This window comes from Canis lupus, chromosome 15 (assembly GCF_003254725.2).
Source record: "Canis lupus dingo isolate Sandy chromosome 15, ASM325472v2, whole genome shotgun sequence".
Taxonomy (NCBI): domain Eukaryota; kingdom Metazoa; phylum Chordata; class Mammalia; order Carnivora; family Canidae; genus Canis; species Canis lupus.
This window is the reverse complement of record NC_064257.1, coordinates 3854606-3997533: the sequence shown is the minus strand read 5'-3', so window position 1 is coordinate 3997533 and position 142928 is coordinate 3854606. Positions and strand designations below refer to the sequence as shown.

General features: G+C 45.1%; 4 protein-coding genes, 1 long non-coding RNA gene and 1 pseudogene across 15 annotated transcripts; 2 read left to right on the top strand and 4 right to left on the bottom strand.

Annotated features, from left to right (window-relative positions):
• Positions 1-54479: 54479 nt before the first annotated feature.
• Positions 54480-76264, bottom strand: RRAGC (Ras related GTP binding C). 2 transcript variants are annotated; one of them, XM_025419843.2, is made up of 7 exons: positions 76184-76264; positions 69376-69579; positions 68192-68391; positions 65323-65437; positions 64191-64333; positions 61100-61248; positions 54480-56023 (listed from the first exon to the last, which is right to left on the bottom strand). In XM_025419843.2, the coding sequence occupies exons 1-7, from the start codon at positions 76184-76186 to the stop codon at positions 55872-55874; spliced, it is 966 nt and encodes a 321-aa protein (XP_025275628.1). In that variant the 5' UTR covers positions 76187-76264; the 3' UTR covers positions 54480-55871. The 2 variants fall into 2 exon arrangements, with proteins under 2 accessions (XP_025275628.1, XP_025275627.1); XM_025419842.3 differs by lacking the exon at positions 76184-76264 and adding an exon at positions 71481-71802.
• LOC112642347 (MYC binding protein) lies at positions 75035-81893 on the bottom strand. The gene is made up of 5 exons (XM_025419849.3): positions 81745-81893; positions 81472-81544; positions 77993-78041; positions 77624-77753; positions 75035-76262 (listed from the first exon to the last, which is right to left on the bottom strand). Exons 1-5 carry the CDS (start codon positions 81826-81828, stop codon positions 76218-76220), a joined length of 381 nt encoding a protein of 126 aa, XP_025275634.1. The 5' UTR covers positions 81829-81893; the 3' UTR covers positions 75035-76217.
• Positions 81845-136552, top strand: LOC112642348 (uncharacterized). 7 transcript variants are annotated; one of them, XR_003125186.3, is made up of 6 exons: positions 81845-82067; positions 82303-82410; positions 94472-94579; positions 101115-101280; positions 108152-108336; positions 136037-136552. It is a non-coding gene; the product is annotated as an uncharacterized LOC112642348 (long non-coding RNA). The 7 variants fall into 7 exon arrangements; XR_003125185.3 differs by lacking the exon at positions 136037-136552 and adding an exon at positions 113328-113464; XR_003125184.3 differs by lacking the exon at positions 136037-136552 and adding an exon at positions 113266-113403.
• On the bottom strand, positions 82524-85459 carry GJA9 (gap junction protein alpha 9). Its single transcript, XM_025419841.3, has one exon. It carries the CDS (start codon positions 84555-84557, stop codon positions 83013-83015), a length of 1545 nt encoding a protein of 514 aa, XP_025275626.3. The 5' UTR covers positions 84558-85459; the 3' UTR covers positions 82524-83012.
• Positions 86024-86129, top strand: LOC112642686 (small nucleolar RNA U3; annotated as a pseudogene).
• RHBDL2 (rhomboid like 2) lies at positions 92001-141192 on the bottom strand. 4 transcript variants are annotated; one of them, XM_025419848.3, is made up of 8 exons: positions 141042-141192; positions 118068-118334; positions 116759-116907; positions 113309-113421; positions 99826-99926; positions 97312-97372; positions 93368-93429; positions 92001-92544 (listed from the first exon to the last, which is right to left on the bottom strand). In XM_025419848.3, the coding sequence occupies exons 2-8, from the start codon at positions 118311-118313 to the stop codon at positions 92365-92367; spliced, it is 912 nt and encodes a 303-aa protein (XP_025275633.1). In that variant the 5' UTR covers positions 118314-118334; positions 141042-141192; the 3' UTR covers positions 92001-92364. The 4 variants fall into 4 exon arrangements, with proteins under 4 accessions (XP_025275633.1, XP_025275629.1, XP_025275630.1 ...); XM_025419844.3 differs by lacking the exon at positions 141042-141192 and adding an exon at positions 130450-130665; XM_025419845.3 differs by lacking the exon at positions 141042-141192 and adding an exon at positions 123992-124193.
• Positions 141193-142928: the final 1736 nt, after the last annotated feature.

The following is a 142928-nucleotide window of genomic DNA, read 5'->3' as shown; positions in this document are numbered from 1 at the left end:
ATTTTTTTTTCTTTTATTTTTTTAAATTGGAGCTCGATTTGCCAACATATAGTAGAACACCCAGTGCTCATCCCTCGAGTGCCCTCCTCAGTGCCCGTCACCCAGAGACCCCATCCGCCGGCCCATGTCACCTTCCACTACCCCTTGTCTGTGGTTAGGCTAATGTGCATCAGCCCTCCCAGGACTGCAAGGTGTGCAGCAGTTCCATGCCTGACGCCACCACCACGGAATCCTGGTTTCAGGCAGGGTCCCTTAGGGCCACCGCTCCATGAACACCTTTGGGACATAGAGCAAGAACCCTTTGGCCTGGCACCCAGGGCCTTCAGCCACCCAGGCCCAGCCTCCCTGCCTTCCTTCCATGCCCACGCAGCTCCACGTGAAGCCCCCACGGCTCAGGCTCCTTGCCTCTACAAAGGCCCTGAGCCTTTCCGAGCTCAGTGGGGCAGGCGCTCCCCCCACTCAAGCCCTCGGCCCATGGACCTCCACCTGCTCCGGCCCGGCCGCCACGTGCTGATCAACCTGCCCCGCCCGTGGCCCGAGCCGCTCCCTGCTATTAATCGAGAGCTTCAAAAAGGCTGGGAGTGTGAGCCGACGGTGGCATCTGTGTTGGCAATATTAATAGCTGCCATCTGCTGGCACTTCCCGAGGCCAGGCGTTATCATGAGTTCGTGACACGCGTTAACACGGGTGATCCTCCGACCTCACTTGCCGGGTAAGTGCGACTGTTATCAATTATTACCCCCCCTGGTTTTACTGAGCCCCTGGAGGCTGAGGCTCAGACGACTCCCTGGGCCCAGAGTCCCACGGCCCGCCAGTGGCAGAGCGGGGACGCCGCCCTATACTCTCAGGGGCTGCATTATGATGTCCCCTGAGGGCAGGAGTAGAGTGAGCCACAGGCCAGACACCGCTTCCTTCTGTGTCCTCACGGTGCAGCTGGGGGACCCGCCGGGCCCTCGGGTTCATGTGCCCAGGCAGCAGTGCCAGCTCCAGGCCTCACGTCCAGACACGCCAGTGTCCAGGGCAGGAAAGGGAACGTGAGTAGAGGCTAAAAGCATTGTCCCTGGAGCCAAACCATTTTACTTCGCAGGTATCCAACCACAGGCAGGTGAAGATTATGCATAGGTACAGCGAAGACGGAATGGGCTGTCTTAAAGGAGCTCCCCATCTTCCCTCCTTCACCCCAGGTTTTCTCCTGCAAGATTTTTCCAGCCCCTTCCTGGCCCAACACACGCCTTTTCTTTCTCTGGGACTCGGCTTCAACCTCGCCTCCTCTGGGAAGCCCTCCTTGATGGCATCTCCCCCATCCCTCCCCAGGCGGGGTTCAGTCTCCTCGCTGTGTGCCTCTGCGCAGTCCGCCCCTGCCTCATTGTTGTGCTTACCCCACAAGACTGTAATTACTCGATTCATTGCCTGCCTTCCACACCAGACCATGAGCTGAGGGAAGGCAGGAAGCATGAATCCTGTCACCATCCCCGGTAACTGCTATAGCCCCCCACCCCCTGCAAGGGCCTTAAGAAACACCTGCTGGGTGTTCAAACTTAACCAAAGCACTGGTGCGTGAGCTCCGCAGTGCAGGTAGGTGACGTTCAGACGTCGAGGTGGACGGTGCCCGGGTACATCAGCTTGTCCTCGTTCAGGTGCATGGAGAGGCCTCGGCCTCATATCCAAAGAACAAGGTGAGTCGTGCACAAGAAAAATGCCTCCTTAGGTTTTCCCCCCCAATCTGGGATAACCTTCCAAAAAGTACAGTCAACAGTCAAAGGGCTTCAAAGCTCAGACTCGTGGGTCACACAAACCTTAGAGGCTCAAGATCCGACTGGGCCGCTTCCTGGCCATGTGTAGGGGCGAGGGTCATTACCTGTCTGGGCCTTATTTTCTTCACCTGTAAAATGGGGTTAAAGGGATACTTCCTCCAAAGGGCAGTTACAAAGATTAAATAAGAGTTCTAAAAACAATAAAATAATAGGGATCCCTGGGTGGCACAGCAGTTTGGCGCCTGCCTTTGGCCCAGGGCGCGATCCTGGAAACCCGGGATCGAATCCCACATCAGGCTCCCGGTGCATGGAGCCTGCTTCTCCCTCTGCCTATGTCTCTGCCTCTCTCTCTCTCTCTCTGTGACTATCATAAATAAAAAAAAAAAAAAAGTCTTTAAAAAAAAAAAAAACAATAAAATAATAAAATAAAACCTAAAAATTAAAAAAAAAAATAAGGGTTCTATAGAAAGCCCGGCACATAGTCAATCCCCAATAAACACCAATGGCTTTTAGGGGCACCTGGTGGCTCAGTCAATTAAGCCTCTGACTCTTGGTTTGGGCTCAGGTCATGGTCTCAGGGTGTTGGGATCGAGCCCTGCATGAGGCTCCACGCTCAGGGGGGAGTCTGCTTCCCTCTCCCTCTGCCCCTCCCCCCACCACACCCACTCTCTGTCTCTTTCAAATAAATCTTAAAAAAGAAAAAACACACACTGGCTGCTCTTAGCACTGTGCACATTCACAGTGACAAAGTGGTGGCCTGATTTTTTTCTTTTAAAGATTAATTAATTTGAGAGGCAGAGAGCGCCCATGGGGGCGGTGGGGGGGTGGGGTCCAAGGGAGAGAGAATCTCAAGCAAACTCCCCGCTGAGTGCAGAGCCCAACGCAGGGCTCAATCCCATGACCCTAAGACCATGACCTGAGCCAGAACCAAGACCAAGAGCAGGACACTCAACCAGCTGAGCCACCGAGGCCCCGCAGTGGTGGCCTGTTTTATAACCATATCTCTGGGTTTAGTCTCTGAAGCCCTGAAGAGATTTGCTGCTGGGAACAGCACGGCGGACCAAGGGTGGAAGGTTCGCCCGCTGAGCACACCACGGCCCCCCAGCAAGGATGATCTCAGGACGATGGAGACGAGGTCACGGACGAGGGCTGCAAGACGCAGGACCGCGGGCAGGCTGGAAGCCAAGCTCCCGAGCACTGCTGGCTCGTTGCAGATTGAGCCGGGGACGTGTTTTAGGGCGAGAACTCTCATCAGTGTTTCCTCCAGGTCAGTTTTAGGAATCCCTGCAGCCTGGGTTGTTGAGCAGCTGGACAGTATGTTGAAAGGGTAGAGACCCGGAGTCAGGACACTTCAGTTCTGGCCCCGGTTCTGCTGGCCACCTGCTTCTCGACCTCGAACGGGCCCCTGCCCCGCTCTGGCCTCGGTGAGCCCCAGAGACCTCACAGGTGTCCCCAGGGCTCTGTGGCAGGTCACACAGCATGGTGGCTAAGGCGGCAGCCTCTCCTGGGTTCAAATCCCAGCCGCACCACTTAGAGACTTCACCTTTAGCGAGTCATCCAACGTCCCTGAACAAGTTTCAAGCTTGTTTTATGTCAATTGGGGATTATAATTGTACCTACTTCACAGGACCTACCTACCTCTGTTCTCCTACCAGCTCTTATAAGGATTAAAGGAGGTAATTACACAAAGCTCTTAGCCAGTCCCGGCACAGGAGCTCTCAATAAGTGGTAGCTGTTATGATTATTTTGAGTCGGTAATTCTCTCGGCACTTTTGATAACAGTGAAGCTTGGGAAAAACCTTGCCGACTGTGCATTTGACAGAGATGCATAAATCCCCTCCAAATAGGGACATCACAGCCCAGAGGGTAGTGAGGGGCTCTGTCCCAGGGCTTTGTAGCTTTCTGCTTCATGCAGCCTCAAAGTGCCTTTGAACCCGTCAAACACCTTATCAAGGTCTTTGGCGTTAGGTGCACTTTGCTACTTAAGCTGATGGCTTCTATTCCCAGCAGAGACTAACTCCACCTTAAAAAGAAAAAAAAAAGTCCTTGCAGGGTTTGGGAAAGTGGCACGCTGTACTTTGTATCCATTATTAGTTTTTAATGTTCTTCTTTAAAAGGAAGAAGAAAAACTTTTGCTCTGCCAGTGGTTAAAAACCAGGGTGGGAGAACCAGACAGATGGGGACTTAAATCCAGCCTCCCTACCACTCACCACCCCTGACCGAGAGCGAGTTACCTCACCCCTGCAAGGCTCAAGTTACCTCATCCCTGCAAGGCTCAGGCTAGATCATTTGCAAAAGAGGATTAGAAATAGTTCCTATCTCTTGGGGGTCGCTGATGGGATCAAATGTGAGGGTGCGGGTAAAGCTCTTAGTGTAATATCGAGCCCATTAAGAAGGTGACACTATTGGGGCGCCTGGGCGGCTCAGTCAGGTGAGCGTCTTGACTGTTGGTTTCAGTTCAGGTCATGATCTCCGGGTCCAGGGATCGAGCCCTGCGTCGGGCTTCACGCTCTACGGGGAGTCAGCTTGAGATCCCCCCTTGCCCTCTGCCGCTCCCCCCACTCACGTGCATGTGTGCACGCACACAAGCGCTTTCTCTCTCTCTCTCTCTCTCTAATAAATAAGTAAATTTTTTAAATGGGGAGACATCATTATTATCACCAAGAAAAATTAGTGGGGAGATGAACTCACAAACGAGAAGGTGGTTGAGAGGCTGAGAAGTCTCCCCACGTCCCCCACCCGCGGTGCTGCTTAGCCAGGTGGTAACCCTGCCAAGCGTGGCCTCCCCCGGTCGCTGCGGACTGGCTCGGGCACACCGCAGAGAAGTTTGACTCAGTCGGTCACTTACCCGGTTCCAGATGAACCAAGTGCTGGCAGCGAGGCCAGCCCCACCCTTTCTCCCCTTGCCTGGCCACCAGGCAAGTGCCTTCCCACCCCTGGATGTCAGCTGCCTTGCCCAGGTGAGGACCAGAACGGAGCCTCTTTGCGTTTCTAAATCTCTGTGATTTAAGGATTGTGCTGAATGGCTGAGCAACTGTGGTCTGCACATTCACCCGGTTGCCTGATCAGGTCCCTCCTACGTCTTTCACACTTATTTAAATTTGTCACCTTGAAGCCTTCCAGTGGATTGGAGGACAGATGACGTCTGTAAATGCATTTATATGCTGCCTTGGGTCAGGCTTTAGGCTCAGAGAGCCTGGGCCCAGCTTCCAGGTCCGCCAGTTTCTAAGTGGAGGGCCTGGCGACGTCACTCGCCTCGCCTGTGACCCAAGAACGAAGGCGACTCCCCCAGTGGAGCATTGCAAACATTACAGGGGGAGAGGAACAGTTCAGAGGGCAAAAATCCCAGCCTCTCCGTGCCAGGTGTCTCTGGAGTTTTTTCCAGCAAGGTGGGAGCGGATATGCTGTTCTGGGGGATTTGCTCCTGGGTGTTTGCTGGCACCATGTCTCACCACCCACGAAGGCGGGGGGGGGGGGGGGGTCGGCCTGACAATGGAGTCAGCACAGAGGAAACAGAGAAATGAGACCCGAGGACAATTCCAGGGCGCCGGGGGCCTGTCCATGGTGCTTCATGTTACATGAGGCAAAATGCCAGTTTTTGTTTAAAAAGAAAAACTGAGGGGCGCCTGGGTGGCTCAGTCGGTTAAACGTCCAACTATTGATTTCAGCTCAAGTCATGATCTCAGGGATCAAGCCCTGGGCATGGAGCCTTCTTAAGATTCCATCTCCCTCTCCCCCTCTGTCCCACTGCCTCTAAAAAAATGAAAAACCGAGACTTCACTTTTTCTCCAAAGCGGTTACCACCTAATAGGTTATATCTTAACCCATATATCACATTGGTTGTTTTCCGCATGGTTCTCTCTAGAATGTAAACTCTGCGAGGGTGACAGCTTTGTCTCTTGTTCGCTGATACATCACTAGCCCCCAGCTCGGTGCCCGGCACGTAGTAGGTGCTCAAGAAATACCTGCCCAATGAATGAATGAAAGAGCTTTGAAATGGGGAGAAAGTTGCAAAGGTCTATAAAAATAACTTTTAGGTAGTTGCTCCTAAGATTTTTTTTTTGTCTTTCATTTGCTGATTGAGTTTGCCATTTGGGAGATAACCTGAGATGGAGCCAGACACTCCTCAGACCTCAGACAGCGCGGCTCACCTGCAATGTTTCGTCTCCAAGGCAAAACATGGCGATAAGTAGCAGGGTCTTTGCATTTGGACTCTTCCTCCTTCGAACCTGTCCCTACAATGCAGTATATCTCAGGGTCCTGTGCTTGGTTATCGTCTCATCCCTCACATTCTCCCTCCTGAGCAGGGTGTGGAATACCTCTGTCTGTGCTGTGTGCAAAAGGGAAACACGGGGCCCATTGCTCAAACTTGGCTTGAATTTCGAGACGGTGACAGCAGAGCCTTGAACCAAGGGCAGGACCCGGGAGACTGCCCAGGTTGCAAACTCACGAAGCCAGCCTTGACTGCAGACATCTCACACCCGACCAGTCCAAGATTTAACTGGGCCCAACATGTTCCTTCTAAGTTCCTCCTTCAAAGACCAGCCCTGCCAGGCACCCAGTCCCCCAAGTTACAGCAGGCAGCACCCCGCATATCCCCATCATCGAAGCCTGTTGGGGACACGTCCCAGGGGCCTCTGCCATCTGTCTATGCATCCCCTTTCCCTCTGCTGCTGCCCTAACCTGGGCCAACGGCCTCCTAATGCACCCTACCTCCCGGCTCACCCCACCCCAGCCCCACCCCGCGAGCCCTTCTGCAGATCACGACAGAGAGATCCTCTCCAAGTGCAAATCCTTAACATGAAGCCCAAACTCTTCAACATGACAGATGAGGCCCGAGCGATGCGACTTCCACTTCCTGCTCCAATGGTGCGTGACAACGGAGTTTTCCTAGATCCTTCCCACATCCCATCCTTGTTGCTCGAAACAGCCTGGCTCCTACCCCATTCCCCTCTAGCAGGCTTCTCCCTGGAGAGCTCCCGTGACCAGCACAGACCCACAGGAGCCCCTCTCCCCGGGTCCTTGTCCTTCCCCATCCCGGCACAATTCATGAAATGTCCACTTCCCAGTTGCTGGTCCAACCCCTCCATAGGCAGTAAGCTCCTGGGGGTATCTCTGTGCTCCCCACTGCATTCCTGGCACGTCACTGTGCCTGGCTCTTTAAGGCCACGTGTAGTTCCATCTGGGGCAGATTCTAAGTCAGAAAATGCAGCATGCTCACCTCCTGACCCCCCAATGGACCAAAAATAAATAGATAAACAAGCTCCATCAACACATCTTCTTCAGAGTCTCTCTAGAAATATATGGCTCAGTCGGTGGTGCACATGACTCTAGATCTCGGGGTTGTGAGTTCTAGTCCAGATTGGGCACCAAGATCACTTAAAAATAAAATCTCAAAAAAGAAATCAGAAAAGAGAGGAGAGACACCAACCATCCACACTTGCAGGTGTATTTCATGTGCTCTTTTTATCACAGGACGAGCAGGTACACATTTAACTCAGGGATGGGGAGGCGGCGGTTGGAGGGACAATCATACTTAGATATTTTCTCTCTGATATTCAGCCCACTGGAAGCCTCCGGGGCAGGGCAGCTAGGAGCTTCCAGAACAGCACAAGACCAGCTCAGGCACCCCCGGGGGTTCGGCTAGGGTGCTGCTGCTACCACTTTCGGACAGATCCCTGGAGGAGATGCAAACATTTGTGCTCCTTGTGACTTCATTTTCTGGTACCCTGATCATTTAGAAACTTGAAAAGGAACAGGATGCCTTTCCTTTACCCGCATACCTAATTATCAAGAATACTGAAACTGTTTATATCATTTTAGAGGAATAAGATAAGAAAACATCTTAAGAGGAAACATGACCCATACTTTAAAAGATGGACATCATATGCGGGAAAACACTCTGAATGAGATCAATATAAACAGGGTTCACTGTATTTTAAATAGCAGGACTTAAGTAGGCTTTTATTCATAACGGCAATGGACAGTCCTTTGCATTATGCTGAAGCATCAAGGGGACAAAAGGAGCGAGAGAACGAAGTGATGGTCCGGAAAGCCTATCTGCTGGATCCTAAATGAAGCAAAATTAAAGTGCATTTTTCCAGAAAGCTAAACAAATGATAAGTAGGAACAATTAGGTAATGACAATTCCTCTGGTAAAAATGTATATGTATTTCTGTGTCCCTATTTATAATAGGGCTAGGAGGTGTCAGAGTCCTCCTGTTACACGTGGGCTGGTCTGAGGCCGGGCTTCAGTTTAGGATAAAAATACTCAGGGAAGCAAGGGGACCAGGGACTTCGGTCCAGCTAGGACTGTAACCCACAGTGAAGCCTCCCCAGCTAGTGTGTCCCAGCTTTTGACCATGAAAGCACCAGGGAATAAGCAGTTTGCCCTCAAAAAGCTGGGGGTCTTTATTTTTTTAAGATTTTATTTATTTATTCATGAGAGACACACAGAGAGAGGCAGAGACAGAGGCAGAGGGAGAAGCAGGCTCCATGCAGGGAGCCCAATGCAGGACTCGATCCCCCGACCCAGGATCACAACCTGAGCCGAAAGCAGATGCTCAACCACTGAGCCACCTGGGGGTCCCTTGATCAATTTCTTTTTCTTTGTTAAAGATTTTATTTATTTATTCATGAAAGACGGGGGGGGGGGGGCAGAGACAGAAGCCAAGGGAGAAGCAGGCTCCCTGCAGGGAGCCCGATGCGGGACTCGATCCCAGGACCCCGGGGTCACGACCTGAGCCAGAGGCAGACGCTCCACCACTGAGCCCCCCAGGGGGGCCCCCAAAAGCTGGGCTTCTGCACCACCACAGGCTTGTCCTCATGATCTAAAACCGCACATGTCATCTTAGGAGCATCTCAGGGAGGACAAACAGCAGGGAACTTGGGTGCCCTCCTTGGGCTTCTGCGCCCACCCAGTTCCGCTGGGCACCATCTCCCAGGGCCGCCGGCTAACGGGGCCCTTTTTGACTTCAGGGGGCGGGTCAGCGACACCTGTCCCCGGGGGCCAGCGCCCACCCTCCCGCCCCGGAGGAGGGAACCAAGCCAGGGAGGACGCATGGCCCTGGGGGAGGCGGCCGCCGCCGTGGGTCTCTAATTCACCGATAGAGAACTCTCGAGTTGAAAACCCAGGCTAGCTAGTAATCTATTTAAAACCACGGCTGACATGATAAATGAAACAGAATAAATGTATACAGAGAGTGAGCCTCCTCGGGAACACGGGGTGGGGGGGGGGGACCGGAGCGCTTCTGCTGACAGCGACTTTCCCGTCAGTGGCCCGTCTCTCTCGGAGGCAGCTGTCAATCACCGGCCGGCCCGCGCTCCCGGGGGAGTTCATTGTGCCCGCAGACAGTTGTGGGATAACTGCTCCTAGGCGTCAGAGCAGCAGATGGAGTGTATCTGTCAATCATTGTCACTAATTATTAACTTCTGTCACTCAGAGCAAGGCAACATCTCGGCACCCGATCCGCTGTGATTTGATCCGCTGGGCCACCCCGGAGACAGACGGAGCAGCCCTTCATTCCGGTCACACTCCCAGCACTTTGCTGGGTCAGCGGCGTGACTCAGTGTTCCCCCCACCCCCCGGCCCTGCCGGACTGCCTGGTGCACGTGGGTGTGCACATGGGTGTGCACAGGCACGCGTGCCGCCGAGAGAGGGCCTCCTGTAGGCCCCGGGCCTCCTGCAGGCCCCGCTCATCAATTATTGAGGGAGGCCTGCTTTATCCTGGCCGCCGGCAGGACCGGGCCAAGGTGTGAAAGACGACCAATTTGGAGGGTTTTCTTCCCTTCGCGCCACCCTGGGACCGACGATTATCAGCCAAGTTCACATTGATTATATTCCTCTGATCTTTCCTCAACCCTCTGATTTTGGAGCCAGAGATGTCAGCCTGAATAATTAATTAAGGCATCTGTGGCAGGCTTTGCAAACAGCAGTTGCCACCTAAGGGGATATTTGCTACCCCAGGTTCAGAGAGCCTGTCCGTGACAAGACTGGGAAGGGGGGCTTGGAGATCTTCAAAGGCCAGCCTCCCCCAGAGTGGGACACGACTTGCCCAAGGTCACACACAGCTCGCTGCAGCCGCACCCCCAAGAAAACCTCTCCCCTACATCCGGACACGGGGCTCAGGAGCTCGCAGGTACCGTGCCAGCTGCCCTCCACCAGACCTTCTGGGAAGATGGATGAGATTCCCTTGGAGAAGCCGAACCTGCCACTGGCAGTCGCCCACTCATGCGCTGGAGTCAGACTGCTGTGTGACACTGGATAGTCACCTAACCTCTCTGAGCCACGATTTCCTCAACTGCCAAACAAGGATAGTTCTAGAACCTTCCTAAAAGGCGTGCTGCAAGAGGTAAAGGCCGATATTCCAGGCTAACTACCCAGCATAGCGCCTGCCCAGTGCATTTGAAGCTCTCAATAAATAATAGCAACGATTGTTCACACCCGATCAGTGCAGGGGCTGGTCTCATCTCAAAAAGTAAAAAAATCGGATTTTAAGATCCATTGGGAAATGCTCATCAATTTTTTTTTTTTAAGTGCAAGTGACTATATTGACGGTAGCCAAGCTCCAAGTCTAACAAACCTGGTTGTAGCTCCCATAACTAGGTCCTTAGGGGCCCGCTTTGGTGGATTGACAAGGATTTGTGGTAAGCATATCAATCGTTTATGTGTAAACAGTAATACACACTTGGCTGGGTCTCTTCAAAATCAGTTGTCCTTTTAGGTAACTAAAGCGCTCCCCCTCACTCGGTTGCCATTCCTATTTGCTTTTCTTGATGGAAGGGGCTCTGGGGAGTTGTAGCCCAACCCTGATTAGAAAACAAACCAAACTCCAAATTCCAAAATCACGAAATCTGACTGCATTTGCAAAAAGCACCCTCCCGTCTCCAGCACCTGGCAGGGATGCTCCAGGCCACCCGAGATGAAAAGCTGGTACATTTACAACCTCCAAGGATCCCACCAGAACCCCTGCTCCAGTTACGACGCCGGGTGTAACAAATTATCCCCAAACTAGGTGACATAAAACATCTGTGTATTACGCGCTTGGGTTGTGCGGGTCAGGAATCCAGATGGGGCGGGGCAGGGGTGTGCTCGTCTCTGCTGCAAGAGCCTGGGTCCCGGCTACACGCTGGACCACTGGGGCTCCTCGGGCATCTCCTCCGTGTAGCCCCTTAGCGTGATCTCCCCGGCACGTGGGCTTCGAGGCAGTCAGATTGCTTAGGTGGCAGCCCGAGTTCCCCAGGGCCTGGAGGGGAGAGGGAGGGGAGGGGAGGGGAAGAGGAGGCCGTGAAAGGGAGGAGGAAGAGAGGCCACCTACCACCTTCCATCACCTCACCTCCCAGGTCACGCAGCCTCACTTCCTCTACACTCTCTCGGTCAAGGCAGCTACAAAGCTCTGGCCAATTTCGAGAAGAAACCCAACCTCCCACTGTAAGGAGAGCAGGAGTCGGATGTATTATCAGTGTAGCTATCTTTGGAAACGACAACCTGCCACACCGTCTACCAGCACTGTCCTGGGGGCTGGAAGCCAGACACACCATCGTCAGGGACAGCTCAAGGCTCCAGCTCTGGAAAAGATGAGAGACCTGGGGTGTCAGTTGAAGGTCACACGCAGGACACTCTGAACCCCTGAGCGGGAAGAGGTCTTGAGGACGCTCCCTTGACACCATGCTCAGCCCCTGCACGCGGTGGATTCGATCAGAGCGAATGCCTTTGCCTTGCTTTTACCCTGCCCGCTCCTCGAGCTGAGTGATACCCTCTAATTCCCGGAATATGGCACCTCCTCCTGCCTCAGGGCCTTGGTATATTCCATTCCCCCTGCTAGGAACCCTCAGGGCCAACTGCATGAAGCGAATCACAGCATCACATCATGGTCACCCAGCAGAGCCCCACTTGGCCCCAGCCTGTGGCTGCCAGCAGCCTTGCTCAAGGAGAACTCGGGTTTATCTGTTCTTTTTTCTACAGGCTCTATAACAGGTTCCTTCCTGCTCTCAGTCAATAATCAGCAAGCCTTGCTGTCTACACAACATCAAATCCTGTGGCCGTCTCAGCTTTAGGCCCTTGAGTATGTTGGAGGCCTCCTGCGCAGGTAACCAGAGCCGGGGCTTCACATAGACACTGCCCAGTAGAACTTTCTGTGATGATGGAGGTGTTGTGTGCCGTCCAAGGCAGTGGCCATTAGCCACACTGAGTACTTAAAAAGTGCAACTGAGTGCCCCTGAGGAGCTAAATTTTCATTGTACCTTTATTTGATTAAAGGGAACTTAAATTTCAAGAGCCGCATGTGGCTGCTGGCTACCAGGTTGGAGAGCACAGATCGCCGTTCTCAGGCCTTAGAGCAGGTCCGAATCCTAAGGCAGAAGAGAGACTGAAGGCTCAAGGACAACCCTGCCGGGGACAGGCTCATCTCTGTGCCACCAGCCCCCGTGGCTCCTGACAAGCCCGGACATCCTTGAAAGGAGGGGAAAAGAAATGACAAAAGGTGAGTTCAGAAGCCCTCTCTACTGATTGCTCCATTCAGTCTAGCCTTTTCTGAAAATTATATTCAGACTGCTTCTCTCGCTAAACATTAGAAGGTCGGGGAGCTGGAATTCAGCATCAGAAAACCAACAGGCGTCTGCCCTGAGCATCCTTTCCATCATCCTGCGGCACCTGCACAGAAAGCAGAAAACATCCCGGGCCAAATTTCCATCCTTTAATTCTTTTTTTTCTTTTCTTTTTCTTTTTCTTTTTCTTTTTTTCTTTCTTTTTTTTTTTTTTTTTGTAGTTTGTGCATCAACTTTCTAAATTTTTTTTTTGTATTTTTTTTTATTGGAGTTCAATTTGCCAACATATAGCCATCCTTTTATTCTGCGAGAACAGAATGCCAGGGCCTCCCTGCAGGTGGTGAAGAGGGATGCAGAGTGTGCTACCAGAGGAATCCGAGAACACCGGGACGGGCCGTCAGGTTAACCTAGGGGCTTCGAGCGCAGCTGAGGGCTCAGTTATGGACCTCATTAACCAGGTGGGATTTTTACCCTTTTCCTTACTGTGACTGTGGGGTATTTTTTTTTCCCCTTTACGATTGAGTGGAAGGAATTTTGTAACCATGTTAGATTATTTGCCATTTCCGAGAGGGGGAAAAATCAATTAAAAGAGAGTCAGGGAGAGGGTATAAAATGAATTTCTTTATCGTTTGTGCTGATCACTTAGGACGGGATTTTCCCCTGCAGGGATACTATGAAGCGTAGCAGTACTTCTGGGGCATCTGATAAAGAAAAGTGCTCTCTCTCTCTCTCTCTCTCTCTCTTGCTCTCTTTCTCTGTCTCTGGTGATTCATGTTGCCATCTCCCTCTCTTTTCTGCAGAAAGGGCTTGGAATTCTTCTGATAAGGACCATCCGACCCCACTCACCTTTGGGGGGCTCGGCAGAGGAGGTCCTCTGGGGAGCCAGCCATGCCCAACTCACCCATGGACAAGTGCTCCCCCTTTACAAACCACAGATGCATCTTGTCCCTCCGGCAGACCTTTCTGGGGCAAACCTCTCGTGCCCTGTGGTGAATCTCTTCCTCGAACTAACAGGGAATGAGCTCCCCCACACCGAGCCTCCTCATCCCTCCCCCAGTACTTAGCCGGAAGCTTCCAGCACTGCAAGCAAGCCTCTGTGTGCTCTCATAACCTCCGACAACTCGGATCGCTAACCATATTTCCGTTGGAGAAACTTTTATAAAATATTACAATCAATTCAATTGCATTAACACATTTGAACCTCTAAGTTCAACACAGTGGAAAACACAATACTTCTCTATTACATCAAGTGTCTGGTCAGATATAGATCACACGAAACTGAAACCAGAGGCACTGGGGGACCCTGTTTATCCCAACTTAGCAAGAGGAATTATCTGACAGTTGGAAATGAAAAACTACTAATAAACATTACGGTTTATTGAAAAGTTTAAACAATAAGATTAAGGGAACTTCTGCAATATTAAGAAATGTATATTATCCTACTTTACCTTGCTTGGGGAATTCCTCAAGGATTTATTATTCTGTTACACCACCAAAAGGCCTGTGTTATGTTAAGGGATGCTGGCTTCCTGCCTGCATTCCGCATGAATCTAAAATTAAGAGGCAATCTTTCTTTAGCACATTGTACTTCCCTAAATTAGGTTTGGTTTCCAGAGCAGAATTTGGAAGTCAGTGGGTTTACTTTTTTTTTTTTTCTCCAAGTACCATTGGCCCCTAATAATAAATGCTCTAGAGAAAAGAGTCCCCTTTTCTCTAGCGCTTTTGTTGTTGGCACTGAAATGCTTGCACGTAAGGCCGCTGGGGATGCTGGGATGGGAAGCTAACCTCCAGGGCCCAGGGCCCAAAGTACAAAGAGATGGAGAGGAGGCCCAGGCTGCTGCAGGGAGGGGTCAGGCCTTCGGCCAGCTAGGGACAAAGAGGTCCTTGGGCATTTCGGGCTTCCAGGAAGCAGCCTCCAAAATCCTCACCGATCATGGGCTGAGTGGCCTTGACCGTTACAAAGTCCTGCTTCCCGGACTGCCCTGTTCCCTGCCTTCACAGCTCAGCTCTCAGTGGGTCTCCCCTTGGCCCCCAAGGGGGGACCCACTCTCGCTCCAAGCACGAGGGATTGCAGAAGCAAGCCAGAGAGCATCGCCGCCAGGATCTAAAGCTCCAGATGGGAAACGATGGCCAGGCATCCAACAGCCCCTCGAGACTGGGCTGTAAAGAGGGGGTGTTGACAGGGGAACACACAGTCCCAGCCTGAGGTTTACATCCATATATACACACCTCCCGGGTATATATTTTTCAGGCCTTCCCAGGAGGAGTCGAGTCCCCAGGCTCATGCACCTGCGCTCCCCTTGCTGTTCCTTTTGAGGACTCTGTTAGGCCCCACATCTCCCCAGGTGCAAAACTCAGCCCCGTGACCAGCATCCACTGGAACTCTGTGTGCACGGAGCACCTGATGAGTTCCAGCAGAATTTATGAAGATTTGGGAGAGTGGCATAGGGGGTGAGGAGAGGGGACAGAGAGGGCCCGCATCGGGCAACACAAGGCAGGCGGCCACCTGCCCCTCAGGCCCAGCTTGGGGCTGATGAGCATCCAGCTGCTACACCTCCCAGCCAAAGAGCAGCGATGAGCATCCTCCACCCCAGCGAGGACGCCTCCTCTACCAGGCACCCTGAGTCACCCACTCTCGGGGCCTCCTGGGGCAACAACTTCAGGCTTTGGGGTGCTGATACAGCCCCATTTCCCGCACATGCGGCTCCTGGGATACAGCCCGTGGCTGGGATTTGAAGGCTTCTCTCCTCCATGTTGCTAATTAGCACCTGCAGAAGGTGATTCTCTAATCCTGGTGGTGTTCGTGCCAGCCCAGCCTCAACGACAGAGCGTTCTGATCCAGATGGAGGGGGTCCATGTGGAAGACGGGGACAAGGAGACGTACGTTATTGTCTCAGCACACCTGACTCCTTGGCTAGCCTCTAGAAATCTCTGTGTTTCCAAGTTCCGTTTACCCCCACTGCAGAATGGGCAACTATCTCTGTCCATATTGGCTCTGGTTAGATCTTCACTGGTGTTGGCATCGTTCACAATCTGAAACCCCAAAACCCAAACTACTTTTGTCACTGAATCGCTCCATTGCACCGACCTGCCGCCGTGGCTCTCTGGTCCCCTCCCCTCCCTTACAGCCTAATTACCGACAGGCAGGTAGGTCTCTTAAACTCCCCCCTCAGGTGGAGGTGGGAGGGCTGAGCTCGGCTCCTGCAGGTTAGCTCGTGTAGGACTTGCTTTCCTCCACCATGTTCATGTATGTTGGAAATGTCCCCAAATGCATTTTAATCTCCATCTGCCATTATAGGGAAATTTTCCCAAATTTTTTTATTATTACATCTTGTAGTTCTAGAATATAATGTTTAACCATCAAACCCCGAGACAGGCTTGTACATCAAGCTCCAAATCTTTCCTCTCTTGGAAATTTCTGCACCATAAATCGCTAGCTGAACACCCAGAAATGTAATGGTTTGCACCAGTCTTCAACCGTAGTCTTTCTTACCAGCACAAGGGAGTTGACACTCCAGCCTGACCCCCCCTTGGGCCCCCGGGGAGCCACTGGGCAGCTGCGTTTCTAGTCCAAGGAAGGTGGTTTTGCCAAAGTGGACGTTCCAATGAGGACCATGCATCTGATTTATGGCCAATGAGGCCAAATATGCCAAATGAGGCCAAATATAACCAAAACCTTCCGTGCGCTTAGCAGAACCCACTCATAGTGACATCTTCCCCCGTCCCTGTAGCCACAGCCCCCAGATCACCTCTAAACCCAAGCTTTGTGCTTTGTGGGAAGGGTGGGGGTGCGCCTCAAGGAGCAGATGCTCAGAACAGCAATGTCCTTCTGACTGAATGTTAGGAAAATCATCCCTGCTTCACAGAATCTCTGGCCACTTTAGCCCCATTGTCCCATTTGTCCTTCACATCCTCCTCTGCAGGAGCTATCATTGTGCCCACCTCAGGGGTGGGAAAACTGAAGCACAGAAAAGCAGTTACTTGCCAGGAGATCACACCACTGGGAAGTTGGAGAAGTGGGAACGTGTACCCAGGTTGGGCTACCTTTACGAGATCTTCCCGCTAGTTATTCACGTTCCCCCCACCTCACTCCCCATGCCCACCCCATCCTCCAATATCCAAATCCCTCCTGCAGCATCCAGACCTAGTGGCCATCCTGCCTCTGCTTAAACAGCTGCTGCGATAGAGGGCTCGTGCCCTTCCGAGGCACCCACCAGCACCCCCATGCTTTCTTCCCCCCCTCAGTGAGAACCAGGAAGCCATCCACCCCCCACGGAGGTAGGATGATAAGAGGAAAGTCCTAAACCTAGCTTCTAAAACAACAAGAACCATTCAATACAGGGGGCGGGGGGACTGAAAATACAGCAACATCCAGGATCCTTACCTGCTCCAAAGTGCTCATCAGCTTCACTCACTCCTTCAGGAAAACAGGAGCAGGGCAAGGAAATGGGTGATAGAGAAAACATCCCACCTGGTACCCAATCTCCGTAGATCTGAGTGAGTCCAGCTGGACCCATCTGGACGATGATGGTTCCTATCACCAACCCAGTGAAACTTCCAGGGAACCTTGGGTTGGCTTGTCTTGCATCCTCGTCCTGCATCCAGGGGAAAAAAAGAAAAAGCTGCTCCCAAGGAAAGGACACTGATGCTGTGGATTGGCGGAGGACTGCAGCAGTTTGGCTGATGTGGCTTGACTCAGGGGCCAGAACGAGCTTGGCCATAACATCTCCCAAATGCTGACCATGTACCAGGCTCCCTGCTGGTGTCCTCACCCGACACTGCATCTCCCAACTGCCCTGGCAGGTAGCTGCTACTATCATCACCCCTGTTCACAGTTGAGGATTTGAAAGATATCTTTGACTCTTTGCTCTTAACCAGACACTTGTCTCTTGGAGCCAGAAAGGGGCAAAGCTGGAGTTTGAACACATTTGACGCTCATGCAACAACATGTATAACATTAAAACCTTAAAAGGGAAAAACCCAAAATGAAGACATTTTGTCTAATTTATGAATAGTGAATAACCATCTCAATAGATTATTAGCGACCAGAATGCTGCCACAGGTTAAAAAAAAAAAAAAAAAAAAAAAAAAAAACAGAATGCTGCCACAGGTTAGACTAATGTAACATGACTAAATGGAGTTCATCCCCGGAATGCAAGGCTGGTTCAATTTTAGAAATTCTGTCACTATAATTCACTGTAATAACAAAGCAAAAAATAAGCATCATCTTCTAGATGCTGGAAAAGAATTCATAAATTTCAACATTCATTCCAGATTTTAAAAACAGGGGAAAATAAAACCTAAGAAATTAGGAATAGATGGGTATTTCATTAACATGATTTATACACCTTAGGCATCAAAACAACACTGAGTGTTGCCAAGGACACAGAGCAACCAGAACTCTTACACAGTGTTTGTAGACATGCAAAGACATTTCAACATATGAATTCGTGGGGACACAAACATTCAGTCCATATCAGTGAAACAATACTCAGCCACAAAAAGGAACTGCTGGTACCTGTAGCAACGTGCATGAATCTCAGAAACATCATGCTTTGTGGAAGAAGCCTTACATTAGGAGCACACCTTCTTTTATACAATTCTAGAATTGGTCAAACTCATCTATGGTGGAAAAAAAATCAGAACTGTGGTCGCCTGAGGTGGGGAGATAGAGTCTAAATTGGGAAGGAGAACAACAGAACTTTCCGAAATGATAGCAATATTCTATATCCTAATAGGAGTTTGGCTTACATAAGTGTCTGAATTTGTCAAAACTCATTGAATGGCATACTTAAGAATTATGATTAAATGATATGTGAATCTTACCTAAAAAAAAGAAGAAAAACAAGCAGCAGCAGCCTAAACAAACATTGAACTCTGGTTAATGACACACATGCTGAAATTTTTGGAGGTAAAGTGTATGCTATCTTCAATTTAGTTTAAAATGCATCCAAAAATAAAATAAAATTAAATTAAAATAAAATAAAATACATCCAAAAAAATAAAATGGGGCACGTGGCTGGCTCATTTTCCCCTTACATGTATAAACTTGGTACGTGGGGCACGTGGTTCAGTATTGAGCATCTGCCTTCGGCTCAGGTCGTGATCCCAGGGTCCCAGGATCAAGTCCCGCATCAGGCTCCCTGCAGAGAGCCTGCTTCTCCCTCTGCCTATGTCTCTGCCTCTCTCTAGGTGTCTCTCATGAATAAATAAATAAATAAATAAATACATACATACATACATAAATACATAAAATGTCAAAAAATAATAAAAATAAAAATAACTAAAAATAAGATGGATGATGGGTGGATGAAGGGAAGGATAGGTGGATAGATACATAATAAAACAAGTGTAGTAAAATGTTAATTGTAGCAACCAGGCACTGAGAATATGAGTGTTCCTGTACAATTCTTTCAACTTCTCTGTGTTTGAATTTTTTCATAATAAAATGTTAGAGGAAAGAGCCAGCTTCATACTTAACAGTAAGAGAGAAGCCCTGCCATTAAAGTCAGAAATAAGTCAAGGATACCTTCTATCACCAATATTATTTCATTTGTTTCTGAAAATGCCAGCAAGGTTGCAAACTCAATTGCCTTCAGGGGTCATGCAGGTAATTTTAAAAAGTGAAGATAATTAGGTTTTAAACAATAGAGACTGGTTAAACTCTAGAATCATCACCTACCAGAGGGCAGAGGCTCATGGGCTCCAGTGTATGTTCCGCAGCAGGACTACCAGCCCGGTATTGTCTTATGACCTAAAATTGCAAGCAAAGCTGGAATTCTAGCTTTATTTTTTTTTAATTCTAGCTTTAATATAGGGGCAAAAACTCTTGATTTTTTTTTAAAGATAGTTGAATTGTTTTGCAAATACATAAAATAGACCTGGTCTTAGAGTAGTTAGTTTTCAACCTCCATACTAGCAAATAGATAAGAAGGGAAAGAAAAAAAGGAAAGGTGAAACCAAAGGAATCAACTGAAAATCTATTCAAAAATCTAAGAGCTTTGGGGCACCTGGGCGGCTCAGTCAGCTAAGTGTCTGCCTTCTGTTCGGGTCACAATCTCAGGGACCTGGGATGGAGCCCCACGTCAGGCTCCCTGCTCAGCATGGAGCCTGCTTCTCCCTCTCCCTCTGCCCCCTACTCTGCTTGCTCTGTCTCTCTAGTGCTCTCTCGCTCTCTCTCAAATAAATACATTTTTTTTTAATTTTTTTAAATCTAAGAGCTTCAGTAACGTGACTGATTGCAGATATAATACATAAAAATTGACAGCATCTCTATACATAAATCACAAGCCATTAGAAAATATACAGGAAGAGGGGAAATCCTGTTAATAATAGCAAAAACGGGAAATAAACCTAATAAGAAATGTATAGGATCCATGAGTAAAACTCAGGATGCCTGGGTGGCTCACTCCATTAAGCATCCGACTCTTGATTTCAACTCAGGGCTTGATCTCAGGGTTGTAAGATCTCTGTGCTCAGCAGGGAGTCTGCTTGGGATTCTCTCTCTCCCTCTCCCTCTGCCCTGTTCCCCTCCACCCTCAAATAAAGAAATAAATCTTTTAAAGATAAAACTTTAAAACTCTACCGAGGGTGTATTAAAAAGTATGGGCTAAAAAAAAAAAAAAAAAGAAAAATAAAAAGAAGAAAAAAAGAAAGAAAAGAAAAGAAAAGAAAGTATGGGCTAGAGGCACCTGGCTGGTTCAGTCAGTGGAGCCTCTGACTCTTGATCTCAGGGTTGTGACTTCAAGCCCTACATTGGGTGTAGAGATTGAAAGGAAGGGAGGGAAAAAAGAAAAAATAAAAAGAAAGAAAGAAAGGGGGAATAGGGAGGGAGGAAGGGGGAAAGAAGGAAAGGAGAGGAAAGAAAGAAGAAAGAGGAAAGAAAGAAGAAAGAAGAAAAAGAAAGAAAAGAAAGAAGAAAAGAAAGAAAGAAAGAAAGAAAGAAAGAAAGAAAGAAAGAAAGAAAGAAAGAAAAAGGCCAAATGATGTTGCAGAAACAATCAGCACTTGGGGATCCCTGGGTGGCTCAGCGGTTTGGCACCTGCCTTTGGCCCAGGGCATGATCCTGGAGTCCCGGGATCGAGTCCCATATCAGGCTTCCTTCATGGAGCCTGCTTCTCCTCTGTCTCTCTCTCTCTCTGTGTCTCTCATGAATAAATAAATTAAATCTTAAAGAGAGAAAGAAAGAGAGAAAGAGAGAAAGAAAGAAAGAAAGAAAGAAAGAAAGAAAGAAAGAAAGAAAGAAAGAATCAGCACCAAAATCTCAGTGGCTTAACACAACACTTATTTTTCTTTACTGAAGTGAGTCGTGTATCTGGGTAAGTGTTCAAGACGGCTGCCCTCTGTGTGTGGCTCAGCAAGAAGCTTGCTTTCATCCTGTGATACCTCATGCTTCCATGATCACCAGAGCGAGGGAAGAGAACACAGAGAACCACACTTGGGCTTGTCACTGCCTTGGCCCCAAAGTGTCACATGTCACTTTTGCTCATACTTCACCAGCCAGAACCAGGTATGTAGCCCTGCCATGTGCAAGAGGCTGCAAAATGTAGGAGAATGAATTAAATACTTGGTGAGAATTGATACTCACCAAGTATTAAATTAAATACTGCATCCGCCCCAGAGTAAATGAAAGTCATAAGGTGATCTGAATTTTGAAAGACTCACAAAAGATATCAATTCTCCCTCAGTTATGCTATAAATGTAATATAATTCCCGATTAAAGTACCAACAGGAGGGGTGCCTGGCTGGCTCAGTTGGTGGAGCATGAGACACTTGATCTCAGGGTTGTGAGTTCAAGCCCCATGTTGGGTGTAGAAGTGACTTAGAATGAATGAGTTAATTAATTAATTGATAAATTACCAACAGGATATTTCTTGGAACAAGATCAGTATATCTTAAGTTGTAAGTATGTAACATGTAAGTATAGCCAGGAAAATTCTGGCAAAAAAAAGTAAAGGGTATGGGGACTCGCCCTACTACACATGAAAACATATTACAAAGCATTAATAATTGAAACAATTTGGTACTGAGACATAAATAGACAAACCTATCAATGGAAAGAATAGAGGGTCTAGAAATAGATATGAAATACGTATTGGGATTCTGCATATAATAAACCTGGCATTTCTAAACAGTAAGGAATTTTTTTATTATTTTATAAAGTGTTGGAACAACTGGCTAGGCACTTTTGAGGGGAAAAGTCAAATCCTGACCTTATTTCTTATACCAAAACATATTCTGGATAGATAAAAGATCTAAATATTAAATAAACTATAAAAATACAAAAGAAAACATGGAAAAAATTGAAATTTTTGAGAAGTATTTTAAGGTCAAAGTAAGATACGTATCTCATGAATGTTTTAAAACTAACAAATATAACTACACAAAAAATTGAAAATGTCTGCCAGATAAAACAAAAACAAAACAAAACAAAAACCTGGCAGCCTGAGGAAAGGTTAATTCCCACATTATGTAAGAACTTTCAGAAACTCAGAAGAAAAAGGCCAACAACCCAATAGAAAAATGGTGGCAGACAAAAAAAGGAATACAAGTCACTTTAAACACTCGAAAAGATATTCTGCTTCAGTCATCATGAAATAATGCAAGATTATTGTTTTTCACCTATCAGATTGGCAAAAAAATTTTAATAATACCTAGTGTGGGTGAAGACAGGGAAATGCCAACATGCTCATGTACTGTCAACAGGAGTATAAATTTATGAAGTTCTTTGAGGACAAATGGGCAATGAGGTTCAAATTTTCAACCTGCAAGTCCTTTGACCCAGGGATTTTACCTCTAAGAATGTTTCCTATAGATATACTCACACACGTGTGCAGAAAGCATGCACAAGAATGTTCGCTGAGGCTTTATGCGATCTCCAAAAAAAAGAAAAAGAAAAAAACCAAAAACCCTAAACATTCGCAAGAAGTATAGTGAATGTTGTGTGTAAGGAGACACTAAAAAAAAAAAAAAAAGCAGATGCCCAAGGTAGGGAGGGACACCCACAGGGGAGATAGGGACTGGAATCGACTTCTCAATGTATTCTGGTTTCTGCTATTTTGATTTTTGAATCCTTTGAATGTATTACCTATTCCAAAAACAAAACTGAATTTTAAAACAACCAAGAAAAAGAATGAGATCGATCTGTACATGCCAATACAAAATGATCTGCAAATATAATGTTAAGTGGGAAAAGCCAGGTGCAGAAGCCTATCTGGTGTGCTGTGCTATCATTTATATGGGAAAGTATATGCATTGAAAAGGTCTAGGGGAAAAAAGAAAATGTCTAGGAAGACACATAAAAAAAATTTTTTTTAATTAAAAAATTAAAAAAAAAAAAACACCTGCAACAAGGGTTTTCTCCCGAAGAAAACTGGACATCTGGAGTGGGAGAACTAGTTTTCTAGTTTTCACTTCATATCCACTAGTACTTGTTTATAACCAAGTAAATAGTATGTTCATTCTTTTTAATCCCTAGAATAAAATAATTGGGCTCGAATCACCCACAGAAATCAGCAGAATCCCACAGAAACACTGATGCAGAGTTTGTGGGAAAAGGAACCATCAGAACCCAGGAAGGGCCCCCTACCGATATTCAAGACCTCAGGTCAAGTCCACCTGGGCTTAAATCCTGCCTTTACTATTCTACTAGCTGTGTGGCCCCAGGCAAAACCTTCAGGTCTCTGTGCCTGTTGCTTCACCCGAAGGGAAGCCTTCATCACACCTGCCCCTGTGGCCCTGAAATGACAGTCCTGGTACAGCGCCTGGGAAGGCCTGGCCTGCAGCAGGCATTTAATTAGTAGCAACAGAAGGAAGGTTAAATGGACCATCGCACCCCGATACCCTGAAATCTGACGGGCTGTGGGAGAGAATCCGCTGGAGCTGGGCCTCGGACCGGCAAGACCTCCGGCCACGACCCTGCGCCCAAGAAGCAGGCGAGAGGCCAGGTGATCACCAGGCCGGTGTTTAGGGTGAGGGCGATCAACTATTATCCCCTTTGCATGTTTGGGGGGTTTTCTGAATCAAAGTGTTGTGAGTATTAGGAAGTGGGCCGAGCTCCGCCCTGGGGTAAGGGCTGGTCCCCTGGCAGGTCCCGAACGCGTGTGGGAGGGCCGTGGGCCTTCTCTCTGCGCCGCGTCCTGCCTCCTGTCCTGCGCCCTCCCCGCGGGCCTCCCGCGCCGGCGGACTTTCAAGGAAGCTGATGAGAGTTTTTCATCAGAAGACGTGGGGGAACCGGGGCCGGGCGCACGCACCCACCACGGGGCCCCGGAGCTCGCAAGCCCGGTGTCCCAGAGTCCCCGCAGCCGGTCAGCCCCCGTGTCCCCGCAGCCCCATGTCCCCATGTCCCCGCAGCCCCGTGCCCCCATGTCCCCGTGTCCCCGCAGCCCCATGTCCCCATGTCCCCGCAGCCCCGCGCCCCCGTGTCCCCGCAGCCCCATGTCCCCATGTCCCCGCAGCCCCGTGCCCCCATGTCCCCGCAGCCCCGTGCCCCCATGTCCCCGTGTCCCCGAAGCCCCGCGCCCCCGTGTCCCCGCAGCCCCATGTCCCCGCAGCCCCGTGCCCCCATGTCCCCATGTCCCCGCAGCCCCGTGCCCCCATGTCCCCGTGTCCCCGCAGCCCCGCGCCCCCGTGTCCCCGCTGCTCCGGCCACAACCCGGCGGCGATCAGGAGCCGGGGCGCCGGGACCGCCAGCCGCGCGGCGCCGCATTAGCCTGCGAGAGGCCTTCCTGTGTGTTCTTTTGTGTCCTTTTCCAGCCCGAGCGCGCGGCGCATCCCAGGCCAGGGACCGAGCCCCCGGGCCACCGATGCGGAAGGCGGTGGCGCGGCTGCCTGGGGGAGGAGACAAGGAGGGGGATCCCGGGGGACCCCTGCCTCCTGCCCTGCGCCGGCCACTCTCCCCACCACCACGCACCCCCTTCGGGAGGCGCCTCCCCGCGCCCCCACCCCCTTCTGCCTGACCGGGTCTTCCCCCCGGGAAGCCCCTGCCCTCGGTCCCTGCAGCTCCCGTCGGGCCGCAGCCTCTGGAGCCGGACTGGCGTGGGCTTGGGTGGAAGGATCTCCAAGCCTGGTCTCCAGCCTCGGCTATGCGTGCCTCAGTTTCCCCACCTTTATAAATGAAGCCGAGTACGCATCTCCTAGGAGTAAATGCTTGTAGAAGCACTTATCTTAGTGCTTGACACATTATCTAATTTATTCTTCAACAATCCTGAGAGGTGGGTATTAATACTGTCACAGTAAATGGGGCTCAGGGGGGTAAAGTGGCAGAGGTCTTGACAGCTAGGAAGCTCCTGCACTGCTGGGGGAAGCAGCCAAGAGCAGAAGTCTCTGTAGAGTCGGGTAGAGTGAGGGGCGCACTTTGTTTTGAACTAAAGTTCTCTGGCCCAGGAAGGTTCTCAGGAACAAATGAATTCAAAAGAGGAGGCTGGAGAAGAAGCCTGTGCTTGGGGTGGCACCTTTTAAGAAGGAGCTAGGAAGCTCCAAGGTTCAGGTGGCTGTGTGCATGTGCACCTGATGCCCCAGCATCAAAGGAAGTGGCTGCCTCTTTCTCCCATTCATGCACCAGCTAGGTGCTGAGCACCTGCATTTGCCCCGGGGCACGGGGAAGGGGTGGGGGGGAAGGGGGGGCGGCAAAACCTACCACAAAGCTACAGTAATCAAGACAGTGTGACACTGGGGAAAGACACACATCTACATCAAAGGAATAGAATCGGAAGTCCAGAACTAAACATTGACATTTGCAGCCAATTGATTTTTGACAAAAGCGTCAAGATAATTCAATGGGGAAAGACTCAACAAATGGCGCTGGTACAGACAGCCACAGGATCATATATAAAAGTTAACTGAAAAAGGACCATAGGCCTAATTATAAGAGCTAGAACTATTGAGCTCAGGGGAAAACATAGGGGTAAATCTTTGTGGCCCTGGGTTAGGCAATGGTTTCCTTAGATATGACACCAAAAGCACATATACACCAAAAAGAGAAGTTGAATTATACCAAAACTAAAAAACTTCCATGCTGCAAAGGAATAAGGAAGGAAGGAAGGAAGGAAGGAAGGAAGGAAGGAAGGAAGGAAGGAAGAAGGAAGGAAGGAAAGAAAGAAAGAGAAAGGAAAGAAAGAAGAAAGAAAGAAAGAAAGAAAGAAAGAAAGAAAGAAAGAAAGAAAGAAAGAAAGAAAGAAAGAAAAAACAATCCCCCCAAAAGGGGGAACTGTTTGCAAATCATATATCCAGTAAAGAACTTGTATCTAGAATATGTAAAGAACTCTTATGACTCAATAATGAAAAGACAAATAGCTGAATTTTTTAAATGGGAAAAGAATTTGAACACACATTTCTCCAAAAAAAAAAAAAGGATCTTACAAATGGCCAATAAGCACAAGAAAAGAAACTGAACATCATTAGCCATGAGGGAAATGCAAATCAAAACCACAGTGAGATACCACTTCACACCCACTAGGGTGGCAATAACCAAACAGACCCACAGCGCGTGCAGAAATTCTAGCCCTCCTCGCTGCCAGGAGGAACACGAAATGGTGCAGCCACTGGAAAACAGTTAAACAGAGTTATCGCCCACCCAGCTTCTCTACTCCTAGGTATCTACCCAAGAGAATGGAAGGCATATGTCCACACAAAAACTTGTGTATGAATGCTCGCCGCAGCATTAGTCATAATAGCCAAAATGCAAAAAAAAAAAAAAAAGAAAAGAAAAGAAAACAAATGCCCATCAGCTGATGAATGGATAAGTGAAATATGGAATGTCTGTACAGTAGAACATTATTGGGCCACAATAAGGAATGAGGTGCTGATCTGTGCTACAACAGGGGAGAATTTTGAACACATAATGCTAAGTAGAAGAAGCCAGTCAGGAAAGACAACGTATTGTATGACTCCATTTATATGAAATGTTTAGAATAGACAAATCCATAAAGACAGATTGTCAGGAGTTCAGGGGGGTTATGCTCACATGGGGACAAGAACAGGTAACAGGAAGTAACTGCTAATAGGTACAAAGTTTCTTTGGGGGAAGGTGATGAACGTGTTCTGGAATTGGAGAGACGTGACAGTTCCACAACTCTGTAAATATATAAAAACCACTAAATTGTACACTTTAAAAGAGTGAGTTTTATGATACGTGAATTATATCTAAATAAAACTGCTTTTAAAAAGAGAACGGGCTTGGCACACCTGGTTGGCTCAGCGGTTGAGCGTCTGTCTTGGGCTCAGGGCGTGATCCTGGGGTCCCAGGATCGAGTTCCGCATCAGGCTTCCTGCAGGGAGCCTGCTTCTCCCTCTGCCTATGTCTCTGCCTCTCTCTCTCTCTGTCTCTCTCATGAACAAATGAATAAAATCTTTTTAAAAAAATTATAAGGGATCCCTGGGTGGCGCAGTGGTTTGGCGCCTGCCTTTGGCCCAGGGCGCGATCCTGGAGACCCAGGATCGAATCCCACGTCAGGCTCCCGGTGCATGGAGCCTGCTTCTCCCTCTGCCTGTGTCTCTGCCTCTCTCTCTCTGTGTGTGTGTGTGTGTGTGACTATCATAAATAAATAAAAATTTAAAAAAAATAAAAAATTATAAAAAAAAGTTCAAGCCCAGTTCTGAAGACCCAATCCTCTAAACCATGGGCAATTTTATCACTCATTATTGGGGTTCTCCCTTGCTCCGGGGTTGCCCCCAGGATCCTGGAGTCTCAGGCAGCACCAGCCTCAGAGAGGCACCCTGCCCTGCTGGTTCCCAAGGACATGCCCGGGAGACCCAACCTCACAGCCCCACTGCCATGGCCAGCCTTCCGGGGTCACGTTCTCTCCTGGAAATGGGCCCCTGCCATCCCTTGGAGAGACCCAGTGCCCTCTCCCTTTCCAGTTCCCCGATGGCTCAGTCTTCTCTTTCTCAATGCTTTCCAAGGAACTCCCCACTCTCTAAGACACCGTTCATTCAAGGAGCCCTGGCTTTTACAGAACAACTTTGGCTTTGTCCCGTGCAAGGATCCGCGAGGCAGAGAAATTCCGAGGGCCAGGCTATTGGCTGGAGCATTCAGGCGGGGGAACAGAAAAAATAAGCCAAATGAATTCACACGTCTGAAATAGATCCTGCCAAGAGCATGCACCAAAAAGCCTGAATAGATTGTGAAGGGCCACGCCTTGGGTGGGGGTCCCACAGCGCCAGGCCCCGCAGGTGCGGTGCTTCAGTTACCTCTCCGTGCAGACACCGTTTGGGAAATGCCTGCCAGGGCGGGCCATCAACAAGTACTGATCTGTGGAACGATGAAGGAGCAGAAAGGTCTGACTTCTTCAGTCCCAAGCAGCAAGCTTTCCTGACTTAAGCGGGGCGGTCAAAATCCAAAATTAGATGCTTAACACCTGACCTCAGAACCTTGGCCCTCTTTGGTTTCTCAGTTGTGCTAGATCAAGGGCAGGACCTGCAGCCTCAAGGTCAGTGGGGACCACCCACCACGGGGCTGCTGCTACTGGAAAGAAAACCTCTTGTGGAACCATCTTGGGAACACCCACAATAGCCCTATCGTGGAACCAGTGATTCCTAATGCCAAGCACCCTCCTTCCTTGCTTCTGCACCGGTCTCCCCTTAATCTGCACTGGAGTCCTACCGAATTCTTCTTTTCACACTGAGAAATGTGTAGCACAGAGGGACGGGTTCCAACCCACATCTGTCAGATTTCAGAGCCTGTGTTCCTAACCACCCTTGCACCTACTGCCTTCAGTTGTTTTAAAAAGGGGGTGGTGGGGGGGGTGTCTGGAAATGTACCCATGATGGAAGAAGCACCCCCAGCAGCTTTGCAGGGAGGCGATGAGTGGCTGCTAGCAGTTTGGAGGAAGGAGCTGTCCCCTCCACTCACAGGCAAAGCCAGTAGCGCCTGGTGTGGGTGCGTTACTGCGCTTGACACCACCCTCACGTCTAGACTGCCCTGTGGTTCCGGGGCTCAGAATACAAGGTCAAAATACCTTCACTGCTTTCCCATCACCCCCATAACCAGAACCTCACCTTTCCCCACTGCTGTGAAACAAGCACCGGCCTGGAGTCTGAAGTCCTGGCTCTGTGTTCCTTCCGGGCCCTTGGCTTCCCATTGGTGAAATGACAGTCGCATCTCTCAGCATTTGCCACTCAGGTGGCCTGACTCCATGGCCACTCTGCGGCCTCACCTCCCAGCTGGTGCCTTCATACTCCACCCAAAGCGCTTGCCCTGCCCTGGATCCCTCCTGCCTTCTCTCTCCCCTTTGTTCTCGTTGTCCCTTCCCATAAAGCCTCTCCCCTCCTGTCTCTGCCCACCCCAATCCTCCTTGTCCTCCCAGCTCCAGTCCAAACATCACTTCCTCCTGGAAGGCTGCCCCGATCCCAAGAGGAGCCATCTCATCCCCTCTGAACCCCCACCCCCAGCACAATGTCTGCCACTCTCCCAAGAGACACAGGTCCCTCACCTCCTTTGTATGCAGTTTTATGCCCCCCGTGAAGAGGCACCGTACTGATAAGGGCAAGGTTTTGAGTCAAACAAGGCTGGGTTCACATCCCAGGTCCCTTAACTGTGATGATCTTGGACAAGTGACTTAATGGTCCTGAACTTCACTTTCCTTAAGTGTAAAATAGGAATAAAACAGCACTTCCTTCAGAGGGTCCTGGAGAAGATCAAACCAATGCATGTAAGAACTCAGTAAGTAGTGGGTAGCATTACTACTGGCTTTCTTTTTATGCAAGCTCCTTGTGGGCAGACATCCCGCCTTTCTCCTCTCCTCACAGAAGCTCAGCACAGTCCTTCCTGAACATGGCTAAACATTTTTGGAATAAATGAAACAATGAGAAGTTGCTTTAGGCTGCACATCTATGTCCCTAGCAACATTATTCACAGCAGACAAGAGGTGGAAGCAACCCAACTGCGCATCAGTGGATAAATGGATAAACAAAATGTGGTGCAATCACGAAATAGAGTATTACTCTGCCTTTAAAAGGAAGGAAATTGGGGGATCCCTGGTGGCTCAGCAGTTTAGTGCCTGCCTTCAGCCCAGGGTATGATCCTGGAGTCCTGGGATCGAGTCCCGCATCAGGCTCCCTGCATGGAGCCTGCTTCTCCCTCTGTCTATGTCTCTGCCTCTCTCTGTGTGTCTCTCATGAATAAATAAATAAAATCTTTTAAAAAAATAAAAATAAAAAAATAAAAGGAAGGAAATTCTGACAAACGGATGGAGGACCCCTGAGGACGTGATGCTAAATGAAATGAGCCAGTCACAATGACAACAACAACACTGTATGATTCCACTAACATCAGGCACCTAGAGGAGCCAATTCATAGATGCCGAAGGTGGAAAGGGGGTTTCCAGGAACTGGGGGAGGGAGGACCGTGGAGATGTTTAATGAATACAGAGTTTCAGTTTTACAAGATGAAAAGCATTCTGGCTACACATCGTAAATGTACTTAACACTACTGACCTGTACCCTTCAAAATGAGTAACATGGGAAATTTTATGTTATGTATATTTTACCACCATTAAAACTCAGCAAAAACTAAAATAAAGTCAGTAACTTCTTCAGACCTTAAAAAAAAAAAAAAAGTAGATTTAGGCTGAATCCCTTAAAGGTCCCAGTTGGAACAGAGTAGCTGAACAGAAGCATTTAGGTTTAAAATGTTTGAGTATAAATATATTTTTTTAATGTCTGCGAACCACCCATATGTAAATACGCTCAAAACGAGCTCATTTTTCTTCTCCTTTCTGCTCTGAAGGGTGACATAGCGATCATCAGCCCAGGAGGGACCTGAACGGTCTGCTGATTACAGGATAATATTCATACAATGAGGTTAAAAGCACTGGCTGAAAAGTTCTTTCATAAAACCTGCTACACGAGAAGAGAAAATAATTTATGAGAACATGAACAATTAGCACTTTGTAAAAAAGAAATAATGCACTTAACTTGATCCCTATATTTAACATCAATTAAAGATTATCCTCATGAATGAAACTCGACCTGGAAATTAACAAGGGATTTAAATTGCATTATGCAAGCGACACAGAGAAGCGCGTGCACAGCTCAGGGCTTCCAATATTCGGTTAAAATGGCATCTGCACAATGAGACCGGGCCACCTCCTCGCCTCTCCGCCAGCTCCAAGATATTGTCGCAACATACAGGAACATTTGTTTCAGCTCCAAAATCCCGTGATGAAAAATCCCCAGGTAGCTGCAAGCAAAAGGTTGGCATCCTTCATTTTTAAAAATAACTTCTGGGTCATCTTTTTTCTTACCAATAGAACTAACCAAGAGATTCCCTCAAAAAGCGTGTCTGTGCTGCTCCTAGATTTGAATCTGGATCATTTCCATAGAGCCATCTGAGTGAATCTATAGGGCGAGGCTAGATCAGAAATTATATTCTGGGTCACCTGGTTCCAATTCACAGAACATTTTCTTCCCTAAAATGGGCAGCTCAAAGGGTGTGAAATGGGTTAGAAAACAAGCATGGACTGTATGTACCTGTGGTTTTTTTAAATAGTTACCATGTATTGAGCTAGACTCTAGGCTAAGCAGCCCCAAACCCACAGGGCCAGGATGGCTAGCTCTCCATTCTACACTGAGAAGACCATGAGGCCCAGAGAGTACAAATGGGCAGGTATGGAACTGGGTCCCAGGGTCCTCTGTTTCCAGAGCCCACTGGTGGTCACTACCCTTTAGGGTGGAGGACAGATGTGGTGGCAAGAGCACAGAAAGCCCAGAGGACAAGCACAAGACCCCTTCCCCAAATGCGCCAGAGCCTGTATCTAGAACAGAGACTGAGCTCTCTCCGTTTGTCTCCCTCTGGTACAAAGCATCCTACTGCTTCCCAGGGGACATGTCAGGACCACAGCTCTGATACGATGGCCAAGAATCGCCCCGCTCGGAGAAAGCAGAGCTTTTTTGCCATCTGCCATCTGCCCCCTGGAAGAAAGGGCCTTGTTCACAGCCCAGAATGCGCCCCCTGAGAGATTTGGCTTTGGTTGGTTTTTTTTTTTTTTTTTTTTTTTGTGCTATCACTGTCACTCTTGCCACATCCAGGTTTTCTCATTATTGTTCCTGACATTGGATCTGGGGACAATTTACCTCTTTGCCGAGTGAGAAACTCAACTCTCGCAGTCCTGGCTTGGTGTGTGTGTGCATGAGCGCAGGTTTCCCCCACTGTTACCTGGCAGGGAGAAAGCAGACGGTAACTGCTACTCCTTGAGAATTCACCTTGCTGTGCTGTAGAACTCTGCATTATTAACATTCCCAAATCCTTCCACTCTGTACGCATCTTAGATGGGAGTGAATTTTTGAGAATTCAAAAATGTGGAGAGAACGGAAGTGGCAGAAATTTATTAAATTGGCCCAGGGCAGTTTTGAAATTTGAAAGTTTCTCACTCTCCATGGCTCTGGGCCAACTTTGCCGACTGGCCTGTGCAGAGCTTTCTCCCTAGGTGGCCCTCTGCACCCTCATGGGAGGTGAAAGGCAAGGACCCAGGGGCACCAAGGGAGGACAGACCTGGCTGGCTCCAGCTGGACTCTGGAGCATGGGGAGAGGGTACAGGGGCAAAAGGAAGCCGCTCCAGATGGCTTCTCAGTAAGTGCACCGAATATTAGTTACATTGATGGATCTTTTTCTTTAAGGCAAATAATTCTAAGGTAACCTCACCTTTACATAAGCCAGCAGTGGAACGCGGAGGTTTCTTCCTCTGATCTCGCTGACCCACTGGAAAGTGACAGAGTGTTTTGGTTTCTGTTTTTCAGTCTGGGTTTTTTTTTTTTTTTTTTTCAGATTTTATTTATTTATGAAAGACACAGAGAGAGAGGCAGAGACACAGGCAAAGGGAGATGCAGGCAAAGGGAGATGCAGGCTTCATGCAGGGAGCCCGATGCGGGACTTGATCTCGGACCCGGGATCACTCCCTGGGCTGAAGGCAGACGCTCAACCTCTGAGCCACCCAGGGATTCCCTGTTTTCAGTCCGTTTTGAAAAGAGGGAGAGAGAAGCAGCAGAGCCAAATATTCACTCGTTGCAAAACTGTAAAAGTATTTTATTTGTTTATTTTTGTAAAAGTATTTTAAAGGGTATTTCTCAGCCTACGAATGTGCTTTGCAGCAAGTTAGCTGCACGGTTCCGTAATAACAGAGAGGAGCAATTAAGTCCAAGGCTTTGAAATCAGAACTTAAGCTGAGTCCTGCCTCCGTCCCCTTCCAGCTCTGTCACCTTAGGCAAGTCAATTAACCTCTCTGAGCTTCGGGTTCTCCCTCTGCCAAAGGGGAATAATAATAGCACTTACCTTATAGGGTCTGCTCTGAAGATTAAGTAAGATAATGGGGATTAAATACACAGTACCTGACACATACTTGGTGCCCAAGAAATATCAGCTGCCCCACATTATTATTATTTTCATCATCCTTATTGTTGGTGGGGTCGATGTTTAAAGCACTTTGGCCCCCAGATGCAGTAACATCCGCACATCCTGCCCCAAAGCAACAGCTTGGGTTTGGTTCCCCATCGTGAGCTGGACCCCAGGAGCCCCCAAATGAGGCAAACTGCAAAATAAAGGGCCTTCCCTGAGGCGAGGTTTCTCCCCAGCCCACCCCTCCCCTCCCACCGCCAGGTTTTCAGGATTCCCGACTACAAAAGATACACGAAGAACCTGGGGGGTGGGGGCGGGGGGGGGGAAGAAAGACAAAATAGAATCTAATTCCTATAATTAACTGATTAACCATAGCCTTCCATTAATGGAATTTCTAATGTCCTATCTTGTAACGAGGAGAGGGACAAATAGCCAGCCTCGGTGATCTGTCTTCCCCGAGGTACGGGGCTCCCTGACCCGGGCACCAAAGGCCACCCAAGGAAAACTCTGGCGAGTGCTGGCACCTCCGCGGCCGCCGGGACCCGAGCAAGGAAGACCCCCAGGGGAGCTGGGCGGGGAGGTCGGGAGTCGGATGGAGGTTTGTGCAAGGTCGCCAGGGGTCCGGGTGACAGCGAGGACGAGGACGACGGCCTCATTAACGCCAATCAGCCGGCCGGGTTAAGGGAGCGGAGCCCGCACCCCACCCACCCCCACCCCCACCCCCACCCCAGCACCCGGCCCGGCGTCTGCTGCAGCCGCGGCGCGGGGGGCGGGAGCTGAGCGGCTCCCTGCAGGGCGAGCTGAGCGGGGGCTCCCCCGCCTGAGTAGACAGCCATCCATCACCCCCGAGAGGCGGCGGCGGGGACGTGAACTCGGTCACCCCCCCCCCCCCCCCCCCCGCAGGCGCTGCGGAGCCGAGGCGGTGGCGGCCGCGCGGAGCGGAACGCGCTGCAAACTGCTCGGCTGCCGCTTTGCTGCACAGACGCCGCCGCCGCCGCCGCAGGTCTCGCCGTTTCCCGCAACAGCCTCCAGCGCCCGCGGGGGGTGGGGGGGGCTGCCCAGGGGGGTCGGAGCTGCACACACACACCCCCCGCCCGAGCCCCCCCCGGGGCCTGGGGACGCCCGCCGCCACCCAGCGGACCGCACGGCCCTGCGGAATACTGAGCGGGGAGCGCGACGGCCGCCTGACAGGTGCACCCCCGCCCCGGGCCGCCCCAAACCCGCCGCCGTCGGGGGCCTCTGCGCGGCCGTGCCCTGGGCTCCCCTAACCCGGCGCCTCTTTCAGGGAAGCTGCCCTCTAAGCAGAGCGGTACGTGCTGGACACTTGCACGTCGCCCCACTGCCAGGCGGGCCGCCTCCCCAGGGGCACGGGAGCCCCGGATGCTCACACCGCCGCCCCCTCACTCTGGGGCGCGCTCATCAGACCTGACCTGCAGGCCTGGAGACCCACAGGCTGGGGAGCAGCACCCCTTCAACGCCTGACCCCACTCCTGCGACCCCAGGGGTCCGTGCGCTGGGGGGACAAAGCCTCGGATGCTTCTCAAGAGCAACGCAAACTGCAGAACTCGGCAAGGACTAAACAAAAAAAGTCTCCTGAGCAAGCCTGATGGCAGCAGGAACCCTAAAGTGGAAGACCCGGGTGCCCCGGAGTGACCTTGACAAAGGTCTGTCTCCTCTGAGCCTCGGGGTTCCCGTCTCCAGGTACCAAGGCAAGGCCCAGCTTCTCAGACCCTGAAGCGGTGCAAGTCTGTGACTGACCAGTGCCTAGAAACAGCCCCTAGGCCAAGACGAATTCAGACTGAGGCCCCCTTCCTCCTAAAAAGCAGCGAAGGAACCCCACTGCAGAGGGGAGGTGCGAGGTGTTTGCAGAGCTCCTCTGCCCAGCAGGCAGCTCTCAGCAGGGTGATGCGGGCCGGTGAAGGCAGAGCCCTGAACATTGGAGCCTGAAAGAAAGAGGGCAATAAAATCAACCCATACTTTATATCATACACCCCAGAGACAATAGGACTGACCCCAGCCCCCCCACCCCCGCCGGGGGTCCCACCTTCTCTCTGCACTGGGAAAGGCAGACACACACACCCCAGGCCACCTCCTCTACACCAACAGCCTTCCCTCTCCCATGGCTGGACCGTGGGGAGGGGCGGGAGTGACCCCACCTGCCACTGGGGGTCTTGAGTGGGTGGGCCGTCGCTGCGGCCAAGGGCCCCGCGGAAACCGACCCCAGATCGCTGCGCTGCTACTACGAGGCTCATCGCAAGCGAGTCTGGGGAAGGCTTCATGAACCGTAAGCCGCGTCTAAGGGGGCCGGATCTCCCGCCGCGGATTCCACCCCGCTTGGCCTCGCCAGCGCCCCCATCCCCCCACCCCCCCACCTCCCGCCCCGGCCCTGGGTGCGCGTCCTGCGTTGCCCAGGGGGTTGCCCAGGCCGGAAGGGCCCCCCCACCCCGAGCACGCGAGCCTGGTGGGCGTCCAACAACTCTCCTCCACCGGCCGCGTGGACCCGGCAGCCCCGGGGCTGGGGCTCGGTGCCAAGTGCAGCGCCTCCCGCGGAGCCGCCCGCGCCGCCTGCAGCCCGCGGCCGCGCGGCGGAGACCAAGGCTGCCATCTAGCGGGCGCGGGGGCGCGGGGGCGCGGGGGCCCGGGGCGGGCGGCCGGGGCGCGGGGGTGCGGCCGCAGGCTTGGAGGCCGAGGCCCGGGGAGCGCAGCGCGGGCCGTGACCGTGGACCAGCCCCGGCCCTGCCGCACTCGAACCTCCCTTCCCGGGGAAAGGGGGCGGGGACGGCTTCTCCGCCCAGGGTCGTCGGGAGAGGCGAGACCCCGGGAGGGGCGCACCTCGTTCCTCGAGGCCACCCCTGCGGGGCGTGGGCCCCGCACCCCGCGCTCCCGCCGCGGGACCTCGGGCTCACCCCTTCCCCCAAGGACGGGAGAGGAAGGGGGCGCTGCGGAAAGGCAGCAGAGCAGGATTCCGCACTGAACAGCAGGATCCTTTTCTAGGAATTGTAAACCCAGAATTGTAAATAAAATGCTAATGATTTATTCGTGCTCAAACTCCGGGGGCTGCGTCGCAGCTTTTGAAGACAATTCCAAGCCAGGCTTTCCAGGAAGGCGGGCCTCCCCGCGGCGCCTTGCAGGGCTCTCCGGGGGCTCACGGTGGGGGGGGGGGGGGGTTCTCGGCTGAGGGCTCCGAACCTTCCTTCACTGAGGCCTGAATGGGGTCAGAGGAGGACCGATCCTTTTCCCGAATTCAATCCGCCACGGAGCCAGACCCCTCAGCATTCACCCACCATTCATTCAACAAATATTTACCCATCACCAACTACCTATTAAGTCCTTAGCTGAATGCTGGTGATCAAAACAGACCTGGGATTCACATCTGGTGGGGAAGGTTGATTTAGCGAACAATCTCACAAATAAATACATGCAAATTACAGCGAATGCTTTAAAAAAAAAAAAAAAACAGAATTGTTTTTTTTTTACTCTTCTAGTATGGATACCGCGAAAGTTCTAAGAGCTTCCACAGGCCCTTAAGGATGGCAGAGAAGTGATCCTGCAATAAGCCTTTAGTGTCCTAAATATTTTAAGACATTTATGTAAATAATGAGCTTTTTAGAAACTTAAAAATAATTCAAGCAATGTCTATAGGCTTCTGCAGCTGCCAGGGTAGCTGACCTGATGTCTGACCTGGCCGGGTCAGGTGAGGGTCACTGAACACCAGCAGGTGGAGGTGTGGATCACAGAGGATCCTCAGACTGCCCTCCATCAGGCCCAACCCACTGAAGCAGCGGATTTGGCCTCACTTTCAGCTTCCTCTCCCCTCCCAGCAGGAGGTGCTCAAGAGCCTCCTCGAGAAGCTTCACAGTGGCCACAAATCCTACACCTCAGAGCAGGAGACCTGGAGCAGCCCCATCAAGCCCCCATCCCCACCCCCAGCAGCAACCCGCAGATGCTTGTGGCATACTTTGTTTTTAATGGGTATCTCTTCCCACATCCCCTTACCTGATTTCCTGAGAAATGGTGAATCTCTGGTCAACGTTGAGCTTTCTAAGGTCCTTTTGAATCTAAGTCACAAATGTACTAAGGATGATCAAGATTCCTGCCTCCACCATTAAGCTGGGGTTTTTTGCATTAGAGGGAATCTCCCTAAGACCAGTGAAGTAGTTCCTCTATCACTGGTCACCGAAGATCGAAGATTGATCATATCGTTGAGGAAATCCAGACTTCCTGCAGAGGGCTGTTCTGAATGACCTTCATTTTTTTCGTTCATTGGACAAATATTTATTGATCTCCTTCTAGGGACTGATTCTTTACAGGGCCTTGGGGATATAAGACCCATAAAACAGCTCCTACCCCCAGGGGGCTCCCAGTGAAGGTTAAGCACCTCATTTGCAAGCAAGGAATTCTGGGGTTCCCTCCCCTTCCCAGCAATGTGGAAATCTGGACCCCACCACCATCCTGCATCCCTTGAATTAGTTTATGCTTTGAGGGAATTCACGAAACAAGTCCCTAAAGGGTATAAAAAGAGATTGGTATTTGGTCAGGGCAACCAGAACAAAATTTTTAAATTTTTTTAAATTAAAAAAAAAAAAAAACCCTCTTTGGGGCACTCTTGTCCCAAAACCCAACCCTAGACTGAACTATATCAAAAATCACACTTTATTTCACAAGGCGAAGCTCCAGTGGTTTCTTTAAAATAATAAAAATTATTATCTAATTATCTTTAAAATAATTTAAAAATTACTAGTGCTAAAGACGAATAAAATTCAGCTATGGGCAACAACACTGGTGAATCTCACAATGTTGAATCAAAGAAACAAGACCCAAAGAGCACATGCATAAAGGATGGTTCCACTGATACAAAGTCTAAAAGCAGGCAGCAAGAAACTGTTTAGGTTGAAAATTTATGAAGGAAAGCTAGTAAGTGGTCATCACAACAGTGGAGATAGCGATTGCTTCTAGGAGGAAGGGGCTTGAGATAGAGAGGGGCACACAGTGGGCCTTTTGGGGGGCTGGTCTTATTTGTTGATCCACATGGTGTTTGCAAAGGTATTTCCTTTATTAATTATTTATGAGATCGTATCTGGGTTTTATGAACTTCTCTATGTATGCGTGATAGCTTACCCTAAAAATGTGTTCAAGGAAAAAGGAAGAGAAGGATTTTCCAGGCTATTTTTTAAATATAATTTTTTCAAATTTAATTCTTCAATTTGGGGATCTATATCCTGCCTGAATGCTCTATAGCCAAGTGTATCAACCTTTTGAGTCATGCAGCTGCAACAGATTCCTGACTCAGCCTTACAGACACAGGGAAGGCAGAGAGCTTGGCCCAGGAGACCCAAATTCAAGTTCAATGGCATTTCCAATTCACTGTGCGACCTTGGGCAAGTCCCTTCCCTCCCCGGGCCCCCTTCTTCTACCACACAATAAGGGGGTTAGAGATGATTCCCCCCCTCACACCTGTCGTTATGTGGGAGGTGACTAGTAGGTTGGGCAAGGTTTTCTCCGTTCTAGAAACCTCTTCCCATCTCCTGCAGGACCCACCCGTGGAGCCCAGCAAATCCTGCAGTGAGATCACACTGCAGAGCAAGCAAACATCCCCAAAGCCAGGCCATCAAACACCCACATCCAACTGCCACAAGGGCTGTTCCAGGGGGGTGAGCACCCCGCCTCTCCCCACCTCCCAGAACCCGCACACAGAATCAGCTCCATCAGTTCTCAGATTCCTCCTCTCTGTAGAGGCAAGAGCTGTCTTTGGGCCTGATGTCCCTTGGGGACATGAGCTCGGCTAAAATCCCATTGATTAATCGGGTCCCACCCTTGGATCAATGGCTGGCATTAGGCGAGCTTAGCGCACTTTTATTAGTCTGGCTGCCCTCTTGCAGATATTATAGATGAAGAAATAAAACGAGGAGGAGAGGGAAAAAGGACAAAATCATTAGTCTGAAAGGAGCAAAAGAGCATCTTCTCTATTTTGTATTCAGATTCAGAGCTGCGCTGGGAGCACACACAACAATCCATTTTTATGCTGTTTCCAGAAGTTCAGCTCAGCCTCCTGATTTCCCATTTTGCCTGATGTCTTAGATCCCAGGAGCATTTGGGCAGAAGCATCCGCCAGCCCAGCCTCTGGAGCCATTGTCCAGGACTCCGAAAACACCTGAGGTCCCGCTCATTCCTTCCTCCAATTCTCACCAGGAAAGGAGGCTGCTGCCGGATGTAGGGGAACAGGCCCAACTGTCCCCCCGATTATCCATCATGCAGGTGTCATACTTGCTCTAAGGAGACTGGCCCTTCCCAGGCCCCGAAGAGCAGCCTGCCCCACGATCCCCACCTCGCCACAGCTTCGGTTCCAACAGAGGAAACCTCTGTGGAGCCCCTGTGCTCGCTGAAGCTCTCTGGAGAGGCGCTTTGAATTAAGACCAGAAATGCTTTTAAAAGACTTCGGTCCCTGGCCTCCTAATGATGACCTCTTCCTTAATTTTGTGATGGCTTCATCTGCCTCCTTCGATCATCGAGGTAGCTATAAAAAGCTAAACACCTCCTACTAACCCCATTAGGATGAAAGCGGAGGATTTTATTATTCATTTTTAATAGGAAGAAGCTCAAACTCCCCCAGGAAGTGTAAAAGGTAGGGTTTTGATGTATCTGGGATGGAGAGGTTGCAACAAAGCAGAACCCCACCCCCACCCCGCCCCCTCCCCGGAGAATGAGAAAGCCTTGTGGCAGGACCAACGGGAAAGACTAGGGTGACCGGTGGCTGCAGAAAGGAAATGATCTCAGGCGCCCGACCGCTCCTCCAGGCGCCGGAGCTCCGCCCGCGCTGATCGCAGGCCCTGCGGGGGGGACCCAGGAATCACCCGAATCCCCTCCAACACCGTCTCCCGGTAATTGTCTGTTAAACATTTGCAACTCACACACAAAGGTAACTAAACGGAATGGTTCCCTCCAGGACCGCGCGGTTCCTAACAGTGATAAAGCCCCTGCCACAGACAGCATCATTATCCAAACGCCATTAACATCAATATTCGTATCAAATGCCATCTGGCAGGAGAGCTCGCAAACCCAAGCGTGTCCCACTCGGGGACTTGGCAGCCGGTGGGGAGAGGACGGCGTGGGCCACTCAGCTCCTGCCTGGGGCCGGGGTGCGGGCCTGTCCCCGCAGGGTCCCAAGGTGCACCCCGAAAGACAGGACGGGGAGGGCGACAAAACCTCCAAGTCCTTATCATTTATTCCCTGTCATTGACTTTTCTTCAAGTCTTAATTATGAAGATGCAACCAAGCGCTCCTTGGCGGCGTCATCATAGGAAACTGATGGGGGATTTATATAAATCCTCGGAGGGATCCCTGTCCTGAGGAGAAGCGGGACTTCACCTCCCGCCAGTGCTCAGGCCTGCCTTGCAGGCAGCGTCCCTGTGCGACCCTATACTTAAGTTGAAAGAGATTTCTCCAGGAGTAATTACCTGACCCCAGGACACTGGTTCTTCCTGGAGAGAGAAGCTGGGTGCATGGGGCACTGCTCGGCTCCTCCTCGGGGCCGGGGCCTGCTGCCCCAGCCACTGCCTCCCGGGCCACCGAGGTGGCCTCCTGAGAACCAGGGGCCACCCAGCCGCGGGGCCCAGCGGCCCTGAGCCGGGGCATGTGAAAGGAAGAAAGGAGACAGGAGCCTTATAGGATTGGGGTTTGACAAAGTGGTGCTGGGCCCCAGGCACAGAGATGCAGGAGCAGTCTCCCAGGAGATCCTAACAAACCCATGCCCAGCCTCCTCCTCCCCTCTGCCAGTTTCAGCTGTGATGATCATAAATATCTATAAATAAATACCTGCCACATGCCGTTATAGTGAGGTTCCAATGAAGTAATAGTAATAATACTAATACTACTACTACTAATAATAATGGCCCCCATTTATTGAGTTCAGTATGTGCCAGGCAGGAGCCTGAGTGTTGCACATTTTATCTCATGCAGGCCTTGCCACAACCATGTGAAGCGAAAAAGTGTTTATACAGGATGAAACAGAGGCTCAGAGGTGTCAGGTAACCTCCGCGAGCCAAGTAAGCTAGGAAGTGGGAGCTGGAGTTTGAGCCTAAATCTACCCCCTTTGGGTGCCCAAGCCCTTGACCATTTCGTGAGCTCTGATGGACTGAGCATGGGCTCTGGTGCTAAAAGGCCAGGGTTCTTGGAGTCCTGGCCCCACCGCCTTCCAGCTGTGTGGCCGTGGGTTAGTCACTTTGTCTCTCTGGGTCTCCGTTTCTCGGGCTGCCCCACAGGGAGGCGGTGATGCTCTTGTGAGCAGGAGCCTGAGGCCCACGGCGCTTCCTAATGGGCTGAAGGGTAGAGTCCTGCTCGGATGAAAGGAAGGGGCAGCAGCAATGAGGAGTGGCCTTAGAGAAACGCCACGGAAGGAGGCTCCGTGTGAGCTCAGGGCCTGGGGCAGCCAGGCCGCAGCCTGGACATCCATCCCCAGGCCCACTGGAGAGTGACCGAGGACCAGAGAGATGCCGCTTGGCCACCGGCTAAGGACAGGCCCTGGCCCCACGCAGCAGCCTGGCCATCCATCCCCAGGCCCGTCGGAGAGTGACCAAGGACCAGAGAGATGCTGCATGGCCACCGGCTAAGGACAGGCCCCGGCCCCACGCAGGCCTAGCCGGGGACAATCAGAGCCGGGCCGGGCAGTGGTAGCAGGATCGTCATCACCCTTCATAGCAGCTGCAGCATCTTTTGTCCTGAGATATGACCAGCTGCCAGCAGCACTCAGAGCCGCTCCGACGTGCGCTGCCTCGGTGCCCACGAGGATATCATGAGGCAGGAAACTCTACCCCCGCTTGAAACCCTTCCAGGCACGATGCCGGACTCGATACGCTCAAGTCATTCTCCCCAGCATCAGAAGCATCCATGCCAGCCGCCCAGGATGTCCCGGGAGGAATTCCCATGTGGAGAGGGAAGCCCTTCTGTCCTCGGCCTGGGGTTCTAGAGCGGCCTCTGTACCCCCGCAGCACAAAGCCTCCTTACGGGAGCCAGGGACGTACTTGCAGAGGGGACACCGCTGTCCTCTGGGAGGACAGAAGTCTGACTCCAGTGCAGTGCCGTCCATGCTGCGTCCCCTGTGACAGGGCGGCATGGGTCCCGCACCCCCCTCACTCCCTGAGTGCCCCCCAGGCCTGATGCGGTGGACCGTCGCCAAGGGGCTAGAACATAGTGGGTTCATGGACCAGGACAGGGACACCCGGTGGCTCAGTGATTGAGCATCTGCCTTCAGCCCAGGGTGTGATCCTGGAGACCCAGGATCGAGTCCCATGTCGGGGTCCCTGCGGGGAGCCTGCTTCTCCCCCTGCCTGTGTCTCTGCCTCTCTCTCTGTGTCTTTCATGAATAAATAAATAAAGTCTTTTTTTAAAAAAAGAGAGCGAGAGAGACCAGGACAGAGCTGGGGCACCCCGGTGTGGGAAAGCAGAAGGCACCGCTGTCAGAGGGGGGCTAAGTCAGAATGTAGCGTACAGAGTCCACGGCGGGGAGACAAGGTCCAGCAGGCAGGGATCTAATGGGATGGGATCTAATGGGACGTCCGCTCAATTGCATCAAATGCCAGCCAGCATTTAGAGCATCACCTTTATGGCCAGTGAGGACCTGACTCATGGCTCGGTCCACCCTGTTCAAAACTGGCCTGGGGAGAGTGGGTGCTTGGAGTGACGAGGTAGGAGGAGTTCTGGCCGCCAAGCACCCCAGACTGCCCACCACAGAAGCCTCTGGAATCTTCGGACACATCTTCCCTGACTCTGCTCTACTAACATCACAACCTCGGCAGAGGGAACTTTTCCCTTTTCTACTTTTCCCTAATGCATTCAGGCAGAAGGACCATGAATACTTAACAAAGAATGAAAAATCAAAAGAGGAAGACAATTTTTTACTGTATTTTTTAAACATTTGGGTAAGAAAAGTCAGATGTCAAAAAAAAGTCCCCATTTACATCTTTTAAAATGTGAGCAATTAATATTTTCCATGGAGGTTCACGCTCCCTCTCTTCATTCTGTTTGCAGGGTATTGTTAAGCCATGCTTTGTAATTTGTTGCATGTTTAAATATTCAGTCTGTATTTCATTTGGGCTACACATTTAATTCAGCCAACATGTTCATTTTAAGATCAATACTGTCATAACTATGTTGAAAAATTAAATTATTGTAACTTTATTTACATTTCTTAAAAGTACTGTGAAAATTATTCTTAACCAGGACCTAATCAATGTTAGAGTCTAAAAATATGCCACTCTGCATGAAGCTATAAAAAGATTAATGTACATTTTTTTACAAGAAATTAGTAGCTTAATGAAGTGGATAAAAACGCTGTCACAATTTTTATTGGATCTAAATTGCATAGTAGTAGAGGTACAGTAAGTGCCTTCCACATAATGACATAATGAGTCATGACTGGTGCTGGAAGGCTAATTTGCCCTTAACTGACACAAAACCAGGGAATTAACATCCCAGTCGCTCTACGCCAATAGCAGATGCATTATTTCATTGCACAGCAGGGTTTTTAACTAAACTCTTAACTGTAGAAATATTGATCTATTCTTCTGTGAAATGATGAAATTGAAATTTTTTAAAAGGACGTCTTAAATTATGGCTGCTGCAGTGACATTTGCTTTCACGGTACCATGCCTGTCGACAGAGCAGATGCCACGGGAGAAATTTGGTGAGGCTCATACCTGTGTTTCAAGAGGCTTTAATCAGAGCAGAGAGGAAGGGGGAACTTTGCATGAGAGCAAATGCTGGCGTTTGAGAAACCGATAGACCGTCTACGGGTGCCCAGGTTCTGCAGGGAACTCTCTTGCGTGCTGCCCTGGCCCCTAAGTTGGTTTACTTTGAAGAAGATCTAGGGCTCGCGAGTTGTTTTGAGCAGCCACTCACCAAAACAGGGAAATCCAACTTAAGTTCCAAATACAAATTTGTTTTTTTTTTAAGATTTTATTTATTTTTGAGAGAGAGAGAATGAATGAGCAGAGGAAAGGGCCGAAGGAGAGGGAGAAGCAGACTCCCCAGGGAGCCTGATGTGGGGTGGGGGGCTCGATCCCAGGACCCTGGCATCGTGACCTGAGCCAAAAGCAGATGCTTCACTGACTGAGCCACCCAGGTGACCCCCAAATACAAATTTAGTGGTGAAAAGTAGCATAGGTAGTAGTTGGAGGAGCTAGAAACCCTTCAAAGAGATGAGTAGGAAGTTAGAGACACGGTACTGCCCTGGTTTTTTTTGTCATTTATTCATTCATTTAACCATTCACTCATTCATTCATTCATTTTGCATTTATCGGGCACCTACCAAGTGCCAGAGATGGGTAAATACAGCGACCACCCTTTGGTGGCTAACTATTGCTTCTGTCAAATAGTGCAATGCAACATATTCTTTGTTTAACCAAATGAATCAAAATTCACCTTGCTTTGAAATTCACACAATAAACCTGGAACTAACAGCAAGTGCTTTGAGCTATTACAACCCAGGAATTTAGATTTAAGAAGAACAGTGTACTGACGCCCATAGACATCTGACACCTCTCATGTGTCTCTGTTTGACATCTTGGGTTACCACCCCCCCCCCAAAAAAAAAAAGCCCAGAAGAAGCAAAATCAGAATTCTTTATGCTGGAAAGCCTGGGAAACCAAACCTATTTAACTCAACTCAACAAGCCTATATTCTATCACATGACTAGGCCCAGGCACACAAAATAACTAGACGTGCGCAGTTGAATCCAGTCTGTAGGCCCCTGGTTCTCAACAGCACTAACTAACATTGAATCACAGTCTTTATTTAACGGTTTGGGGTGGACCTGGTATCACTATTTTTCAAAATTATTCCAAGTAGTATCAGAGGGCAACTGGGATTGAGAATCGCCTCAAAGGCACCCGGCACAGTAGCAGTAGAAACTGCACAGACCACGCTCAGGAAATTGGAGGACTTGGAGACCAGGCTCTGCCCAGGAGCCTAAAGGAGAACCACAGATGGGCCAGGTGAACCCGTAAAAGAAGGGCAATCGGACGCGTTGCAAAGTGCAGACAATGAACTTGCTTCCCTACTCTGAGGCTTAGGACCATGCTCTACTGCATGTAAAAAGCCGATAAAATCTCCTCCTCATCTTCTCTTCAATATTTATAGAATTTTTTAAAATGCATTTATGTATATTGTTAATTATAGAAAAGGATACATATTCATTGTAGAAAAAAATTGGAAAACACTGTTTAAAAGGTAGGGGAAAAAAGAGGCTTTTCAAATCCCTGTTATTTTAAAGAGGTACAAGAATCAATCCATCTGAAAACATCTTAAAATTGATTGCTAAAGCAGGAATGAAAGACCCTGTTCCTGTACCCCCATCAACACTGAGTATCATCCCTTAAAAAAATGCCCATTTGATAAAGAGAAAGGGAAACCCATTGCTATTTTAATATGTATTTCTTCTCTTCCTTGTGAGGTTTGGTCGTTTTTCATTTTTCTGGCTTCTTTGTGTGTACATGTCACATACTAATATCTGTTCCTCACTTTCTTTTGGAATGTGTTTCTTACTGATTTATAAAACTATATTAAGAATATTAACTTTGAATTGAACACCAATAAAAAATAAATTTAAAAAAAAAGAATATTAACTTTGAAAAAAAAGAATATTAACTTTGTGGGGGCACCTGGGTGACTCAGTCAGTTAAGCTTTTGGCTTGGGTCATGATCCCAGGTCCTGGGATTGAGCCCCCACATGGGACTCCCGGCTCACTGGGGAGCCCGCTTCTCCTCTCCCCCTGCCCCTCTCCAATGCTTGTGTGCTCTCCCTCCCTCTCTCTCTGTATCTCAAATAAAAAAATACAATTAAAAAAAAAAAAGAATGTTAACTTTGAGGGCGACTGGCTGGCTCAGTTGAAAGAGCACATGATGGGATCCCTGGGTGGCTCAGCGGTTTAGCGCCTGCCTTCAGCCCAGGGTGTAATTCTGGAGACCCGAGATCGAGTCCCGCATTGGGCTCCCTGCATGGAGCCTGCTTCTCCCTCTGCCTGTGTCTCTGTCTGTCATGAAGAAATAACTAAAATCTTTAAAAAAAAGAAAGAAAAGAAAAGAAAAAAGAAAGAGCACATGACTCTTGATCTCAGGGTCATGAGATCGAGCTCCATGATGGATGTAGAAGTTACTATTTTTTTAAACTATTATTTATTTACTTACTTACCTGTTTGTTTGTTTGTTTATTTATTTATTTATTTATTTATTTATTATTTAAGAGAGAGAGAGCACAGATAGGCCCAGCAGCAGGCAGAGGGAGGAGAAGCAGGCTCTCTGCTGAGCAAAGAGCCAGACTCAAGGCTCCATGCCAGGACCCCAGAATCATGACTTGAGCTGAAGGCCACACTTAACCAACTGAGGCCACCCAGCACCCCAACATTCTTCTTTCTAAGTTTGTTTACTTGTTTATGTATTTCTTTAAGTAATCTCTACACCCGGGGTGCCTGGGTGGCTCAGTAGGTTGAGCATCAGGCCTTGCAATCAGGTCGTGATCCTGGGGTCCTGGGATTGAGGCCCGCCCCAATGACCCTCTGCTCAGTGGGGAGCCTGCTTCTCCCTCTCACTCTGCCCCTCCTCCTCCACTCATGACCTGAGCCGAAATCAAGAGTCAGACGCTTAACCCCCTGAGCCACCAGGCACCCCAGGACAGTAAGATATGTTGAGATAGAGACCACATTCACATTCCTTTTATTACACTATATTGGTATACTTGTTCTATTTTATTATCAATCTCCTGCTGTGCCTACTTTGTAAATTAAACTTTATCATAGGTATGTATGCTCTCTCTCGCAAATAAATTTTTTAAAAATCTTTTTCAGATAAAGAATGTTAACTTTGTGTGTTACACATTAGCAAATATGTTTTCCTAGTTTCTCCTGTCTTGTGTATAGTAGCATATTTTGACATCAAGAAGTCTTTCATTCGTATGTTAAAAAAAAAGGAACAGTAAACATAACTCTTTATTAGATTGCCTCTGTTACCTTTCATTTCTCTCCTCCCCACCCTTATGTGTTGACAAGGCCCTGAGACCCGGCGTCAGAAGACCAACACTCAGCAGCTGTGTGATTTAGGGCACACCCTTCACTTCCCTGAGCCTCTACTTTCCCCCATCTGCGTCCTAACGTTGGTCAGGATGAAATTCAGTCACCACTCTAATGGGGACAACTTTGCTATCTTATTCACTGGTATATCCCCAGCACCTAGAATGGAGTCTTGCACCCTGCAGGCACTTAATAAATATTTGTCGATTGAATGAGTAAGTATCTGGCTTGGACCCTCGCCCGGAACAGGCGATCGGTAAATGTCGCCACCAGCAGCCATCCCAGGCTACCCTGGTCCTAAGAGGTCTTTAAGGATCAGAAGCTGTATTTCCCAGTCCTGCTGCTTGTGTTTTCCATGTTACGCCCCACCACGGGACAGCACGGCCGGAGTGTGCGGTGTGAGACCAGGCCTCTCCCGAGAACTCCTGGTGGTTCCAAAAGTGGGCTGATGCACAGCCCTGGCCCTTCAGCTGCAATTAAACTTTATCATAGGTACTTATGTATAGGAAAAAACATTGTATGTATAGGGTTGGGTATTACCTACAGTTTCAGGCCTCCACTGGGAGTCTTGGAGCATATCCCCTGTGGTAAGGGGGACTACTGGTACGGAGGAAAGCAAGTGGCTAGGCCAGATGGTAAACCATGTTCTAGGCTTACTTTTAGTCCTAAGACTCAATAGTCTACTAACGTGCTACTTGACCACAAGATAATTATGTTTTATGTTCATGATTTCCCTCACCCAGATTATTTCACTTGCTCATTGACACTTGTACCATATGCAAATGTATTGGGTTTAAGAAAAGCTCTGCATTTATAGTTTTACATATAGAAGTGGGGGGAAATGGAGATCCCAAGAAAAAATGTGAAATCCAGAACATTCAGCCAAATCGGGTTTTTCATTTCTGTTCTAAAGAAGCCTCCTAAGTGCTTTGTGCTTCACATCTGGTTCTTCGCTTTTTTGAGTGCAGACCCCTTGGGGAATGTCAGGAAAAGCCAGGTCCCCTTTGTCCAGTTGGTCTCCGTGATTTTGCACGCAAATTCAGGACTCTCCAAATCTTCCCACTGACTCCTAGGTTCATACAGTGAGTTTCTTGCTTTAGAAGTTTGCATTAGAAGAAGATCCAGCAAAACCCAGACTTCAAATTCTGTAATCAGTATAATCTCCTTGGCCTGAAAAATATCATTTTTTAACATTTTACAACTGGGAACAAAAAATTGATCTTTTTAGTTCACTTCCTTCCAGGGATAGGTTGCCTCCTCACTCACTACCTGATTGAGCTCCTAGTCAAGAATCATTATGTGTAGGGCAGCCCCAATGGCCCAGCGGTTTGGTGTCACCTTCAGCCCGGGGTATGATCCTGGAGACCGGGGATCGAGTCCCACATCGGGCTCCCTGCATGGACCTGTCTCTCCCTCTGCCTGTGTCTCTGCCTCTCTCTCTCTCTCTCTCTCTCTCTCTGTCTGTCTCTCATGAATAAATAAATAAAATCTTTAAAAAAAAAAGAATCATTATGTGTAGGTGCATACGTTAAGTTTATAGGTCCATAAGTTAGGACATGGTGTGTAGGTGCATAAGTTAGGACATGGTGTGCAGGAGCAGTAAGTTAGGTGTGTAGGTGCATAAGTTAGGACATGGTGTGTAGGTGCATGAGTTAGGTGTGTAGGTTCATAAGTTAAGACATGGTGTGTGGCGCATAAGTTAGGTGTGTAGGTGCATAAGTTAGGACATGGTGTGTAGAGCATAAGTTAGGATATTGTGTGTAGGTGCATATGTTAGGACATGGTGTGTAGAGCATAAGTTAGGATATTGTGTGTAGGTGCATATGTTAGGACATGGTGTGTAGGTCCATAAGTTAGGACATGGTGTGTAGGTGCATAAGTTAGGACATGGTGTGCAGGTGCATGAGTTAGGTGTGTAGATGTGTAAGTTAGGACAACACCAACTGCTGTAACAAATAAGGCTCATGATCTCAAAGACCTCACAGCAGAGGTGCTTATTCGCTGTTATGTAACAGTCCAGTGCAAGTGGTTCTGGTCATCCGATGACCCCTCCAACAAGGTCATCCAGGAGTCCAGGCCCCTTGCACGTCGAAACTCTGTATTTTTGGCGGTGTTGTCACACTCATCGGCAGCTATCTGGTGGAAAGGGAAAGGATCATGTGTAGAGGATCACGCATGAGCAGGTTTTATGGGCGAAGTGGCGTGCGTTGCTTCCATGGCTTTCCATCAGCCAGAGCTCAGTCACATAACCAACCCTAAATGAATTTCAAGGGAGGCTGGAAATACTATCCCTGAGCCTGAGAAGAGAAAGCTTCTTTGTTGAACAGGTATCAGGCCTCCGCCATGGTGGGTGTCTACAGCTACTAGGAGCTCTGGGGAAAGCTGCTCAGAGTCCCCATGGAGCCATTCCCCTTCCTCCTTTTGTTGGCTCCGCCTCTAAGGTGCTCTGCTACTACCAAGAAGGCCGACCTTCGTTCTGGCATCAGACAGATGGGACTTTGAGGCCAAGCTCTGCCAATAACTAGCAATATGCTCCTGCAAGTTCCTTAGCCTCTCTGTGTCTCAGTTTACCCATCTCCAAAATGGACCACCGCAATGGCTCTAACCTCATGACACTGGGTAGGTTCATGGGAAGGCATACGCAAAGCTCACAGTACGATGTCGAGGGAGTTGTAAGCACGCACATATTATAGTACCAATGCCACTGCTAATAATTATAACAAAAACAATACTACTATTATTATAGGCTAGTCCAGACTTTGAAAAACAAAGAAAAAATTTTGAGAGACAAAGTGAGATTCCTGTAAGAATGGAGATAGAATGTGGCAAGGGCCTGGCCTGGGGGAAAATAAAAAAGAATACCAATTGAAAAAAAGCACTTTTATGACCATTCTCTCGAATCTGAGAGAAATCAAGAATAAATAATTTCAGGTTCTAATAAATACACTGTGAGAAGAGAGTCGAGGGCCTAAAGAAGCAAAAAGTGGCCCAGATCTCCAGTTTGGGGGGTTTTCAAAGCTACCAATACTCCTAAGCAAAATTAAGGTCTCTTCTCCGTCCTCACCCTCCATCTGTGCTGCACTTTGTACCTCACAGTCTACCTGGTGTTCTTGCTGCGAGGATCATTCTGACCTCTTTCCCTGCCACCTTCCCCCTGCTGACTGGCCATGGCCTTCCCCAAGTCCTGTCCCAGCCCTGTCCGTGCACCAGCTTGGTCTTTATTCCGCTCAGCTTTCTTCCCCTGCATCCCTCTCCTCTGAGATCCCAGGCCCCCCAACACCTAAATGAGCTCCTTTTTACCAAACAGCCTACCTTTCTTAATGATCCTATTTCCCTCTGTAGACAGCCACCAAGGGTCATATAGTGAGGAAACAGAGCCCACAGAACCTTCGGTCTTAGACATCTAACTAGGAGGAGCAACCGTGCAGCACAAAAGCATCCTTCCAGCATGGAAATGGCAGGCAGTTCCAAGTCAAGACAAGTGTCAGGGAAACAGCCAATAGAACTATAATATAAGCTGACTTCTCGGCCCATCTTCCAAAGCTGGAAAGCCAATGCCTTTTCTGGGACGAAGCCCCAATACAGAGAGTTCCAGCACTGCTTTTTCAGAATAAGATTGGTCCATTCTGCTCAAATACATGAACACTCCCTTCTCAGCGGACTCATTACGTGGAGCACAAAGTTCACATGCCTATTTGAATAGAGAGGACCCAAAAATGAGTATGCCCAGCACCTCTCTTTTTAAAAAAGGAAGGAATGGGGCAGCCTGGGTGGCTCAGTGGTTTAGCGCTGCCTTCAGCCCAGGGCCTGATCCTGGAGACCTGGGATCGAGTCCCGCGTCGGGCTCCCTGCATGGAGCCTGCTTCTCCCTCTGCCTGTGTCTCTGCCTCTCTCTGTGTGTCTCTCATGAATAAATAAATAAAATATTTAAAAAAATAAAAAAAGGAAAGAAGGGAGGGAGGGAGGAAAGTGTATAAGATTAATATTCCATTTTTGTGGCCCAGGCTTTTGTTCTGCAGGTTATGTTGTATTAAACCAAACTACTCACCTGCCACGTGCCTTCTGATGTTTGCTCACTTTAGCTCAAGAGATGCTTTTCACAGTGTGAGGGTCTTAAAGTGGAAGTTGTAACACTTTCACAACCCATGGGGAGTAACGGGCGGTTTGAAGTGGGGGCTGGGGGGCACCAGCTCGCTTCCTTCCACTCAGTTCCTCATTATAACTGCCCTTCTGCAATATTCTCAGTTATATTTTAAACAGTCCTGAAGGTGTACAGAGGCATCTAGTTCTTTTCACATTAAAATCTGTCTTTGCAGAACGGAGTCACAGCTGGGGATTGTGGAGAGTTGCTGTGGCCCCAGAAGAAAGAAAAGCAAGTGCCCGCGGAAGGCTAATGCAGCCCAGCCTTTTCCTTTGCAGTGTTTTAGTTCTCCAGAGTGGAATAATCACAACAGACCTCATCTGAGGCCAAGGAAACTGATGAAAGCAGATATTTCAATTCAAAGATGTGGCTTCTCCTTCCAGGGGAGCCTTTAAGAGCACACGCATCCCCAACAGATGGTTCAGGGGGGTGAATAGTCCTGTTAACAGGAATGTGGAGAGAGCTGTCTCCTTAAGGCCCCTTTGTAACCCACAATCCACGAAGCAAATGATGTTATGACCCTCGTCCTATCCCACCCCTTGTTAAAAAGCTGATAACAGATACAAAACGTGAAAAATCACGAACGGCTCCCCTCCTAAACTGTCTCAGATCAGCCCTGAATATCATTTCAGGGGAAATAACTCCAGCAATCCCTTGGATCTCTAAGTGGGGTGTACACTTGGGTGATAATAATTTGAACTTTCAGAGCAAATAGGCAGGAGCCCTGAAAGCCAAAGGCTGTTTGAACAGTACAACACCGCCACCTAGAGGTCACACACCAGGGCCTCGGACTCTGCAGCCAAACCAGGTGAAAAGCCTGGCAAGGGGCTGCCCAGAACAGGGGGGTGCATCCCCCCCTTCGCGTCAAACCCGCCAAGAAAGGCGATTTAAGTGAGCCCGGGCTTTCCACAGCAGATGGAACAGCGAGGAAGTGCTGCAGGGCATCAAGGTGTGCCCCCCGCACGGCGCCCAGCAAGGATGGAGGCTGACCAAGTGAGCAAGAAAGAGGCAGAGAACAGCCCCACGCGTGTCAAGGTGCGGGGGGTGGGGTGTAGGTGAAGGAAAAGGCAGTGAGTAGAGGGCTTTGAGGGAGGATCTGCCATTTAAGCTGAGCTTAGCAGGAGGAAGAGAATTTCTACAGGGCAAGGGAAGCCAATTCCAGGTCGGAAGAAAAGCATGAGCTACGAGGCTAGCTCATAGCCTGGTTTAGGAAAACCTGGGTTTTCCAAGACAGTGCCAGTGCCTATATTGTGAAAATACACAGGTTTTATTACACAACCAGGTCCCTGAATGCTGTATTAACACACTTGGAAAAGGGAGGCCCCTGGGTGGCTCAGTTGGTTAAGCCACTGACACCGGATTTCAGCTCAGGTCATGATATGAGGGTCTTGGGATCGAGCCCCACGGAGGGCTCCACACTCCGCGTGGAGGATTCTCTCTCCCTCGGCCCCTCCTTCTGCTCATGCACACTCTAATCTTTAAAAAAAAAAAAAAGATACTTGGAAAATGGAATCCTACTTCCAATCCCACAGAAAACATTTCAGTGAAGTGCCCTTCAGTGTATTCATTATACAGATTGAATAGGCATTTCTTAGTGTCACATGGACTTAAGAACATGGGGTTTTATAAACTGTGGCAAAAAGCCTTCTCTATTGCAGTCTTCTCAGAACCTTTAATATTTGGCTGAAAACCGTAAGTCCCCACAGACTATAGAACTCAATTTCCAAAATTTGACTATAGAATTTTCTGCAAAACATCCCATAAGCAAACCCTCCCTCCCTACTTAGGGAAGCAAGGTCAAGTGGTGGTTTAAGGATGCAAGTTCTAGACTCAGGCTGTGTGGATTCCAGTCCCACCTCCACCACTCACAATTGAGTCCCTCCCTGTGTCTCGTTTTCCCTTCCTCAAAATAGGAATATGGTACCTGCTTCACAAGATACTGTGAAGATTGTGTGAGGTCATACATATAAACCACCTAAAATAATTGCTAGTAGTTGCTGCCACTTTGTCTCTCCTGGCTGCTCTTTAGACCCACTGGCTTCCGGCTCTGTGGGAGTTCAGGGAAAATGCTGTTAACAAGAAACACACTCCAGCCAGGCCTAACTGCTGCCCACATTCCCTTGAGAAACTATGTTCCTTTGGATCTCTGGGGGAAATAGGAGAGGGTTTTAAGTTACTCTACTAGCTTAGATGGAAAATAATGAGGATATTCACTAATAATCTCTCTTGGATAGAACTCGAAAAGCTTTCAGTATTTGCAAAACAAAACCACAAATTATACACAATTGCTTTCCCCAACTACAAAGGTTGTGATGATCTTTAAAATCATTTCTCTGTAAAAGCACAGAACTCAAGACGTAGAAGGCCAATTAATTCACAAACACCTCCAGCATCCTATATGGGGGACTTCAGTGTGTGTGTATGTGTGCGCGCACACATCTGTGTATATGAGACCGGGTGAGTGAACGGGAGAGGGTAGTGCTCCCTGCTGAAGACTGTAAAGGTTTTATTCAGCCATCTGTTGCAGTGCTCTCAGAGGTAGCCTGGAACAGATACACGGGCAAATTCCCTTAATAGTTTTATAGGCTTCCTCCATTTCCTTTAATTCCGAGTTATCTCCTTCGTTCATTTTCTCTATTTCACCATTTTTCAAGTTTTCTCCTCCATCCTCCCTGAATTTGTCATTTTCCATAGTAGCAGGGGGAAAAAATAATTCTCGGGCACCTCTGTGCCATGGTATGCTCACCTTGAGGCATGATCTCCACTGAGCCAACGAGTGTGTGAGGTGAAGACACAGGCAGGCCCCATGGGGCGGGTGCATCTGGAGCGCAGGCCCCACAGCACACGATCTCCGACTAGGAATAGGCCGCCAACCTGGGCTTTCCAAGACAGTGCCAGTCTACACCTGTCGCTCTGGCATCATGATTAACAGCATCCCTTCTATCTCAATAGTATCCTGGTTTGGAGTTTAATTTATATGGTCATCCTAGACAAGCTTCTCTACTCCTCTGCACTTCTGTTTCCATAATTTGGAAAAAGATACAGGATTAGATAGTATTTTAAGAGGTTTGTGTGGGTTTTTTTTTTTTTAATGTTTTTGTGATTTCCGTTTCAAAGTTTTAAAATTGAATTCTAAAGTAATCCAATCATGAAAATCAAAAGATCTTTCGATCTCTATCCACCTTCCTCCCTTCTATAAACTAACGTATACTCTATGCCAATCAGCGTAGATCTCACCTGACACTTAAGGTTCAGTAATGAGTATCCCAAGAACTGGAAGAAATGAACAAGCTGGAATTGCTACAGAATTTTTAGATGGTGTTTCACCTAATTCATCTCTTTACCCCTGCACCCTGGCTTGGCTATAACACATCAGTTATTCCTCACAAGAGATTTATTGGTATGAAACACTACAACCAAAAAACCATTTTCACCTAGGCCTGGACCTCCTACACTAAGCAGGAATAGGCCAGAAGTGTTTGGACACAAAGCATGAAATTCCTGCAGCACTGGGACAGAGCTTGAAGTCCTAAAACATATAGCATGCTAACCATCTGAAGCAGCAAAAGAAATGGATGCTAGAATGATAAAGTGAAACAACCCAAAGTCCCATCACCCCACCCTCCTCCTATTTCAGGCAAATAAAAAACTGATTTTGGAGTAAATACATTTATTGATACCCATTTTATATAGTTCAGTGAAATAATCTATAAATATAAAAGCATTTTCTTTTGGATATCCCCATGGTCCATGTAAATACTCAACAGTCAGAATCATCTGCAGGAAGCGCTGCAAGTCACACTGTTAGGTTTACAGACCTGAATATACACATTTCATTAAACAGCGGCACTTATGTACTCAAGTGGTCCAGTGGCTTTGGAATACAGGACTACGCGGGCATGTCGAGTAAAAATAATGTGTCACTTTAAATCAATGGACAGGGTATCAACCATCAACAAAAAGAAATAATTATGAATTAATATCCTAGGTGAAGAAAGTACCACAGTTGACACTCGGTGTCAGAATACTGGAGACAAAGTATGTTTAATGACACATGTTGTGGTGCCATGTGCTCTCTCCAACTCCCAGTGGGCAGTCCACCAGTGCCTTATTAGGGTCATTCATGGCCAACAAAACAGCAATTCTTAGAGAATCTAGATAGCTTAGAATAAAAGGTATGTAGCGGCTGGTACCAAGTTTAAAGAGATGTGAGCCAAGTATTTCAATGACATAATGAGTATCTCCCCTAGGAGGAGGAAATTGTGGGGAAAACAAATTTTTAAAATTCCCATCGTTACACTGATCATGATCACTTATCTAATGGAGGAGAAGGAACCCAGATATCTGGTACCCAAAACACAGGTGCAAACTTCTTCTGTTTTAAAGTTTCTTCAACACTTCAAGAGAACTAATGCAGCAGCCACTGTTGAGCCTTGCTCTCGAACTGATGCAGCATAAAACTTTCTCGTTTCTTCAGTAACAAATACAAGGAATGTCCTTTGCTGCGGTCAGATCATATGTCTTCTGAGTTAGCAAGCAAATGCATTTAAAACGTCTTAGGTGTGTAATGTCCAAAATTGAAATCGGAGAGGCAGTGTTAGAACTTAAGCAAGGCAGGATTTTTAGAGACTACTCAAATGAAAACCTAAGTGAAGCATATAAAAATTCAGTTCTTTCTATTATTTCCAACTGGTAATTGACAGCAACATTCTCTGGTAAGGATGGGTAAGTGGTGTTATTGCCAGGTCCAAAATATCCCAACTACTCAAAATAGGACCCCAAAGAGGAGAAAGACACACTGAGTTCTGTGGTCTCTAGAATTCTTTTTTGCCTTTTTTTTTTTTTTAAAAAAAAGAAATAGTAGCTTCAGTTGCACACCACTGGTTGAAGGGGTCTTCATCCAAATGAGAAACTCTACCCCTTGTCTCTAGTGGGACAGGCACCAGGATTCCCACAAGCGGCAGCTCCCCTGTCCTGTAGCACGTGGCATCTGACCCTGGAGTGAAGAGTAAGCTGGCACAGAGCCCCGACAGCTGGAATTCAGGCTAGATGGCATTTCGCGGCGTGCCATTGTGTGTCAGCGATTTCAGGCTGGGGGCACTTGTCTGGTGACCACAGCTCCTGTGAGAGGTCACACCCACCTCAAAAACCTCATGAATAGCTTTCCGGAAACAGTGGAAGTTGTAGTCTATTAAACCTGCAAGAGAGTAAAGGAAGATCAGGCCCCTGAATGTCAACTGTGAAGTTATCTGTTACAAAATATTTGGTAACAAAAGAAAAAAACTGGTATGTATTTTTAAATACACATCCCACTGAGGAATGTGCTCTGTTAGAAACATGATAAAGCGTATACCCACACTGTTAACACTGGCTACCTCTGGGGCCTGGGAATGAGCTGGGTAAATAAATAAAACAATTAGGAAGGTAAATTTGCTATGAAAATCTACAATAAAACCTAAAGTGAAAGTAAAATACTCTTCAAAGTATCAAGCTTTTCCTTTCACAAGTCTTTCGGGCAGCCAGCGAGGAGCTGAAGGGAAGGGCTGGAGCAGTAGTTTGGCAGACTGCTCAGAGGAGCCCAGGGGTCCCAGAGGTCCCCGAGAGGCCCACCAGCCAGAGCCTCAGGCAGCCTAGACTGCTCTCCAGGCAACACGGCTCCTTCTTCGTCGGTTTCAAGAACTGGCTTCCAAGTAAGACTTTGGTCAAACAGTTCTACTTTGTAACACAAATGGCTAGCTGCCTATCAAAAAACCATGTTCCCCCTTCCTAAACCCAATTTTGGATGAGCACAATAATGGTGCTCAGCTAACACATTACACTTCTCAGCCTCCCTTGCAGTTATGTAGGGCCACACGACCAATTCTGGCCACTGAGATAAGTGCAAGCACACCGAACCTCTGTGAAATCTCCTTAAAAGGAAAAGGATGTATTTCATCCCCAGCCTTGTTCCTCCTCCTTGACTAGAATACAGAGATCTAGGAGCCATTGTGGACTATGAGGTGACCTTAAGAATAGAAGCCAGTGAGGGGGCACCTGGGTGGCTCAGTGGTTAAGCATCTGCCTTCGGCTCAGGTAGTGATCCCAGGGTCCTGGGATCGAGTCCTGCATTGGGCTCCCTGCATGAAGCCTGCTTCTCCCTCTGCCTGTGTCTCTGCCTCCGTATCTCTCTTGAAAAAATAAAATCTTTTTTTTTTTTTTTAAAGGAAGCTAGTCAGAAGAATTACAGATCAGAAAGAGAAACATCAATGCCCTTGAGGATACTAGGACATGAAGATGACCACACAAGACACAAATCAAAACAACATGGTGTCAAAATGACTACAGGAAGAAGAGCCCAGGACAGGGCAAAAGCAGCCAATGAAAGCCTCAGGAATGAGGCAGAACTTTGGGGATACAGGCAAGATTTAATTAGGCAGGAAAGACAATATTTAAAAAAAAAAAAAAAAAAAAACCAGCAGGGAGCTGGCAATGAGAACATGGCACAGGTGGGAGACAGGAAAGAAACTGGTATGACTGGGGAAAGGAGCAGAGAATTCTCACTGGGAAGTACTGAGAATCAAGTCTGAATAAGTGGATTAGAGCCAAGTCCAGGAGGTCCTTCAGACTCAGAAAAAATAAACTATAAAAGTTCTGATAAGTTTACATTAAAAATGACTTCTAGGAAAATGGTAAAATAAAACTAACAATCAGGGAAGTCTGAACTCTCGCCAGCAATGTGATATTATGAAAGCACTGTTCATTTTTTTATGTTTATCAATGGTACCGTTAGGTTTAATGTTTTATTAATGGTACTGTTACAGGGCAGCCCCGGTGGCGCAGCAGTTTAGCGCCGCCTGCAGCTCAGGGCATGATCCTGGAGACCCTGGATCAAGTCCCATGTCAGGCTCTCTGCATGGAGCATGCTCCTCCCTGTGCCTGTGTCTCTGCCTCTCATTCTCTCTCTGTGTCTCTATGAATAAGTAAATAAAAAATCTTTTAAAAAAAAATGGTACTGTTACAGATACCTACTGAAATCTGTAGAGACAAAATTATTTGATCAAGTCAAAGATTTGTTTCAGAATAATCCAGTAGGGAAAGAGGTACAGAAATGAAGTAAGATTGGCTATGATTTTGATAGTTATCCAATCTGGGTGATAGACAAAAGGGGTTCATTCTGTTATCTTCCCTCTGTTTTATGTTTGACAGTTTCTACAACAAAAGGGTAAAAAATAATAATTAAGCTGATAGGATAAACAGGAAACAAGACTGATCATATGCTTGTGACTGCAGAAGCAGGAGGATGGGCACATGGACACTCACTGTGTTGCTCTACTTTTGGATATATTTGAAAATTTCCATAACCAAAACCTTTTTGTTTTAATTTCTCAGATTAGAATGCAGAAAAATAAAGAACTCCTAAGAAGTATAAAAAGGATAAAGGTAATATGAAACAGGTAAATTACCAAAGAAGAAACCTGAACTGGTATAAAAGGTACCTGTCAAGAAGAAAATGCCTGCCCTAAGTAGTAATTAAAGAAGTATAAAAATTGGGGGTGCTTGGGTAGCTCAGTCCATTAAACGTCTGCCTTCAGCTCAAGTCGTGATCCCAGGGTCCCAGAATTGAGCCCCACATTGGGCTCCTTGCTTGGCAGGGAGGCTGCTTCTCCCTTTCCCACTCCCCCTGCTTGTGCGTTTTCTCTATGTCAGATAAATAAATAAAATCTCTAAAATAAAGAAGTAAAAATTAGGGCTCCTGGGTGGCTCAGTGGTTGAACGTCTACCTTTGGCTCAGGTCATGATCCCGGGATCCTGGGATCGGGTTCCCTATCGGGCTCCCTGCAGGAAGCCTGCTGTTCCCTCTCCCTCTGCCTATGTCTCTGCTACTTTCTCTGTGTCTCCCATGAATAAATAAATATTTTTTAAAAAAAGAAGTAAAAATTAGAACCTCAAAATGAAATACCATTTTGCATTTACCAGATTGCAAGCATTATCAAGGACATGAAGTGACAAGAACCACCACACAGTACTGCCAGGGGCAAAAATGGGAAAGCCACTTGGGAGAGCAATGTTTAATAAAGTTGAAGACATATGAATACATCTCCCTAAATTCCACTACTAAATATGTTCTAAGAGGGGATCCCTGGGTGGCGCAGCGGTTTAGCGCCTGCCTTTGGCCCAGGGCGCGATCCTGGAGACCCGGGATCGAATCCCACGTCGGGTTCCCGGTGCATGGAGCCTGCTTCTCCCTCTGCCCATGTCTCTTCTGCCCATGTCTCTGCCTCTCTCTCTCTCTCTCTCTCTGTGTGACTATCATAAATAAATAAAAATTTTAAAAAAAATATGTTCTAAGAGAAACTCTCCACACATACAAAGGGAAACATATTCATGTGTTGCATTTGAGTATTTTTCGCAAAGTTATTTGTGATTTTATTTTATTAAGATTTTATCCATTTATTTCAGAAAGCAAATGAGAGAGAGAGCATGAGTGGTTGGGAGGCACAGAGGAAGAGGGAGAAGCAGACTCCCCGCTGAGCAGGAAGCCCAATCCCAGGACCCCGAGATCTGCCCCAAGGCAGATACTTAACCAACTGAGCCACCCAGGCACCCCGCTATTTGTGATTTTAAAAACAATCTATGTGTCCAGCAAGAAGAAAATAAATTGTGGTATATTTAGCCTGCATATTATGATGTGGAGTGAAAATGAAAGAATGAACTAAAGCTACATTTACCAACACAAATAAACCTCAAGATAATGAGTGAAAAGAGTGAGCAAGCTGTAAAAATGTAAGTAGTCTTCTGCATCATTTACACAGAGATACACAATACAAAACTCTGTATTGGTTAAGGAAGATACAAAGTAAAAGAATACATCATAAATGGGAAAATTAACTACTACATTCCACATAGCACAGGAAGAGACTTCCAAATGAGACATACAATGTATAAGACAACTATGTCTCTGCCATGTTTCAGTTCTGGAGCTCAAAGGTGAATACACACATTTTTGTTTATCCAAAAATTGTTTGTGTGTATCTGACAGAGTTCATTAATATTAACATTAGTGGAATATTAATTCACCCCATATAAATTAATATTAAAAATGCAGACCATAGAGCAGGTACTTGTTACAGTGAACAGAGAGCGAGGATACATCCTTGAGTAATGAAATAACATGTTGAAAGTAACTTCCTGAAAGTCAATCTGCCTTTGGAATAAAAGACAACACATCCTAGCCCCTCGAAACACAGGCTGAGCGCATAACCTCAAGGAGGACATGACTGCAGCGCCATGGGCCTGCAGGGATGAGGACCTGCACTGGGGGCGCAGACAGTGGGGGTAGAAAGGAAACCAGAGAAACAAATAAAATTTGGTGAAAATTCAATGTAAACAATACACGAAAAGAATCGAAAATGGAGAACACAGAAGGCCCTCTATGAAATGCCCCACAGGGGCCCTTTCGTGGTACCACCACACAATCACCTGACTACGATATATCTGAGCTTGGGTACCAGAAAATGTCGTAACTGGTAACAGCACTAGGGTAGCCGAGAGGGTCATAAAACAGAGGGGAAATTTTTCATCACTTCTGACACCATGTACAAGACAATAAAATATTTAAGTGAAAACGTCTTACTAACAGCTCCAAATATGGGACTGGAATATGGGCCCAAGTCAGAGCTGGAAAGGTGAATTTTTCAATCAACCACATAGAGAAAATTAACTGAAACCATGGCTTGAATGAGCTGACCAGGAGAATAACGGAAGAGGCAAGCAAAAGGATTGGCTCTGAAGAAGGCTCAGAGCTGAGAAAAAAGGTCAGAAGAAACAGAAGTGGAGGTCAGAGAAACAAATACATAAAATAACGTGGAGAGCTTAGCTTTAGAGAAGCAAAGTGAGAGGGAAACTTCAAGAAAGGAGGGACTGGCAAGACCACATGCTTCAGAAGGCTGAAGGGCTACAGAATGAGGGACCATCTCTGCATAAAGCAAGAAGGTAACCTGGGAACCTGCCAAAGAATCATCTCAGTAAACAGGTACAGGTGGTAGCCCAACTGCCGGCATTTAGACATGTATTAAAAGTCCCCAAAATCAGAAAGGCTGGAATTAAATACTTGATTTAACATAAAAGATCAAATGGAGGATAAAGTCTGGACTAGATCTGGAAAGGAAGAGACAGAAGTAGTTTGAGCTGAAAATTACCTAACACTGAAATATCGTTTTCTCTGATTTTTCAAAAACCTAATAAATTATTACAAAGAATGTAACATAAAAAATGCCTTTTAAAATGCCATTACCTTTTCGTTCAAAACTTTCTTCCCTAAGAATGCAGACCAGTGCCAAAAATTTAGTCACTTCCTTTAAATAAAGGACAGTTGTATTATTCAGCTTGATAATTGCCATAGATTCTTTGTCATAAGCACTTCCACTTCCATCTTCCTTTAACCTGTTTTAAAAGAAAGTATTCATTATGGGTTTCCCAACGACGTATTTTGTCACATTTAATTTGCACAATGACAAGTCTTTCCACCGTTTCCCAAGTGTCTTTTAAGAAAAAATACTGGCTTAAATATACAGCAACAGAAGTTCTCGTTTAAGAAATAGGGTTCCCAAGGGTGCCAATGTAGCTCAATTGGTTAGGAGTGCAACTCTTGATCTCAGCTCAGGTCTTGATCTCAGGTCGGGAGTTCAAGTCCCACATTGGGGTCCATGCTGGGCATAGAGTCTACAAGAAAAGAAGAAGAAAAAAAAGAAGGAAAAGAAAGAAAAGAAAAAGAAAAAGGAAAAAGAAAAAGAGAAGAGAAAAGAAATAGGGTTCCCAGACTAGGATGCAGTATCCCATGTGTGCACACCTTCACCTTGGTTACCTAGGATGCAAGGAATATAGATTTCAAATCTCCCCTCACACTAATCTGTACTGATGCAGTATACAAATAAAAAAGGACCTAACATAAGAAAATTCCCATTTTGTAGAAAAAAAAGTATTAAAAACTAAAATGAATATAGTCTATCAAAGATACTGTGGAATCCTAATGCTTACAAAGTGAGCCATCAGGGTCTGAAAGCTATTATTTTTACTAGAACTCTCAAAATTATATGCAGTTCTCCTTCAAAAAATGTAATCAAGACTAAAGGAAGAAGCAAACATAATAAAGCACACCAAACTGCATGCATGGATTGTGTTAAGAATGAAATAATGAGGGATCCCTGGGTGGCTCAGTTTAGCCCCTGCCTTCAGCCCAGGGCATAATTCTGGAGTCCCGGGACCAAGTCCTACATCAGTCTCCCTGCATGGAGCCTGCTTCTCCCTCTGCCTCTCCCTCCCCCTCTCCCTTTCCCTCTCTCTCTCTCATGAATAAATAAAATCTTTAAAAAAAAAAAAAAAAATGAGGGATCCCTGGGTGGTGCAGCGGTTTGGTGCCTGCCTTTGGCCCAGGGCGCGATCCTGGAGACCTGGGATCGAATCCCACGTCGGGCTCCTGGTGCATCGAGCCTGCTTCTCCCTCTCCCTGTGTCTCTGCCTGCCTCTCTCTCTCTCTCTCTCTCTGTGTGTGCCTATCATAAATTTTTTTAAAAATGAGATATTGGATTTTTTCTTCCCTTTTATAATGTGCCTTAAAGGGGCACCTGGGTGGCTCAGTTGGTTAAGTGTCTACCTTCGACTTAGGTCTTGATCCTGAGGTCCTGGGATGGACCACCACATCGAGTTCCCTACTCAGTGGGGAGCCTGCTTCTCCCTCTGCCCCTCTCTCCTGCTTGTGTTCCCTCACTCACTTTCAAATAAATAAATAAAATCTTAAAAAAAAAGTTTCATGTGCTTCATAACATATAATGGATTTTACAATGTACCTTATACAAAAAAAAACCTTTGCAATTAAATTTGATTTTTAAATTATAAAAAAAAAGTTATGAAATTTTCACTTCTTTTAAAGAAAAAACAAGTGTTCTATTCATCCATTTTTTAACTCAGGAATGGGAACATGAAACTTTACTGAATAATACAACAAAGATAAAAATCACAGTTTCATTACGGAAAAAGAGCAAAGGAGAGCACGTAACCACAAAAGGAAAAAATAAATAGAAGACCGCAATAGACAAGTAAAGAACATGTGAGAGAAATGCATTCTCTTACTCAGTCAGCTGGAGAAAGACACCAACAAATTAGGCTGAGAGACCAAGGTGAAGGACAGGGACAGAGAGAGAAGACCTCAGACCAGGTGGAGAAGGGAACAGATAAAGGACACAGAAAGCAGAGATTATGTTAGAGCATCGGAAAGTGTCTTGGGAGTGCTGATGTTCATATGGGAGGGGGATCAGGGTTGTTAGGAACAAGGTTGTTGGCTTTCGAAATACCAGTAATTCTCCAAAGTTTTCAATCGTCCTCTGGACTATTCCACAAAATCACACCTTTGCTGGCATTTATAAATCTCTGTATGGAGTTTGATGAATTTACATATAAAGAAAGAGTTTACATTTTAGACATTTATTTTGGATACTCAGATGTTTGGGTCAAATTTTTCTATGTGTAAGTCCTCCTGACATCCAAAATTCTGATTTCCTGGTTTCTTAGCTGTCTGAAAGATCAGGATCCCTCATTTCCATAACGTCTGAAGTTAAATCAGAAAGCAGTACTTAGGGCAGCCCAGGGTAGTTCGGTGGTTTAGTGCCTGCCTTTGGTCCAGGGCCTGATCCTGGGGACCCGGGATCAAGTCCCACGTCGGGTTCCCTGCATGGAGCCTGCTTCTCCCTCTGCCTGTGTCTCTGCCTCTCTTTCTCTCTGTGTCTCTCATGAATAAATAAATAAAATCTTTAAAAAAAAAAAAAAAAAAAAGAAAGCAGTACTTAATTCTGTTTTTCAAAATGTTTTAAGTTAATCAATCTACTTTTTTGATCTAGCAAAGCCCCTAAGGGAGAAGACGCAGTGCAAACCCCTCAAAAAATGGCAGGAGATGGGACGCCTGGGTGGCTCAGCAGTTGAGTATCTACCTTTGGCTCAGAGCCTGATTCTGGAGTCCCAGGATCAAGTCCCATATCGGGTTCCTTGCATAGAGCCTGCTTCTCCTCCCTCTGCCTGTGTCTCTGCCTCTCTCTGTGTGTGTGTCTCTCATGAATAAATAAAATCTTTTTAAAAAAAATGGCAGGAGAAACTTTCAGTAACAATTAAATCTGGCTCAAGCACACTTTTTCAACTGCTCTTACCCATCCTCTCTAAAGCAGTAAGACCTAGCCATCTATCTACAGGGAAATCAAGCTCCAAGTTTAAGCAATGGTCAGAACAATTCCATTCCATATGGTACCTGCTAGAGGCCTCAAAAATTAATCCCTGACAAACCAAACAGGTAGTTTTCCACCAGTCTGAGATCTTGCAAAAGTATATACATAACTTACCCATATATACAAGACACATCAATTACAACATCAATCATGTCACAGCAAAGTTCATAAGACTGCATATCCACAGGAGAACTGTCTGTTGCAATGTAGATTTTGCTGACAACATCGAAGAGAAAAGCTTTTTCAATACCTGAATTCTTGGAAAAACAAAATTGGGGAAGTATTCAGTTTTAAGAGTCAAATTTGTAATTTACCTAAGATCCTGAAATTACTGATTAATACACAAAGATATTTTTAATGGTATAACCCCGTACCAAACAAGCAAATAGTATTTGGCTGAGAGACCCTTCTGTTATCCAAAGAATGAAAGTGTAATTATTTATCTGATTTACTGACTGAACTGCACTAAATTTGTTTTTTCTTCCTCCTCTACTTAAATGAATGGTTTGCTAAGACACTACACCAAAAAACATTAACAAAAAAAATCCTCCAAAAATCAAGTTGTGCTACATTTTCAATAATCCTTTTTGTTACAATAATCCCTGATTTGAATGAGCTTGCTACCAGAAAGGCTTTCCATGGCAATTAACAAAACATAAAGAATTAGTTTGATGTCAACATCTAGCATAACCCAAAAGCCCAAAAGAACTGGGGATCGCTACACCCTGAGTCCTTCAAAGTAATGCCTAGAAAAATATAATAGTTGAGTCTTATATTTATTGAGGAACATCCTTTTTATTAAGCTGAATCCTCAAAATAAGAAGAAATATGACACTAAGATTACAGTTAGCAAGGAAAGGAAAAGATCAATTTTTCAATGTGACCTCCTATAAAGCAGAGATTAAGCAGAGTCAAATTCCCAAAACCCAGTCTTTTCCAGTTACTACTCTTCATTCAGGAAACAGATATTATGAAGATTTTTATCATGAAAACTTTTATTAATTAAGAAAGTCTGAAAAAATGTTTCATCTCATTTTAAGATCAAAAGGGTAAGCTGTAAGGAAAGAACTCAGAAAATAACTCAAGCCATTTTTTTTTAACGTTCTTATGATTTATTTTGCATGTTATGTGTGTCATTAGTCTTCAGCCTAATTCAGACTAATTCAAACCATTTTTTGGAGAATTTGAATACACAAATATATTCAAGAAAATGGAATTGGAAATTATAGTGAATTAGCTCACTTACTGATATAAAGATATTTAATAGGTTTTCCAAGGTCGGCAGTTGTGGGATGAGTTTCTGCACCACCTTACTAAAGGCTTCAAATATCGAATGGTCATAGATACTAGTCAGATAAAAGCTGAAAAACACAACACAGTTTAATTAATTTGAAAAATATCTTAAGTTCCATGACAATTATCATAAAATACAAAATTTTAAGTTTCCTAACATGTGATGTCACTAAGTTCAAATAAAGCCTTTTTATCTTGCCTGTTGTCCCCACTGTTCAAAAAGACCCACAGAGCTTTACCACCTGGCTTGTAACTATCCATTGCTTTACACCATTTATAAAAGAGGGCAATTTCCTAGTACCCAGGCAAGCATTTCCAGATGCAGAAACCTGAAGAGTCACCTAAGTCTTTGCAACCTGCTCCAAAAAACCTGGATCCCTAAGCCCGTACTGATAAAAACTAAGACAAAAACCAAGGGAGAGCACAGAAAGAGGGGTTACATTTATTTAGCAAGAATATAATTCAGGTTTCTACTAAAATGTCATTTCTTCACAAAGCTCTTTCCTGACCTCTCTACCTAAAACAGCAATCCTTTCCCTGAATTTTTCTGCATAGTACTATTAAGTACCTCAAACTATATTACACATTTATTTTATAAGTGCTTTTGAGTTGTCTCATTCATTAGAACGTAAGGTCCATGAGGACAGAGACATTGACGGCTTTGCTCATAGCTATAACCCCCCTGTCCTGAACAGTGCTCATAAATATTTGTTCAATAAACAAATGCACACAATTGAAGCTTCGAATTTAGATTAGAAGGATAGGAGCTGGAGCCCTAAAGAGAACAGGAAAGGAACAGGAATCTGGTGGCCTTAAAATGACATATGGTGGAGAAGTAACATCCACAGATTTAACAAAATATATATGAGAGAGACCCTGAACATTTTAAACAATAGAGACAATTTTACCTGCTTTTTAGCTCAGGGAGTACATTCCTCGTTAATAGTTGTTCTGTTTATTTATAAGTATATATTACGAAGTCAGAAAATACAGAACTGTGGATATCACACTTTACAAGCAATTTAAAAATACTTCAAAGACGCTGACCTAGGAACCTAACCCTATGCAAGATGGAGCTTGACTCCAGAAGTTAGAGCAACAAAACAAATGAAGCCAAAATGACCCCATACACACACTAGGGACAAAGGAATATTTTATTGTTTCCCTTAGGCAAAAAGGTTAGCAATGTGGAAAGGTCCTTGAGGAACTGTGAGGCTTGGAAATAGATAGGGACATGGAGAACTACAGCATACAGGGCATTTTAGTATGCTGAGTTTCCGCAAATCAAATAGAGCCTAATCCAGAGGCATGCTAGTAATTAATAAAAGCTCAGCGCAAAGATTCTAGAGAGGTTAACAAGGCCTCAGGCCCTATAAGGAACTAGAGAAAGGGATGGTGTGTACCACTGGGGTGGGAAGCCCCAAAAAGGGACACAGAAGTGGTGTAAAGAGGATTAAGAGAATCCTCATGTACACTAGGGGACACAGGACAATCGCAGCCTAAAATCCATTGTTAATAGATTTCCAAAAAGTAAGATTGAGGAATTTCATAGGGAGGCAATTTTATCTTACAAATATTGAATTTTTTTAAGCATGAATTACTGGAAAGTATTTTAAAATTTCAATCCAAACTACAGATCAATAAAGACTTTTTCTACATGATTTCCTAGAAGAGTAACTGAAAGACCTTGGAGCCTGAGGCCCTAAGGACTATTAGGGGTAGGGACAGGGGTTGGCTTGAGGCTATGAGGAAGTCACCGTAAGAGACCAGGGTTAAGGAAATAGCTACACATGTGTCTCTCCCTTGCTTCCCCTTTAAGTTGTTTATATCATCAAGAGAATATTTTCTTGGGCACTTTTTATTACTCATATCTACCTATACCACCAAGAAAATGCAAAATATAGAAAATATTCCTCATACGCTTTCAGAATACAAGCAGATAAATAAATCATCAATCCTTTCTAGTAGTTGTTCTTTAATAATAATAATTCTTAAAGACAGTTAATTATGAATCAGTTCTTTAAGCTTAACAGGAACCCTAAACAGATTGATAGAATAAAGTCCCTAACCTAAACAATAGAGAGTCATAAAAGCATAAACTGTTTTTAAAAACATATACAAGATACATTAGAATCCAGGCTTGAGGGATCCCTGGGTGGCGCAGTGGTTTAGGTGCCTGCCTTTGGCCCAGGGTGCGATCCTGGAGACCCGGGATCGAATCCCACGTCGGGCTCCCGGTGCATGGAGCCGGCTTCTCCCTCTGCCTGTGTCTCTGCCCTCTCTCTCTCTCTCTCTCTCTCTCATAAATAAATAAATAAATAAATAAATAAATAAATAAATAAATAAAATTAAAAAAAAAAAAGAATCCAGGCTTGAAAATGTACCCTCTTTAAAAGGCTTTTCCTACTGAAAAGAAAATACTGTGAAGACTCAAGCAACAGTTCTACAGCAAATCTGACAGTCCTTGAAATGAGGCATAAATAAATAAATAAATAAATGATGGAATCAAAAGAAGGGAGTCCCAAAGCAGATTTATGCCACGAGGAAACAGGCTGATTCCAGTCTCCTGAGATGAATTTCTAAAAGCACCAATGAGAACACTTCATATAACTTCAATCTCCAGGAAAATGCAAAACACTGGGAAAGTAACTTCTCAAATCACATCAGACTCCCAAAACTGAATTCAACAAAGAAGTGATCAAGAACATTACAGATTCGGGAAGGGTTTATCAGTAACAGAAAGCTACGTGTTTGTAATGACAGAGATGGGAATACATTTACACATTTTTCAGGGCTCTCATATCAAACACACATGTTGTTACCTAAGGTGGAGTTTTTCTAGCCCAGCATCTGCAAGGTCATCATTGGCCCTCTGATGAATGTCCCTCTGTGTTTCTATTTTGTGATCATCAGACAGACCATCAACTTTGTGAATAAAAACCTCAAAATTCATGTCTGGGTTAACTTTGTAGGCTTTAGAAACAGTAATGTGAAGTCTTGTTAAAGCCTCCATGTAGTCATCCTGTAAGTCAGAACAAAATATTTTTTAAAAAGAAATCTTGTAAAAGTCAGTAACGAGTTAAGAAAGCCTCAAACCACCTCTTTCCCCAACCACAGAAAATATATTACCCTAACTATTCACAAATATTCCAAACATTCCAATACATTAACCTCCTTTATCTCTCTAAATCTTTAATCTCTCCAGACAAAAAAAATCAATTACCAAGTTAATGCTCGTAATTTTTAATATCTATAATATAAGAAAAAGAAAAAGGAAATGGACATGTCTTCCCAATAGAATTTTTTAAAAGTAATCCCAGCTCTGCCATTTACTAGATGTGTGACTTTAAGCAGGTCACTTAAATTTGAGATCTCAGTTTACTCATCCATAAAATTGGAATTACCGTACCCAGCTCACAGTATCATGAAGAATAAATTAAGTTGGATCATGTATGTGAAAGCATTGATTACAGAGCCTGTCACTCAGAAAGCATTCTTAACTAATGTTTAAGCTTACAAAAGTAAGCTTCTTAATGTCAGGGACATGTCCCATTCATCTCAGGGCCTGTCACCTGCTAGGCCCTCAATACATGTTTGTTAAGCCAAACCCAATTTGGGCAACCAAGAAAACTATTCACTTTAATATTTACTATTCCTCTTTAGATATGAGCACCGAGGAGATCTTTCCAGTGAGTGACATCACTATTATAATAGTTAATGAAGTACAGCAATATCCACTATTGGACAAATAAAAGTGGAGAACTACTCATTAACTAGAACTCAAAGATAATAAGCCACTATCTCCTAATCATCGCATATTTTGAATTTGCAGGATGGCAGCCTGCTCCCAAACACACCTCTGCGGTTGCATCTCTCATACTGCTAGGAATCTACCAGCAAAGAAATAAGCTGCAAGAAGCACATGATAAAGATGATAAACACCTTTCCTTTGTGTCTACATCTTTTGACACCAGAAAAAAGAAATAAGCGTCATTATTCCTACTACCTGTGCATCAATGACATATATCAGTGCTCCTGTTCCCCTGAAGATCATCTCGTAGTCAAAAGTAGGGTCAAAAAAGTCCATTTGCCCAGGAAAATCCCAGATCTGGAAATTCACAAAGGAGCTATTGGAAATGTCATCTTTATAAATCTTGTTGGTACTTTCCAAGAAGAGAGTCTCGTTGGGTGACATTTTATGAAACACCACCTGTTCAAAGAAAAAAGGTCATTTTATAACTATTCAACTTTGTATTCAAAGTTCAAAATTCCACTCTGAATTAACATATAGAGAATTTCAACCTATAGTAAAAATTTTAAAAGAGATATAAAGTGAACGGTGTATCCTCAGTACTCACTCTCCTTTAACTTCTAAGAGATGAGAAGACACCAAATTATTCTCCAACAAGCCTATTCTGGAGCTGAAACTTGTCTATTTTCTCTGCACCATTCATTCAATCCTAGTAGTAGGAGTAGAATGCCTCTACTCATGTCAATCGATTTTTTCTATTAAAAATGTATTAATTCAACCATAATCTGCTTTAAGATTATAAAAGCTTATAGCTGAAGTTTAAGAATTTTTGTTCACTGAAAACTTATCGGAATGCCTAAATCAGGCTCTGAGAATCAGAAAGGTGACTGATTAGACTCTGCCTTCACCGAGTCTGCAGTCTTGTGGAAGAAATCAAATGGACAGCAATTATACCAAACAGAAAATTATATGGGGGGGGGGGGGGAGTTGAGTTGACAGGGAAAAGACAGCTCCCATGAAAAAAGAAGTGGTAAAAGTAATTGTTAAGAATCAGGATAATCGGGGGATCCCTGGGTGGCTCAGCGGTTTAGCGCTGCCTTCAGCCCAGGGCCTGATCCTGGAGACCTGGGATATCAAGTCCCACGTTGGGCTTCCTGCATGGAGCCTGCTTCTCCCTCTGCCTGTGTCTCTGCCCCTCTCTCTCTCTCTCTCTCTCTCTGTGTGTGTCTCTCATGAATAAATAAATACAGTCTTTAAAAAGAAAAAAAAGAAGAATCAGGATAATCACAATCCATACAACTCTAACATAAACCTAAATTTGTGTCTCGCTGTTACTTTGTAGAAGAGAAAAACGGGTGGTTACTATCAGAGTTTAGTCAATGAGTAACAAGTGAGAAGAATTAAATTCAGCTTGCTAAAAAAAAAAAAAAAAAAAAATCCTACCCCGAATTTACCAAAACCTGCTTGTAGAGGTGAAAAAATAAATAAACAAAACGCAGCAACCTAGTAAATTCGGAAGTAAATAAAACACAGTTATCCAGTAATCTCAGAAGAAGGCCACTCTTTTTTAAAAACCGTCATGTTTACAAAATATCACACACATTTGATTTGGATAGACCTTTGCAACGGAGTGGAAAGGGCAACGGACCAGGCTTCTGGCGTTTCATTACCCGCTCAGTTGTGTGTCAGAGGATGGGCAATGGAGTCCTGCCTCAGTTTACCCCCTACTCTAAAGGATCTGGCCCTCCATTTGCTCCTGACACGCCCGAAGTGAAAGCACACGGGCTGACAGAGGTCTGCAAATATTTCTCGAGGTCTCAGACGTCCGTATCCGCACCCGGAACGGGAGGGACTGTCACCAGCGATGGCAGTCGCCGGGCCCCAAGTGCGAGAGCTGGTGGCCCGGCAGCAGCCCCTGCCCTCCAGGCCCGGGGGTGTGAAGCCTCCCCCGTAGTAGGAGTGGCTTGGTCACGGCTCTTCCCGGCGCTGCTCCCTGGGGCTCACCTGGGAAGCCCTGCAAACCCAGGTCACCAGAAGTGGGAGAAAACACGCAAAACCCGGGCAGGGCAGGGCAGGGCAGGGGAGGGAGTCGGACAAGTTCTCCAAGTTGCAACTGCAGGGTACGTCTCGGGTTCCGAAAGGACCGCGGGGCTGGGTCCCGGGCGGCGCCGCCGGCACCTGCCTCGCTCCAGCCGGTCCCGCCGGCGGGGACCGCTCGGCCTCGGCGGCCTCGGCCTGGGCTCCGCGGACCAACCCAGCGCGCGGGGCAGCCCGCCCCCCCCAGTCCGTGCCCGGCGGCCGCCCGAGCCCCCGGGAGGGGGGAGGGGAACGAGAGGAGGGGCCGGCGCGGCGCCGCTCACCTTCTGGATGGAGGACTTGCCGCTGCGCCGCAGCCCCATGAGCAGGATCCTGGGCTTGGAGCTGTCAGCGCCCCCCGGGCCACAGCCGCCGCCGGCCCCCGCCCCGACCCCGCCGCCCGCCGCCGCCGCCTCCTCTTCCTCCTCCTCCACGCCGTAGCCGAAGTCCTTGGGGAACGAGTCGGCCGCGCCGTAACTGCCGGCCAGGGGCGTCTCCTCCGCCCCGTACTGCAGGGACATGGTGCCGGAGCCGCCGCCGCCCGCGCCCTGACAGGCCAGGCCAGGCCGAGCCAGGCCGCCGCCTCCCCAGTCCGCCGCCGCCGCCGCCCCCGGCAGCCGCCGCCGCCGTGCGGCCCGCCCCCCCGAGCCCGGCTCCCATTGGCTCCGCGCCGAGGCCCGGCCCCTCATTGGCCGCCCGAGCTGCCACTCGGGGGCAGCAGGGTAGGTGGTGCCCGTCACGTGCCCGGAATCACCTGACCCGGAGCCGTGGAGGGGGGAGGAGGAGTCACGAGGAGGGCGGCCCGGCCGGCCGAGCCCTCTGCCCTCCGCCCTAGCGAGCGCCTCGCTCCCGCCGCGCCCCTGCCTTCCCGGGGGCTGCCGAGGCCGCCGCAGCGGGAGGTGCCCCCCGGGCGTGGGAGGCGGGGGGAGAACCGATGGCGCTCCTACAGCGGCACGCGCCCGACCCATACTGGCTGATGCCCGCGACGCCCTGCGGGGGACAAGGGACACAAGCCTGCAACGGACCCGGACCCCGCCCGCCCTCCCTCCAGTTGCTCGGAGAGTAACAGAGCTCGGGATCTCCGCGTAAGTAGCTCCGGTACGAGATACGAACTGGAAAGGTCAAGGGGGTGTATATATATAGATAAAAATGCTCGGGACTTGGGTGAGAAAAGTCTGTACGGAGGTGACGTCTGGGTGGGTCTAGACGGATGGATGCGGTCGGGATGTGCAAGGGGAGGGGGGAGGAGCCAGCCCGAGGGAGGGCGAAGCCTCGACCAAAGGCAGAGTCGTGGGTGTGATGCACAGCTGGATCTAGCAAGTCGCAGGACCCGGAGAGGAAAGCCACAGCAGCCAAGCTAGAGCAGCTTCTCCTCCAGCCGATCAGGCGGTGGTTATTTACTACTACCACTTCAGACTCAAAAGGACTGTTTCTCCCTCCTTCCCACCAAATCTGCTTTTCATGTAACTTAACCCCCCCCCCCGCCCCAACAGAACATTACATCTTCTAGGACTTTCGGATCACAGACCAAAGGGATGAAAAATGAAAGCAAACTGAAATGCTTTCACCAAATACGTTTCAGAAAGCTACAGGAATGTTCGCTCTGGACAGTCAGGTTTTAGAAATGAAAATCTGACTAAAGAGCCTCCTCTTAAAATGGAGGTGATGGCGTTGGCACTGATTTTTTCCAAAGAGACGAATTTCTTGATTATGAACGGAAAGCATGTTCTTGAAGGTCTGGGACTTCGTTATTTGTGAAGCTGTAAGTTAAAGGTAGGCTACATCCCTTAGCGGTCATCTAGTCCGATGTCTCACCTAAAGGGAATCCACTTTATAGCACCTCTAGCTGATAAATCAGCATACACTTCAATGTTGTAAAGGAAGAGAGCGTATTATCTAAAAAGGCAGCTACTTCCACCGAAGTAGAACGTTGTTTGAAAGTCCTCTCTTCAGACCAAAAATCGCACTCCCTGGAGCTTAAAATGGAACACAGGAGCAGTCTTCATCTCTTTTCATGACAGCCCTTCAAATATTAGATTGCAGTCTTCATTACCCACTAAGTCTTTCTGTTCACGTTAAATATACTCCGTTCCTTTGACCATCCCTTCTCTGGTGATGTCCAGTAGAACTTTCTGTGATGATAGAACTGTTCCGCAACCATAATGTTCAATATAGCAGCCAGTGAGGATTGAGCATTTGAAATGTTGCTACTATGATTGAGGAACTGAGTTTTTTTTTAAACCTTTTAAGTTGCCAGATGTGGCTAGTGGCTACCATACTGGACAGCACAACCTTGTATTTTCAGATGCCTTCTCCCTATTGATCACTCTTTTTTACACGCATCTGAGTTTGTCAACATCTACCAAATGTCTGGCAGCTGCAATGCGATACTGACCAATACAGCCTTCAGGATGCCTGTTTAGCACCTGGACAGTATTACTATTAATGCTTTCCAGAATGGAATTTTTTTTTCTTTTAATATCCAGAGTATACGTGGTTCACACTGATAATCACTGGGACTAGTATTTTGTCAGCAACCCTAGTGCCTAAACTTGTACCACTGCATTTTTTAACGACATTTCAGCTTTTTGGTTTAGGCCCAGAAGTTAGGGTACCCTGAGTTACTCATTTTCCAGCTTGTCTCAATTATAGTTTACCAACCAGCCAACTTTGTAGCATTTACAGATTTGCCTTTATACCATGTGACCCATATGTAGTCCTTTACAGTTTACCAGGCACTTTTCATCCATTATATTTAATTTGATCTTTACAACAACCCAGTGAGGTAGGCAAGATATGAAATCTACATTTTAAAGGTAAGGCTGCTGAAGCATAGCAGGAGCTGAATGGATGACATCCTTTTTTCCACTTCATTGAGCATCTTCTTGTACATTCTCTTCATCCATATCCTGGATAGAAATGAAGAGGACCTCCAGAGGCCAGGCTGACTCTGAATTCTTTTTTTTTTTTTTTTTTTTTTTTTTTGATTTTTTTTTTTTGACTCTGAATTCTTAAATAGCACTGACTGGTACAGCAGTTTAAAACAGGTTGGTTCCCCCTTCAAAGTGTGATTATCCAACTCACAGGTTGCCGTTCTGTCCAAAAGGATGGTACAAGAGACAGCAACCTGACTTATATATACGCTAATACTAGTCCCATGGGAGAAAAGCAAATGAGGGTTGGCTGCCAGAAAAAATTCTGCTTGTCTCTATTCCACAAAGGGACTGTCATACCAACTGCTTAAAGAAGCCAAGTGTCTGTCTGTCTGTCTCTCTCTCTCTCTCTCTCTCTCTCTCAAAATCCCCATGGGGCCATGTTTTATTGTTCTTACGGTTCTTAGCACTTCCTATCCCTCATTGTAATTGCTTATGTACATGTCTATAACTAACTTCAAGTCATTCATCTCTATAACACCCAGCACTCAGCCTACCGCTGAGCATGTAGGAGGCACTCAAATTGGTAAAAGATAAACTGATTCAAGTGAATGTTCTTCCAACAGTATCTGGCCCCCCTCCAAAAATGAACTTGTGACTAGAAGAGACACAGACCATTGCCACATTCTTGCCAACATGACTGACTAAAATGCCTTTACAATTAGTTTGGTCACAGTTCCTAGCTGTGCTGAGGCTTTTGCTAGTTAAATCAGCTTTCATTGGAGCATTCTGCATTCTATGTGTGTGGTGACCACAGTAAAGACAGGTTCTCTAACATTAGGGTTAGAATACACAAAACAGGATGACTCTTAATAATGTCAGTCAATCAGTAAGGAAAATAAATGACCACTAAAATGAAACATCTGACTATAGGTCTTCCAAAAGAAAGGAAAAGGACTAACAAACAAGAATATAGTGCTTTACCATTGACAGATCTTTCACATACATTCCATTTGACCCTCACAACAACCCTGTGAGGTAGGCAGCACTGATATTATTCTTCTCATTTAACAGATGAGGAAAGTGACTCTCAGAGCAGTTAACTGAAGTGCCCAAGGTTCTATAGTTAGTGAAGAATTTGTATTAATATCAGTCTTTGGCCTAAAAATTCAGCACCCAACCTCCCCTCATACCTGCCCTACCTACTTCACAGGGATAATGAAGATAAAATGAATTCAAGGCTAGAAAAATACTGAGGGAAAAAAAGCACTATATAATTATACCCGCAAACTATAATTCTCCACGATATATGGCTCATTCCCCTTCTTATCCCAGCTTGTGCGTGAACCCAGAAATTTATATTGCCTCAGTTCTGTGCTCAATCAATTAAGCAACTAAGTAAGACAGGGGAACAGTTGTGGTCCTGTTTGAAGGTATATAAATTACAATCAGGGCAACTGCTAGTATAGCAAATTGAAAAACAACATAGGCCAATGTGCAGCTGGAACCCACTGAAGCACAGAGCAAAGCAAGGCAACATTATCAGATAGGGCATGATTGCATAGAAGGAAACGTGGTGTCAGAGTTCAAACTGGCACACACACGGTTATCTAAGGCAAAGTGGTGGCAAAGAAGAGTTATTTGTTCCACATTATATAAACAAGAGTACAATATTCATGGGAACCCGTGCAAAAGCATCTTCTGTCACACAGATCTCTCGAGCTGCCTACAGAGGATATAAACAACAGTGTCCTCTTCATTTTAAAGAATGGCTGTACCTGTGCTCACATCCTGCACTAAACCAAGGAACAGCTCCATGCTGAACTTCTTGGCCTACATACAACCAGTACCATCATTCCTAGTCAGACTAATAAACAATGTCCTTTAAGGTAATGAATTAGATGGCTGTGTTTAGATTTTTTTTCAGGATTCACTTTGGATTCTCCTGCTTTTAAGACCCAAAGAAAGTTATATTGAGTTTTTATTGGTGATTCTAAGTATATGTGTTTATAACAGTTAAAGTGTGATAGGTGAATTCAACATATTAAAAGAGTTCTAGAGCATCTGTTCAGAAAAGATTATATACTATACAAACTATTCAAGTCATACAAAACCATTTTTTCAGTGTCTTTTCAACTGAGAAGAATCCTATTCAGCACGCTTCTCCTCCTGAGGTGGTTCATACTGAGCAAGCTATAGGGCAAAGACAGAGGAGTTTAGGTGAATTTTATTCTAAGTTGGGTAAAAAAAAAAAAACTTAATAGTAACAAAACGAGTAGTTAACTATTATGTCCAGTTTAATTACTGAATCAGTAACTTATTATATGAATATCATATCCCTTTTTAAACCATTTAAGATTAATACAATTTAAGATTTAATATAATCAAGTCTAATGAAAACTCTTTTCATATAAGCCTTTAAAATTACTGGGAAACCAAAACTGAATTCCAATTCGAGACTACACTACTCAAATACTTGATATGCAATAATCTGTATCTTCCCAAAGATGTTGTGGCTTCTGGCAAGGTACTTAATCTTTCTCTTTACCAAACGTTGACTGAACTTTCTCTTAAAAAGCAGGAAAAAGAATAATCTAGCCAGTCAATGAAGAGCAGCTCATGTCTTTGACTTAAAAAGTGCCAAAAAGTTAACTGGTATTTGTGTTGTGGAATCCTGGATAATTTAAGATGCTGCATTTTCTGTTATGCTAAGCTGTGGTTCCCTGAAAGAACACTAGGCTAAGATTTAGGTTGTTCCAATTAGCTGTCAGATTTGAGAAGATAATTAGACTTCAAGGTGCTTTCAGTTCCTAAATATAAGATGGTCTGTGTACCTGTTTCACTTATCTCGCAAGGTTGTTGAGAAGATAAATCACATTATGAGAAATGCCTAATATAAAATGCGTTATGTGATTCAAATGTGGAAAAACCTCAAAGACTTGGAGTTGACTAATTTGAAGTTTATGAAAATTCTCACAGGAGTTTCAACAAAGAAAAAACTTTAGCAAATAGACAAAATCAGGTGCAAACAAATTTATAAAGATAGGCCAGCACATACAACTGTGCAGATTATGTACTGCACAACTCTAAGAGGTGCTATTCACAAAGCAATGACCCTACATTGACCTACTTAAATCAACTGTTCATGACTCCCAGAAACCTCCATTTACTCATAAGCAGCATTAACCAGTACTCTCATCTTTTTTTAAGTAGGCACCATGCTCTGCATGGAGCCTAGTGCAGGGCTTGACCTCACACCCCCTACTAAGATCAAGACCTGAGCTAAGATCAAGAGTCAAGACCGAATGAGCCACCCAGGCATCCCTCTCATCTTTTTCTTGATGTGGGTTCCTAAGAACCTCTTCTTGACCACACGTAGCTTGTCCTATTTACTATCTGTCTGTGGTTTTCTAGATAGGGCATCAGTTCAGCCTTGCAGTTAATTGAGATTATTAATCCCCCTCCCTTCCCTGCTATCCGTTTTAGTGAGGCTTTGATCTTATAATCATTAAAGATGAAATTATTTTTAACATGAATTCTTTTAAAACATTTACCTTTGTTTTCAGTTTTTTATTTTCTTCTACAATAGCTTCATATTTTTCTTTCATTTCTGCCAATTCTAGGCGAAGCAGCTCTATTTCTGGATTTTCTGGGGTAGCAGCTCCTAAGTGATGCTTTAAGAAACTAATATCAAAGTTAAGAATTTACTTGAGCTGAATGAAACTAATGAAATATCTCAGAGTAGTATCAATATCTCTGATCACAGTCACCCCATCTTACCACCACCATTTACCCAGAGATCATCACCACAAAACTTGAAGTAACTTTTTCAATCATCAAAAATATTTCAAATATTATTTATGTGAAAAAATAAGAGTTCCAAAAATAAGTCCTTTTTCTGACTTGAAAGATGAAAAGGATACTCCAAAGCACTATTAGGTTTCTCTGGTTCTTCATATAAGGCTACCAATACTGCAAATCAAAAAGCAGAAAAAAGCAACAATTAAAGTCTTAAATTTGACTGAAATTATATTCCATAGCTCAGTAAATATTAAGTGCCCATTATATGCCAAGCACATTGCTAGGGCTGCCATACCATGGTAAACAAGGCAGATAAGGTCCCTGCTCTCAACAAATTTACAGTCTAGTGCAAAAGCAAGGAACTAGACAAAAAAAGAGCATCAAGCGGCAATACAGGATGATGGATTATGGGAGCACATTGGAAGAACACCTAACTCAGCCCAAAGCACCAGGGAAGGCTCCCCAATGAAGGGAAATAAGATGTGAGACTTGGCTCTGAGGGTTTCAGATAAAATGGGAAGGTGAGGGGGTGGGGAGGACAAGAGAACAACATATTGAGGAACTGAAAATTCAAATATGGCTAGATGGAGCTATGAACTATGTGGCAGGGAAGGAAGCTGGCAAGGTGGTCAGGAGGCAGACCACGGAGGATCCGGCAAGTTTGGTTGGACTTTGATGCTCAAAACAGGAGGCATATAATTAAACAGTTTAAGCAGGACAGTGACAGGATCGCTCTTGACTGCTGTGTGAAAGATCCAGAGTGGGACAAGGATGAAGGCAGGAAGAGCAGTTAAGAGGCAGGTGTCCTAATCCAGCTGAAAAAGATAGTAACCTGCGCTAGCGTGATGGAGGGGTGAAAACAAAGTAGATTAATTTGAGAAAAATTTTGGAGAATCAACAGGGCTTATGGTAATTACTGGAAGAAGCTTTGAATTCAAAGTGTGCTTCAAGAATAGTTTCATATACAATATGCTAAATAACCACCAACCAAAAACTTTACCAGTAATCGACATGCTCAGATCAACATTAAAATAGATGTTTTAGTTTGTACCCAAAAGCTTATGTCAGCACTACCTTTCTCATCTTCTATTGAACAAATTCCTCCTAGGATTTACTACTCAGACAAAAATCTCTCTAAACCAGTGGTTAAATTTTTTGTGCATGGAACCCTTTGAAAAATGACAAAAGCCAAAAATTTAACTACACACACAAAAAAATGTGCATCTCTAGACTCCAAGAACTGCTGTAAAACTTACACGTTTCCTTTTTTATTTTTTTAGTTTTAATAATTCATCAAAATAATACACAGTATGAAAAAGTCAAATGACAATCAATGACTTTTAACAACCTGGACTGAGTTCTGATAGTTACTCTTCTAAATGTATTACAACCTGGTTTTTTAAGAATCTGGTATGTTTACATCACCAGCCCCCTCTCCCTTCAATATGTTTTTCTTTAAATTACATACTCAAGCCTGTTTCTTCTTCCACTAATTTCTACTAATCTCTGCCAACTAACTCTATAAGACATGAATAACTCTAAGCCTTTCTACCTCTTCCGCACCCCATTTCTTTCAGCTTCTAAATTTCTGTCAGTGCTACCATGAGGTTGATAGTTACAGAACACAATGTAAATGTCAAGCTTCCTGTGCTTTTCTATAGATGAAATATACTTCCTTTTAATCAGACAAGAACTTGATAGCTGGTGTTTCCCTTTTTGCCTTAGAGGTGGGATTTTTTAGAGGTTAGTATGGTACTCAACTCAAATGCCTTTTTCCAAATGACTTCTCTTTATCTTTAGCCATCCTTATAGTGTTTTAATGTTAGAAGCAGTTTCAGATCCTCTTAGAAATAAGCTTTATTAAAATCATAAATTAAATTTGTGGAAAGTACCCACGTTTGGAGCTGAAAAATCAAATTTTAAATAGGTCACATCAGTAGACACTATGTTATCTGATATTGAGGAGACTGGAAGTCTACAGAGGTGGAGGAGTTAGATGCCAATAGATGTGACCAAGAGAAAAGAAGCCTTCAGTGGTTTCCAATCTCATGAGGGAAGATCCATGTATGGCCACAAGGCTGTTACCCCCTGCCAAGGTCACTTCTCTGCCTTCTAACTTTCTGTCTTTAATTTCATGCAGTCACCCTGGCCTCCTTGCACTTCCTGGAACTCTTGACATCACATTTCATTCAGATCTCTGCTCAAATGTTACTTAAAAGAAACCTTCCCCCACCACCTCTTGCTCTTTATCCCCCTTTGCTGTATTTTCATTCATAACAATTCCCACTGGCTGGCACTACTTATTTATCTGTCTCCACCAACTAGAAGAAGCTTATTTGGAGCAGGGTCTTTCTTTTTTCTTTCCCCACTGATGTATCCCCAGTGCCTAGAACAGAGACCTGAATAAAACGGTTTAATAAATGAAAGAAAAGAACTCATGGAGTTTTTTTAAGGTTGGGGGTTGGGGGGTCGGTATTGAAATTCCAAGTTTCTGTGACATTTCAAGAGAGGACAGAGCACAGCACTTTCATAGAGTACTCCTGTAATGTTTGCTGAAATTTAATTGTATTAATTTAATTGTATTTAATTTAATTGCAGATAGAAGGAAACTAGTACCCAAACCTAAGGTAGGTAGCAATTCAAAATTATCAGCCCAGGTATGGGAATTAAAAGCCCTGCTTTGTGCTAAGGTCCAGTTGTTACTCTCCCAGAATTTTCTCCTAATAGGCTTTGCTTCTGGCCAAAGAGCAGTTACCAAATCATCTCCCAGACGCTTCTCGTGTGGACCCAGTCATCATCCTGGACAGCTTTTCTGTTCTATACCCTTGAAAGTTCTAGCCAGTGAGTTGAACGATACATAGCAGGCATTCACATTATTGCTGAGCTAATAAGCAGTAGCCCAACTGTCTCCTGGAACGCTGCAGTTTCAAGCTCCTTCCTCATCTCAGGTCTCGAACACACGCACACACAGACACCCCCCCCCCTCCCCAGAAAGAGATACAGTGTCACAGCTTCCATCTTAAGTGTAAACAATATAACCATTTTCATGTGCCCTCAAGCTCTTTAAACTCTAATTCTACTTCGGAAATCTGCACAGGGCAGGAACTGGCATCGCCTACGAAAGCGGGGCTGTAAAACCACAGTCAAACTGATTCTTAATCGCCTATTTGGGGGATTCGGTTCACTTGGTTATTTTTATCCGCCAACTTTGGAAATCCGGTCATTTTCCCCCTTGCCCTTTGTCCGGGGGGAAACATGCTGCTTTACCTAATTTTGACTCCGCAAAAAGTGTCAGGAGGGAGGGATTGGGATCTCAGGGTCTTTAGCAAACATGCCTTCTGCGGCCGCTGGAGGCAAAGCAACGGAAGTTGGAGGGACTTTGCAACAGCTGCAAGAGTTCCACTCCCCGCCCGGAGAGCGCGGCAGCCCGGCGCGGGCGGCGTCCCCGCCGAGCCCCGGGCCCACCTGGCAGGGCCCACCTGGCAGGCCCCACCTGCTGCCCCTCCCGCCCCCGCCCCCGCCCCGCGCCTCGGCCCGGCAGGGGCGCAGCGCCGAGGAGCACGACGTGGACACGAGGAGCCCCCTCCCGGCGCATGCTCACCCTTGGTCAGCGTGTCCAGCACCCCCGACTTCTCCAAGTACCTCCGGAACTGCTCGCGCTTCGAGTCGGCGGCCTGAGGAGACACGGCGGGTCAGCGGCCGAAGCGCAGGGGCCGGAGCAGGAAGAAGGCGCTGGGAGTCCGGCAGCCCCGCCTCCGCCTCCGCCTCGCTACTCGGGCCCCCCAAACCTGCGCGCGCGCCCCCACGCCCTCCCGGAGCCGACCAGCGGCTGGCTCCCGCCCGCACGCCCCCAGCCACGCCGCGCCCCCCTCACTTTGTAATGGGCCATAGTGACAGCGGCAGCGGCGTAGCTGGCGCCCGAGACCGTGGCTGGCGGGCTCCGAGCCGCACTGCTCATGCGCCGCAGGGCGCGCGCGCCTGCGCACTTGCGAACCGCGGTCGGCGAGCGCGGGGGCGTGGCCTGTTTTCATGACGACGGGGACGCTGCGAGGGCCCCGCGGCAGGCCGGGCCGAGGGAGGCTGCGCGCGCCTGCCTCCTGCTCCCGGGGCCGCGCCTCGCCTTCCTCTTCCGGTCCCTGCGGCGGTTCGGTTGCTCAGCGAGAGGCGAGGTCGAGGGGACTCGGGACGGGCGTCCAGGTGGGGCCGGAGGGGGCGGGGCGCCCGGGGGCGGGGCCTGCGGGGGCCGGAGCGCGGCGGGATGCGCGGGCGCGGGGCTGGGCGCACCTGCCTCCCCCGGGACCTCGGTAGCGGCGCTAGCCCACCTGGACGCGCCGGCTTCCTGGCGCTCCTCCCGGAAAGGGGCGCGCGACCCGCCGCCGGTCGACCGAGCGCTTGGAATCGTTATGTTTCAGCTCCAGCTGTTTACTTTCAGAGTTTGTTTTGTGGCCGGCGTGATTGAGAAGGGCCCCTGGAGGGTGAGCAGTGACGTCGTACTGGGTGCCGGTGTTAAACAGGTTTCTTCTTTTCATTCTCCTGCAAGGTAGGCGCTGGTGAGTGAAGTGGTTAGAGGAACCAGGGAGTGTGGAGCTACGCCCGCCAACCTGGGCAATGAATCACGATGCTCTGAAGCCACCGATCTTTTTTAAGATTTTATTTACTAGATAGCAACGTCATCGTTACACTCAAGAGGCAGCAAGTTGCAGTCTATAAGGAAACTAAATTAAGTCCCATTGACAAACAATTTAACCATCGTCCAGAAACAAAAGATTCGCAACCAAAAGGGAGGATGATGTAGATCCAGAACCATCTCCCAAGGTTCCTTCAGGGAAAAACTTCCTTCAAGGAAAAACCTGGTTCCAAACCGTGAAGCCTCAGTTCTGAATTTGTGACTTGGCAAGAATCAGTTTTCATGGATTCTGAAGGGAGCCTGTAAAGCAGTAACCCCGAGTTGGTAACTATGGCTTTGAATTTAAAACTGCCCCTTCGCCATTCAGAATGGATGCGTGTGTTTTTCTTTTTGAGATGGGTTTGCAATGGTCTGTCGGAACAGCTGGTCTTTAGAGCTGCCCTTACCTGTGCTCCACCACCACTAGGCTACCTCTGTGATAACAATATGCAGAAAGTCTAGGAGCCCACAGCTGCTCAGATCTGAAGGTCTGTGGGAGCCCGCCTGCCAGTGAGGTGGTTTGTCAGCAACACTAAATGATTTGGAGGACAAGCAGTAGGATTATTGCAGCCTCTGACCAAATCAGAATCGAAGGTCAACTGTCCCAAAGAATCAGGAGTGTCTGAAATGTCAGGTGCTTGGCAGTCTCCCTGCGAAGGGGGAAGGGTTCTAATCGTGCCCTCTCTGCACTGACCCTTGAGGTTTCCTTTAGGGGGTGACCCCTGATTTTCCTCTTCTGGAGAGGGACCCCATGTCGTGCTAAGCCACGACTGTTCCCAAGCACCCTGAGCAGGCGGAGGGAACGCTGTTTGGGATGACTGCCCCATGTGATTATCCAGTTCTATAGCAACACCTGGAATAGAACAATGACCTCTAGAGCAGTGGTTCCTTTTGCCGTCTTTGCAGGCCATTTCTCTCTTTTCCTTTAATGGGGTACCCACTTCTCTTCTAAATATTTTATGAGTGTCTTCATTATTACACGAGCTGATGTGTTGAAGATGACTACACGTAGCACTAAGTGTACGCATCTCATCAGAAAGTACGGTTTCTTGTTCATCCAAAATGCATTTCTCATCATTTCCACTGTGGTTGTCAGGATCTGCCTGAAATGCAGGTGAACTTAAACTAGGACACGCTGCTGGGTGTTTTTGCTTTTCCATTAACAGATAATAATCAGGTGCAGAAGAGAATCCCTTCAGTGAGTTTGCAGATGTGCTCTGATATTTGGCAAGATTTTGTTCTGACTTGTTTGCAAAGAATTCATTATGCTCATCCTTCAACTTATATTGTCCCCAAAGCCCTCTTTTAATCTTTTTAAAACCGAGGTGGAAAATTTCTAGAACATTTAAGAAAAGTGAAACAGTGGCTATAGATTGCATAAATAATAGGAATATTGTCTTTTCTGTTGGTCTTGAGACAAAGCAGTCAATTACATTTGGACATGGGTGGCCATGGCATTTAAATAAAGGCTGTAAATGAAATCCGTATAAAAGATACTGTCCAATCATGAACCCAACCTCAACCATAGAGCGAGTGAAAATGTGTACCACATAAGTGCAAAGCAGGGTTCCTCTGAGTGGAGCTTTATTTAGTTTCCTTTGTTCCAGCTGACAGAGTTCTTGCTCCAGTCTTCTCCGATCCCCAGGCACTTCAAACCCCACCCCCCGCAGTGCTCCTCTCAGTTGAGCTTTCCTCCTCTGCCTCTCTTTCTCCAGAACCCGCAGTCGGTACAAAGCATGGCCCATGTAGACCAGGGACGGTGAAGACACAAATATCACCTGCAAAACCCAATATCTAACGAGGGAGATAGGAAAGGCCTGGTCATAGCACACATTTCTGCAGCCAGGTTGTTCTGTATTACAGATGAAGCCAGACTGCTCATCATTCCAGACATCTTCAGCTGCTACACCCAGAACAAGCATTCGAAATATGAACAGGACAGTGAGCCAGATCTTTCCAATTATGGTGGAGTGGATGTGAACTTCCTCCAGGATGCCTCCAAGGAAATTCCAGTTCCCCATGCTTATTTACTCAGCCATCTTCACTCTGAACCCCATCAGATAGGAGACAGATAAATTCTTCTATTCTGAAGGGCGTGCTGTTTCGTAAAGCAACCCTATGGCCAAAACATGAGCAAAGCATCACTCTCTTAAGTGTACTGGTTGCTCTACTTTTTCCCTAGAGAACTGATCATTTTATCAAGAATATATGTAAGATATCAGGAATTGAAAATCACTTATGTTTAGACGTCATAATGCAATGAAGAAAAAAAAAGATACCTGGAGGGAGGGGGTTGTATATATTCTCTATGAAGAATAGAATGTAGATGGGTATTTGGCTGACTCAGAAAAGCATGTGACTCTTGATCTTAGGGTTGTGAGTTCAAGTCCCATGTTGGGTATAGAGATTATTTTAAAATAAGTAAATAAAACTTAAAAACAACAATCGTAGGATTCCCTACAAGAAAGGAATCTTGTTATTGTTAGCTGAAGTTTATTACTGTTTTACTTTCTTTAACGGAGAACTTTTGGAGAGGTTTCTAAGACTACTGACATGATTTTATAAACCTCTTTATTAAGATTATATAAAAATTATAACCAAAGTCGGTGCTTTTAAAAACCTCATTTATACACTCAAGGGAAAATGAATGGGTTTCTTTTGATAAGTCAGTAAGATACAGCACTTAATGAAACCAGAGGAAACAGATCTGGTTTTTGCTAAAGAATTTAGATTTGGGAACCCTGGGTGGCGCAGCGGTTTGGCGCCTGCCTTTGGCCCAGGGCGCAATCCTGGAGACCCGGGATCGAATCCAACGTCGGGCTCCCGGTACATGGAGCCTGCTTCTCCCTCTGCCTGTGTTGTGTCTCTGCCTCTCTCTCTCTCTCTGTGTGACTATCATAAATAAATAAGATTTGTTTTTTAATCCACATATAAGTGTCAAATTTCTGGTGGCTTTCTGGCAGTTGTTGAACATTTTCGAAACAGAAATTTCAGTAATATTTATGAATATCTGTAAAATCATTAATGAATAATTGTATACATTTTTATCATCTTAAAATGAACTCCAGTTAACTAAGTAAAATTTAAATTAAAAAAATAGAATTTAAAGATTAATGCAAAAAAAGAAAGAACTCCAAAAATGTTCAACTATTTTTGTGCTACCAGAATGATATTAGATAGTTCTTGAAATAAACTGATGGCTGTTGTGGTGGTGATATTTTTTCATTGTAACAATATTTGATCTATTTCAGACACTTTAGCTTGCTTTTGTGGAAGGAACAGTGGGCAAATTATAATTTACATGCTTGGATTATCAAGCAGTACATTCCATATTAAGATAGATATCCTAGTTCTAAGAGGAAGTTACATCCCACAGGAAAGATACAAAGAGGAATGTTTTCGTAACTTTAATTTAAAATATCAATGTGTATCCTATATCCTATATGTAAAGGGAATGTTACACAATTAAATAAAAGACTGGGATGCTAGGACTATACTTTCAGAGATCATTTCTATAGTTTGTTACTAGAGAAGTTTCTCTGAAAGTGTAGGGTACCCGTCTCATTCATTTGGGGAATATAAAAAATAGTGAAAGGGAATAAAGGGGAAAGGAGAAAAAATGAGTGGGAAATATCAGAAAGGGAGACAGAACATGAGAGATTCCTAACTCTGGGAAATGAACTAGGGGTGGTGGAAGGGGAGGTGGGCGGGGGTGGGGGTGACTGGGTGACGGGCACTGAGGGGGGGCACTTGATGGGATGAGCACTGGGTGTTATTCTATATGTTGGCAAATTGAACACCAATAAAAAATAAATTTATAAAAAATATAAAAAATAAAGACTGGGATGCTATAGCTAAATGATATGTTCATCACAAAAATCTTAGATGTTGTTTCCTCAGTTTACAGATAGAGAAACTGAGACACACCTTACATTATACCCAAGGTCAGGGCACCTGGGTGGCTCAGTCGACCAAACATCCAACTCTTCTTTTTTCTTTCTTTCTTTTTTTTTTAATTTTTTTTAATTTTTATTTATTTATGATAGTCACAGAGAGAGAGAGAGAGAGAGAGAGGGAGGCAGAGACACAGGCAGAGGGAGAAGCAGGCTCCATGCACCGGGAGCCCGACGTGGGACTCGATCCCGGGTCTCCAGGATTGCGCCCTGGGCCAAAGGCAGGCGCCAAACCGCTGCGCCACCCAGGGATCCCCTTCTTTTTTCTTTTTTCTTTTTTTAAGATTTTTTATTTATTTATGATAGACACAGGGAAAGAGAGGCAGAGACACAGGCAGAGGGAGAAGCAGCCTCCATGCAGGGAACCCGACATGGGACTTGATCCCGGGTCTCCAGGAATCACACACACCCTGGGCCAAAGGCAGGTGCTAAACCGCTGAGCCACCCAGGGATCCCCGAAACATCCAACTCTTGATTTTGGCTCAGGTCATGATCTCAGGGTTGTGAGATCAAGCTCCATATCAGGCTCTGCACTAAGCACAGAGTCAGCTTGGGATTCTCTCCTTCTCCCTCTGCCCCTCCCCACAAAAAATAAAAATCTTTAAATTACCCAAGGTCACACAGCTGGAACTGGCATTAAAAATCAGTGTGGGCTGGGATCCCTGGGTGGCGCAGCGGTTTGGCGCCTGCCTTTGGCCCAGGGCGCGATCCTGGAGACCCGGGATCGAATCCCATGTCGGGCTCCCTGCATGGAGCCTGCTTCTCCCTCTGCCTATGTCTCTGCCTCTCTCTCTCTCTCTCTGTGTGACTGTCATGAACAAATAAATAAAATCTTTAAAAAAAAAAAAAATCAGTGTGGGGAAAAAAAATCAGATTAAAGTCAGATCCTATTCTACTAAACTGTTATTTTTCCTATTTGGGTGCACTGAGATTTGCATGAAAAAAACATTAAGAAATCATCTGTTTTCTCTTAAAAGTTTATTTAAATTAGGTATGTCAAATAGTGATCATTTGGGCTTTTTAAATAACTGGTTCTAAAGTCTTCAGTTCTTTTTCTAAAACTTAGTACAGTTTAAAAGGTTTGCAAAAGCATCAACCTTCTAAATTTAGTTGTATTCCTAAGTTAGAGAAAATCTCTATTTACCTTTTATAATGTTAATGATAGTATATTCTTTGATCCACAATCCAAAACACTTTAAAAGTGTAAACAATGTTATTATTCATATTGTTTATAATAATCACAAAATGAAAATGTCCAAAATAATTATCAATACAAGAAAGACAGTATCATCCATAATCAATAATAGTGCATCTATAGTATGGTACTATGCAACCAGTAAAAATGATAAATACTACTAATATAAAAAGATATTTGAGGGATGCCTGGGTGGCTCAGCGGTTGAGCATCTGCCTTCAGCTCAGGGCGTGATCCTGGAGTCCCAGGATCGAGTCCCACGTCAGGCTCCCTGCATGGAGCCTGCTTCTCCCTCTGCCTGTGTCTCTGCCCTCTCTCTCTCTCTCTCTCTCTCTCTCTCTCTCTCTGTCTCTAATGAATAAATAATAAAATCTTTAAAAAAAAAAAGATATTTGATATATCATTTCAGTTTACAAAATAGAACAGTATGACCCCATAATTTTATATTTGTTTATATGTACTGATGCATACAAAAAAGCCTAGAAGGATACTCATCAAGGTATTAACTATGGGGGTGTCTGAGAGGCCCCGTCAGTTAAGTGGTGTGCCTTAACTGAATAAAACCTTAAAAAAGAAAAAAAAAAGATACTATGATAATCTCTGGGTGTGTGATTACAATCGACTTAATTTGTTATAATTATATGTATTTTAATTTGTTTTTACCATGAGCACCTCTATAATCCCCAAAAAATGCTGTTGTTGCTTTTCACCTTAAAGTACAAAAGCATAGAATTTACTGAAAGAAGGAGCAGTAAATCATTTAGCTACAAATCTTAGGTTCTGAAGCTTTCATATCCAATGACATGAATACTAGTATACACAGATTCAATCCCATAGAATTCAAAAGGAAAAAATAAGAACATTTCAAACAACTCTTAATTTGCAAAAACAGAGATTAACACAAACCTGTTTAGATAAATCGGAGAAGCAAGTCATGTTTGTTCTCTGAAAGTGTCCCTTTGCAAGTGTAGAAAAGTTCAGTCTGAGCAGTGAGTCAGCGTCAGCTCAAATCATTTGGACTCATTGTTCTTGCTTCTACAACCCTCCCTGGGTTGTAATAAACTCTCTCTGGACTGACCAATAAGGTAGCCACTAGCTACAGACAGCCATTGGGTGCTAACATCATGATTTGTGTAACACAGGAACTGAGTTTTTTAATCTTACTTAATTTTAATTAAAACGTAAGGGCTTGCATGTGCCTTGTGGCTACTTTATTGGACAGGACAGATGAAGAATATTTCCACTATTTCTAATAACACAGCAGCTTAGAAGACTGAAGTGATAAGCCCCAAATTAAGCTGTTCAGATGGTTCCTCTATAATTCAGAGATGTCAAATTTAAAATACCAGATGTTTGCATGCTTTTTTTTTTTTTTAACAGTAATTTTGCCCCCTGGGGAACCCAATTAAATAGTACTGGTTGGGATAACGTGAACCATATTTCTAGTACCAAAAAGTCCCTGACTAAAAATGGTTTCATCGTTCGATGAATTGTTTCTCTGTCTAGTTTTCTGTTATGAACAGTTAGACTTCCGTTTAGGTCATTAAAGGTCTCAAGTCTTCAGAGCTAGTGACCTGATGGGTTAACCATGACAGATGAGTATCTCTCCTCTGGGCTTTTTTTTTTTTTTTTTTTTTAAGGTTGTTTGTTTGTTTGGTGGTGGTTTTTTAGATTTTATTTATTTATTCATGAGACCAGAATGGGGCAGAGATATAGGCAGAGGGAGAAGCAGGTTCCCTGCGGGGAGCCCAATGTGGGACTCGATCCCAGGGCCCTGGGATCACAACCTGAACCAAAAGCAGACACTCAACCCACCGAGCCACCCAGATGCCCCAAAGATTTTTTATTTTTAAGTTATCTCTACTCCCCAGCCTGGAGCTCAAACTTACAACCTTGAGAGCATGCTCTACCAACTGAACAAGCTAGGCACCCCTTCTCTGGGCTTCTTTGCCAATTAATAGATACTTTTCAGATTAAATGCAACTATTTCACAGCAAAAAAAGTATAAATATTTATTCATATTTGTATATTGTATAAATTACATATAATATGTAATCTATAAATTATTAATAAACTTGGAAAACAAATACAAATCTCAGTGAATTATTTATTTTTAACTATCAAAATGCAAATTTTTCAATGATTTACAATACCTGCTTTTGCAAAAGTGTGAGGAAAATTACTATCATCTACTTTCAATAAGAATATAAATGGAAAAAAAAGAATATAAATGGATGCAGCTACTTAAAAGGCAGTTTAAATCTGAAAATTAACATTTCTGCTTCTGGGTGCTTAAAAGATTCATTCAGCAATCATGCTCAAAGGCACACTGCATGTACTAGGAAGTTCACATAGTAGGGTTGATAATAGTACAAAATCAGTAGCCTGAGTGTCCAATAGAGGCGTGGTTAAATAATCACAGTACGTCTTTATCCTTCAGCAACTCAGAGAATGAAGGTCTCTATGTCCCATTATAAACTAAGTTACAGAGCAATACATGTAGTAAAATCTCACTTACCTTGTTAAAACCTGCATTTCATATGTATATTTAATTACCTGGAACAGAGATTAACCCAGATCTTTCTTGAGAAGCAAATCATTCTTAGAAATTATCCCACAGTATCTTCAACATGATCTCTGAACTTGCCTCTTTGGGGGTGCAGAGCAGATTCAGTGCCGTTCACTGCAGTGAGTGAGCCAGGCCTCAACTCAAATCCATTTTCCTTTTTGTGCATGATGGATGGAAAAAGGTCTGTGAGAACACACCCAGCTGTCGACAGCAGGCATCACCAGGGAAAAGAGAAGGTTCGGGGTGGGAAGGTAAGAAGGACTCTTTTAACTTCTTGTTCACATCTTTGTTTAACCAAAAACATAGCCCCAAAGCCTGCAGAACAAGGAGGTGAGGCAACAGAGACACAAAACTCCCATGCATATTCTCATACTCAAATTGAAAAACATTTTTTTTTAACAAATCTCTGATCCATTTTTCTCAATATGTTGAAATAATACATTTCTCAATATATCTATGTAAGTAGGTATGCTCCTTTCAGGATACAGCAACATGTTTGTTTATTTATTTATCAACATGTTTAGATAGGTGTTTATAAATAAAACACACCAATGATGAAAGAAAAAATTGTATTTCCTGTGTTCACATGGCCCCAAACTACTATTTTTGGAAAAGACTGCCCAAGGTGCCTGGGTGGCTTAGTTGGTTAAGCATCTAATTCGTGGTCTCAGCTCAGGTCTTGATCTCAAGGTTGTGAGTTCATGAGTTCAAGCCCTGTGTTGGGCTCCATGGAGCCTACTTTTTTTTTTTTTTTTTTTTTGAGCAGAGGAGGGGGGTGGGAGGGAGGGGCAGAGGGACAGAGAGAGTGAATCCCAAGCAGGCTCCAGGCTGAGCTCAGAGCCCAATGAGGGGGGAGAGAGGGAGGGGGCCTCCATCCCATGACCCTGAAATCATGATCTGAGCCAAAATCAAGAGTCAGATGCTTAACCAACTAAGCCACCCAGGCGTCCCAACATGAAGCCAACTTAAAAAAAAAATAAATAGCCAACAATCTGGGTTCTATAATAAGAAAGGAGACAGGCTTCTCAGCCTTCAGATCTGACATTTTACCTTTTGTAAATAAATCCTACCCACTCCCAGGAGAGCCACTCATGTAAAGGAAGAGAATCCAGGGATCCCTGGGTGGCTCAGAGGTTTAGCACCGCCTTCAGCCCGGGAAGTGATCCTGGAGTCCTGGGATCGAGTCCCACGTCGGGCTCCCTGCATGGAGCCTGCTTGAGTCTCTGCCTCTCTCTCTTCCTTTCTCTATGTCTCTCATAAATAAATAAATAAAATCTTAAAAAAAAAAAAAAAAGAGAGAGAGAGAGAATCCAGAGTCCAGGTGCCTCGTATGCACCAGAAAGCTACTTCTAGGTTCCTTGGGGTCCTAGACACACTTCTAGAATTTAAAACTGGCAGTCCAGAAAATTTTCAGTCTTCTTTTACAAATATTTCTACCACTTATGGCACACTCACAGAAATGTTTGTTCCTATACTCCCATGATACCCGCAACTTGCAGGATTTGGGGGAAAGAGCATCATTAGACCAGTAGGGGAGGAGAGGATGGGCTTTTGAGTCATTACCAACCTTTAAATCCTGCGCCCTCTTAGACAAGGTACTTGATTTTTCTTAATGAGTTTCCATGTCCTCCCCCCAGATACAGAGTAATAGCCACCTTTCTGGGTCACTGAAACCACATATAAACCACCTCAAACAGTGATATGTCCACCCCAACAGTGATTGAAGGTGATTATCAATAGTCTGACACAAGTATGAAAAGTTTTTATTATCAGCACAGTACAATATATGTGGGTTCTATCAAACAGTCTCTATAATATATCATCCAAGGAGAGCAAGTCTCTTAGAGACCACATGTCTGGAAAGAGCCAATGCCTGCTTTTTACCGTCCCTCCCCTGCTCCCTCTCTCTCTTCTCCCTCCTCCTACTTTCAGAATCCCCATCCCTAAACCCTAACCCCTTTTGTAAACAGTCTTTGCAACTGAGAACTTCAGTTGTGTTCTGACCTCTTTATAAAACTGTCAGCATTTGCAAGGACTTCTCTGTCTCTTCCTAGACTTCAGTTCTTTTCCCAGATGGCTCTTTTCATTACTTGCTTCCTATGAGAGGCAGGTCAGTTTGCCGGGGATAGGAAAATGTTGAAGAACACGGCAAATAAGACACAAGCAAAATAAGCTGCAATTGCCATCCAAAATCGTGGATCCTTCAGCAGTGCCTTATCAAAGCAGCTAAACACAGTGTAACCTATGGACATTCCAGCGAATCCGCCTGCAATGTGGGCTGCAAAAGACACCTGGGGAGGGAGAGAGGAGCAATGAAAATAAGTGAAGAAAATGCTGTTTTCATATTCGAGCTGCATCACCCTCTTCCTAAAACACAAATGCCATCAAACAAGAGTCCCAAAAGCTCACAGAACAAGGAGAATGGGGCAAAAGAGACATAAAACTCCCATGTGCACAGAGAGGAGATGTTCTGAGAACGTGCAGAGCCAAAAAATGTCATTTCATCAGCTCTCTGAGTGCACAGGACCGAGCCACTGTTTCTCATTCTCTGTCACCATCACGTTCGGGATGGTTCTATATGTCAAGAGAATGTGTTGCATGACCACAAGGGATCTCAGTAGGAGCCGTGTCTGACCCCACATAAATGGAATGTCAGAATGAGAACCCAGATGATGGATACACACAGATATGCAAACAAACTATCCAATTCAAAGACCACTTAAAACTGAAAATCTCTGCCAGGTGTTTTTTTATGTTTTTATGGGGTTTTTTTGTTGTTGTTGTTTTTGTTTTTTTTACTGCCAAGTCATCTGGACCCAAATTTTCATTGCTATTTTCCAATCAGCTTTTTATAACCCTGTGGACAGTGAAATCCCTTCTCCCCTGTTTTGCTCCCAGTAGGGCAGGTGCAGAGAAAGAGCTGGTGGGGATCAGGGCTGTGAGAGAGTTAAGTGAAAAGGACAATCCAAAAGTCTGATTTCCTCAGGAATTTGCTTGCCTTCCTAATGGAAGTTTGGCTGCCCTAAATGGGTGCCCCTTTTTGCTGGGCCTTTTTAGCTATGGATAGGATAGGTAAACAAGCTTTCATTGAAAAACATAATAAACTGAACTCACCGGTGACCCGTCTGCAGGGACAAAGAACCTTCTGTAGAGAGCAAATCCCATATCCGACATAACTAGAAAGAAAAACAGCCTGATGAAGCCCCCAGGAGCACCACAACAATGCACCAGATGTTTTGGGTTCTCTTCTGATAATGGTGGCAGCTAACATTTATTGAGATTTACTCTGTGCCAGGTGCTGCTGTAAGAGCTTTATGGGTATTAATTCCCTAATCCTCACAAGGACCCTAGGAAATAAGTATATCATTATCCCATTTTACAGATGCGTTCATCCCACCTGTATCTACTGGTTATCTTCTTTGCACCAGGCACTCTTCTAGGTGGTGGAGATACTGCAGGGAACAGACCAAACAGCCCTGCCTCATAGAGCGGATGGTCTAGTTGGGGCGGAGAGGTTGGGGCACACCAGTAAAACATACACTACATCAAATGACGCTAAGTGCTCCATCAAATGGACAAAATGCAAAGAGAGGAAGGAGGATTAGGAAAGCTGGGAGTAGGGTGTGATGTTTAGTAGGAGAGTCAGGGACAGTCTCACTGAGACTATGCCATTTGACAGAGATCAGAGAGCAAGCCATGCTGACATCTGAAGTAAGAGTCTTCCAGGCAGAGGGAAGAGCAAGTGCAAAGTCCCTGAGGCAGGACTGTGCCTGATGTGCTGGAGCTGAGCTGGCTGGCTGGCTAATTTTCAGAGTGATTCCCTGCCCCTCCAAGAGCAGCAATAACATTCACCTGGGAACTTAGTAGAAATTTAAATTCTCAAATAAATTAAAATAAAATAAAATAAATAAATAAATAAAATAAATTAAATTAAATTAAATTAAATTAAAATTCTCAGGCCCACCCCAGCCTTATTGAACCAGAAAACTCTGAAGATGAGGCTCCAAAGTCTGTGTTTTAACAAGACCTCCAGGTGACTCTGGACTATAAGTAGGGATAAAATGATAGGCGTGGAACAGGGGACAAATCCTGTAGGGGCTTTATGGGCCACTGTAAGGGCTTTGACTCCAAGTGGCAGGAAACCTAGAAAGGTGTCTGAGCACAGGAGTGATATGATTCAACTCATGTTTTCACAAGATTGTTCTCGCTGCCCTACAGGGAGGACTGGAAGGGAGCAAGGACGGAGCAGGAGACAACTGATACTGCACCAGTCCAAGTGAGAAATGACGGTGGCATCTTATCCATAGGGAAACCAAAATACCCAGGGTAAGTACTCATCCAAGGCCACGCAGCTCAGAGGCGGGGGCAGGATCCGAACCATAAGCAGTCTGGCTGTGGAGGCACCTCTCTCCCCCACCAGGAGCACTGAAGACGGACCAAGGAATGACCTGCGTCCACATCTCCAATGGGACAGTGAAAGCCAGAACTTGGATCTCCTTCAAAGAAGCCAGATCCTGGGGGTCTCTTGGCCTAGAAGAACTCCACCCTCCGTGTGCCCTGCACTTGGAAACCTCTCGTGCCGCTGTCACATTCCACACCCACTGTCCCCACCCCACCCTGTGCTCCACTTAGTGAGCCATCGTGTCCTCGCAGATGGAAAGGCCTAGTCCTTGCCTTTGGGAAAATAGCATCACGACCCCGTGTTGTGGCTCGTTTCCCTTTTCAGGACAGTATTGATGATGTTCAAGTGACTAGACCGGAATGGAGGTCGAGGAAGAACTCAATAGTAATTTAACTGTAAATGACTATTACACAACACACCGGATTAAACTCGGCTGTGTTGTATTTTCGATCCTCATGTGAATCTCCTAATTCAGTGTAAAGGCACACCACAGAGACAGAACTAGGAATGTCTAAGAAAACCACCCCATGGGACAGGGCTGACTTACTGGAAGCAGTTACTCTGGCCTCGTTGTCATCCACAGGAGGAGGCCTCCTTTCAGAAAGTTTTTGTGACCCTCAACTGTCAGTTTCTCCAATCTCTTTCTCTCGGCTCAGGCCCTTCCTCCATATCTCTGCCCAGGTCCTTCTGCTTCCCAGGGGAGCTTGCTTCTACATCCACTGCAATATCTACACTAGGACATGTCTTCCCACCTGAAAAGAAGCTTCTGTTCCAATAAACCAACTCATTGTCCTCACTAAAAATCTGACACTGATTTTAAGAGAAGTTGCCTTTATATGGATTTTTTTTTTGAAAGGTGAAAATGCAGGATTTCCTTTTTCAAAAGGGAAGCCCAGTTGCCTTACTAGAAGACACATCCAAAAATAAGGCTTCATGAAGGAAGGTACTTAAGGCCAACTGGCCTTCATAATTAATAATAATTTACCTTTTTTTTTGCCCTTTTTTAAAAACTATACATTTTCCCAAGGAAATGTGTTTAAAATTTTTAAAATACTAATATTTTGTTACTCTAACGTGTGTTGCAACTTTCCTCATCTTCAGTAGCAGGTAAACCAGGCCAAAGAACTTTCAGAAGTGGCCCGTGCCAAGGAGAAGGGAAGGGTAACTCTAAGGGGTCTTAGCTACTTTGTAAAATGAAGTGACTTTATTACTTACCTCAGGAATGACATAATGTTACATAAACTATTTTTGGAGCCTCCCTGTGCATAAGGAAAGGGTTTTTACTCCAACATTGAAGAGTATTAAAACCATTTCCCCATCAAGGGTCTGAGGCTCCCTTTAAAAGTCATTCATAATTACCTAAAAGAAACAGATTGAAAACCGGGTAACTTGTGTGTGGCAACATTTTTTGGTCACAGGATTTGTCCCTTGGTCCTGGTTGTGACGCTTAACAGCCCAGGTGGCAGCTCTGCTGCACAGCGATTCTCCTCACCAAGCCCAGACACTTGCTCTCCCTTCTGTGCTCACAACTTTCCCTCCCATTTTCAATTTCTCAGGGACAAAAAATATTACATAGAGTATATGTGACCTATAAACAAGTCACTTATCTTCTCTCAGGATGAGTCTTGTGTTTACAGCTGAAGTGCCCATAAGCTGGATTTAGTGTCTTTGCTCGGAGGTAGTTGGCCCTGTTCCCAGCAATGTGGATAATTGAACTCTTGATACCCATTAGCAGAACCATTTCTTCCTTTCTTTTTCTTGTCTTTTCTTTTTTTTTTTTTTTTTTCATTTCTTCCTTTCATGTGGACAGCCCAAATCTCGAGTTTTATCAAGCATCACCTTCATCTTGGCCTTCAAGCGTGACCCTATGGTCTGACCCAGGGTCTGTCTTCCCCTGTGCGGCTACAGCTTCAGCCAGAGCAGGTGCAGAAACACGAGTTACTAGCCCTGCCCTGGCTCCTCCTTCTTCTACCCTGGGTGGCCTGCCCCCACCCAGAATCTGCCCTGACATTCCGACTCAGCTAAAATTCCACCTCCTCTCCAGATTGAGCACCCTTCCTAAATTCCCTCAGCATGTAATTCTCTGCTATAATTCTTAGATATTTCAAAAGCCACATTCGCCATTCTGCTTGTTCCTGGACCCTCTGCCTCTGTCTTCAACCCTAAGCCACCCACTCTGTGCTCAGATCCTAGATCGGTGTTTTGTTCTGTTTTTTTTTTTTTTTTTTTAATCTGACAATGTATAAATTGAGGAAGAAAACAGATTATGTCAGTGGTTTTCAAGCTTTCCCATTTCAGACAAAATCATATACAGGGTCCAATGTATGAATGAGAAAAATCCAATATATAAAACATAAATGAAAAAAGAAAAAGAAACATAAATGAAACTGTTGTGGCTAAAGTAGACAGAGTACCTAAAGCTCTGCTCTCTTGACTTCCCCCACTCCAGAAAGAAACAAAAAGCAAAAACTCATTACTGAGGCACCTCTAAAAACCACCCATGGGCATCTGTGAAAACTCCTCCATGGACCTTTCTGCTTAGGGCTATGGAGCCACAGTTCTTTGTCACTCCATGCTAGTGTTTAGGAAAAGTGAGGCCCTCTGGAGGTCAAACCAATAACACTATAGGTGCGAAGTGTTCACAAGACAAACTTACTTATAAGGATGATGATCAGTAGTCTGACAATTCCAAAGGCAGGAATCATTTCTCGAAAATTCTTGTAAAGAGATAAATAAAAATAATATAAGCTATCTATTGGCCAATGAAACTTCAACTGTACTCTCTCTCCATCTGCTTTTTCATTTGAAGTTTGAGTGTCAAATATTTACAAAATAAAGCAATGCTGTTGCAGCCAGTTTTCAAATGTATTTGGGAAGTACAATGCTGGTGCACTTTGGAGAACAAAATGAATATTTAACTCCATGATATGAAATAGACATAATTACATTAGCAGGAAAAAAATATAAATATAAGTAATATGAAATCAATACTTCACATGTCAGAGATATGATAGATAGATAGATAGATAGATAGATAGATAGATAGATGCTGTCAAACTAACTGATGAAATATTTTTAAGGTTTTATTGGTTAATATTCATTCAATACTTTATCCTCTTTCCCAATGGAGTTAGTTAAAATTTGAGTATTACCTTAATTCTTTTCGATAATTTAAAAGAATTTAAAATATTGGTTAAAAAGATCAAGTTTGAAAAAAAAAAAAAAAAAAGATCAAGTTTGATTTTAGTTGAAAAATCTCAGTCCAGGGGCACCTGAGTGGCTCAGTCACTTGGGTATCTGACTCTTGATTTCATCTCAGGTCATGTATGATCTCAGGGCCATGAGATCAAGTTCTGTGTGGGGCTCTGTGCTCAGCCAAGGGGAGTCGGCTTGAGATTCTCTCTCCCTCTGCCTCTCTGCCTATTCTCCCCCTCTCTTTTCAAAATAAATACATAAACTTAAAAAAAAAAATCTCAGTCCAGTTTATAGTACCCTTCTGTGTTACTAAAAAACAACTGAGTCAGGGCACCTGGGTGGCTCAGTTGGTTAAGCATCTGCCTTCAGCTCAGATTGTGATCTTGGGGTTCCAGGATCAAGGCTCCCATTGGGCACCCTGCCCAGTGGGGAGCCTGCTTCTCCCACTCCCCCTGCCCCTCACCCCACTCATGCCCCCCCCCCAAAAAAAATAAATTATGTTTTAAAAAAAAAGAACTACTGATGGGCAGCCCTGGTGGCTCAGTGGTTTAGCGCCGCCTTTGGCCCAGGGTATGATCCTGGAGACCTGGGATTGAGTCCCACGTCAAGCTCCCGGCATGGGGCTTGCTTCTCTCTCTGCCTGTGTCTCTGCATCTCAATCTCTGTGTCTCTGAATAAATAAATAAAATCTTTTAAAAAATCTAAAAAATAACTATTGAATCAGAGAGACTTCTCCACTTTAATTTATTGAGTTACTTCTCCTTTCCCCTTCAATTTATTGACTCTCTTCCCAAAGAGTAGACACTGAAATACCCAAGTTTATTCTAAATCAATTATTTTTAAACTGCCATGATCAAAGCCTACAGAAACAATTTACATAACAATCCAGTACATACAGAGCCAGTATTATGTGTGATATATGTTGAAATTTTTGTAATTTTTTCTTTTTAATTTTCTTAATTTTTTTATTACTTTAAGGCTCAATGCCCAACATGGGGCTTGACTTCATGACCTCAAGATTAAGAGTCATGTGCTGTACCCACTGAGCCAGCCAGGTGCCCCTCTTTTTGATTAATTTTTGGTCACAATTCTTAAACTGCTCAACCACTAATGGGTTGCAATCCAAATTTTGAAAAACATTTTTCTAAATAACTTCTATTTTTGGAATAGTTTTATAATTGCTTCCTATTTTCCTCCTAGAGTATTTTTATAAAGTATACATACCTACATGGTTAAAGGATTTAAGAACTAGTTAGGTATTACACTATAGGCTGTTTTAGAAAGTGGTTGGCATTCTTACATACTATATCATGGTATGCCAGCTTTGGTGGGAAATTTGGCATTAATCTATGAAAACTTAAACCCTTCACCCAGTAAATCCATATCTAGGAATTTATCCTACCAAAACACAGACACACACACACACACACACACACACACACAAATGCAAAAAGATAAATGTAAGAGAACATCCTTACAGCATTACCTACAAGTGTGAATAGGTGGAGTCACCCCAATTTCTTTTCATTGATGGATTAAATCAGGATGCAGCCTAGCTAGTGCGCTGTGGAGCACTTGAAGAGATTGAAGTGATTTCTGTGTACTGATATGGGTAGATGGGATCAAGGTAACTATGTTAAGATGTAGAATGGTATCTTTAAGGGTGGGTCCATTTTTGTAGCCTTAATTTTGGCAGGATTTTGAATACATATAGAAAAAGGTTTAAAAGGATGTACAGTGAACTGTTAACAGATACAATATTTGAGATTTTGACTATTTTTCAACTTAATTTTTTTTTTAGTATTCATAACTTTGAGATCAGAAAAAAAAAAGAGATTAAAATATAAAAGGAAAATTCTGGTGCCCAGAAGGAAGATGAGTGCTCAGTAAATATGATGAAGATTCCCTGAACCAAATACTAGTTACTCTTTAAAAGAACAAAAAAATCCAAAGATTCCATTCCCAAAGTTCTTACCACCAGAACATTCATAAAATAGCCTCCCATCAGAGCATAGACTCCTCCTGAAGCACCCACAAGATATCTGAGCGGGTCAAAAATGGAGCTGGCAAGGGACCCTAAAGAAATAAAAAACAAAGGATGACACATAATTGTAAGAATCATGAAAGATAAATCTTTCTAATACGAGGTGGAAGTTGGGAAGTTTGGACCATTATCATATTAACAAGCAACAAAGTAATTTTGTTTGTCTCTTCCATCCTATAAAGGTATAGCTATGTGAGCTAACTACCTTAATTTTTCTGAAATAATAAATGTTCAGCATGAGGGCAGTGTAACAGGGACAAAAGCACAAACTCTAGTGCTAAAATTACCACCTGTGTGACTTGAGCAAGTCTCTTAATCTTTCTGTGCCCCAGTTTCCCTACATAAAGAGAATATTAATAGAAATTACCTGAATGCATTGTCAGGGGAAGTAAATGAATTGATATGTGCATCGCTGCCTGACACGCATTATGTACTTGTTAGCTATTGTTTCAAAATATTGCAAGCATTTAGTCAAAACTATCCAAATACCTGAGACATTCCAGCATTTCATTATCTGATGGCTGGCTTTCTCATGGAGTCAAGATGTGGCCTTAGAACCCTTTTCAACATAGTATTAATCAGATTCGCCAAACAACAGAAAACCTATTTGCCAACCGGATCTTAGATTTCCTGAGCCAAAAGAAGACTTTCAAATCACCTAAAGTCAAACTCTAAGTTGCTCTCTTACTTTGTTCTACTACTTTGTTCTACTACTTAGTTTTTTGCTCTTAAGGCTCGCCTTCATTCCTTAGGATACAATGTAATACCTGCTTTGTGCAAGAAAGACAAAGTGGCCTTAGGAATCTTACAGATGAGTAAACAATTATAAGATGCAGAATAAAATAACTACTATGATTTCTTAAAAGTAGTGAATTTACTATGGAAGCACTTAGGAAGGAATGATTTCTTTTTCAGCAGAGAGGTGGAAGCCTTGCTGCTCTGAGAAAGAGGATGTAGCATTTTGATTAAACTCTAAAATATTTTTAAGATAAGGAGAAAGTAAAAAAATAAAAACAAAAATAAATAAAATAAAAGATAAGGAGAAAGTATTCAGGACTTAGGGAACTGGAAAAGCAAAAACATAGAAACAAAAGTATATGGGTGACTAAAAATTAGGAGTAGTCCAATAGGCTTAGGGCAATGGTCCTCAAATATCAACCTTCAGACTAGGGCTGGGGTGGTTGCATCTTAATCATATGAGTAATTTATTTTTAAAACAGATACAAATGTCCACTTCTGGCCACGATGGAGTAATAAGGATAAGATTATCTCTCCCGCTTGGAACAGCCAAAAGCACTGGACAAACTATGTGAAACAGTGGTCTCCAAAATACTGGACACCAGATAGCAAAGGACAGTGAATCCTGACATATAAGAAATATATGAGGTGAGTTGTCTGATTGCCCAGCTTTACTGCCTTGAGAGAGATTACAGGCTACAACACATGAAGGGGAAACCCAGGTAGATCTCAGTAAACTTTAATTTGATGAGATAGAGTTTGAAGTCCAGATAGTCCCAGGCAACTGGAGTTTGCAAGACAGTGCACCAGAGAGGAAGGAGCACCACAGAGGGAACCCCAGAGGGGAGCACGTGAGGAAATTACCTGAGCCAGGGAAAGAACCACTAGAAAGGAGTAAAGGGAGAATGTCTAAGTGGCTCAGTGGTTGGTGTCTGCCTTTAGCTCAGGGTGTGATCCTGGAGTTCCAGGATCAAGTCCCACATCAGGCTCCCTGCATGGAGCCTGTTTCTCCCTCTGCCTGTGTCTCTGCCTCTCTCTTTCTGTGTCTCTCATGAATGAATAAATAAATAAAATCTTCCAAAAAAAAAAAAAAAGAAAGAAAGGAGTAAAGGAAAGAACGAATAGCTTTGCTCACACAGCACCAGAGAGGCTAAGTAACTTTCCAAACTAGAAAACTTCATAATTCATGGGGCATTGGGTAAAGTACACAGAAGGATCCTACACTAGTAATGGGTAATAATCACACTAAACATGACTCAAAAACACAGTTTCATCTAGCAAATCTTACCAAAAAGTTTCAAACTACTTCCAAGTAACTGTGTTCCAGAACAAATTTAAGGAATAATTATAGGAATACAATAATATCCACCATCCAAAGATTAAATGTCTAGCATCCAAACAAAAATGGTCAGATATGCAAAGAAACAGGAAAATATGACCCATAAGAAAAAGAAAAAGCAATCAATTAAAACGTTCCCAAACTAACACAAGTGTAAGTTTTAGCCGATAATGGGAATAAATAATTACTATGACTGTAATACTGTATGTTCAAAAATTAAGTGAGACATACAAGATACAAAACACTCAAATTTCTAAAGACAAAAAAAATTTCTAAAGACAAAAACTACAATGTCTAAGATGAAAAAATACATCAGTAGCATTTAATGACACATTAGACAGTACTGATGAAAAGATAGTGAACATGAAGACATAGTACTAAAAGTATCCAACATGAAACACATAGAGAAGATTTTTTTTTTTAATAAATACAGCATCAAAGAGCTGTGAGTCGATTTCAAGCAACCTAATACATACATAATTGGAGTCCCCAAAGAAGAGGAGAGAAGTCAGGTACAGAAAAAATAATTGAAGAAATTATGGCCAATTTTTTTCCAAAGTTTTATGAAAACTATAAATCCACCAATCCAAGAATTTCAACAAACCCCAAGCACTGGAAACATGGATAAAACTATACCAAGTCACAACAAAATCAAATTGTTCAAAAGCAGTGAAAATCTTAAAAGCAACCAGAGTAAAAAGACATGTTTCCTACTAAGGAACAAAGATAGGGATGGTAGCTGATTTCTCATTGGAAATGATGCAAATGAATAAACAGTAGAGCACACCGTCTTTAAGCCATTGAACAAAAAAATACAGTCAAGCTAGAATTCTGTGCCTAATAACAAAGGAAGGCAAAATAAGGATTCTTTTTTCAGACATACAAAGGCTGAAAGAATAGATAAACAGCAGACTCATACAAGAAATGTTAAAGGAGGGGCACCTGGGTGGCTCAATCCGTTAAGTGGCCAACTCTTGTTTTTGGCTCAGGTCATGATGTCAGGGTCCTGGGATTGAGCCCCACTTTGGGCTCTGTGATCAGCAGGGAGTCTGCTTCAAGATTCTCTCTCCTTCTGCCCCTCCCCCCACTTGCTCACACACTCTTTCAAATAAATAAATATTTAATTTAAAAAAATGTTAAAGGAAATCCTCAGGCAGAAGGAAAAAATATCAAATGAAAATATGAAATTATACAAAGGAATGGAGGGCATTGGAAATGGTGAGAACATGAACAAACCCACAAGATTTTGCCTAATTACTTAAATTCCTAGGGAAGATACTGTTTACTAGAAATAATAAGTGAATTAAATTGGAGGATAGATCAAAGAAATCAACTTTATTTCCATGTCATAGCAGTGAAGAATTGGAAATAGTAAATTTTTAAATAGTACTTTACAGTACATCAAAAATATAAAATATGGAGATAAATCTGACCCCCACACACACATACACACAAATGTGCAAGAGTTGACTCTGAAAGCATAATTCCTAAAATTTACAGAGTGATAAGTTATACACCAAAACTTTAAAACTCCTATTCTTCAAAAGATAATATTAAGAACATGAAAAGACAAGCAACAGACTAGGAGAAAATATTTGCAAGTCATATATCTGATAAGAGACTTATAATCAGAATATACATTATTATATATAATAAAGAATATAATCCAATTTTAAATGGGCAAAGATTTAACAGATACCTTACCCCAAAAGAAGATATGTGGATAGCAAATGAGCACATGAAAATATATTCACCATCATTAATTGTTAGGAAATGCAAATTAAAACCCAGTGAGAGGGACACATGGCTGACTCAGTCAGTGGAGCATTTGACTTTGGATCTCAGGGTTGTGAGTTCAAGCCCTGCATTGGGTAGAGAGATTACTCAAAAATAAAATGTCTTTTATTTTTTTAATTATTAATTTTTCAAGTAGGCCCCACACCCAGCATAGAGCCCAATGCAGGGCTTGAACTCATAACCCTGAGATCAAGACCTGAACTGAGATAAAGAGTTGGTACTTAACCAACTGAGCCACCTGGATGCTCCCAAAATATTTTTTTTAAATATAAAAAAATAATAAATCCATCCATCCCAGTGAGATACCTTCATACACCCAATAGACTGACTAAAATTAAGGGATCCCTGGGTGGTGCAGCGGTTTAGCGCCTGCCTTTGGCCCAGGGCGCGATCCTGGAGACCCGGGATCGAATCCCACGTTGGGCTCCCGGTGCATGGAGCCTGCTTCTCCCTCTGCCTGTGTCTCTGCCTCTCTCTCTCTCTCTCTCTCTGTGACTATAATAAATAAATAAATAAATAAATAAATAAATAAATAAATAAATAAATAAATAAAAATTTAAAAAACCGATGTTAGCAAGTGTTGAGAATTGTGGAAGAGCTGGAACTTCTGGTGAAGGTGTAAAATGGTACTACAGATGACCCTTGAACAACACAGGTTTGAATTGCTCAGGTCCATCCTTATGCAGATTTTTTCCCAATAAATACAGCACAGTATTGTAAATGTATTTTATCTTCCCTATGATTTTCTTTAAGTTTTGTTGTTGTTTTTTGCCTTTAGTAATCTCCATACCCAACATGGGGCTCAAACTCATGACCTCAAGATCATGTGACTACATGCTCTTTCTTCTTTTTTTTTTTTTAAGATTTTATTTATTTATTCATGACAGACAGAGAGAGAGAGAGAGAGGCAGAGACATAGGCAGAGGGAGAAGCAGGCTCCATACAGGGTGCCCAACGTGGGACTCGATCCCGGGTCTCCAGGATCACACCCCCGGCTAAAGGAGACACTAAACTGCTGGGCCACCGGGGCTGCCCTATAGGCTCTTTCTTCTGACTGAGCCAGCCAGGCACCCCCTTATGGTTTTCTTAACTGTTTCCCCTAGTTTATTTTATTATAAGAACACAGTACATAATAATATATACAAAATATATGATAATTGACTATGTTATCAGTAAGGTTTTGGGTCAACAGTAGGCTATTAAATTTTGGGAGAGTCAAACATTACATGCAAATTTTCAACTGTGTGAGGGGGCTCAGAACCCCCTAAGGGTAAGCTGTACTTTCTTCTATATAACCTAACAATCCCATTTATAGATATAAATCCAAGAGATCAATACAAAAAGTTCTACACAGATATTCATAGTAGTGTTATTCATAATATCCAAAAAGTGAAAATAACCCAAATATCCATCAATTGATGAATGTGTAGAGAAAACATGTATGGACTATACACAATGGACTATAGTCTAAAAAATAAAAAGGAGTTAAGCACTGATATATGCTACAACATCAATGAAGAATAGAAACATTATGCTAAGTGAAAAATGCCAATCACAAAAGATCATATATTATATGATTCCATTTGTATGAAATGTCCAAAATGGGCAAATCTAAAAAGACAGTAGTAGTAGTGGTTGCCTAAGGCTGGAAAAGGGAGAATGGGGTGAGGAGTGGAGAGGGGTCCAGGGTTTCTTTGGGGGAACAAAAACATAAAATTCAGTTGTGATGATGAGTATACAATCTGTGAATTAAGTAAAAAACAAAAACAAAAAAAGAAAAAAAAATTGAATTAAATACTTAAATGAGTGAGTTGTATATTATATAGCTTATATCTCAGGAAAGCAGTTGGCAGTTTCTTAAAAAGTTAAACGTACCCTCTGATAGGATCTGGCCATTCCATTCCTAGGTATTGACCCGAGAAAGCTGAAAACATTTGATTACACAAGTACTTACACTCAAGTGTTCATAGAAGCTTCATTTGCAATAACCCCAAACTGCAAACAACTCAAATGTCCATCAACAAGAGAATGGACAATTTGTGGTATGCCCCTGCAATCAAATACCACTTGCAATAAAAAAGAATCAACCATTGATAGACATAGAGCATGAATAAATCTCAAAATAATTATGCTGACCGACAGAACCAAAGATAGAGTACATACTCTATGATTGCACTTCTATAAAATTCTAGAAAATACAAATTAATCTATAATGATCAGTAGTTGGCAGGGAAAAGACAGGGAGGGACAGTAGAGAGCAATTTTCAAGAGTCACAAAGATACTTTTTTGGGGAGCGATGGATATGTTTATTGCCTTGACGGTGGTGATAGTTTCATGATTGTATACACATAGCAAAATTCTCATATTATACATTTTAAATACGTGCAGCCTATTATATGTCAATCATACCTCACCAAACAGAGAAGAAAACAAAACCAGGATCCCTGGGTGGCGCAGCGGTTTGGCGCCTGCCTTTGGCCCAGGGCGTGATCCTGGAGACCCGGGATCGAATCCCACGTCGGGCTCCCGGTGCTTGGAGCCTGGTTCTCCCTCTGCCTGTGTCTCTGCCTCTCTCTCTCTCTCTGTGACTATCATAAATAAATAAAAATTTAAAAAAAAAAAAAAAAAAAAAAAAAAAAAAAAAAGAAAAGAAAACAAAACCAGATGCCAGGGCCATATCCTCTGAGATTCTGATCCAGTAGATCTGGATAGGCTCTGGATAGCTGTAGCTATGACAAACTTTCCAGGTGACTATGATGATCAGTCAACCTTGGGGAGCCCGGGTGGGATTGCACACCAGCACTCTTCAGTCTTTAATGTGCATGCAAATCACTTCTGGGTTCATTCAAATGCAGATTCTGATAAGTAGGTCTGGTGGGGGGGCACTATTATGCCTTTATGACGAGTGATACTAATGCTGTTAATCCGAAGCTCCTGCTTTGCCAGGAGCAAGGATGGGGACACTAAAGTTATTTGATGTATTAAGGAATCTGGAAAAAAAGCAAAGCAAGAAGACAGCAGGCAAGCAGAAACTTTTAGAGGTGATGGATATGTTTATGACATAGGGACAATTTCACAGGTGTATACTTATCTCCAAGCCCATCAAGGCACATACATTAAATATATACAGATTTGTGTCTGTCAATAAGACCTCAAAAAAGTTATTTTTTAAAAGATTTTATTTATTTATTCATGAGAGACACAGAGAGAGAAGCAGAGACATAGGCAGAGGGAGAAGCAGGTTCCCTGTGGGGAGCCCGATGCAGGATTTGATCCCGGAATGGATTAATGATCCAGGATCACTCCCTGAGCTGAAGGCAGATGTTCAACCACTGAGCCACCCAGGCGTCCCAAGTTATTAAAAAACATTTTACATCAAGATCCCCTTAACCTCTTTTTTTTTTTTTTAATTTTTTATTTATGATAGTCACAGAGAGAGAGAGAGAGGCAGAGACATAGGCAGAGGGAGAAGCAGGCTCCACGCACCAGGAGCCCGACGTGGGACTCGATCCTGGGTCTCCAGGATCGCGCCCTGGGCCAAAGGCAGGCGCCAAACCGCTGCGCCACCCAGGGATCCCCTCCCCTTAACCTCTTATGTATAATTTTCTTTTTTGAACATTAGTAAAGATTATTCTTCCAAGGTAAGGAAAGAAAAGAAAGGCAATGGGGCCACGCAGTGGAGGGTAATGAGCAATCTTGGATGTTTTGACTTTCTTCTGGGCATTGTCAATGTTCTAGGAAGGATATTATAATATGATCTAATCTGTGCTTGAGGAAGGTGACCCAGGCAACAGTGTGAGGACTGGAATAGCAAAGAGACACCTGCCAAGAAGCTATTGCAAAAATTAGCAGGGGATGTGAACAGGTTAATCACATTCCCTCCCCTCTCTCCTCTGAAACTGGGGCAGGGCTGATTCCATAGGTTGAAATCAAGCTGCGGGGGAAACCCCCGTGCAAATGCCAGAGCCAGGAAGGGCCTCATCAGTGCAAAGGCTTTCAAGGGCAGGAAATACAGGTGTGTGCAGGAACGAAGGTAGAAGGCAGAAGAACAGGTTCTACAAAAGTAGAAGGCAAGCAGAATGGGGAGCTATGTCACTGAGCATTGCCAATTCTATCCCTTTAACATGTCTCAGGAGTGCTTCCTGTTCTCTGGCCCCACTGCCCCAGGAGGCCAGTAAGGTTTTCATCAGTTAAAAAAAAAATCTGAGCACTGCAAAAGTTTGGATTGTGTCCCCCCAAAAAGACATATTGACGTTCTAACCCCCTAGCACTGCAGAATGTGATATTATGTGGGAATAGGGTTGTTGCAGATATGATTCATTAAGATGAGGTCACAGTGGAGTATAGTGGGGCTCTAACCAATATGACTGTGTCCTTTTTAGAGGAGAAGGGGACATATGAGAGCCGAACTCCACACGATGATGGAGGCAGAGCTCGAGAGGCTGCAGCTACAAGCCAGGGAATGCCAAGGACTGATGGCCACCCCAGACTCTCCCGGACAACAGGAGCAGAGGAGGGAGCATGGCCCTATTGACACTTTGACTTCAGACTTGCAGCCTCCAGAACTGTGAGATAGTACAGTGCTATTGTTTAAACCACCCAATTTGTGGTTCTTTGTTATAAGAGCCCCAGGAAACCGATACAACCACCCACTGCAATATAGGCATATGAACTTATTTGTAGGTTGCGTATAGAAGTACCACTGTACTAATGTAGGGTTTTTGATGGCAGGTACATTTACTGGTTTTCTTTCATATACTAATATTTTTTTAAGTATAAAAATAGAATTTTCAAAGGATGAAACATTGATTACACAATATTTTTAAATCATTTTTACTTTATTAATGGTACAAAAAATGTTTTTTCTTAAAGATTTAGAGAAAGAGAGAGTGAGCAGGGAGAGAGAGAATCCTCAAGCAGACTCGCTGCTAAGTGTGGAACCTAACCTGGGGCCAGATCTCACAACCGTGAAATGAGATCATGACCTGAGTGGAAATCAAGAGTTAGCCGTATAACTGACTGAGCACCCAGGCACCCCTGGTACAAAAAATGTTTATCAAACCATGAAAAGACAAGGGAGACATTTAAATGCATGTTACTAAGTGAAAGAAGCCAATCTGAAGAGGCTACATGATGTATGATTCCAACTATATGACATAATGGAAAAGGCCAAATTACAGAGATGGTAAAAGGATCAATGGTTGCTGGGGGAGGGGGTGCGGGGGGGGGTGCTGTAGGGATGAATAGAGGGATTTTAGGACAGTGAAAATACTCCGCATGCTACTCTAATGATGGATACATGTCATCACGCATTTGTCCCAAACTGCAGGAGATACAATGCCAAGAGTGAACTTCTCTATTGGGTGATTATGATGTGCCAGTGGAGGATTCATCAATTCTAACAAAGGCCCATCTGTTCGGGGCGGGGGGGGGGGGGGGACATATTATATGGGGGGAGCAGGGAGTTTATGGGAAATCTCTGTGCCTTCCTCTTCATTTTCCTGTAAACCTAAAACTCCTCTAAAAAAAATAGTCTTTAATTTTAAAAAATGTTTTCAATGAGCAGATTTATAAAATAAGCTTCATTGCTTTTTAAAAACCCTCATTGAAAATCATAACCCTGAAATTATAAATATATACTTCTAAATTTGGTTATTTTCTATAGAAATTTTCTCTTACTATCATAGCCAAAATGTACAACTTAAAAACGACATGTAAAAAAAATAAAAATAAAAATAAAAATAAAAAGGACATGTAGTTTCCAATGGGAGAATTATATCATTGACTGTGCTTCAATTATGAAAAAAAAAAATGTGTTGTAATTTAACTGTTAATCCCCACCTTTCTTAGCATCAGTCACTTGTTCTTAATCAGAAAGTATTATAAAATATGTTTAAAACCCACTAAAACTCTTTTTTTTTTAATTTTTATTTATTTATGATAGTCACAGAGAGAGGAAGAGAGGCAGAGACACAGGCAGAGGGAGAAGCAGGCTCCATGCAGGGAGCCCGACGTGGGATTCGATCCCGGGTCTCCAGGATCGCGCCCTGGGCCAAAGGCAGGCGCCAAACCGCTGCGCCACTCAGGGATCCCTGAACCCACTAAAACTCTTAACTGAGAAATCTTAAAACCGATTAAGAAATTGTTTCCAAAAAAAAAAAAGGAAATTGTCTCCCCACATTTTAAGTGTGAATTTCTAAGACTCATTGCATCATTCCCAGCAGCAAAATCAAAGAACAAGAGAACGATTTCCAATTATTAGTTTTTAAAATGCCCTTTCAGAGCATTAGTGTTTTTGGAAGAGCAGTAATGTTCTTTCTCCTTGTATGAAAAAGGCTTATGTCACCAAAGAAACATATTTTGCATTTGCTTTTTCAACATCTGTTAGGTAGCATCCTACTGAAAGCCTTGTGTTTACCACAGGGGGAAAAGTCAGCAAATTAGACACTCATCTTTTTGTAAAAGAAAAATGCTTAGTCTTTAAAATGAGCAAAATCTCTAACTCTCTAACTGAATCTCTCTAACTGATTTCAAGACTTTTATTGTATAGCTACAGTGGTATTGACTACATGGTATTGGTGGAGGGGTAACACATCGGTCAACAAAACAAACAGGAGAACCCAGAAATAGTGCCCTACAAATAAGCCAAGTGATTTTTGACAAAGGTGCAAAAAAAATTTTTTTTCAATGAAGGAGATAGAATTTCTAATAGATTGTTGCAAAATCATTGGATATCCAAAAAAACCCCAAAAAGAACCTCAGTCTAAACCTCATACCTTACACAAAAATGAGCCAACTGAAAATAGATCATATTTCAACATAAAGCATAAAACTATAACTTTAGAAGATAACATCAGAAAAAATCTTTAGGACCCGGAGTGCAGTGAAGAGTTGAGACATGACCAAGAGCACGATTTATAATGGAAAAATTAATAAATCAGACTTCATCGAAATTAAAAACTTTTGCTCTGTGAAAGACTCGATTAAAGCGACACAAAGACAACTACACACTGAGAAAAATATACCTGTCAACTACATATTCGATAAATGACTAGAAAAGAAAAGAAGAACGAAAAGAACTCTCAAAATTTAATGGTTTATAAAAACTTAATGAAAAAATCTAATTAGGAAGTAAGCAAAAGACATGAGCAGGTATTTCACAAAAGAGGTTATGCACATCAAAAGGTGTTCATGGGGATCCCTGGGTGACTCCGTGGTTGAGCATCTGCCTTTGGCCCAGGGTGCGATCCTGGGGTCCTGGGATCGAATCCCGCATCGGGGGATCCCTGGGTGGCGCAGTGGTTTGGCGTCTGCCTTTGACCCAGGGCATGATCCTGGAGACCCGGGATTGAATCCCACATCGGGCTCCCAGTGCATGGAGCCTGCTTCTCCCTCTGCCTGTGTCTCTGACTCTCTCTCTCTCTGTGACTATCATAAATAAATAAAAAATTAAAAAAAAAAAAAAAAAAAGAATCCCGCATCGGGCTCCCAGCATGGAGCCTGCTTCTCCCTCTGCCTGTGTCTCTGCCTCTCTCTCTCTCTCTCTCTCTCTCTGTCTATCATGAATAAATAAATAAATCTTAGGAAAAAAAAAAGGTGTTCAGCATCATTAGCCATTTGAGTAAAGCAGGTTAAGGCCATGATGAGATATCACTGCACACTTATGAGCACAGCTGAAATAATGGTGACAACACAAATGGTGGTGAGGAAAAAAAAAATGGTGGTGAGGATGTGGAAAATGGAATCACTTATACAATATTGGAGGGAATGTAAAATGGAACAGCCATTCTGGAAAACCTTTTGTCTGATTCTTAAAAAACGAAATATGCAACTACTATACAACCAAAGAACTGTGCTCGTGGACATTTATCCCAGAGAAATGAAAATGTATGTTCACAAAACTCTGTACTTTTGTTCACAAAAACCTGTACACACTATAACGGCTTTATTTGTGATAGCCCCAAACTGGAAACAACCCAGAGAGTCTCCAATGAGTCAAGAGTTAAACAAAAAAACAAACAAACAAACAAAAAGAGTTAAACAAACAGTGGTCTAGCCATTGGAATACTACTCAGCGATAAAAATGAAGAAGTGTTGATACATGCAACAACCTACACTGATCTCCAAAGAATTATGCCGTGCGAAGACCGCCAATCCCAAAAGTGATATGCTGTGTTATTCCATTTATATGACATTCTTGAAGTGAGAAAATTATAGAAATAGAGAACAGATTAGTGGTTGTCAAGGTGAAGGAGGGTGTGGGGGGAAGAAGAAGCGGGTGTGACTGTAAAAATACAACGTGAGGGATCCTTGTTTTGCACCTTGACAGTATCCAGGTGGATATCCTGGTTGTGATACCGTGTACTGTCATTTTGCAAGCTGTTACCATTGGGGGTAACTGGTTAAAGGACACATGGGACCACTACGTATTGATTTCATACAACTGCAATGTAAAAAATTTTAATTAAAAAATAAATAAATAAAAAATAAAAATAAAAAAAATAAAAAATAAATAAAAAAATAAAAGTCTCCAATAAAAGGGTAGATGGGAATTCTAAGATTTTTCTGCTCTGACCAAAGTGGATCATCTTAAGGCACACCCAACTTCAGAGATCACTGGCATGCTGCTAGTCTCTCTTGAGCTTTCGGGGACCCTCTAGCTCTTCTCTGCATTCTCTTCAAACTGTCTTTCTTAAACGCAAATTTGTGTTTTCTTAAACACAAATTCGTGTTACTTCCCAAGATCACCAGTCTGAGACATCGGCCTTCGTGATCTAGCTATTAAGTCTCTACCCAATCTGTGCACCTGGACACCAGACTACACACAACTCCCAATTGTGCAAAACCCAGTCCGACTCTGAGATATCTGAGGACAGGCACCATGACCTCTCCCCATCTGCTTATCTTCTCTCAGATATTTTTAACTTTTTTTTTGTTTATTTTTCGTTTAGTAATCTCCACACCCAATGTGGGGCTCAAACTCGCCATCCTAAAATAAAGAGTAGCATGCTCTTCCAACTGAGCCATCCAGGCACCCTTCTAACTTCTTTTTTGTTTAAGCTTTATTTAAGAAATCTCTATACTTGACATGGGGCTCAAACTCATGACCCCGAGATCAAGAGTCACATGCTTTTCTGACAGAGCCAGCCAGCTGCCCCTAATTAATTTCTAATGCTCATCAGGTTCCCCAGCCCATATTAGGAGTGCAGTAAATCTTGACTTAAATGTTGATTACTGGGAAACCTGGGTGGCTCAGCGGATCTAATTCAAAACCTGGATTTTGAGGGCACCTGGGTGGCTCAGCGGTTGAGTGTCTGCCTTCAGCTCAGGTCTTGATCCCAGGGTCCCGGGATCAAGTCCCGCATCGGGATCCCTGTAGGGAGCCTGCTTCTCCCTCTGCCTGTGTCTCTGCCTCTCTCTGTGTCTCTCATGAACAAATAAATAAAATATTTTTTTAAAACGTAGATTACTTTTGCTTTGTGCATTGCCTCCTCAGAGTGCAGAGGCATCGATTCTGTGTTGACCCTGAGGACACTAACCTGCGATCACTCCTGCCAGGTACACCAGCCCTACTCGGAGACCTTTGTGGACCATTTCCAAGGGAATACCCAAAACGAGCTGCATAACAAGATTCCCCAAGATGTGCTGAACTCTGCAGAGACAAACACAGTAGTCAAAAATTATGACCAACGCACATAATTATTTCTTTGGGACATTAACAGGCGTTGGTGTCTTGTTCCTGACGACAGACTTGCTTCACTCAAATGTCATTTTCTAGTATTTTTAGGTGACTTTTTTTTCTTTTAAATAAAATCTCAGTATGTAAAACAGACAAAGGACATTTTGGAAGTGTACATTCGTATTATAAGTTCTGTTTTATAACAGTGACTGACAACGCGATCCTGGGATCGAGTCCCGCATCAGGCTCCCAGTGGGGAGCCTGCTTCTCCCTCTGCCTGTGTCTCTCATGAATAAATAAATAGAATCTTAAAAAACCAAACAAACAAACAAAAAACAGTGACTGACAATATCAGGGAGCAATAAGGATGGCTTAAGGAACAGAAACTTGATATTAGGTTTAGATGACAATTACCATCTTACATCAGCCCCTGGCATCTGATTTTGTTTTGTTCGCATGGTATTGAGAAAGTCCTAATTTTAGGACTGAGAGTTTAAGTTTCAATAGTTTTGTTTTGTTTTTTTAAAGTAATCTCCACACCCAATGTGGAGACACCAAGATCAAGAGTCGCACACGCTACCGACTGAGCCAGCTAGATGCCCCCAAGTTTCAATAGGTTTTTAAACAACTGCTTTTGCCGTCTTAGGATATTCTTTAATAAAACAGAGACGGCAAGAGAAACCTCATCCCCGGTTCTACCTTAAAAAGCTGAAAAAACAGTTTACCAGGATGAAAAAGAAAGTTTACCCAGTAACACCAGCTAAAGTTAGCATCTGCCAAACTGTAGTATTGGCATATGACATATTTGAGCACCCATTGCTTTTATTCTAGTTTTTACAGAGGTAAAAATATTTTTAAATAAAATTCACATTATGTTGCCTGCCAAACCCCACAGGTTATCTCTGGAGGATTTCTGGATGTATCTTGGTACATTCCCACATTACAGTAATCCTCAATTTAGTTATTACGTAAGAGATTTCAAAGTTAAACGAAAAAGTTAAAAAACAAAATAGGCGTTGGATCTTCCACAAAGTGTAGCGGCTTTCATACTAGCTTTAGGATTGTGTTTTTGCATTATAAATTGCTCAACAAATACCCAGCAGAGGTTCTCCGGGCATAGACTGCAGAACGGATTACTTACCTTCATGGCCATGTGTGCACCCAGCCACAACTATCACTGCCCAAGTCATCTTCAAAGACATACAAGAAGTAACATGTAATTCAGCACACAATAGTCCAGCAAGGACAGTGACACTGGCCTTACAGAGAGACATCAGACATAAAGAGTATTTGGAAATCTGTGTCCTTAGTGAATTTGAACAAAGTCAAAGGAAGCCACCCGCCTGTCCTCTGGCAACAGCTTGAGGACAAAGTGACCAGTAGCACAAAAACCCCAAGGAATCACCCTCGGTGTTCTTTCTGCTACTCAATAACATGAGTAGAAATGGCATAAGGATGAGATCCTATCATAACTTCGGAACAGAAATACTAACTTTTTCATCCAAATTTTATCTACCCTTCCAAGTCCAGCTGGAACCCATGTCATCTGTGAAACCACCCCCATTCTGACCTTCCTTTCTTTCTGTTTATATCTACAATAGCTAAGCCCACATCCATCTCCTTATCATTTGGCCAGCCTCTCTCAGCTAGGGGTAGTCGTGTCCATGGTTCTGGCCAACAAAATACAGGTCAGCGCAGCACTGATGGGCTGATGAGACTAGTAAGAGAGCTGCTTTCCAGGCAAACGGGATGGATTTCACCAGTACCCGGTCCTACACTTCCCCTTCCTGCTTTTAACGCCCAGCTATAGCTGCCGACTTGCAGCCATGAGAGAAAGGTCAAGGGAAAACCAGAGACACCAGCACAGAACCAGGAGTCTTGGCTTCATTAGACTCATGAATTAAGAAAAAAAAAAAAAAAAAAAAAGACTCATGAACTAACCACAAACCTCTGGGCTTCTTGTATGTTAAAGAATTACCTCCATTTATTTAGGCCCCCATTAGATTCTTTTGGTTACTTTCATTCGAAAGCATTCCAAACCTCTACAGCCCCATCTATGACCTGTCCTACACAGCCTTGAGACCTCTTTTTGAGTGCCTTGCTATGTGTCGGACACTGCAGAAATTACATGATAACCACGGTGTCATTTAATCACAGCATCTTCATGGGACAGATACTATTGCCCCATTTTACCAAGTCACTACTATGACTATAATGCCATATGGCCCTGAGTTACTATCTAACCGACTGCTCGCCCATATAAATCGCTTGAGTGCAGGAGCCACCTTTGTTCAGAACATGTTAAATGAAAAACCAAACCGAAAGGATCCGTAGAAACTGGGCAATAAGGGATCCCTGGGTGGCGCAGCGGTTTGGCGCCTGCCTTTGGCCCAGGGCGCGATCCTGGAGACCCGGGATCGAATCCCACATCGGGCTCCCAGTGCATGGAGCCTGCTTCTCCCTCTGCCTGTGTCTCTGCCTCTGCCTCTCTCTCTCTCTCTCTGTGACTATCATAAATAAATAAAAATTAAAAAAAAAAAAGAAAGAAACTGGGCAATAAGCAATTTTGTCCTTGATTTGTCAAGCCTCTGAGCCCTGTGTCCTGCCGTGGATGCTGGCCAGCATCTTCCTTCAAGGTCCAGGGCTGGGTAGGTCACAAAAATGAAGTTGGCCCCATCTGAACCCCGAGGCGTCCACTGGAGGGGGAACCCAGCAGCAGGCGACTTGCTCACTGCCTGCCATGGGCACAGTGAATCATGGGTTCTGAGCAAGGTCACAAAAGATGATGAGCATATAAGAAGCCAAATGGCAGGCAGGGCATTGCCCATGGCTTGTGTTAGTCCGTGTTACACACTCAACAAAGTGCTCACGAATTCTTTTTTTTAAGTGTGTGGCAGGCGTAGGGAGGGAGGGATTGATGATTCATATCCTAAAGGGAACATTTTAACAACATCAAAGCAATTAGGGGAACATACATATCGTTTAGAATGATTTGGTCTCTTCTCATGAATATTCCTATATAAATACCAATATTGGGCAATGATCATGCAATAGAAAGTACACTGGACACGGAGTTAGCACTAATGGGTTGAGGTTCCAGCTCTGCAACTTAGCCAAGTGACGTGGAGCGAGTAACATCCCCCAAGCCTCGGACACAGTAGGGCAGGACTAGTACCTGCCTCCTAGGGTCGCTGAGGATCAAAGATTATGGCCATGTGATTGCCTTATCAATAAGAGCGCCAACCAAATGCTGGGGGTTACGAGTACTTGCAGTCACCTCCGACATCCACGACTTACTGTCATTCCTTACCCAGCATGTACCAGCATGTATGAGATAAACCTCCAGGCTTGCTCCCTCTTCTCAGGGCTGTAGATAAAGGGGCTCTCCAGGATGCCTGTGTCCAGGGTGATCCACTGTTCCTGAGGCTTCCACACAGCATAGTAAATAAACACTGCCAGCTGCCAGGGAGGGGCAGACACGAATGTCAACCACTTTCTCTGCCAGAGTGGTCCTATTACATAAGCCCCGTGGGCCCTACCTTGCTTCCAAACAATTAGCTCTCAAGTGGGCCTCTCCACAGCGTGTGCTCAGAGGATGACAGGAATGAAACCCCCTTGCCATATATCTGACAATGTAACTGCAGTCACATCCTACTTCCTCCAGTGATTAGGAGCAGCCCGAGACCAAATATAAAGAACCCCTCGACCCCCTTAAATACCCTCTGCTCTCACTGCCCCTTCCCACCATTTAGTCTTTCACTTACAAGTTAATGTGAAATTAAGTCGCTGCTGGCTTGCAAGGAGTAGATGAGGGGAAAGGGAACAGTAATAACCTTACAGAACAGAAGCCTTAACCAAGTGATGAAGCCTCATGTCACCAGGGATGACATCGATGGGAATTAAGAGGATTACGTTAGAGACTTCCTAATGACCCAAAGTCACACCCCACACACATCCATGCCCTGCCAATTCCTTTATGAGGCATCGTGGTGAAGGAGGAAAAGGTAGGCACAATGAGGCTCTGGAGAAGCCCAGTCCTGGCCCAGTCACTAAGTATGTGACCTTGGGCAAGTCATTCCACTTCTCTGGGTGTTGTACTCTTTTCTGGAAAACCAAAGGGCTGACTAGATCAGAGTCAAAACACACTACAGGCTGCCCACAGTAGACATCTGTAGGGGATCCCATTTTTTCCCCCTACTGAAATCTGGAGGCAGCCCACAGCTCTTCTGGTGAGGCTCCTATAATAGCTCCACAGAAAGACCTTACCAATCCAAGTCGGTTCATGAGACCAATTTGCGACTCCAAGATGATTTGGCTTCTAAAGCCCCAACAACTAAAATGAAACGAAGCCACTGAAAATCATAGTCACTGCTGGGTGGGGCAGTTGCTTGAAAAATAAACCTCAACCCTTGGCTGAAAGTGGCTGCAATCATAGGGAAGACGGACCTAAGGGGGCTCCAGAGAGGGTGCTGTTGAGCTCCATGTGTGCTGTACTGGCCACTACCAAGCTCTTTTCCCACGTGTTATCCACTTTGACCAGATGAGGTCAAAGCCTCCTCCTCCTCCCTCCCCCACCCAGTGCTACTTGCTCTAGCACCCCCCCCCCCCAACATGCTCACCTCGGCAAGGCTGATGGAGATGATGAATATAGGGGGTGGGAAGCAGTTGGCTCTCTCCAAGTATGTTCTTCGGACCTTTTCAGGAAGCATCCATTTTGAGACAACCCTGTGGACCTTTTTATTCTTGAAGCGATCTTTGCTTCTCCAGTCCTCTTGCATTTCCTTCTCCTCTTCCAGCTCTCCTTTTGTGTCTCTACCCATATTCAGATTCACATCCTCCATCTCCAAATCACCATCAGCAGCCATTGTCCTGAGTCCTCCCTCCACCTGAAAGGGCCATGAATGTCAGTGAAAAACAGATGACCCCATAGTCCTTGGGCCATGACTCTTTCCTGGGCTCTCTAGCATAACTATTGGTTTCCAAGGCTTTCCTGTATATTACTAGAAGGCAATTAAAGATCTGGTTTCCAAATACTTATAATATCCATACCCTCATCATCAGTATTCAGTTGGGTCTCCCCAGATGAGGGAAAGAACTCCCAGGGATCACTTCTGGTTTCCTCTATTGCCGCCACCTAAAAGGATGGACTAGGGCCTTGGAATAGAAACTCTACCTTGTATACCCCTTCATTCCCCTCTGCCACGGACTGTCAAGTCAACCTTCAGCGTAAGAGATGAGGTGTTTGTTGTGAGGTGATGCATCTCAGAGCTTAAACCATGCACACTGCATAACTGAACCAAGTCTTGACCAGCTAAACGATCTCCTTTCCCTTCTGAGTTTCATCTTGGAAAAAATAATATAAAATTAAAATTACAAAATATAGGGGATCCCTGGGTGGCGCAGCGGTTTAGCGCCTGCCTTTGGCCCAGGGCGCGATCCTGGAGACCCAGGATCGAGTCCCACATCAGGCTCCTGGTGCATGGAGCCTGCTTCTCCCTCTGCCTATGTCTCTGCCTCTCTCTCTCTATCATAAATAAATAAATTAATTAATTAATTAATTAAAATTTATTTTAAAAAATTACAAAATATAAAAATTGCAAAAGTGGATACACGGCCTTTGAAGGAGCCCATGCAAATGAGAGACCTGACATTTAAGCTCTATTAGTCTCAGAGAAAATCCACCTCTGTTTATATTTGAAGAGTTTTTTAAATTTTATTTTTAAGTAATCTCTACATCCAACATAGGCCTTGAACTCACAACCCCGAGATCGAGAGTCGCACACTCTACCGACTGAGCCAGCCAGGTGCCCCTATTTGATTTTTTAAAGTATGTCTCACTATTTGTTTTTATGATTTTATTTATTCATGAGAGGCACACACAGAGAGAGAGGCAGAGACAGGCAGAGGGAGAAGCAGGCTCCATGCAGGGAGCCCGATGCAGGACTCGATCCTGGGACCCCAGGATCACGCCCTGGGCTGAAGGCGGTGCTAAACCGCTGAGCCACCCGGGCTATCCATGTATTACTATTTTAATAAAAAAATAAAAAAAAAAACTAAGAAAGACATATCTAAGACAACTTTACCTGATCCTAGAGTCTCAACTCCTATACTATTTCTCCCCTTCCCTTTGGGGCCCAGTGTCTTGAAGGAGGAATCTATACCCTAACCAGCTGGTCATCTGCATGCCCCACTGAAATTAATCTCCTGAGTTATGCCCTTCAAACAAATCCACTTCCAGAGTGATGTGAGTCCCAACCACGTATGCAGAGCCCCCTTGGCATTTCAAAGCACAGCCTCACTGCAAAATCTCACGTACTCCTCAGAATTACCTGAAGTAAAAAGGCAATGATTCTGTTCCCAATTCTCTTCGTCTTCAACCTTCCTAACAGATTTTCCCATTGAAATCTCTCCCTCCGTCTTTCATCTCAACCATAATTCATTCACTGCCTCCACTGACTGCCTTCTCCTCCTCTCCAGCCATGGGCATCCCCTCTGGGGGCTTCAGCAACATGCTCATCCTGCAACTGGACCTCTCTAACCCGCTGAAGAGGAGCTAGTGGCAAGGTCCCTAGAGGATGGGGTTCTAACACCAGACAGACCAGAGAAATGACCTTGTCTTATTTTTCTTAGCAACCATAGACAATGGCCTAGGGCCTGATACCATAAACAATAGAATAGTAGTTGGAAAAAAAAAAAAAAGATTAGTAGTTGTGGGGTGGGGGGGTGGGTGATAGGGGGCTGTATGTTTTATGAGTAAAAAGATTCAGTTTGGGAAGACAAAAAAGTCCTGGAGATGGATGGTAATGAGACTTGCACAACAATTTAAGATAGTTAATGCCACTGAATTGTACACTTAAAAATGGTTAAAATTAAAAATGGTTAAAATGGGAGCAGCCCGGGTGGCTCAGCGGTTTAGTGCCACCTTCAGCCCAGGGCGTGCTCCTGGAGACCCGGGATCGAGTCCCACATCGGGCTCCCTGCATGGAGCCTGCTTCTCCCTCTGCCTGTGTCTCTACCTCTCTCTCTGTGTGTGTCTCTCATGAATAAATAAAATCTTTTTTTAAAAAAAGCATTTAAAAAATGGTTAAAAAGGCAAATTTTAAGTTATGTATATTTCACACACACACACACACACACACACAAATAATGTGAAACTTTCAAAGTCCTTGTGAAGATTAGATACAGTGTTTGTGTCACCAATATGTGCTTCACCAATGTTATAATACTGATATTTTCAGCTTAGGTTCATGCATCTAAATTTCCTAAATGACCCCAAATAAGGTTTTTCACAGTAACTTTTTTAAAAAAACATGATCCATGGAGCCGGAAGACTGGGATTAGGACACAGCTCTACTACATGTCAACTGTAAACTTAGGTACATCACTTAAATTCTCTGAGCCTCAGATTGCATTTTTTTAAATTGTGGTAAAATACACATAACCTAAAGTGTACCACTTTAGCCATTTTATTTTATTTTATTTTTAAGATGTTTTTAAGAAGCAGGGAGCCTGCTTCTTCCTCTCCCTCTGCCACTCCCCCCTGCTTGCGCCTCTCTCCCTCTCTCTCCCTCTCACTCTCTGTCAAATAAATAAAAAAATAACATCTTTAAAAGAAAAGAAAATGGAATCATACAACATGAGGCCTTTTGAGTCTGGCTTCTCTCAGTAGTAAGTTTGCAAGGTTGATCCAGGTTGTGTGCCCTGTACCAGTACTTTGTTCCTTTTTTTTTTTTAAGTAGGTGCCACACCCAGTGTGGGGCTTGAACTCACAACCCTGAGATCAATAGTCACAGGTGGGAGAAAGAGGACGTGGGAGGGTGGAGGGATGTATGAAATAGGTGATGGGGATTAAGGAGGTCACTTGTTGTGATGACCACTGGGTGTTGCATGTAAGTGATGAATCACTAAACCTACACCTGAAACTAATACTACCCTGTATGTTTACTAACTGGAATTTAATAAAAACTTAAAAACAAAACAAAACAAAACGGAGTCACGTGCTCTACTGACTGAGCCAGCCAGGCAACCCAGTACTTCATTCCTTTTTATGGCTGAATAACACTGCATTGTACAGATATATAAACATATTTTGTTTATCTGTTGGATTGTTGAAGGACATTTTAGATTGTTTCTGTCTTTGGATATTGTGAATAGAGTTGCTATGAACATCCCTGTGCATTGTTTGAATAACTGCTTTCAGTTATTTGAGGTATACACCTAGGAGTGGACTTGCTAAGCTGTATAGTAATTCTATATTTAACTTACTGGAGGGCAGCCCTGGTGGCTCAGCGGTTTACCACTGCCTTTGGCCTGGGGTGTGATCCTGGAGTCCCAGGATCGAGTCCCACATCGGGCTCCCTGCGTGGAGCCTGCTACTCCCTCCTCCTGTGTCTCTGCCTCTCTCTCTGTCTGTGTCTGTCATGAATAAATAAAATCTTAAAAAAAAAAAAAAAAACTTACTGGAAAACTCTCAGATTACACTTTAAAGTGGAGATAATTCAAAAAAATAAAAATAAAGTGGGGATAATGATAGCCCTTACCTTGTAGCATTGTTGGAAAGATCATTCAAGGTAATGCATGTAAAGCACTTGGAATAGTATCTGGCACATAAACACTCCACAATTATTAGTTATTATTAGCTATGTATAGATGAATGGGTGTGTGGATGGATGGATGGATGGATGGATGGATGGAAAGATGAAAGGGATAGGGCTGAGTCTAGGGCCTATTTTCAGACTGCAAGTTACTGGAATCAACTCATACTGAATTTATTGTTTAAAATAGTTCATTAGGCAGTTTCCACATTACAATAGATTATATTCAGTAAATTTAGAGAAGAAGAGAATTCCCCTTTTATGTTACTTTTCCCCAGCAACTTTTCTGAGAAGAAAGTTCCCTCCTCTACATCTTCTACCCTCCCCACTCACCCACCCTCCCCAGGGTCAGACACTAAGTCTATAGACCTCACTGTTTCATGAATTTTCCTTGAATGTTGGTGATTGTTTCTAGTTTCACAACTTCTCATAATTGGCAAAACACAGTGCGGATTTAAGATCTGCAGCTTTTAACAGCAAATATTAAAGCATTTTAAAAATAAGTTCGGGGCACCTGGGTGGCTCAGTCGGTTGAGTGTTGGACTCTTGTTTTTGGCTCAGGTCATGATCTGTGTTGTGGGATGAAACCTCATGTTAGGCTCTGCACCCATCAAGGAATCTGCTTGTCTTTCTCCCTCAGCTGCTCCTCCTCCCACCCCCTGCCACTCACTCTCTCTAAAATAAATAAGCAAAATCTTTTAAAAATGGGGCATCTGGGGAAGCCTGGGTGGCTCAGCAGTTGGGCACCTGCCTTTGGCCCAAGGCATGATCCTGGAGACCCGGGATCAAGTCCCACACCGGGCTCCCCGCATGGAGCCTGCTTCTCCCTCTGCCTGTGTCTCTGCCTCTCTCTCTCTCTCTCTCTCTGTGTCTCTCATGAATAAATAAATAAAATCCTAAAAGGGGGGGGCATCTGGGTGGCTCAGTTGGTTGAGTGCCTTCAGTTCAGGTCATGATCCCAAGGTCCTGGGATTGAGTCCGGTATCATATCGGGCTCCTTGCTCCTGCTTCTCCCTCTCCCTCTGCCTGCCACTCCCCCTGCTTGTGCTCTCCCTTTCTCTGTCAAATAAATAAATAAATAATCTTATTAAAAAATCAATAATAAAAGTTCAAGGACCCCTGGTTAGCTCAGTCAGTAAAACATGAGACTCTTGATGTCAAGGTTGTAGGTTTGAGCCCCATGTTGGGTATAGAGATTACTCTTTAAAAAGTGAAGTAGGGACACCTGGGTGGCTCAAGTGGTTGAGCATCTGTCTTTGGCTCGGGTTGTCATCCTGGAGTTCCAGGATCGAGTTCTGCATCGGGCTCCTGCATGGAGCCTGCTTCTCTTCCCTCTGTCTGTATCTCTGCCTCTCCCTGTGTCTCTCATGAATAAATTAATAAAATCATTAGAAAAAATTTTAGAAAATAAAAAGTAAAGTAAAATCTTAAAATTAACTAATTAAATAAGTTTGGTTAGGGATGGCTAACATTGTATTAATAAGCTCTACTCTAAATACAGATACAATACATGATCATTTTATAAGGAAATTAAATTCTACGTTGTTAAGGGCGCCTGGGTGGCTCAGTCGGTTAAGTGTCTGCCTTCGGGTCAGCTCATGATCCCAGAGTCCTGGATGGAGTCCCACAAGGTCAGGCTCCCCGCTCAGCGGGGAGTCTGCTTCTCCTCTCCCTCTGCTCTTTCTCTTGCTCATGCTCACTCTCACGCTCTCTCTCCCAAGTAAATAAAATCTTTAAAAACAATTTTAATTCTACATTGTTAATACAACTTTAAAGCTTAAAAGGAGCTTTAAAAACTAAGGATCATATTTCCTCAAAATTTTGTCTTCTCTCGATTTCAAAATTTCTAGAAATTTTAGAAAGTCAAGCCCAGCATTTCAGGTATTTTAGAAAAATGTATTCCCTGTGCTACAAAGATATACAACCCATTCAGCTTGGCCAGGACTCACTGTGGGTCTGCTCTCTTCCTTGGCACGTCCAGTAACGAGATCTGACAACCAGTTCTAGCTCCTTCTGGCTCCAGCAATAGATGAACATGTTGGTAGCAACTGCAGCAATTTGGTTTATACCTCTCTTCTCAATGACACTCACACTCTGACTTCCAACTCTGTTTGTGTGCCCTGTTCCTTGGAGACAGGGGCCTCCCCCTGGCAAAGCAGCTCTCCACCATCTGCTGCTGGATGCTCACAGGTGTGCTTCCAGTCTCTGGCATTCCCTGTCCCTCCCACTCTTGTTTATCTTCTGCTCCCACACCTAAGTTCCTGAGAGCCCAGTTCACCACCTTGAAGAAATTACCGATCAAACAATGAAAAAGATTTCTGAAAGGAAAGGAAAAGAAAAGAGAGAGAAAAGAAAAAGGAAAAGAAAAGAAAAAAAGAAAGAAAAGAAAAGAAAAGAAGAAAAAAGAAAGAAAAAGAAAAGAAAAGAAAGAAAAGAAAGAAAAGAAAAGAAAAGAAAAGAAAAGAAAAGAAAGAAAAGAAAGAAAAGAAAAGAAAAGAAAAGATTATTCGTATTTATGAGGCTATGAGAAACGGGTGCAGCCTTCTGGGAAGGCAATTGGGCAGTAGCTACAAAATATGAAAAGCATATACCTTTCAACAGAAGCACTCTACTGGTAGAAATCTATCCTCCAAATGTATCTGAGCAAGTGCAAGAAACTATATTTCAAAATGTTCAGTGCAGAACTATTTATCGTAGCGAAAAATTACAAAGAACTTCAGTTTTCTGGCAGTTCTAATTCTTAGGTAGCTCTTCCTTATACTCTGCTGAAGTCTGCTCAGCAGGACCTCTGCTCCTAGGTCCAAGGTTTTCCTCCCTAGGCTAATCTAAAGTTAGGCCATTAATTTTGTCCTTGCATAGGCGTGGTCCGGATACTCCATGGGCTCTACAGGTCAAAGTTGGGAGCGAGAGTCTCCAGAAATATACTTTAGATTTAGAATTTTTGAAGGCCCAATTAAATAAAGCAGGAGCCTCAAAACAAGGCAGCAATGATGATAACACATCATACTCTTGGAGAGATATAAAAGCATTGCAGCTGTCAAATTATTCACTTGGTCACTCTCATCATGGTGTTGCGTATGGAGTGGAATTATTATTGCACTGACTGTGCTTTCTTACTCACTAAGCAAAGATCTTCCAAGTTTCATGACCTTTCTTTAATATTGGCTTGATGTGATGCCTCACCTCCTACCTTTTATCTTTATCAGGTGGCTGTCAACTCTTGTTGAAATCTCTCTCTCTCTCACACACACACACACTCACACAGAGATCAAAACTGGGTGGCACTGCTGTGAAAAGTTCTCATCCTACCAGTGTGGAGCAATAAAGGTCGATTGTTAAAAAGAACGTTAGAGGTGGGACGCCTGGGTGGCTCACCAGTGGCTTTGCCTTCAGCTCAGGGCATGACCCTGGGGTCTCAGGATCGAGTCCCACATCAGGCTCCCTGCATGGAGCCTGATTCTCCCTCTGCCTGTGTCTCTGCCTCTCTCTCTATGTCTCTCATAAATAAATAAAATATTTAAAAAATTACAGGAGTAGAAAAGACTCATAGCCTCCGAGTTAAAAGCGAAGATGTCCCCCTGTGCACCAAAAGCTAAAGACCTTCCCTTAATGACTGGCAGGTATTCTAATTTTTTTCGGTAGGCTCCACACCCAGCATGGCACTCAAACTCACAACCCTGAGATCAAGAGTCATATGCTCTACCAACTGAGCCAGCCAGGAGCCCCGGCAAGTATTCTTAAGAGGAAAAGTGGAAAGAACTTCCCTACATCCCGACTTTATCTGGAATAAGCATTGCTCATGTGATGAATCATAGAGCCATTGTCTTGGCCAAGGACTGGAAAGGGTGGGGTCCTACTCATTTACCCAGAACACTCTTCTGCCTTAAAAAAAAAAAAAAAAAAAAACGTAGAAAAATATTTCCATAAGGAGATTTACACAGGAGATCCTGTACAATGGCACAAGATTTTTCCAAAGCTCTTTCAGGAAACTGAATATACCACATAGTGTCTCCCAAGATCAAGTCATAAATTATAGCCAGAAAATTTTAAGCAATTGCATTTCAGACCCTAAATAATTCCATAAATGTAGATGTAGGGTTATTTATAAGGTTTGTTATGTGAGGAGTATTAATTGACCAGGTTCAACCCTTTGCACCCAAGGTCCCAAAGAAGAAAAGAAAATAGAACCTTGGTTAGTTCACTGTGCCTCTTCGTCTTTAAGCCAAGTTTAACCTGTCTCTCGAAGGGCAATTTCTGCACTGGCTGAAACACCCATTAAGACAATTTCCCAAAGCACCTTTCCTTGTAGCTATGTGACACACATAGTAGCTCCCCCAGAAATCCTAGGCACCGCTGAACCCAACATTCCATGCCAATTTTATCCTCCACTTCTATTTTTGGCCACACACATACACAAAGAAGTCACTTTCTCAAGCTTCCTCACTTTCTTCTCATTTCTATTTCTAGCACTATCATGTGATTTATTTTTAGGAGTCTCTTCTACTCCTCCAACACAAAAGAAAGATCTTCGTCACTGCATGCAGGTTACCCAAAGGCTGTAACTAGTAGAGAAGAGTGAAGACAGGAGAGCCCAAGAGGAACAGTAGGCCTGGATCACTAGCTCCTGAATGACTGGCTGCAGCAAAGTCATCCAATTCACATCCACTTACAAGGGGCCTTTGAGGGTAGATAATGAAATGCAAAACTGAAAGTGTTGAATCTGCACACGTCAAGGGCTCCCAGTGTCTTCTTTTGATAACACTTAGATAAAGGTCACTTGTCAGGGTTCTTGGGGAATCCTTCATCTCATGAATGATGGGCAGCAGGGACCACTTCCAACTACAGAGGGTAAAAACTCCCAGTCCTCCTTGCTCGGCCAGGTCCCTAGGCTCAGGTAGTGACTTAAGCTTCACCCATTAGCCGCACTTGCTTAGGATTTTTGAGGCTGGAGCTTCAAAACTGGGTAAGTTCTTTACACTGGTGCACTCAAAAGCAGTGGCGGCAGGATCCAGTGTCCATGCCCTTGGGGTCACAGTGGCATCATTGATGTAGGTGGTAGCAATGAGCATGCAGCAGCAGTAGCAGGGGGGCCGCCTTCACCTACCAGGGCCTGCAATGTGATCTGGGTGTAGTTCTACGTGCCTGGTCTCCTTTTGTCTCAGCTTATTTCCCAAACCTTGTTTCTGCAGCCTTCTAGGGATTTTGTAACCTACCAGTGATATTGTGCTGTACAAAGATACATATATTTGATCTTCATCCCCAGTTCCTGCCACAGAGCTGGAAAACCCTTGGAATTTCCTGAGTGACAGGGGTGGGAGGAGCATCTTCTGTTATTCATAATAAGCCCATGCTAATGAAGTGACTCTTGGAGGATGGGGGCTGGTTGCCTGAGGAAATAACCCTGTGTTTAGAGGGTTGGAATTTTCCACCTCTGGGAAGGGAAGAAGGGCTAGAGATTGAGTTGAATCAGCAATGGTCTATAGCCAATCACGCCTATGTAATGGAACCTCTAAACAGAGGTTCCATTAATGGAACCTCTAATATGAAAATTCTAAACAGAAGATTTGGGGACGCCTGGGTGGCTCAGTGGTTGAGCATCTGCCTTTGGTTCAGGGCATGATTTGATCCCCCCCATCAGGGTCCTCGCAGGGAGCCTGCTTCTCCCTCTGCCTGTGTCTCTGCCTCTCTCTGTGTGTCTCTCATGAATTAATAAATAGAATATTTAAAACAAACAAACAAACAAACAAAAAAACACAGAAGACTCAGAGAGCTTCCAGGTTGGTAAGCACAGTAAGGCACCGGGAGAATGAAACACCCAGAGATCTCATGGAAGCTCTGCATCCTTTCCCATCCGCCCTGCCCCACGCATCTCTTCCATTTGGCTGTTCTTGAGTTGTCTCCTTTATATATTTCAAAGAAAAAAAAATCAGTAATAATAAGTAAAGTCCTCTCCTAAGGTCTGTGAGCTGTTCTAGCAAATTATTAAGCCAAGGAGGGGGTCATAGGAACCCCAATTTATAGCCAGTTGATCAAAAGTACTGGAAGCCCAGACTTGCAACTGGCATCTGAAGCAGGGAGCAGTCATGGGCACTGAGTCCTTACCCGGAGGGGTAGCTGGTGTCAGAATTGCCCCGTGTGAAAAAACCCACATATTTGGTGTCAGAAATGTGAGTACGAGTCAAGAAATAGTTTTTCTCTTCCTACCCAATGTGCCTTCCATCAGATTCATTCACTGGTGTCCATCAGCCAGAATCAGTTTTCTGTCCCTTGGCACCAAGAACCTGCTAACACCTGAGTAGCCAAGAAACTCTTCTAAGCTCTATGTGGGGTCTTCCTGTTGGCAAGTTAAACTCCTGTCTTGTTCTGCGTTGGGGAGACACAGAGACATGGAACCAGGGGACCTGCTCTCTGGCCTAGACCCTGCCACTCCCCGGCTGTGCAGGCTGGAGCCAGTCGCTCCCCTGCTCTGAGCCCTGGCTCTCACCTGTGGGGTCAAATGGATGGTCTGCACTAGACCAGTAGTTCCCCCAAACTAGTTCTGCCTTAGAATCCCCTCGAACATTTGTTTTTCGACATGTTTGTATACAGCCTCCTGGGCCCCACTCCTGAAAAAACTCTTTTTTTTTTTTTAAGATTTTATTTAGGGCAGCCCCGGTGGTTCAGCAGTTTCAGGCTGCCTTTGGCCCAGGGCCTGATCCTGGAGACCCGGGATCGAGTCCCACGTCGGGCTCCCTGCATGGGGCCTGCTTCTCCCTCTGCCTGTGTCTCTGCCTCTCTCTCTCATGAATAAATAAATAAAATATTTAAAGATTTAATTATCTATTCCTGAGAGACACAGAGAGGCAGAGACACAGGCAGAGGGAGAAGCAGGCCCCATGCAGAGAGCCCGACGTGGGACTCGATCCCAGGACCCGGGGATCATGACCTGAGCTGAAGGCAGACGCTCAACTGCTGAGCCACCCGAGTACCCCTGAAAAAACTAATTTAATAGATGTAGCAGGTCTCTGACAAGTGACATGGAGAACCATAAACTAGGGGCTCCGGGGGCCCACTCCTCTCACAGACTCTGTGATCTTCCAGTGGAAACCAGAGGCACTTTTATTGCTGGATTCCTTGTGCCCAGAAAGTTCCTGGCACACAGGAGGTGTTCGGAAAATCCTAGCGTCTGGGTAAAAGGTAAATAAACTCTCTGCGACTTTTCTGTAAATCTAAAATTATTCCAAAATAGAGTTTATTTAAAAGAATACTGGAAGGAAGGAGAGGGGAATTCTACGAAGACCACATTAACCAAGAGCCTTATAACACTTTGTGTTGAAAAGTACCCTCCACCGCTCTGTTCCTCTGCACCCCCCTCCCCACCCCATCCTCTGCTGTCACGGAGCCCTCAGAGGAGACCCCCAAGGCCATCACTCTGCAATGGTTACAACAGGGCTTGTCACCTGCCTTTTTGCTGGGCACCGTGAAGACCCGAGTTCTGCTCCCAGCACACCCCTTAATTTCCCTGTGTCTCAGTTTCCTCGGCTATAAAGCAGACCCCCCCCCCTTCTCCCTTCAGTATCCTATAGAATTATTGTAAGAAACAAATGAAATAATAAGATTTACCGTAATGGTGAGTACTTCCTACCTGCCAGATTCTATGCTAAGCCTTTGAGGAGCAATCTCCTCATTAATTTTCACAACCTCATAAAATAGGATAATAACCAGAAATGAAAATAAAAAAATAAAATAAGAGGGGCGTCTGGGTGGCTCAGTGGTTGAGCACCTGACTTCGGCTCAGGTTATGACACCGGGGTCCCAAGATCGAGTCCTGCATCAGGATTTCCCCATGGGGAGCCTGCTTCTCCCTCTGCCTGGGTCTCTGCCTCTCTCTGGGTGCCTCTCACGAATAAAATATTTTTAAAAATAAAATTAAATTAAAAAAAGATTATAACATCCTCATTGGGTAGTTAAGGAAACGCAGGCTTCCAAGTACCTTAATCAAGGTAATCCCACCAGTGATGGGAGGGCTGGGCCAGGAGCCCCGGGCGTCTGACTCCAGACACGGTGTGAGCCTCTGCCCTCTGGTTTCTGCACACCAAGTGTTAAAGAAGTGCACACCTTCATGTTGACTATTCGCATCCATCCTTCCCTCTCCCCTAATCTCCTTCATCTTCCTCCAACTCCCCCACACACAGACCCAGACCAGAGCCTGGGAGTTTCCAAATGACAGCTGTAGAAGGGGCAGGTCATGGGCCCAAGTCTGGGGCTGGGAATCCCCACCATTCCCACTGCTGCCCACGGGAGTCAAGAGAGAAACAGGCACCCAGGAAAGGAAAAGGATTTGCCTCTCTGAAAACCCAAATGTCTAAGTCCGGCTCACCTTCACCTTCTTCACCTCCCCCAGGAGAGCACAGGCAAGGCCACCCACCTTAGGACAACTCCTCTCTGGCAGAAGAGACTTTTGATCATTAGTTTGTGCCGCTTTCCTACTTGCATTCAAATGAGTAGGTTTTTAAATATCTGAATTGTTTCTTTAAACCGCTGGCCCCACCCATTCATTGGTACCAGGCGGGGCCCCTGCCAAGGCTGAGTCCAGCCTTGATGTGGCCTGGGAGCCCAGGAGGCTGGGCGGCAGGCTGGGCTGGGTGTACCCAACTTTTGCCCAGCCGGGCCTGGTGGGGAGGCTTTTGGTGGTGTTGCCAGGCAACCTTGGTAATTGGAGAGGCCACAGATTGGGCTTCTGGGCCACGGAGATTAACAGCCTCCTTCATCACACTGCAGACCATCATTATGCCCAGTTCCAGAGGCCTGCAGCCATCTCTGCGGTTATAGCCTGAAAGAGTGCTTTTTTAGCTACAGAAATTAAGAACCGGCTTTTCAATATTATGGGTTTGTGGCTGTGGTTGTTTTCTTTTTGCTACCTCTCTGAGGATACACTAGGAACAAATACGCAAGCGATTTAAACACAAAACAAAACAGAAATGCCCTCACAAACCCCCTTTTCCAAAAGTTTTTCTTATTCCTAAAGCAAAGCAAACTTGCACTCACTGTGAGGGCAACTAAGGTAGAGACACTGTGCTTCCTGAGGTCTGTGCATGCCCACTATGTGTGAAACTTCTTCCTTGGAATCCCACACAACTGTGGCTGTGGTTCAGGGTGGGGGAGCCAGGGCCTTGGTCCTCAGCAAGGCCTCTCTCAGCAGAATAATTTGTTTGTGTCTCCCCCAGTCCACAAAATCACAATGCCTCCCCTTCTCAGTCAACAGCCACTTTTACCTCTACTATTTCAATGGGTCTTCCTGGCTGCCCTGGGAAGAATGATGTCATTACTATGCCCATTTTACAGATGAACAACTAAAGCAAAAGAGGCCCCCGTGCTCATGTGCCTACCTAGCCACACCGAAGCTGAGACCCAAACCCATTTTTCTGAGGCATCTGGAGATCCTGGGCTCTCCACTAACCACACTGCTTCCCCCAGAGCTAAGATAGGACACATGTCTTTGTACCTTATTACAATTTAAGTAACAGTAGTAATAATACACACTGGTGTAGAAACACAAGAACTTCATCCTGCATCTCATACTGTCCTCAACACAACATCCTTGCTGATTGTGGTCAGGCTTTCAAAGCTGCCTCATGTACACTAAGGAATACAGTCTGGAAAAATCACCAGGGATGGACACCCTATTAAACCAGGTTAAAAAATGAAATGAAATGAAATGAAATGAAATGAAATGAAATGAAATGAAATGAAATGAAATGAAATGAAATGAGGGATCCCTGGGTGGCGCAGCGGTTTAGCGCCTGCCTTTGGCCCAGGGGGCGATCCTGGAGACCCGGGATCAAATCCCACGTCGGGCTCCCAGTGCATGGAGCCTGCTTCTCCCTCTCCCTCTGCCTATGTCTCTGCCTCTCTCTCTCTCTCTCTGTGTGACTATCATAAATAAATAAATTTAAAAAATTTTAAAAAAAAGAAATGAAATGAAATGAAATAAAAAAATAAAATAAAATAAAATAAAATAAAATAAAATAAAATAAAATAAAATAAGCCACGTTAACCAAGTACATCAGGGTACGGGGCTGAAGGAAAACATTGACCCTGAGCCATCTCCGCCTTCATTCGAGGAGCTGACTCTGCTTGATAGCATGGTACGACCATGTGGGTCCCTTAAGTAAGGAGGGAAAATCATTGCTTTCATTAGACATCTGTAGTTATTCTTTAAGAGGGCTTTCACTGCCTCATCTACAATGTTTCTTGAATAGTGGCCCATTGATAGTGACCAACTGAGCCAATTTGTGTGGGAGTAGGGATTTCCTGGGATGTGAGACTTGGGGTGCTAAAATCAGGATAGTCCTGGGCAAACTGAGGACAGTCACCTCTCCTGGACCACCTACATCAGAAACATCTGGGGACGTCAGGTGAAGATGGCCGATTCTAGTCCTCTGGCAGTAGTTCCTAACCTGGACTACACGTCAGAATTATCTGAGATTGTATACAAATACGACTGTCTGGGCTTAGGAGTCCAGCTCATCAGTGGCATCAGAGCCTCTGGAGCTGGGGCCTGAGTACTGGTATATTTTAATGTGCAGCCTAGACTAAAAACCTCTACCCTGGAGATTTAGATTCAGAGGGTCTGGACTGGGGTCTTGCCCAGGAATCTGCATGCCTTTTTGACAGTCCTCGGGGGCCCCTTAAGGTATACTGTGGCTTGATAAGCAATGAATTCTTATGTGATGTGTGCATTCGCTGCAAAAGCATTCCCTGAATGCCTTATATATGTTGGGTTCTGGAAACATAAGGAAAAAACAAAACAAAACCGAAACACCTCCTGTTCCCAGGTCCTCCCTATCCAGTGAGGAATAAAGATCTATAAATAGTGCCAACATGGTATATTGCGATTTAGATTTATAAGTGAGTCAGCACCATCAGGATGATTGTGGTTAATCAGTTCCCAGAAGCCTAGTGTGACAGATTAATGATGGAGTATAAGTATATTATTTGCCATTCCTCCCACTAACAGGTGGGGTTTGTTTCTCCTGCCCTTGGATCTGGGCTAGCCCTGTGACAGGTTCTGACCAATAATACCTAGCAGAAGTAGTACATTCCAAGGCCAGGCCTTGAAAGATTAGCAACCCCACTCTTGTTCTTCTTGGGCACCTAAGACCATAAGAAGGTTGAAGACTGGGGCACCTCGCTGGCTCAGTCAGTAGAGCATGCAACTCTTGATCTTGAGGTCATAAGTGCAAGCCTCACCCTGGGCACAGAGCTTGCTTTTAAAATAAATAAATAGGGGGGACTCCTGGGTGGTTCAGCGGTTGAGCGTCTGCCTTCAGCTCAGGTCATGATCCTGGGGTCCTGGGATTGAGTCCCACATCGGGCTCCCCGCAGGGAGCCAGCTCCTCTCTCTGCCTGTCTCTGCCTCTCTCTCTGTGTCTCTCATGAATAAATAAATAAAATCTTTAAATAATTAATTAATTGATTGATTGATTAATTAATTTAAATAAATAAATAAGAAAGTTGGAGGGCCTGTGATGTAATGGGCACAGGTATTATAAAAGACTGATTCATCACTGAACTCTATCTCTGAAACTAATAATATATTATATGCTAATTAATTGAGTTTAAATAAAAAATAGGGGATCCCTGGGTGGCTCAGCGGTTTAGCGCCTGCCTTTGACCCAGGGTGCGATCCTGGAGTCCTGGGATCGAGTCCTGTGTCGGACTCCTGGCATGGAGCCTGCTTCTCCCTCTGCCTGTGTCTCTGCCTCTCTCTCTCTCTCTATGTGTGTATCATGAATACATAAATAAAATCTTAAATAAATAAATAAATAAAAATAAAGTTCTTGTGAAAGACAAAAAAAAAGAAAAGTCGTGAAATAAATAAATTAAATAAATAAATAATAAATTTTAAAAGAAAGTTTATTACCCTGAAGCTAGCATGCTATGATGAAGCCCCAATCTATTCATATGGAGAGAGAGGCCACGTAGAGGAGCACGGAAGTGCCAGACCTGTATGTAAGTGGAGGCTTCTTTTCCCTTTTTTTTTTTTTTAAGATTTATTTGAGCGAGAGCCAACATGTGCACGTGTGAGTAGGGAGAAGGGCAGGAGAGGAAGAGACTCTCCAAGCCGACCCCACCACTGTTGGGGTGGGCTCTCATGACCCTGAGATCATGACCTGAGTGGAAACCAAGAGTCCATGGGATCCCTGGGTGGCGCAGCGGTTTAGCGCCTGCCTTTGGCCCAGGGCGCGATCCTGGAGACCCGGGATCGAATCCCACATCAGGCTCCCGGTGCATGGAGCCTGCTTCTCTCTCTGCCTCTCTCTCTCTGACTATAATAAATAAATTAATTTTAAAAAAATAAATTAAAAAAAAAAAAAAAAGGAAACCAAGAGTCCAACGCTCAACTCACTGAGCCACCCAGGTGCCCCTAAATGAAGCCTTCTTAGACTGTACAGCCCAGCTCATCCATTAACTGTAGACAGCCAAGCCGCTGACCCCAGCTGACAGCTCACAGAGCAGAAGAACCGCTCAGCTGAACTCTGCCCAAATGCCAGACCCACAGAATCACGATAAAATAAAACGATTGTTGTTTTAAGCTGCCACATTTTAGAGTGATTTGTTAATACAGCAAGAGTTACCAACATACCTCATCAGAACCAGAAGACAGACGGCATCCCACACCATTCTGCATTCCCATTAACATTATTCATCTCAGTACCCCTCCATAGAGGAGACCCCCGGTGTCCTACCTGAAATCTTTTCCATCTTGGTTTCCACTCCTGTCTCCCTCCACAACGAACAAATACAACCATAAATCAGAGTATAGCAACTCAGCTTAAAACCTCTCAATGGTTTCTCACTGTCTTCGAGATGAACACAGGATCCTTACTGGGGCTGGTAAGGTCCTATATGACCTAGTTCTTGCTTTCTTGGTGCAATTTTACCACTCCCTCCCAATATCTCTGTTCTTGCTTTTATATACAAATACATGTATTTCTTAGTTGAAGTATAGTTGACATACAGTACTACATTAGTTTCAGGCATACAATATAATGATTCAACAATTATTTACATTACAAAATGCTCACCATAATAGGTGTAGGGACCATCTATCACCATACAACATTATAATAGTACTATTGACTATATTCCCTATGTCGTACTTTTTATCCCTGTGACTTATTTATTTTATAAGTGGAAGTTGATACCCCTTATCCCCCTTCACTCACTTCACCTATGAGTCTGTTTCTATTTTTATTTATGCATTTGCTTTGCTTTTTAGATTCCACATATACGTGAAGTCATATGGTAGTTGTCCTTCTGTCTGACTTATTTCACTAGCATAATACCCTCTAGGTCCGTCCACGTTGTTACAGATGGCAAGATTTCCTTCTCTTTTTTATGGCTGAGTAGTGGTCCATTTATATATATATATATATATATATATATATATATATATATATATATATCACATCTTTACCCATTCATCTGCTGATGGACACTTAGGTAGCTTCCGTATCATGGCTATTGTAAATAATGCTACAATAAACATAGGGATGCATGCCTCTTTTTGAATGTGTCTTTGTTTTCTCAAGTAAATACCCAGAAGTAGAATTACTGGATTGTACGCTATTTCCATTTTTTAATTTTTAAAGAAATCTCCGTGTTGTTATCCATGAGTTCTCTCTATCCCAAGAACACCCCAAGCTCTCTCCAGCCTCAGGGTCTTTGCATTTGCTGTTCCCTTGACCTAAATATCTCTCCTCCACCCCTCCCACACACTTTAGCATATATATACACAAGGCTCCTTTATAACAGAGTACCTCCCTGAGAAGTCTTCCCTGACCCACCCCTCTGCCCGCCCCTTATATTCTAGCACATTCTCCTGCTCATTTGCTCCCAGCATTTGTCACTATCTAAAAAAAATCGGATGTGTTTATTCATTGTCTTTTCTACCAGAATATAAATTCCAGCAAAAGTAGAAAATGTGTATTTTTTTACTCTATCTGTAGGTGCTCAGGAAATGTTTGCCGAATAAACCATCAAGGAATGAAGAAGGAAGTATGGAGTGATAGAAATCACAGCAGTCAGAAATGCCTAATCTTGCTTCACTTGGGCTTCTGCTAACCCGTGGACAAGTCACTTCAGCTCACCTGATGGGGGGGGGGGGGCTCATCCCCACCTGAGGCACATGGCCAGTGATGTGTACACGAGCCACATGCCAGAAGTCTTCACATGGTTTTGCTCACAAATCCCCATTAGATTTTGAAAAAGCCATGGCCCTCTCACACGTTTTACGATAATGACTAAAATTTTTCAAAAGTTAAAATAGGTTCCAAGACAGAACTTCCTGGTGTTGTCTTATTAGAAACATGCTTTCAGATAGGTTTTCATCTAAACCTTGGAGCTCCAGATGTAGCTTGTTCAGTGTTTGGAATATGTCTGCCATGTAATCCAATTGTCAAAGCCAATCCTCACCGTCAAACCAATTAGCCAAACCAGAATAATTTTCTGTCTGTAAGAAAATCTATCTTCATTTTTAAAAATTTCTATTAAAAAAATAAATAAATAAAATAAAAAATAAAAAAATTTCTATAAATGAATTTATCTGTATCCACACAACAATCAACTGAAGTCCCAATTAATTCTACAATACACAGATAAAAGAGCTAAGGCACTTCAATTCAAAGTAGAGTAGCATAACGGTTAAGGGTACAAATTCTAGAAAGGAGGCTCTGGAATTAAAGTCCTGATTCTACCACTTAATAGCTCTGTGGCCTTGGGCAACCTATTAAACCTCTGGTTACTGGGGCACCTAGTTGGCTCAGTTGGGAGCATGTGACTCTCAATGTCAGTGTCATGAGTTCAAGCCCCACATTGGGTGTAGAGCTTACTTTAAAAATAACAATAAAATAAAATGAAAAGTAAATTCTAAGAGCCTACATTGAGGTACCACCCTTTCAGTTTATTTTATCTAATCCCTAAGGAACAAAGCATTCTCCAAATGTCATTCTGGTTTTATAGCCCCGAGCAATGCACCATAAAAAGATTCAGGGCAGGGCAGCCCCGGTGGCGCAGCGGTTTAGTGCCGCCTGCAGCCCGGGGCGTGATCTGGAGACCCTGGATCGAGTCCCGCGTCAGGCTCTCTGCGTGGAGCCTGCTTCTCCCTCTGCCTGTGTCTCTGCCTCTCTCTCTCTCTCTCTCTCTCTGCATCTCTACGAATAAATAAATAAAATCTTAAAAAAAAAAAAATTAAATAAATAAATAAATCCTGAAATTTATTAAAAAAAAAAAAAAAGATTCAGGACAAATCTAGTAAAGCTCGAGAAGGGAAACAAAGCCGAGTTAGGGTCTCCAGGCAGGCTCAGCAGTGGAACATGCAACCCTCAGTCTCAAGGTCTTGAGTTCAAGCCCCACATTGGGCATGAAGCCCACTGAAAGAAAGCAAGGGAAAAAGCAAGCAAGAAAGCCAGAAAGTAAGAAAGCAAGAAAGAAAGAGTTCACAAGGAGAGCTTAAAAGAATCCAGCCTGGGGGACCTGGGTGGCTTAAGAGGTTAAGTGTCAAAAAAAAAAAAAAAAAAAAGAGGTTAAGTGTCTGACTCTTGATTTCAGCTCAGGTCTTGATGTCAGGGTTGTGAGTTCAAGTCCCACATTGGGCTCCATGTTGGCCATGGAGCCTACTTAAAAAATAGTAATAATAACAAAACACGGGACGCCTGGGTGGCTCAGCGATTGAGCGTCTGCCTTTGGCTCAGGGCATGACCCCAGGATCTGGGATCGAGTCCCACATCGGGCTCCCTGCATGGAGCCTGCTTCTCTCTCTGCCTCTCTCTCTGTGTTTCTCATGAATAAATAAATAAAATCATTAAAAAAAATATATATATATAATAACAAAACACCAAAATCTAAAAAAAAAAAAAAAAAATCCAATAAAGCAGTTTCCTTTCAGGAAAGAATACCTGTAGAATCTGAGGGTCTGGAAACTGATTCTCTGAAAGCTATCCACGTCCACGTACCCCTAGTTCCATATTCAACACAAACTCCCAGGACACATTCACAGCCCAACATAATTCCTGGTGCCCCACCCACTCTCTCCTTTACATACAAAGCACAGATCAGCAAGCGGTAAACCCCAGAATTTGCCCCAGATTATACAAATGTAAATCATTTGTAAATATCAGTACTTCTAGAAAGAAGAGATTGGCTGCAACCCAGCACACAGCTGAGGACAAAACACAGTGGATCAGGACTCAAGACAACCTAGGAAGCCCTTTGGGAACCATTATTATGTCCTTAAAAGGAAGTCCTAACCCAGGTCCTAAAGAAGGCTCATTTCCTTAAGCAGAGAGGAATCCTGTCAGGCCTAGAGACCTGAGTGCCATTTCCCTGACCCCCATGCATCAGCCACACTTCTGAAATACCAGTCCTCCTTTTGCTAAATCCCTTCAATAGTTACCCAATACCCTTGGTGTAAAATCTAGGTTCCTTAACAAGGCCCATGGCCTGAGCCCTGCCTATTTATCCATCATTCTTCCATAGACATTCTACACTTAAGCCATATTGAGCCCCTAGCAATTCCAGCTCCCACCCTCCGCTAGGCCTTTCCAGGAGCATCTCTCTCTGCTAGAATATCTTCCCTCCTCAATTTGTTCTCCTGGTGAATTTCTTTTCTAATTATTATTTTTTAAGATTTTATTTATTTATTTGAGATAGAAGGAGCAAGCACAAGCAAGGGGAGGGGCAGAGGGAAAAGGAGAAGTAGGCTCTCCACTGAGCAGGGAGCCTGACATGGGGCTCGATCCCAGGATTCACGACCTGAGCCGAAGGCAAATGTTTAACCGACTGAGCCACCCAGGGGCCCCTTCTGTTTGTTTGTTTGTTTGTTTGTTTTAAGATTTTATTAATTTGTTTGAGAGAGAGAGAGAGCAAGCTGGAGGTAGGAGCAAAGGGAGAGACTCTCCAGCAGATTCCATACTGAGCACAGAGCCCAATGAGGGGCCCGATCCCACAACCCTCAGATCATGACCTGAGCAGAAACAAGAGTTGGACGCTTCACCAATCGAGCCACCCAGGGGCCCCTCTCCCGGTGAACTTCTAATACCTGCTTCAAGACTGTCCTAAGCACTTCCTCAGCAAAGCCTTATAAGCATCTACCATGAGCCTGCCATTGGCTGGGCCCTGCATACAGTAGGGAACGAAGGAGCCATGGTGGAATTAAATGCTTCTCCTAGTTCCCTCTGCAGCCTCTGCTCCTAAGGTACCATGTCTTCTTTGTATGATCAGCATCTCCTCCACAGCTACACGGGTCTACAAGGTGCTGGTTACACAATTGTGAACAGACATGGCCCCTGCCCTCTTGCGACCAATAGAGCACTTGATTGAATAAATGATGGATGAATGAATGAATGGATTAATGAATTGGGAAGGCGTGTGCTCCTCCCCACTGGGATGAAGGGGCCCAGAGTAGATGTAGGAGAAGAGAGAAGCCCGTGTCTAGGAAGCTGGGAGAATGATGCCGTCCTTTTGATCTTTCTGATCAACAGGAGCTGGAAAGACAGCAAGAAGTTGAACCGAGAGCATAGAGCCTGGAGTCTGATCTAGGCTTGAACTCTGGATCCAGGACTTACTAGCCCAGTGACCTCAGGCAATCCCCTAGCCTGTCTGGATCTTCATTTCCTCATCTGTAAATTGGGGCTAACAATAATACCATAACAGGTTGAGATTCAAGGAGATAAGGGGTTTAAAAGCCCTTAGCCTGGGGCCAGGCAGACTTGGTTTTAGAAATTGGTAATTGCCATCACTTGCTCAGTGTGAGTGCAAATTCAGAGCCTGCTGAGAACTGCATCTCCCTCCACTGGGGTCCCAGCCCTGGTCCCAGGTTCTTATCTGAGACCCACAGGAGTCACCTTCCCCATCCAGTGCCACCCCCACGCCTACTGAGCCTCCCTCTCCCTTCTCCACCTCTCCCTTCACTACCCATTCTGGATTTCCAAGCTTGCCTAAATGCTTTCAAGACCAGGGGCTGTCTTATAGATCTTTACCGGCCCATAGGGAGGGGGAGGTGGCATGGCAGGAAGCGGGCCCAAGAAGGGAAGAGCCTGGTGTTTGTTGAGGCCCCACCGTGGGGGGGGGGGGGGGGAGGGCTTGGGGCCTTGGCTCATGGCATCTTCCTAACAATACCACTTTACCAGGCCTCGGGAAGTGAACAGAAAAGAGATGGGACCCGAATCCAAGTGTCTCCAAGATAATCTCACCCTAGGCCCCCCCTGCCCACCAGCCTATCATTATTAAATGTGTGTGAAATAAATGTCAGTTTTCCTATTCCCAGGAGGAGCCTGTGTGCCCCCCTCCCCGGGAGGGCAGGTATATGCTCTGAGAGTGATGAATAAGCAAGTGAATAATAGAAATCCCTCAGACACCCACAGCAGGAAGGAGGAAACGAAACCCCGGGGGGAGGAGCCCAGAGACTGTCTTCCCGGGCTAAGGTCTCCAGGGCCGGTGCCTCGACACAGGGGCGCAGAACTGGCTCAGGCTGGAGGGACAGGAGTTGGGGGACAAAGGTGGGGAGGGGGGTTGGTTATTGTGGCAAGTGTGATGTAGAGACAGAAGGCCAGTGATTGACCAGGGCTGGGAAGGAGGATGGCATCACCTGGTCGTCCCCCACACACACACACCCTGTCCTGGGGAGCTGGGGGGTGGGGGGAGGAGAGAAGCCAGATAGCCCCCCACTCCTGACTCAACATGCAACTTTTATTTATTTTTACCGTTTAATTGTCTATTTATTTCAGTGACCTCTATGCCCACCCTGGGGCTCGAACTCAGGACCCCCAGATCAGGAGCCCCGTGCCCCTGGGGCTGCGCCGGCCCCACGCCCGTCCCGTCCGCCTGCTACTTGTAAAATGAAAGTTGCGGGATCCCCAGCCGCCCTCCCGGGGGTTGTTCCGGAAGAGTGTCCCTCGGCAGGCCGGCTGCCCGCCCCCCCGCCCCAGGGCGCCCCTCGGCGGGTCCCCCGCTCACCTGCAGAGGCCCCGCGCCCGGGCCCCCGCCTTCCTGGCCGCCGGCGCCCTGCGCTCCCGCCGCTCCTCCGGCCCCTCCCCAGGCTGAAATCGTCCCGGCAGGTCCCGGCGCCCGGCCCACGGGGAGGGAGCCTGCTGGAGTCCCCTCCCCCCGCACCCCGCCCGCACCCCGCCCGGCAGGCCCAGGCCCGGTGCGGGGCTGCCCTGGATGAAGGAGTCCTGCCTGGGTCTGAGCCGGGGACCTGGGACAGTCGCAGGTCGTCCTCTGTGGCCCCTCCTCCCAGTCCTACCTTCCTGCCAGGTCCCTCCGGGCCCAGCCCCCTGGGGATAGCCCCCACCCCGCCCCCCTGCAGGGTGGTCTCTCTGTCACCCCGCCAGGCCTGGCACTGGCCACCAGAGTGGAGTGATTTGGTGACCCTCAGATTTCGTCACAAGCCCCCTGGGTTCTCTCTACCAAACTGCTCCTACCTTGGTCCCTGGTGAAACAGGTTTACCAGTTTCTGATTATTCATGCAATGCGTTTTGGAAGTAATTCCCATTGCACTAGGCCCCGGAGGGGCCCACATGCCCTTAAATAATTGTTATACATTATACATTTGCATTTAGGATTTGTACGCCAGTGGCTTGTGACCCTTGTTAATGTGAATCGGTACCTACAAAATCGCACTTCTGAGAATCTCTTTTTTTTTTTTTTTTTTTTTTTTTTAAGATTTTAAAGTAACCTCTGCACCTGATGTGGGGCTCAAACCCACAACCTTGAGATCAAGGGTCCTATGCTCTACGGACTGAGCCAGCCCGTTGCCCCTCAGTTCTGAGATATTAAGCGCACGTTTCTCAGCTTGCAAAATTCAGAGCCTGCCCCTGAACTTGGTGACTTCACGAAGCTCATGTTAACTCTTTGGGGCCATCTGATCAGTCTTTGCAAGGCTACCCCACCTAGCACCATCCCTCCCTGCCCAACCACCCTCAGGAAGCCCAGGGGACTTCTTCCCATTTGGATGTTCCATTTGAAATTCCCACGAATGTTTGTGTGGGGTTTTTTGGGTTTTTTGGTTTTTTTTTTCCTCCAACAGCTTTAGCTGCTCAAAGACGGTGGCAGGACTGATTTATGTTTGAGTGTTTCAGAAAGACAAGGGCCAAGGGCCAAGTAGCCTGCCGGCCCATCACAATACCATTTCTCTGAGAACTGCTTGTACCCACACCATTCCTTGGAACTTTGGCTGTCATATATACATACTCAGTGACCAACATTGGTCCTAGCAATTGGACCAGAAAACACATTTGACTAAAGGGGAGGAGGAAGCAATTCGTTTCCCCTTCCTAAAAATTTGCATTGGGGGCAGAAAGACTACTGTGTCTCGGCCTATAGTTGAAATAAAAAGCAGCAAATCTGGGAGCTACAGAGAGTTCCTTGGATGGAGATGCAAAGTAAACTAACCTTCCTGCACTGTGAGCCTACCACATGGGGGGGGGGGCAGTCTTTCCCTCACATACAACTCTTCACTTCTGACACTTCTGGTCACCAAATGTGTGGAGGTTTTTACCCATCAAGCAATTCTCTGTGATATGATCAGCTGGGTGTCGTACACCTTAACTCAAATATGACGCTGCCTACGTGGAGATAGCATGGGATCCCACAGATTAAGGGCTCAGTCCCACAAGACTGTCACCCACTTGAGATGCCCATCGCCAGTAGTAAGTACCCAGGTTATCCACAACAGCTCTCTGCCATGGCTAAGACGTTCCCACATCCCTCTCCTCTGGTTTGATTGATTTAGTAGAGTGGCTCACTCAGGGAAATATCATTACTAGGTTAGTTAAGGGTATGATAAAGGAGACAAATCAATACCCAGATGAAGAGATACATTGGGTAAAGTCTGGGAGAGTC

Excerpts from the sequence above, each read along its gene's own strand:
- GJA9 (XM_025419841.3), bottom strand. The coding sequence starts at position 84,557 with ATGGGGAACTGGAATTTCCTTGGAGGCATCCTGGAGGAAGTTCACATC.
- RHBDL2 (XM_025419848.3), bottom strand. The coding sequence starts at position 118,313 with ATGGCTGCTGATGGTGATTTGGAGATGGAGGATGTGAATCTGAATATG. Across the intron at positions 97,373-99,825 it reads ATTTTATGAATGTTCTGGTG|AATTTTCGAGAAATGATTCC; the intron begins GTAAGAACTTTG and ends TCTCTTTACAAG. Across the intron at positions 92,545-93,367 it reads TCCCTGCAGACGGGTCACCG|GTGTCTTTTGCAGCCCACAT; the intron begins GTGAGTTCAGTT and ends CTCCCTCCCCAG.
- LOC112642347 (XM_025419849.3), bottom strand. The coding sequence starts at position 81,828 with ATGAGCAGTGCGGCTCGGAGCCCGCCAGCCACGGTCTCGGGCGCCAGC. Across the intron at positions 81,545-81,744 it reads TCACTATGGCCCATTACAAA|GCCGCCGACTCGAAGCGCGA; the intron begins GTGAGGGGGGCG and ends GTGTCTCCTCAG. Across the intron at positions 78,042-81,471 it reads GCTGGACACGCTGACCAAGG|TATTGGTAGCCTTATATGAA; the intron begins GTGAGCATGCGC and ends TTTGATTTGCAG.
- RRAGC (XM_025419842.3), bottom strand. The coding sequence starts at position 71,717 with ATGTCCCTGCAGTACGGGGCGGAGGAGACGCCCCTGGCCGGCAGTTAC. Across the intron at positions 69,580-71,480 it reads GCAAGTCCTCCATCCAGAAG|GTGGTGTTTCATAAAATGTC; the intron begins GTGAGCGGCGCC and ends TTCTTTGAACAG. Across the intron at positions 64,334-65,322 it reads TATTAAATATCTTTATATCA|AATTCAGGTATTGAAAAAGC; the intron begins GTAAGTGAGCTA and ends TGTTTTTCCAAG.